We start from the raw sequence: 144,179 nt of genomic DNA, 5'->3' as shown, positions 1-144,179 counted from the left end.
TCAGTCCATATCATCAATCCAAAGCACACACTCACACCAAACCCAATCCCCAACCCAGTAGACATGCAAATTGTTTCGTGCTCTGGCCCTCTTTGGGTGACTTTACAGCCTGGGTCACATGACCAGACATTTTATAGTAATCATGGTCTGTGTCCCAAACAGCACCCGTTTCCCTATATAGGCTAGTGCACTACTTTTGACCAGAGCCCAGTCAAAAGTAGTGCCCTATATAGTGAACATAGTGCCATTTGGGACACAGACAGGATGTTTTATAGTAATCAAAGTAATCAATCAGATTGGGAGCTAAGTCAACACTGTGTGCCCCATTACCACTGCTCTTACCGGTATTGGAGAATATCCCAAAATAGCAATGGCAGAGGATTGTTGATGCATAGGTGACAATGCTCTGTTGGCACAGTTACATAGAAGAGCCAGCCAGGGGCGCATGATGTACCAACCAACCCTCTCAGTGGGGAGTGTCAAGGTCGACCACATAACACAGACCTAGTAAAAGAACAACAGAAACTAGTAGCACTGGCACGGCAATGGAAAATATAACCAGACCCATCAATGGGTAATGGCGTAGTTCTCAGAGCTTATTATATATTACATTGATTGTCAGTTCTGTAGTTAGTTAGTTGTGTACTGTGATATCTGCTGATTTTGTTGTAGTAATACAAGTAGTAGTAGTAGTAGCAGCATTAGTAACAGTAGCAGTGGTGTTTTTCAGTAGCGGTGAGTGGGTAAGAAAAAAAAGCCATATTACAACCTGTGTTGTGATAATTGTGTTGTTTGCTCTATAACCTCAGTTCATATGCCTTGTCACCGTCATATATAGGCCCAAGTTCAAGACAATAAGAAGACACTGGCAGAATAAATTCAACCACACCTTAGTTTCATCACAAAACCTCTGTCCGGTGGAGTCCACAAAGCATATAGCATGTAACAAACAGTTACATAACCTACGGCATGGTCAAGCAATTTTCGGACCACTAAACAACTATTGATTTAGAACCATCAAGTCACAAAGAAAACAGGAACTGCCTCCACTATTCCAGCACCATTTCAACTTCAACATCTCAACATCATCGAATCACCTCTGCTTAGTCTAATACAGTGACAACTAAAATAAACCAAAAACTATTTAGTCCAATCAACATAAGCTAAATATGATGTGGCTGTGCATGGTTCTGATTTCTGTGTGCGTGTGTGTGTGTTGTGTGCGTGCTCGTTCGTGCAAGTAGAAAAACACAGTTGCAAGTGATGTAATTCTTTGTAGAATCCTTTAAAGAGTTTGTGTCCAAAAGACACTTATGGCAGCATTTATCTGATGTGTGTAAATTCTTCAGTAGATTACACAACATTACAAAATAACAATTGATTTGTGTTGTTAGAAGTGTTGCAATTGTTACGGTTTTCTTCCGTCAAAAGAGAGGAGGACCAAAATGCAGCGTGTTTATCTTTATACATCTTTAATGAAGATGATAAATGAACAATATACAAAAAAAACAAGAACCGTGAAAAACCAAAACAGCCCTATCTGGTGCAACAAACACAGAGACAGGAACAATCACCCACGAAATACCTAAAGAATATGGCAGCCTAAATCTGGTTCCCAATCAGAGACAACGATAAACACCTGCCTCTGATTGAGAACCACTCTAGGCAACCATAGACTCACCTAGACTACTTCACTAACCACAATCCTATAACCTACTAAAAAAACATAGACAAAACACACCACATAAATACCCATGTCACACCCTGGCCTGACCAAAATAATAAAGAAAACACAAAATACTAAGGCCAGGGCGTGACAGCAATTGATGCCACTCTTTTTCACACACAGCGCCTTGAGAAAGTATTCATACCCCTTGATTTATTCCACATTTTGTTGTGTTACAGCCTAAATTCAAAATGGATTAAATAGATTTTTCTCTCACCCATCTACACACAATACCTCATAATGACAAATTGACAACATGTTTTTAGAAATGTGTCAGGTATGAGGGTAAGACCCAGATGCAGATAATGTCAAATGAACAATGGTTTAATAATCCAACAGGGGCCAGGCAATAGACAGGTCAAGGCAGGCAGAGGTCAGTGAACCAGAGGTGGGGCAACAGTACCGGACGGCAGGCAGGCTCAGGGTCAGGGTAGGCAGAGGTCAAGAATCCAGAGGTGGGGCAAAGGTACAGGTCGGCAGTCAGGCACAGGGTCAGGCAGAGTGGTCAGGCAGGCGGTCTCAGGACAGGCAAGGGTCAAAACCAGGGGGGCGAGAAAGAGAGAGACTGGGAAAAGCAGGAGCTGATACACAAAAACACTGGTTGTCTGGACAAACAAGACAAACTGGCAACAGACCAACAGAGAACACAGGTATAAATATTTATTGAAAATGAAATACAGAAATATCTCCTTTACATTAGTATTCACACCCTTGAGTCAATACATGTTAGAATAACCTTGCAGTGATTACATCTGTGAGTCTTTCTGGGTAAGTCTCTAAGAGCTTTGCACACCTGGATTGTACAATATTTGCACATTATTATTTGTTCTTCATGATCTGACAGGTTAGTTGTCGACAGTGATGTAAAGTACTTATGTAAAAATACTTTAAAGTACTACTTAAGTAGTTTTTCTGGGTATCTGTACTTTACTTTACTATTTTACATTTTTTATAACTATTACTTTTACTCACTATATTCCTAAGAACAATTATGTACTTTTTGCACCATAAATTTTCTCTGACACCCAAAAGTACTCATTACATTTTGAATGCTTAGCAGGGCAAAAAATGTGCCAATTCACACGCTTATCAAGAGAACCTCCCTGGTCATCCCGACTGCCTCTGATCTGGCGGACTCACTAAACACAAACACTTTGTTTTTAAATGTGTTGGACTGTGACCCTGGCTATCTGTAAATAAATAAAAATATTGACGGTTTGCTTAATATAAGGAATTGAAATTATTCATACATTTACTTTTGATAATTAAGTATATTTTAGCAACTACATTTACATTTGATACTTAAGTATATTTAAAACCAAATACTTTTAGACTTTTACTGGGTGACTTTCACTTGAATCATTTTCAAAGGTATCTTTACTTTCACTCAAGTATTAGAATTTTGTACTTTTACCAAAACTGGTTCTTGATCATTGCTAGACAACGTTTTTCAAGATTTAAGTCAAAACTGTAACTAAGCCACTCAGAAACATTCAATATATTCATGGTAAGCAATTCTTGTGTATATTTGGCCTTATGTTTCAAGTTATTGTCCTGCTGAAAGGAGAATTTGTCTCCCAATGTCTGTTGGAAAGCAGACTGAACCAGGCTTTCCTCTAGGATTTTGCCTGTGCTTGTCTCTATTCCGTTAATTTGTATTTTTAAAAACTCTCTAGTCCTTGCTGATGTCAAGCATACCTATAACATGATGCAGCCAGCACCATGTTTGAAAAAGAGTGGTACTCAGTGATGTCTTGTGTAGGATTTGCCACAAACATAATGCTTTGTAATCAGGACATAAAGTTATACATTTCTTTGCCACATTTTTTTTCCATTTTTACTTTAGTGCCTTATTTAGTGCCTTACTTTAGTGCCTTTACTTTAGTGCCAAACAGAATGCATGTTTTGGGATATTTGTATTCTGTATAGCAGGGGTGTCAAACTCATTCCTAGTGTCTGCAGGTTTTTGGTTTTCCTTTCAATGAAGCCTTAGACAACCAGGTGTGGGCAATTCCTTACTAATTAGTAACCTTAATTCAATAATCAAGTACAAGGGAGGAGCAAAAACCACCAGACACTCGACCCTCAATGGAATGAGTTTGACACGTGATGTACAGGCTTCCTTATTTTCACTCTGTCATTTAGGTTAGTATTGTGGAGCAACTACAACGTTGTTGATATATTCTCAGTTTTCTCCAATCACAGCCATTAAACTCTGTAACTGTTTTAAAGTCACCATTGTTGAAATCCCTGAGTGGTTTCCTTCCTCTCCGAAGGACGCCTGTATCTTTGTAGTGACTGGGTTTATTGATACACTATCCAAAGTTTAATGAATAACTTCACCACGATCAAATGGATATTCCTTGTCTCCTTTTAAATGTTTTACCTTTACCTATCTTCCAATAGGTCCCCTTCTATGCGAGGCATTGGAAAACATCATTCTAAATCTCAATTTAATAAATATTAAAATCAGGCTGTGCTTACATCAAAAAGTGGAAAAGGTCAAGGGGTGTGAATACTTTCTGAATGCACTGTATGGCAGCATTCATCTGATGTTTGTAGATGCTAATAGTTAAGTGTTTGTTCACAGTTGGTGTGATGTAAGTGTTCAAAGGACCATTAGCTAGAGGAAGCGTACTTCTGATGTGACGGAGAACAGTCTCAAGTAGAGCATCAAAATAAAGACCATTGACGGAAAAGTGACACCCGACCTGGAACACGTCGTCATTCAGAGGCTATGTCCCAAATGGCACCCTAGTCCCAATAAAGTTCCCTGGTCAAAAGTAGTGCACTATAAATGGAATAGGGTGCCAGTTGGGATGCAACCAGAGAGGTCAGGACAGCCAGTCTGAGAATGTCATACATGACTGCTGCTCTGCTGCACCGGAGCACAACATCCTGTGGTTACTGTCTCTTGGGCAGTCTCCCAAAGCCGGTCAAGTATGTCCATGCTCCCGGCTGCCAGGGTTGTCAGCCCAAGTACAACTTAACACCAAATGTCCACTTTAAAAAAAGAAGATGTGCCCTTCTCAAACCCAAACACAAACAGGAATGTGCATACACACACCCGACACCGGTACGCACACAGTCACACACGCAGGCATGCACACACACACACCACGACTATGTTGTCTAATTCCCAGATCGGAGTCACTTCCACAGGGAGTTGTGATGCTTGCAGCAGGGTTGAGGTGAGAACTGGAGACAGGAACATCAACATGTCTTACTACTGGAACAGGGACATCACAAGCTCTCTCCAAATACTGGAAAATACACTTACTACTACTACTACTAAACTGGTTCAGTGCCCACCACTAGTTTACTCTATAGTCCTATAGTTTTGTACATAACTCAAATCTCATAGGCATAATGACCTATATTCCGCGAGTTCTTGTCCTGCAAGAATGTGGATTCATGACTTCACTCAAAATGTACATTGTTAACAAATAAGAACATTACTCAAACTCACTGTAGCTCTTGCTAGGTGATTTTTTCCTAAATTCCTGTTTTGATTGAATCAGGCCATTCCTTTTATATAAACTAAAACTCTTTTGACCTATGGTTGTCCCATCAACAGACATATTAAGCTGTGTGATTGAGATGTGCCATCTCTTCCTTCTAGGTCAGGTACCACAACAGAGAGAGGAAGAGTGTTTTTTGTTTTGATTAAAGAACGATTACATCACTAGGAGGATGAGTTTAATAACGTCTGTCTGCCATAATGGCTGTTTGACTCCTGCTGGCTAGTATGGGGAGAGAGAGAGAGGGGGGGGGGGGGAAACCCTGGCATGGATCAGAGATGGTGAAGCCTGACTTGGGCGTAGGGACCGAGAGCAGAACAGACGATGTTATGAAACAGGGAACATCTGTTCCTCTGGCAACCGGGGCTCTGCCCTGTTCTGGCCCTATCCCAGGCCCAGGCTGATGCCATCTCACACCGTCATTCATCTAACCCATCCCACCTTGCCTACCATGCCAGCCAGATGCCACCTCAGAAAACCACAGCACTACTCCCCTGATCCCTGACCTGCTGAAACCTGCTGTGTAGGTAGCTGCTTTCTCCTTACCAAAGAAATAATACAAGTCATGTTATTTTCTAAGTGTCCATTTTGGTTGGTCACAGTTGAAACATATAAAGTATAATATGTATAAAAAACAAGACATAATAACATATCCATTCAATCAAGCTATAACTTGATTAAATTAAATTAGTAATAAATAATTTCCTATTGCATAATTTTATTCTCAAAAAGGGTTGAAAGAGATCCTTGCATGTTGGGATGGGAGGCAGTTTGTTTACACTAATTAAGTCAAAGAGCACTCAAATTTTATCCTGTCTGCTCCTGCTCCACCTCTTCAGCATACGACGTTGCCAGAGTACTAACCAACGGTCCTGGGATTCATCATTATTTACACCTGGCAAGGGGCGTTTCACCTCCATCCCCTTGCTAAAACACCCAGATCCCACACAACCTTTTGTAGTGTGGGAGGTCGAGGTAGACGCATCGGAGGTGGGTGTGAGGGCAGTTTTGTCACAAAGACAGGGGGACCCTCTAAAATTGTATCCTTGTGCTTTATTCTCCAAGAAACTGCCCCCCGCAGAGAGGAATTACGATGTCGGCGATCGGGAGCTCTTGGCGGTGAAGTTAGCATTAGAGGAGTGGAAACACTAGCTGGAGTGTTCCAAGGAACCATTCGCCTTCCTCACCGACCATCGTAACCTTGAGAACATACAAACAGCGAGGAGACTGCATACGCGCCAAGCCAAGTGGGCCCTCTTCTTCACCAGGTTCGACTTCACGCTGACCTATCTCCCAGGTTCCAATAACATCAAGGCTGATGCCTTGTCCCGTATCTACGATTTGGGAGAGTCTCCTGTCCAGAGGGCAACCATAATCCCATCTACTCTCCCAAAGGGATAAGGGATTGGCTGCTGACCTGGGTACACACAGCTATTGTCGCTGGACATCCAGGTATTTTTTGCTCCATCCATTCCATCACTGAGAAATACTGGTGGCCCACCTTGGTGCAGGATATTATGTGGTATGTCAACTCCTGTTCCGTGTGTGCTCAAACCAAGTCCCCCCGGAATGCTCCAGCAAGGAAGCTCCTGCAGCTTCCCGTGCCTCAGCGACCTTGGTTTCACATATCCATTGACTTTGTTACTGATCTCTCCCCTTCTGATGTCTTCACCACCATTCTGGTATTAGTGGATAGATTATCCAAGTCATGTCGATTAATCCCTCTTCCTGGTCTTCCCACTGCTCCCCAGGTCGCTGAGGAACTCCTCCAGCAGGTCTTCCAATATTATGGTGTTCTGGAGGACATCGTCTCGGACCGTGGCCTCCAATTCACATCCCGAGTATGGAGGGTCTTCTTGGAGAAGCTCGAAGTCACGGTTAGCCTCACATCCGGGTATCGGCCTCAGTCTAACGGGCAGGTGGAGAGGATGAATCAGGAGCTTGGGAGGTTACTGAGGAGTCACTGTCAGGACTGGTGGGGGAGTGGGCACTTTTCCTTCCTTGGGCAGAGTATGGCCAGAACTCTTTACATCACTCTTCCACTGGTTTGATCCCCTTCACAGTGTGTGTTGGGTTTCCAGCCGGCCCTGGCCCCATGAACCCCGGGCCAGACCGTGGCTCCTGTGGTAGATGAGTGGTTCAGGCATGCGGAGGAGGTGTGGAACAATGTGCACGTGAGACTCCAGTGCACCGTCCACCGTCAGAGGGAGCAGGCAGACCGTCATCGCAGTGAGACCCCTGTGTTCCATCCTGGGGATCGCGTCTTGCTCTCTACCAGCAACCTCCCACTCCGCCTGCCCTGCAATAAACTGAGCCCCCAGTTTGTGGGGCCGTTCAAGGTTCTCCGGAGAACCAATGAGGTGACATACAGGTTACAAATACCCAGTACCGTATCTCACCCTCTTCATGTCTCCTCAAAGGCCGGTGGTTCCTGGTCCCCTAGCTGATGCTATCCCCCACGACACATCTCCACCCCCCTGGACATCAAGAGGAGACCAGCGTATGCTGTCAGATCCCTACTGGACTCCCGACGTTGTGGGGGTCGGCTCCAGTATCTGGTGGACTGGGATGGGTATGGCCCAGAGGCGATGTGTTGGGTTTTGGTGGAGGAAATTCTGGACCCCAACATCATCAGGGATTTCCACCTTTGCCATCCGAACCGGCCCGCTCCTCAGGGTCGTCCCCCTGGTTGACGTCGCCCTGCGGCTGGAGCCACACGTCAGAGGGAGGTGGGGGGCTTCTGCTCCTCTCCTCCGGCATACAACGTCGCCAGAGTACTAAGCACCGGTCCTGGGATTCATCATTACTTACACCTGACACTCATCATTACGCGCACCTGTGAATCATTATGATTATCATTATGATTCACACCTGGACTTCATTACCTTCATCATTTCCTCCCCTTTATATATCACTTTCCCATGTTCACTCAGCTGTTGATATTGTTCTTGTGCGTCGGTGTACTGCCTTATGTTAGTGTCGTGCTCTTTTGTTGTGTTCTTAAAACGTTTCACCTGTTTCAGACTCTTCGCCCCATCATTACAAATTTATCCATATAAACCCACGCTTCAGGCCATGTGTACAACTGTGTGTGAGGTCTAGTAATCTCAACCTAATGTTTTTTGCCATGTTCCTTCACGTGTTGGCATGGTAAGGATGGAAGGTGCCGGAGTTACTAGAAATGAAATGCACTTCAAATGAAGGGGCACACGTGTACAAAGTGAGTGTTTGGGTGCCCTTCACTCTAGTTTCACATTCTCCAGTCCACTGACTGGGTCTAATGAGATAGCAGGGACTCAAGTCAGGGCTTGGCATATCAGCTGAATCAGAATCACTTAACAACACGCTGAGTGAGTCTCTTCCTGTATTACTACTCTTCTCTCTCTCCTTTTTCTTTCTTTCTCTCTCCCTCCATCCCTTTCTCTCTCTCACTCCATCTTTCTTTCTCTCTCCCTCCATCCCTTTCTCTCTCTCACTCCATCTTTCTTTTGCGCTCTCTCTTTCTCTCTCTTGACTCTCTCTCTCTCACAATTTATCTCCAGCTCTCCTCAACCCCCTCTCTCTCGCTCTCTGGAATGCCAATGTTTTTGTGCTGAGCGCTGCTCCATTCCCAACCAACTCCCAGTTTCCCTATCATCCAGCCCAGGGATTCCACAGATAAGGGGGTTATTCTTCAGAACAATGCCCAGTTTGTCCAGCGTTAGGCTGTGTCCTAAATGCCACCCTATTCCCAAATAGTGCAGTACTTTTGACCCGGGTCCCACAGGGCTCTGGTCAAAAGTAGAGCACTATGTAGAGAATAGGGTGTCATTTGGGACGCAGTCTTAGTCTTCAGCGGACCGGACCACGCTGTTTGTTTGGCCACGTACCTAAGGAGGAATTTTCCACTTCGTGTTCTCCCTGGGGAGAACAGCCAGTGGGCCTCAGGCTTGTTGTTTTACAGGTGAACCTGGGTCAATTCAGTGCATGGGACTTTGTTTTGATAAAAGTATTGATACAACGGGATGGGATATTAATATTGCATCTTTTTATTATTATATGAAGTAAGACATAACACTTGCAAGTATTGATACAATTAGATCCAGGGATGATTTAGAGATTAAATAAAAATGATTGCATAGCGCCTGGAATATTATTTGTGTATTGTGTCTTAATAACATACAATGATGAAATAAAACATTTCCATCAACTAACTAGTATGAATTGAAGGGAGGAGATGGAGAGATGATGCATTGAGTTGGTCTAAATATAGTATCTTATGAGTGTCTACTCGTTATTGACATTGACACAGTATGCGTGACAATGCTGTTCTATATACTCACTTGTCCTTGTCTTTTTACATAACACTGCTGTCAGACACATGATGGACCGGTTCATACACACACACACACACACACACACACACACACACACACATAGGATAAAAATACCATGGTAGCAAACTTCTTCAGAATCGGTGGGTCCCCCATGGGATGGTTGTGCTAACGTAGGCTAATGGGATTAGCATGAGGTTGTAAGTAACAAGAACATTTCCCAGGACATAGACATATCTGATATTGGCAGAAAGCTTAAATTCTTGTTAATCTAACGGCACTGTCCAATTTACAGTAGCTACTACAGTGAAAGGATACCATGCTATTGTTTGAGGAGAGTGCACATTTATGAACTTGAAAAGTTATTAATAAACCAATTAGGCACATTTGGGCAGTCTTGATACAACATTTTGAACAGAATGCAATGGTTCATTGGATCAGTCTAAAACTTTGCACATACACTGCTGCCATCTAGTGGCCAAAATATAAATTGTGCCTGGGCTGGAAAAATACATTATGGCCTTTCTCTTGCATTTCAAAGATGATGGTACAAAAAAAGAAATTCTTTGTATTTTCTTTTACCATATCTAATGTGTTATATTCTCCTACATTCATTTCACATTTCCACAAACGTCAAAGTATTTCCTTTCAAATGGTATCAAGAATATGCATATCCTTTCTCATTGCCAGAGCTACAGCCAGTTAGATTTGGGTATGTCATTTTTGGCGAAATTGAAAAAAAGGGGAGGATACTTAATTAACATACCATGCTAATGATGACAACTCATTCCACTCCACTCCAAATATCAATGATAATAGTTCAGCCTGTGTTTGTATAAATAGCATAGTGCTGTTAGTTTGACACATCTCCTGCCTCACACATCTGTCTGATGTTCGGAGTGAGACGTGTTATTGTAGCGGAGAAAGGGAAAGTCTCGAGGGGATCTTTTGTGATGTCTGACGTTTCACCAGCTACTGGAAAAAAGACCCTGGAACAGAAATCTAGCCTACATTTTAGATAAGAGGATAGAACCTGATTTGATCAGCAATGTATTGTCACAGATGGGTGCAGTTTTGTTCCTTAATTAGGTGATTTTTTTTGCGTTACTGATTAAGTTGCTGCTATCTGTTACGGGTTTCTTCTAACTCCTCCTCTGACGAAGAGGTGTAGCAAGGATCGGACCAAAATGCGGCGTGGTAATTTTCATACATGTTTAATGAACGAATAAACACGAACAATACAAAACAACAAACGTAACCTGAAAACCTAAACAGCCTATCTGGTGACAACAAACACAGAGACAGGAACAATCACCCACGAAACACTCAAAGAATATGGCTGCCTAAATATGGTTCCCAATCAGAGACAATGATAAACACCTGCCTCTGATTGAGAACCACTCCAGACAGCCATAGACTATGCTAGATACCCCCACTAAGCCACAAACCCAATACCTAACAAAACCCCAAGACAAAACACACCACAATCAACCTATGTCACACCCTGGCCTGACCAAATAAATGAAGACGAACACAATATACTTCGACCAGGGCGTGACACAATCAGTCTCATACAGTAGGTGTTCTGTAATATTATCTTGACAACACAACAATCCAATACATGTAAACTAATCAGAACAGAGTGGACTACAGCTTACTGTCAACCATGAGGATATTATGATATTCCTCATCATCATCTGTCACTGCAACACTAAATCAAATCAAATCAAATCAAATTTTATTTGTCACATACACATGGTTAGCAGATGTTAATGCGAGTGTAGCGAAATGCTTGTGCTTCCAGTTCCGACAATGCAGTAATAACCAACAGGTAATCTAACTAACAATTCCAAAACTAATTTCTTATACACAGTGTAAGGGGATAAAGAATATGTACATAAAGATATGAATGAGTGGTGGTGCAGAGCAGCATAGGCAAGATACAGTAGATGGTATCGAGTACAGTATATACATATGAGATGAGTATGTAAACAAAGTGGCATAGTTAAAGTGGCTAGTGATACATGTATTACATAAGGATGCAGTAGATGATAGAGTACAGTATATACGTATACATATGAGATGAATAATGTAGGGTATGTAAACATTATATTAGGTAGCATTGTTTAAAGTGGCTAGTGATATATTTTACATCCTTTCCCATCAATTCCCATTACTGAAGTGGCTGGAGTTGAGTCAGTGTGTTGGCAGCAGCCACTTAATGTTAGTGGTTGCTGTTTAACAGTCTGATGGCCTTGAGATAGAAGCTGTTTTTCAGTCTCTCGGTCCCAGCTTCGATGCACCTGTACTGACCTTGCCTTCTGAATGATAACGGGGTGAACAGGCAGTGGCTCGGGTGGGTGTTGTCCTTGATGATCTTTATGGCCTTCCTGCAATATCGGGTGGTGTAGGTGTCCTGGAGGGCAGGTAGTTTGCCCCCGGTGATACGTTGTGCAGACCTCACTACCCTCTGGAGAGCCTTATGGTTGTGGGCGGAGCAGTTGCCGTACCAGGCGGTGATACAGCCCGCCAGGATGCTCTCGATTGTGCATCTGTAGAAGTTTGTGAGTGCTTTTGGTGACATGCCAAATTTCTTCAGCCTCCTGAGGTTGAAGAGGCGCTGCTGTGCCTTCTTCACGATGCTGTCTGTGTGAGTGGACCAATTCAGTTTGTCTGTGATGTGTATGCCGAGGAACTTAAAACTTACTACCCTCTCCACTACTGTTCCATCGATGTGGATAGGGGGGTGTTCCCTCTGCTGTTTCCTGAAGTCCACAATCATCTCCTTAGTTTTGTTGACGTTGAGTGTGAGGTTACTGTCCTGACACCACACTCCGAGGGCCCTCACCTCCTCCCTGTAGGCCGTCTCGTCGTTGTTGGTAATCAAGACTACCACTGTTGTGTCGTCCGCAAACTTGATGATTGAGTTGGAGGCGTGCGCTGCCGCGCAGTCGTGGGTGAACAGGGAGTACAGGAGAGGGCTCAGAACGCACCCTTGTGGGGCCCCAGTGTTGAGGATCAGCGGGGTGGAGATGATGTTGCCTACCCTCACCACCTGGGGGCGGCCCGTCAGGAAGTCCAGTACCCAGTTACACAGGGCGAGGTCGAGACCCAGGGTCTCGAGCTTGATGACGAGCTTGGAGGGTACTATGGTGTTAAATGCAGAGCTGTAGTCGATGAACAGCATTCTCACATAGGTATTCCTCTTGTCCAGATGGGTTAGGGCAGTGTGCAGTGTGGTTGAGATTGCATCGTCTGTGGACCTATTTGGGCGGTAAGCAAATTGGAGTGGGTCTAGGGTGTCAGGTAGGGTGGAGGTGATATGGTCCTTGACTAGTCTCTCAAAGCACTTCATGATGACGGAAGTGAGTGCTACGGGGCGGTAGTCATTTAGCTCAGTACCTTAGCTTTCTTGGGAACAGGAACAATGGTGGCCCTCTTGAAGCATGTGGGAACAGCAGACTGGTATAGGGATTGATTGAATATGTCCGTAAACACACCAGCCAGCTGGTCGGCGCATGCTCTGAGGGTGAGGCTGGGGATGCCGTCTGGGCCTGCAGCCTTGCGAGGGTTAACACATTTAAATGTTTTACTCACCTCGGCTGCAGTGAAGGAGAGACCGCATGTTTCCGTTGCAGGCCGTGTCAGTGGCGCTGTATTGTCCTCAAAGTGGGCAAAAAAGTTATTTAGTCTGCCTGGGAGCAAGACATCCTGGTCCGTGACTGAGCTGGATTTCTTCTTGTGGTCTGTGATTGACTGTAGACCCTGCCACATACCTCTTGTGTCTGAGCCGTTGAATTGAGATTCTACTTTGTCTCTATACTGACGCTTAGCTTGTTTGATAGCCTTACGGAGGGAATAGCTGCACTGTTTGTATTCGGTCATATTACCAGTCACCTTGCCCTGATTAAAAGCAGTGGTTCGCGCTTTCAGTTTCACGCGAATGCTGCCATCAATCCACGGTTTCTGGTTAGGGAATGTTTTAAGCATTGCTATGGGAACGACATCTTCAACGCACGTTCTAATGAACTCGCACACCGAATCAGCGTATTCGTCAATGTTGTTGCCTGACGCAATACGAAACATGTCCCAGTCCACGTGATGGAAGCAGTCTTGGAGTGTGGAATCAGCTTGGTCAGACCAGCGTTGGACAGACCTCAGCGTGGGAGCTTCTTGTTTTAGTTTCTGTCTGTAGGCAGGGATCAGCAAAATGGAGTCGTGGTCAGCTTTTCCGAAAGGGGGGCGGGGCAGGGCCTTATATGCGTCGCAGAAGTTAGAATAACAGTGATCCAAGGTTTTGCCAGCCCTGGTGGCGCAATCAATATGCTGATACATTTTAGGGAGTCTTGTTTTCAGATTAGCCTTGTTAAAAGCCCCAGCTACAATGAATGCAGCCTCAGGATGTATGGATTCCAGTTTGCAAAGAGTCAAATAAAGTTCGTTCAGAGCCATCGATGTGTCTGCTTGGGGGGGAATATATACGGCTGTGATTATAATCGAAGAGAATTCTCTTGGTAGATAATGCGGTCTACATTTGATTGTGAGGAATTCTAAATCAGGTGAACAGAAGGATTTGAGTTCCTGTATGTTTCTGTGATCACACCACGTCTCGTTAGCCATAAGGCATACGCCCCCGCCCCTCTTCTTACCAGAAAGGTGTTTGCTTCTGTCGGCGCGATGCATGGAGAAACCCGCTGGCTGCACCGCCTCCGAAAGCGTCTCTCCAGTGAGCCATGTTTCCGTGAAGCAAAGAACGTTACAGTCTCTGATGTCCCTCTGGAATGCTACCCTTGCTCGGATTTCATCAACCTTGTTGTCAAGAGACTGGACATTGGCGAGAAGAATGCTAGGAAGTGGGGCACGATGTGCCTGTCTCTGTTGTCTGACCAGAAGACCGCCTCGTTTCCCTCTTTACGAAGTCGTTTTTTTGGGTCGCCGGCTGGGATCCACTCCGTTGTCCTGGTTGAAAGGCAGAACACAGGATTCGCTTCGCGAAAGTCATATTCTTGGTCGTACTGATGGTGAGTTGACGCTGACGCTGATCTTATATTCAGTAGTTCTTCTCGACTGTATGTAATGAAACCTAAGATGACCTGGGGTACTAATGTAAGAAATAACACGTAAAAAAACAAAAAACTGCATAGTTTCCTAGGAACGCAAAGCGAGGGGGCCATCTCTGTCGGGGCTACTTTACTATACTATTTTAGCCTGGTCCCAGATCTGTTTCTGCTTTTGCCAACTCCATTGTCATTGTCATGCCAAACATGGCATGACAATTCCACAAGGTTTGAGAAGAGAGCAGAAACAGATCTGGGACCAAGCTAAAACTAACCCCTGAAAGCCGACTGTCTGTAGAGTACCCTTGGATGTAGGGCAGTTACATCAGACCATCAACACCTCCTCTGCTTTCACACGCTAGGCCCAAAGGCCCAATTCTCCCAAGGTGTCAGGTTGATGCCAGGGAGTCCTGCCAGGCCTGGGTGGAGACTAGGCAGTGGAACTACTTTTGGCAGCTATAGGAGGCATAGAGAAAGTAAATATTTTAGTAATAGCAACGACCACAACAGACAGATGCTCCTTTATCCAAAGCGTCTGTATCTCTATCTACCAATTACAATACTCAGTGTAGAAACAGATCCCTGTTGGGGTCTGGGACATTGACCAGTGTAGAAACAGAACACTGTTGGGGTCTGGGACATTACCCAGTATAGAAACAGAACCCTGTTTGGGTCTGGGACATTGACAAGTGTAGAAACAGAACCCTGTTGAGGTCTGGGACATTACCCAGTATAGAAACAGAACCCTGTTGGGGTCTGGGACATTGACAAGTGTAGAAACAGAACCCTGTTGGGGTCTGGGACATTACCCAGTATAGAAACAGAACACTGTAGCAGTTCTTTGATCTCTGATCAACGTGCAGAGCCAGAGGGAACATACACTTCAAATCAAATGTTATTTGTCATATGCGCCGAATACAACGAGTGTCGACCTTACCGTGAAATGCTTACTTTCAAGCCCTTATCCAACAATGCAGTTCAAGCAATAGAGTTAAGAAAATATTTACTAAATAAACTAAAGTAAAAAACAAAATAGAAAGTAACAAATAAAATACCAATAACGATGCTATGTACAGGGGGTACCGGCACTGAGTCAATGTGCGGGGTACAGGTTCGTCGAGGTCATTTGTACATGTAGGTAGGGGTAAAATGACTATCCATAGATAATAAACAGCGAACAGCAGCTGTAAATAGTTCAGGTGGCCATTTTATTAATTGTTCAGCGGTCTTATGGCTTGGGGGTAGATGTTAATAAGGAGCTTTTTGGACCTAGATTTGGCGCTCCGGTACCGCTTGCCGGAAGTTTGGCCCCAGTGATGTACACACTACCCTCTGTCGCACCTTACGGTCGGATGCCGAGCAGTTTCCATACCAGGCGGTGACGTAACCGGTCAGGATGCTCTCAATGGTGCAGCTGTAGAACTTTGAGGATCTGGAACCCATGCCAAATCTTTTCAGTTTCCTGAGGAGGACACTTCACTTAGACTGGCAATCACTTCCTTCCTGGTTAAATTAAACATACTGCTATGATCAAACGTGTGTGTGTGTGTGTGGGGGGGGGGTGACATTAACTGGAGACAGAGAGAGAATAGATGGAGAGAGAGATGGAGGGAGAGAGGTGTAGGGAGGGGTTGTCCAGACCGTTTTCACACTTGCTTTGATCAACAGACAATAGTGGAAGGGAGGACAGTAGGACAGTAGCAGGTGACCCAACTGTGGTTTGTGACTACTATGATTTCCCATTGTAGACAATTAAATTGCAGTAATTATGTTACTGATTTACTATCTGGTAGTGTGGTTACCAGTTCTCAGAATATCCCATATCAATGTTCTAGACACGTTTCCCATTAATAAAACGTGTTCAAAATGTTAATATCTTATATTTTGAGAACATGGCAACCATGTACTGTGCATGTTTGGTGTGACGTTGATGGAATACTCTCCTAACAGTCAGGAAACTGAGCATTATTGCACATTCCAATGAAACATGTCTAGTACATTCATATACAGTGGCAAGAAAAAGTATGTGAACCCTTTGTAAATACCTGGATTTCTGCATAAATTGGTCATAAAATGTGATTTGATCTTCATCTAGGTCACAGCAATAGACAAATACAGTTTGCTTATACTAATAACACACAATGAATTACACATTTTCATGTTTTATTGAACACACCGTGTAAACATTCACAGTGCAGGGTGGTTAAGTAGGTGAACCCTTGGATTTAATAACTGGTTGACCCTCCTTTGGCAGCAATAACCTCAACCAAGAGTTTTATGAAGGATCAGACCTGTACAACGGTCAGGAGGAATTTTGGACCATTCCTCGTTACAAACCTGTTTCAGTTCAGCAATATTCTTGGGATGTCTGGTGTGAAGGGCTCTCTGGAGGTCATGCCACAGCATCTCAATCGGGTTGAGGTCAGGACTCTGACTGGGTTACTCCAGAAGGCGTATTTTCTTCTGTTGAAGCCATTCTGCGTTTGAATTACTTCTGTGTTTTGGGTCGTTGACCTTTTGCATCACCCACCTGCTGTTGAGCTTCAATTGGCAGTCAGATAGCCCAACATTCTCCAGCAAAATGTTTTGATAAACTTGAGAATTCATTTTTCCATTGATGATAGCAAGCTGTCCAGGCCCTGAGGCAGCAAAGCAGCCCCAAACCATGACGCTCCCTCCACCATACTTTACAGTTGGGATGAGGTTTTGATGTTGATGTGCTGTGCATTTTTTCTCCACACATGGTGTTGTGTGTTCCTTGCAAACAACTCAACTGTAGTTTCATCTGTCCACAGAATATTTTGCCAGTAGCGCTGTGGAACATCCAGCTGCACTTTTGCAAACTTCAGACATGCAGCAATGCTTTTTTTGGACAGCAGTGGCTTCTTCTGTGGTGTCCTCCCACGAACACCATTCTTGTTTAGTGTTTCACGTATCGTAAACTCATCAACAGAGATGTTAGCATGTCCCAGAGATTTCTGTAAGTCTTTGGCTGAAACCTCATTGAGCATTCTGTGCTGTGCTCGTGCAGTCATCTTTGCAGGACGGCGACTCCTCGGGAGAGTAGCAACAGTGCTAAACTTTCTACATTTATAGACAACAAGGCAGCCCTAACCAATATCTCTAATCTTGTCTCATGGATTGGACTCTGACTCCAATTGCCAGGACCGGCCTGGAGAGTGGGCGAGGTTCGTCCCATGGGCCAAGATGGCCCAGAATTCACTTCGCCACTCCTCTACGGACCTGTCGCCGTTTCAGTGCGTGTTGGGCAATCAGCCGGTCCTGGTACCATGGCATCAGAGTCAGACCGAGGCTCCTGCGGTGGAGGATTGGGTACAGCGCTCAAATGAGACCTGGAGAGCCGTCCAAGAATCCCTAAAACGGGCCGGTGGGCGATAGAAAGTGAGCTCTGACCGCCACCGTAGTGAGGCCCCCGTAGTGAGGCCCCCGTGTTCGCAACGGGACACAGGGTGTGGCTCTCGACCCAAAACCTGCCCCTCTGCCTGCTCTCCCGGAAGCTGGGCCCACGGTTGGTGGGGCCATTTAAAGTCCTGAGGAGAATAAACGAGGTGTGTTATAAGAGATGGTGAAACGAAATCTGGTGAAAAACATCGCCCACCTTGCCTGACCAGGATTCATTGTATTACAGTGCTAGAGGTGGCACTAGAGACCCGGGTTCGATCCCGGGCTGTATCACTACCGGCCGTGATTGGGAGTCCCATAGGGCGGCACACAATTGGCCCAGTGTTGTCTAGGTTAGGGGAGGGTTTGGTCTGGGTAGGCCATCATTGTAAATAAGAATTTGTTCTTAACTGACTTAGTTAAATAAAGGTTAAGTAAAAAATGAGTGGGTTAGGTTGTGGTTTGTTAGAACGTTTGGGAGAAGGTAAAACCTTTGAGATGAGATGTCTCATTTTCACATTGTTCACATTATCTGTCTGAAAGTCTGAAAATACATATATAATATCACATTATTATAGCCAATCCTAGCTCAAATAGATTCTAAATGTACCAATATGATGATGGTGCATGTGGTAGTACAGTAAGTGTAACTATTAAAATAATTAAGGAACTAGCTTTAAGCTTCACATGGTGTTATGGAATCTCATTACAAGGTGGTGATCATAAAAGCACTGGTATCCCGTGAGCTGAACCATGGGAACGAGAGGTTGATCAGATCAGTAGTGCACACCAGACACACTGCTGCCTAATCTCTGACCACAGCCCAAATGGCACCCTATCCCATACATAGTGTACTACTTTTGACCAGAGCCATATGGGGCCCTGGTCAAAAGTAGTTCAATATGTAGGGAATGAGGTGCCATTTGGGGCTCAGACTCAGGAATGCAGACTTGTCATGTGAGGAGCTCTGTCATGTAAAGTTATGTCCTTTTTCCACACAGCAGCATTCCTTAATTTCTCCTTCATCCTCCCTCTCTCTGGTGCACACACACTCCCCCAAACACACCCACAACATGCATGCGCTCAAAAGGGTACAGATACACACAACCCCCACTTCCCCACAAGCACAAGCAGACACACCCCTTATCATGTGACTGACTCAACGAGCACATTCCACATTCCTTTATGTTCTAACAGTTTAACTGTTTTTGAACCACATGAGTGGAATTATGCTCATATCCCGTGAGAGAGACTGAGTATGTTATGTAACAAGACATGGCCCTTGTAGACACAGAGCCACTTCCTTAACCTTTGTTTCCATTCCGTTAGGAACATACAGTACGTACAGTCCTCCTAAATTACAAATCACTACATCACTCATGGAAGCAAATGGTTACTGGATGCCATGTACTTTCTATCCCATTCCCTTATTTTATCACTTGACCATGTACACATATATACTGAACAAAAATATAAACACAACTTGTAAAGTGTTGGTCCCATGTTTCATGAGCTGAAATCACAAAAGCCTATTTCTCTCAAATTTTGTGCACCAATTTGTTTACATCCCTGTTAATGAGCATTTCTCCTTTGCCAAGATAATATACAGTAACCACCTGACAGGTGTGACATATTAGGTGTGATTAAACAGATTCTTGCATACACAGGTGCACCTTGTGCTGGGGGCAATAAAAGTCCACTCGGAGGGGGCTGATTGGCTGGGCCTGGCTCCCAAGTGGGTGGACCAGGCTCCCAAGTGGGTGGGCCCATGCCCTCCCAGGTCCACCCATGGCGCAACTCGCAACAATTTCAAAGGAAATCAGTCAATTGAAATAAATTCATTAGGCCCTAATCTTAGGCCTATGTAATTTGTCTGCTCATGGATTTCAGTATGTGGGTGTAATAAAACAGTAACATCACCATTGTTATGAACAGGCCCACAAGGGGAAACAACCCATGATTTAATGCAAAAACACAGTGGATATGTGTTACAGGGTGTACCACTACTAGTAAATTCCTGTGAAGCCTAACATCATGATATTTACCACTGGCCCTATGGAGCTCAGTGTTGACCTGAACCATGTGTGGTCTGCAACACATCATTGTTGGTTAGTATGCAAGTATTTGTCCCAAATGACACCCTATTCCCCTAGTAGTGCAGTACTTTTAACCAGGGCTCTGGTCAAAAGTAGTTTGCTATATAGGGAATAGGGTGCCATTTGGGAAACACACCTGCTAATCACAAGGGGTCGCAGGTAGGGGCCTTTCTTTTCCTCCTAAGGGACAGGGCAGTACTTCTCTCTCAACACCTGGGACTGAGTGGACTTTGGTTGGTTGGGATTAGGCCCTCTGAGAAAAATGAGATTACCCAGTTTTATACACCATTACATCATTAAAAAAGAAAAACTCTCAATCTCCTACACAGACAGGATAAGATTGCAAATGGAGGGCGGATACGGGAAGGGAATTGGACAGGATGGAGGTTGACTTGGGGAGAGAAGGAGAGAGGAAGATAGTGGACATAGATTAAGCTCAGTTAATGAATGAATGGATGAATGAAGTAGATGGATGGAGTGATTGGATGGATGGATAAATGGAGAGATCATGGAGGATTTGAGGCGTGAGGTGGAAGGTTTATTTCCTGTGTGAGAGTGTGTCATATAAGGGCATAGCCCAGTGCTCCAGACAGGAAGGAGGCAGGCAGAGGGAGAAGAGGGACACCGCCCCCTCCCATGCTGCAACAACAGCTGGAAGCAGGAGGTTGGAGCTGCAGGAACAGTTATAACAGTATGGTGGCATCCCAAATGGCACACTATTCCCTATTTAGTGCACTACGTTTGACCAAGGCCCATAGCTATGGTCAAAAGTATTGCACTATGTAGGGAAATGGGTGCCATTTGGGATGTAACAATGACAGTTATCTTTCTCAGAACACAACACAAACAACAGGCCAAATGTTCTGTTTTTATGGATTATAAACTCTGTTCTGAATCCAGAGTACAGAAGAGCTTAAAATGGTTCCAGTACGGCAGAGCAGAAAGGCTCAGGGAAATAAAAAGAGTGAATAACAGGGTCATTCCACAAAATGAGTGCCTTTTGCGTCCCTTTTGACATTTGAAGTAGAAATTGTGCACCAATACTGCATTTTAAAAGCCTGCTATATTAAATGAAGTTCCCTTTAATACAGATCAAATAGAGAATTCAATAAATCAGATTTTGAATATGAATAAAAACTTAGTGCTAAAATTCTGCATTTTCCCTCTGTGTACCCTATGTGACTTCTAGGAACATTTGAACCCACCATCATTGTAAAGCCCTAATCATTTGGTTGCTTAAAACAAAGTCATTTCTGTAGATTGTTTTAATTTCCTGTGATTAGTGATTCATTTACGCCTGGCCCTCATTTTAGGGTCAACATTTTCTGGTGATTTGTGGTGGAATACTGAGCAGGTCAACATAACACATCAACCCTGTCACCCATAGATAGTCAGACTAGAAATGTTAGATATAATAAACATTTAAAAAGCTTGCATTCAAATGCCCCTGTCACAAGGAGAGAAGTGGCTGATTTAAAATCTCTTCGGTGTTAAGTCCCTTGTTTAGGAGACCTGCGTGGTTCTGGTACCAGTTAGGGTTGGGGTTAGGGTGGACACCGTAGATCGCAATGGCTTGCATTGAGCGAAAGCTCTGATTCCATTTTGCCTGTGTGAAGCAGGATGTGAAATCTGACTCCACTTGAAGATGGGATGTCCTACCATTTCATTTGTTTTTCCGACTGTCCATCCACTCCTGACTGAACCATATGTCACAGTCACTAACAACGCATATGCAGTACATCGTAACGCAGCGGGAGAGTGGTTTTGTCTCTTTAGCACATTCAGCGATCGATTTATAGCCAGTAATCTAAACTAATTCATAGATAACAACAACAAAAAACACTTTCTGTTTGTCATAGATGGAAAGAAAAATATTAATATATGATGAAAGGCGAATTCCTAACAAGTTCAGGAAGCCTAGCTAGAGCTCTGTGAGACATTCAAAGTGATGGGGGCAGACTTTATGATCAAGAGAGACCTTTAGAAAACATGCACATTTTCTCTAACAGTAAATATACAGGCATGTTTTTAACAGTTATAAGGTGAAATCTTATAGTTAGTCATTTTATAAATTGATTATACTATATTTAATGAAAATCTAAGTAATTTTAAGCCTAGGAAATACATCTTAATATCGTCAACACTGTTCCAGTCAACCCTGTTATGGGTAACCCTGTTACGGTCAACCCTGTCACTTTATTTGGCACTTATTATAGTATTTGTTATTTATTTAACCTCTTGAGATGGGAAAACAAGTTTTTAATGAAGTTGAACATGCTCTTTATGCCAGAATGTAAAAATGAGGTAAAATCATTTTTTACTAAGTTACACTTCTACAAGGTTTTACTAAGTTACACTTCTACACTTCTACCCAACAACAAGAGGTCTCTTTAGGCCATTTGGAATATGACACCTGCCAAAGACACCTGCCTTGGTCTATGATCCTTGGAAATTGTTTGAATTGAAAATGGGCGCTGACATTTTTCTCCTCAATGATTGACAGATGGACCTGATTGATGGCCTCTGTTTTTTAGATTACCTCGGGTCCAATGTGTGTGTTGATAATGGAAGAGAATCTTTGGGAAGTCAGGACTTGTATATTTGTATATATGTATATACACGAATTGAGGTCAGGTGCATCAAACTTGCAGACTTGTTTACGTGTTGCTGTGCATTTTGTTGCCAACCTTACTTTGCTACCTGACAACAAAATTTTTTACTTTTTAATTACCGTTTATATTTTTGGTTTTCCATCAACTTTTTTTTCATTCAACTTTTTCACTCCCGACGATTTATCTGTACATGGTTCGTCAGGACCTCCAACAGCCGAAGCTAAGTAGTAGCATTAACATGATGCCTTCTAATTGCAGTCGCTGTACTCATAATATACAGGAGAACGATCACCTTATGGCAAGGATAGCTGTGCTACAAGCCCAGCTTCAGACGCAATCGTTAGGCAAGGGTCATTTCAGTGTAGGAAAGGATGAAACAGCGTCTGTGCCACCAGTAAGTACAGATAGTAACGTTAGTATAAATCCCCTCGCACAGTCCCCGCAGCCGGAAACTTTCTCACGGTTTCTGGAGGGAAATGCTGTAGGAACGCTCAACCGGTGTCACTCATTTAGCCGACAGAAACTTTCAACCGGTTTTCCCCATTAAGCAACGAGTTGGAGTCAGAGGCCGAGCCTTCTCTGGTCTCTACTCCTCCCGTTACGGGGTCTGAGACGCCGAAGCTTCCCACCATTAGCTCTGACAAATTGAAAACTCTATTCATTGGCGACTCCATTACCCGCAGTATTAGACTTAAAACAAATCATCCAGCGATCATACACTGTTTACCAGGGGGCAGGGCTACCGACGTTAAGGCTAATCTGAAGATGGTGCTGGCTAAAGCTAAAACTGGCGAGTGTAGAGAGTATAGAGATATTGTTATCCACGTCAGCACCAACGATGTTAGGATGAAACAGTCAGAGATCACCAAGCGCAACATAGCTTCAGCGTGTAAATCAGCTAGAAAGATGTGTCGGCATCGAGTAATTGTCTCTGGCCCCCTCCCAGTTAGGGGGAGTGATGAGCTCCACAGCAGAGTCTCACAACTCAATCGCTGGTTGAAAACTGTTTTCTGCTCCTCCCAAAAGATAGAATTTGTAGATAATTGGCCCTCTTTCTGGGACTCACCCACAAACAGGACCAAGCCTGACCTGCTGAGGAGTGGCGGACTGCATCCTAGCTGGAGGGGTGCGCTTATCTTATCTACCAACATAGACAGGGCTCTAACTCCTCCAGCTCCACAATGAAATAGGGTGCAGGCCAGGCAGCAGGCTGTTAGCCAGCCTGCCAGCATAGTGGAGAATGCCACTAGCACAGTCAGTGTAGTCAGCTCAGCTATCCCCATTGAGACCATGTCTGTGCCTCGACCTAGGTTGGACAAAACTAAACACGGCGGTGTTCGCCTTAGCAATCTCACTAGGATAAAGACCTCCTCCATTCCTATCATTATTGAAAGAGATCATGATACCTCACATCTCAAAATAGGGCTACTTAATGTTAGATCCCTTACTTTCAAAGGCAATTATAGTCAATGAACTAATCACTGATCATAATCTTGATGTGATTGGCCTGACTGAAACATGGCTTAAGCCTGATGAATTTACTGTGTTAAATGAGGCCTCACCTCCTGGCTACACTAGTGACCATATCCCCCGTGCATCCCGCAAAGGCGGAGGTTTTGTTAACATTTACGATAGCAAATTTCAATTTACAAAAAAAAATAAAAAGACGTTTTCGTCTTATGAGCTTCAAGTAATGAAATCTATGCAGCTTACTCAATCACTTTTTATAGCTACTGTTTACAGGCCTCCTGGGCCATATACAGCGTTCCTCATTGAGTTCCCTGAATTCCTATCGGACCTTGTAGTCATAGCAGATAATATTCTAATCTTTGGTGACTTTAAAATTCACATGGAAAAGTCCACAGACCCACTCCAAAAGGCTTTCGGAGCCATCATCGACTAAGTGAGTTTTGTCCAACATGTCTCTGGACCTACTCACTGTCACAGTCATACTCTGGACCTAGTTTTGTCCCATGGAATAAATGTTGTGGATCTTAATGTTTTTCCTCATAATCCTGGACTTTATTGCATTTGCAATTGCAACAAACAATCTGCTCAGACCCCAACCAAGGAACATCAAAAGTAGTGCTATAAATTCACAGACAACACAAAGATTCCTTGATGACCTTCCAGACTCCCTCTGTCTACCCAAGGACGTCAGAGGACAAAAATCAGTTAACCACCTAACTGAGGAACTCAATTTAACCTTGCGCAATACCCTAGATGCAGTTGCACCCCTAAAAACTAAAAACATTTCTCATAAGAAACTAGCTCCCTGGTATACAGAAAATACCCAAGCTCTGAAGCAAGCTTCCAGAAAAAAGGAACGGAAATGGCGCCACACCAAACTGGAAGTCTTCCGACGAGCTTGGAAAGACAGTACCGTGCAGTATCGAAGAGCCCTCACTGCTGCTCGATCATCCTATTTTTCCAATTTAATTGAGGAAAATAAGAAAAATCCGAAATTCCTTTTTGATACTGTCACAAAGCTAACTAAAAAGCAGCAGTCCCCAAGAGAGGATGGCTTTCACTTCAGCAGTAATAAATTCATTAACTTCTTTGAGGAAAAGATCATGATTATTAGAAAGCAAATTACGGACTCCTCTTTAAATCTGCATATTCCTTCAAAGCTCAGTTGTCCTGAGTCTGCACAACTCTGCCAGGACCTAGGATCAAGAGAGACACTCAAGTGTTTTAGTACTATATCTCTTGACACAATGATGAAAATAATCATGGCCTCTAAACCTTCAAGTTGCATACTGGACCCTATTCCAACTAAACTACTGAAAGAGCTGCTTCCTGTGCTTGGCCCTCCTATGTTGAACATAATAAATGGCTCTCTATCCACCAGATGTGTACCAAACTCACTGAAAGTGGCAGTAATAAAGCCTCTCTTGAAAAAGCCAAACCTTGACCCAGAAAATATAAAAAACTATCCGCCTAAATCGAATCTTCCATTCTTCTCAAAATTTTTAGAAAAGGCTGCTGCGCAGCAACTCACTGCCTTCCTGAAGACAAACAATGTATACGAAATGCTTCAGTCTGGTTTTAGACCCCATCATAGCACTGAGACTGCACTTGTGAAGGTGGTAAATTACATTTTAATGGCATCAGACCGAGGCTCTGCATCTGTCCTTGTGCTCCTAGACCTTAGTGCTGCTTTTGATACCATCGATCACCACATTATTTTGGAGAGAATGGAAATCCAAATTGGTCTACACGGACAAGTTCTGGCCTGGTTTAGATCTTATCTGTCAGAAAGATATCAGTTTGTCTCTGTGAATGGTTTGTCAGACTACTGCAATGCTCAACTTTCCGGCTACCTGGATAAAGCACTAAATTAACTTCAGTTAGTGCTAAATACGGCTGCTAGAATCCTGACTACAACCAAAAGATGTGATCATATTACTCCAGTGCTAGCCTCCCTACACTTGCTTCCGGTCAAGGCAAGGGCTGATTTTAAGGATTTACTGCTAACCTACAAAGCATTACATGGGCTTGCTCCGACCTATCTCTCTGATTTGGTCCTGCCGTACATACCTACACGTAACCTACGGTCACAAGACGCAGGCCTCCTAATTGTCCCTACAATTTCTAAGCAAACAGCTGGAGGCAGGGCTTTCTCCTATAGAGCTCCATTTTTATGGAATGGTCTGCCTACCCATGTGAGAGACGCAAACTCGGTCTCAATCTTTAAGTCTTTATTGAAGACTCATCTCTTCAGTGGGTCATATGATTGAGTGTAGGCTGGCCCAGGAGTGTGAAGGCTCTGGAGCGACGAACCGCCCTTGCTGTCTCTGCCTGGCCGGTTCCCCTCTTTCCACTGGAATTCTCTGCCTCTAACCCTATTACAGGGGCTGAGTCACTGGCTTTCTGGTGCTCTTTCATGCCGTCTCTAGGAGGGGTGCGTCACTTGAGTGGGTTGAGTCACTGATGTGATCTTCCTGTCTGGGTTGGCGCCCCCCCTTGGGTTGTGCCGTGGCGGAGATCTTTGTGGGCTATACTCGGCCTTGTCTCAGGATGGTAAGTTGGTGGTTGAAGATATCCCTCTAGTGGTATATGGGGGCTGTGCTTTGGCAAAGTGGGTGGGGTTATATCCTTCCTGTTTGGCCCTGTCCAGGGGTATCATCGGATGGGGCCACAGTGTCTCCTGACCCCTCCTGTCTCAGCCTCCAGTATTTATTCTGCAGTAGTTTATGTGTCTGGGGGCTAGGGTCAGTTTGTTATATCTGGAGTCCTTCTCCTGTCCTATCGGTGTCCTGTGTGAATTTAAGTATGCTCTCTCTAATTCTCTCTTTCTTTCTCTCTCTCGGAGGACCTGAGCCCTTGGACCATGCCTCAGGACTACCTGGCATGATGACTCCTTCCGGTCTCCAGTCCACCTGGCCGTGCTGCTGCTCCAGTTTCAACTGTTCTGCCTGTGATTATTATTATTTGACCATGCTGGTCGTTTATGAACATTTGAACATCTGGGCCATGTTCTGTTATAATCTCCACCCGGCACAGCCAGAAGAGGACTGGCCACCCCACATAGCCTGGTTCCTCTCTAGGTTTCTTCCTAGGTTTTGGCCTTTCTATGGAGTTATTCCTAGCCACCGTGCTTCTACACCTGCATTGCTTGCTGTTTGGGGTTTTAGGTTGGGTTTCTGTACAGCACTTTGAGATATCAGCTGATGTACGTAGGGTTATATAAATACATTTTATTTCATTTGATATATTTATGATAAGCCTGTTCCGTCAGGCTCGGAACAGTACAGTGTGAGAGAGAGGGTGACCTGGGCATTAGCGTTTGCAGATATGCTGTTACCTTGGCCCTGACTGAAGTGTGCCTGGCTAATAATAGCTAGTTTCCCTCCCAATGGAGAGAACTTTAGACACCTGGTGTTGTGTGCATTTGTCATCCATCCTTTTCTGACAGCTTTAAAGCGCTGATTGAGAGTTCACAATGAGACAATTGTTTTTTTTCTCTATTAAATCTTCTCTGAAGTTTTTCCATTGAGGCCAGTCAGGCCATTGAGGCATGGTTTGGAGCCCTCTCTTTGACTTTGAATTCAGCATGGTCCTTGATTATTTGATCATTGTCATGTCAATGGCACAAACAGGGAGTAGGTTGTAGTTTCCCCTAGATGCTGATCTTGGGGTCAGTTTTACATTTCCCCTACAAATGGTTAATATTGGGGGAGTTGAAGCTGATCCTAGATCCATGCCTAGGGGAAACTTCACCCCGAAGAGGTTATTTTTACACAAACTGGGGCCAGGCTTAGCCATTCTTCCTTGTGAAACCTGGTGGTAGTGCCAGGGAAGAGGGGGAGGTGTCTACAGTGGATCGATCCCATGGGATCTGGAACAGAGATAATGGTGTTAAAACCAACACAGCTGGTCCCAGAGACCAGATCAGACCAGTGCCCCTCTTGACTTATTGAGAGAGTTTAGCCTAGGCCTAATCACTGAAGGGCATCTTGGATGGGATTGCGTGCCAATAGGTCACACGGTAAGATGCCGTATGGTTGGAGCCTGGGAGGAGGATTGATTTATATGTTAGATAGAAAATTGTCTGCATCATTTCAGATCCCCCATATTTATTTTATGTATCTGTTATTTTACCAGGTAAGTTGACTGAGAACACGTTCTCATTTGCAGCAACGACCTGGGGAATAGTTACAGGGGAGAGGAGGGAGATGAATGAGCCAATTGTAAACTGGGGATTATTAGGTGACCATGATGGCTTGAAGGCCAGATTGGGAATTTAGCCAGGACACCAGGGTTAACACCCCTACTCTTACGATAAGTGCCATGGGATCTTTAATGACCTCAGAGAGTCAGGACACCCGTTTAACGTCCCATCCGAAAGACAGCACACTACACAGGGCAGTGTCCCCAATCACTGCCCTGGGATCATTTTAATTTATTTTTTTAGACCAAAGGAAAGAGTGCCTCCTACTGACTATTTTACAATAGTTATCTTTTGTTTGTTTTTAATCCCATCCTTCAGCTACCCTCAATCCCCACCCCATCTATCTCTGAAGACCCTCCAGGTTTGATTTACAAAATATTTTTAACTGTGTTGTTTCACAAAAGTTCTGAACCTATATACATTTTACGGACACAATATATTTTACATTAGTTATCGTGTTGTTTTCAGTCTCACCCTTCAGCTCCACTCAACCCCTCCCTTCTACAGTGAATTCGGAAAGTATTCAGACCCCTTGACTATTTCCACATTTTGTTACATTACAGCCTTATTCAAGCTTTTATTAAAAAATGTTTAACCTAATCAATCTACACTCAATAACCCATAATGAAAAAGCAAAAACAGGTTTAAAAAAACCTAACTGAAATATCACATTTACATAAGTATTCAGACTTTCTGAATGCCATGGACCTCTTAACACCATCCAGTTTTGATTATCATTTGACATATAGTTTTCCAACTTGCTGTGATAAAGGTTTTCATCAAGTATCTCTCTTTGCATTGCTGCGATCATCTTTCCCTCGATCCTGACTAGTTTCCCAGTCCCTGCCGCTGAAAAACATCCACACAGCATGATGCTGCCACCACCACGCTTCACAGTAGGGATGTGAAAATGAGTGACAATCGGGTTCTAGGTCACCTCCCTGACCAAGGACCTTCTCCCCCGATTGCTCAGTTTGGCCTTTTGGCCAGCTGAGGCCACTGTGTCCTTGGGGAACTTTTCCTGTAGTCCACAATCATCTCCTTAGTCTTGGTTACATTGAGGGATAGGTTGTTATTCTGGCACCACCCAGCCAGGTCTCTGACCTCCTCCCTATATGCTGTCTCGTTGTTGTCGGTGATCAGGCCTACCATGTTGTGTCATCTGCAAACTTAATGATGGTGTTGGAGTCATACCTGGCCATGCAGTCGTGGGTGAACATGGAGTACAGAAGGGGACTGAGCACGCAACCCTGTGGATCTCCAGTGTTGAGGATCAGCGTGGCAGATGTGTTGCTACCTAGACTCACCACCTGGGGGCGGCCCGTCAGGAAGTCCAGGATCCAGTTGCAGAGGGAGGTGTTAAGTCCCAGGATCCTTAGCTTATTGATGAGCTTTGAGGGTACTATGGCTTTGAACGCTGAGCTGTAGTCAATGAATAGCATTCTCACAGAAGTGTTCCTTTTGTCCAGGTGGGAAAGGGCAGTGTGGAGTGCAATAGAGATGGCATCATCTGTGGATCTGTTTGGGCAGTATGCAAATTGAGAGGGTCTAGGGTTTCTGGGATAATGGTGTTGATGTGAGCCATTGCCAACCTTACATAGCACTTCATGGCTATGGACTAGAGTGCTACGGGCCTGTAGTCATTTAGGCAGGTTGCCTTTGTGTTCTTGGGCACAGGGACTATGGTGGTCTGCTTGAAACATGTTGGTATTACAGACTCTATCAGGGACATGTTGATAATGTCAGTGAAGACACCTGCCAGTTGGTCAGCACATGCCCGGAGCACACGTCCTGGTATTCCATCTGGCCCCGCAGCATTGTGTATGTTGACCTGTTTAAAGGTCTTACTCACGTCGACTACGAAGAGCGTAATCACACAGTCATCCGGAACAGCTGGTGCTCTCATGCATGCCTCAGTGTTGCTTGCCTTGAAGCGAGCATAGAAGTGATTTAGCTCGTCTGGTAGGCTAGTGTCACTAGGCAGCTCGCGGCTGTGCTTCCCTTTGTAGTCTGTAATAGTTTGCAAGCCCTGCCACATAAAATGAGCGTCAGAGCCGGTGTAGTATGATTCAATCTTAGCCCTGTATTGACGCTTTGCCTGTTTGATGGTTCGTCGCAGGGCATAGCAGGATTTATTGTAAGCTTCCAGGTTAGAGTCCTTGAAAGCGGCAGCTCTACCCTTTAGCTCAGTGTGAATGTTGCCTGTAATCCATGGCTTCTGGTTGGGGTATGTACGTACAGGGGGTATGTACGTACAGTCACTGTGGGGACGACGTCCTCGATGCACTTATTGATAAAGCCAGTGACTGATGTGGTGTACTCCTCAATGCCATCGGAAGAGTCCCAGAACATGTTCCATCTTTAAGTTGTCTAACTAATCTTTGCAGGTTAGCATTTTTTGCCATGAATCTTGTTATGGAGGCAGCACTGCAGTGGTCACTAGCTGCCACAGCCACAAAGTAATTTCTGTTTCCATAAATGTTTACAATATACAACCAATTTTTACCTTGCAGCTGGCCCATTTAGCAAAAATCGATCAATTCTGCCTCCATGGCAAAATTCATGACAGTAAACATCAACCTGCCTGACCGGCACCCTCTGTCTGCTATTGCAAAAGGACAAGTAATCTAGACAGATACTTCTGTAACTCTGAATAAGCGTGGGAGTTGATGATGGCCGAGACCTTGCCTTGCCACTGAGCCACTGAATGGAAATTCACCACAGGAGGTTCCCATGGTTACCGCACTCCCGCCCGCTTGCTCAACTGGCCTCAGCTGAAGCTGATTGGTTGAGCCAGGGCACTTAGCAACCAGATCCCCACTTAGCCTGAATCCAGCCTGTACTTTGGCGTTCAACAGCAGGTCAAAGGTCATATGTATCCTGATTCGTGACCGGCCTCCAACCAACCAGTAACCTACCAGGCGATTGGCTAACAGGTTAAAAGGAGTATTAGGCCCAACTCATCGACAAAGACAATAGTCTTAATAGGAGTTGATATCTAACTCAGCAATAGGTGTCCCTTCCCACGTCATTCAAAATCATAAGAAGTCTATGACTTGGGTGGCTGGAGTCTTTGACAATTTTTAAGGTCTTCCTCCTACACCGCCTGATATATAGGTCCTGGATGGCAGGGATCTCGACCCCAGTAATGTACTGGGCCATATGCACTTCCTTCTGAACCGCCTTACGGTCAGATAACAATATTGAGGTCAGTTTGAGCAACATAACAACTACACAAGTCTCAAAGACTCAAAACAGAGAAACAAAGTCTGATTGAGCATGGTAAACTCATAATAACCAAAAGAAGAGACTGACCGATGTTGTTCTCTGCACTGTTGCTACCGTGCTTATAATCATAGTGTATGGAAAAAACAAATCAACATTCTTTAAGCCCCACAAGGCCTGCAGTGTCAGCTGAAACATGTTGTACTGTATTTAGAACTAAACTGTCTTTAACTGCCTAGGTAACTGACTAAAACATTAAAACTAAAGTGCGGGGAGACAAAACATCAAAGGTAATCTGATAACATTAGTGGAAGGTACACTCAGGCACAAGGAACGTGTTTTTTAAACATTACCCAAAACCCCTTACTTCAGCACTAAAAAGAAATGCAATGACAGGATATTTCATATCCATTTATTACAGTCCAGGGAAGGAACAAAAGAAAATAGCATTTTCCTATTAGTCACCCCTCATTTAATTTCCTGGTTGGCCCCCGAGATAGATCAAAACATGTCCAATGTTCATTCACTTGTGAGGGTCTGACCAATCTGTGAGCCTCTTTTATCTCTGGCCAGTCCTTTCCCAGGAGGTTGAATGACTTCCTCATGTGGCCAGGACTGCGTCACAAATGGCCCCTTATTCCTCTGGGCCCTGGTTAAAAGTAGTGCACTACATAGGCGATAGAGTGCCATGTGGGTCACACACCTGGAGTGTGGTTTCAGTCTGATCACCCACAGGGAGCCCAAGAAGCACAGGTATCCCACATTCCCCTGACTGTGCCATGGGATGTAGAGAGAGAGGGAGAGAGGCAGTTTCCCTGAGAGTGGTTGTCAGGGCACCGAGGAGGTGAGAAGGGGAAATATGCAGACTGGAAAAACTTATGGAAGGAAGGATTAACGGAGTCACACAGAGATGGGGAATGAGAGAGAGAGAACATTTGAGAGAAAGAGAGGGAAATTGAGAAAGAGAGAGGAGGGGTAAGAGGGGGGTAGACTGAGAGAGACAGATAGATTGAGAGTGAGAACCAAACAGACAGAGAGAAAGGGAGAGTGAGAGAGACAGAGAAATAGGGAGGAAGCCAACAGGTAGCCCAAGAAACAAACTCCCCATTCAACCTCCTTCAGTGCTCTCCAGATCAGTATGTTCTGCACAGCAGGACTGTGCCTCACCTTGCCTGTCCGATTGTGTTTAGTACAGTACCTCTGTACTCTACCACTGACCTCACCTCAGCCTGTCTCTTCATATCTGTGTCATCATTAGTGCAGTCTGATAGAGCACTAATTGCTGCAACAATCAAATCAAGCTGCCATAGGGGCACATGAGTCTGCTGTGACCAAGACCGGACCTAGACATAAAAGTAGTGCACTACATAGAGAATAGGGTGCTATTTGGGACACAGACAGTGAGGGAGCAACTCCCCTCTCTCTGAGGGGCTAACTCTGTCTGGGGCCACAGAGGCTAGCTCTGGCCCCCTCTACACTCCAGCTCACTCTGATACCCTGTTCAGAATACAATCCATGGGCCACTGGAGAATCAATTCAAGCTGCCAGAAAAAAAAACTGACTGGCTTACAGAGGGTCCAAGTGGGGCCATCAAAGTGTCGGGTTGGCAAGCAATCATGCATGCCCACATGTAAACAACTGGGTTCATCAAAACAGTTATGCACAGTTACGCATAACCCACTCTCCATTAGCTAGCAGTACTAAAGCATGATGCAGCTTCTAAACAAACAACTGCATAACAGCAGAATAACTTTCATATGCCAGAGTACTTACAGCCTCAAACAAAAACAACAGGCAGTTTAGCGAGGGCTGTTTTGGCAGCAGTGTTGTTCATGATTGTATCCCAGTGTGAGTCCCAAATGACACCTTATTCCCTACATAGTGCACTACTTTTGACCTGTGCCCTGGTTAAAAGTAGTGCACTATGTAGTGAATAGGGTGCCATTTAGGACACAGTCCCCGTGTTGATCCAGCAGGCCTATACGTGAAACTGTTAGATAGAGCTGATTAATGAGGCTCTGTATGAATGAAATGTCCCATCCATCAAACACAGCTGTACTGGGTTACTGCACAGCACAGTGGGCTGGACTGGCAGACAGGTAGTTCTGATCTAATGCACCATGTGCTGGACCAAAAACACTTTCATCTTGTTTACACTGTTCTACTTGTTGTGTAACGTAAAAACTATTTATTCATCATACTCACAGATCTTAGCTTGGCTGTAGTGCAATACAAATGCCACAGTAGGTAATGGATGATATGCTCTTCAAAGAAAATGTTTGTTATCTGGGGTAAGATATGCATCTTGAGGTTTCTAGATTGTAATTTATTTCATGCAACTTTTCCCTTTGGGTTCCTATAATATTCCATGGGCCATGACGACAGTATAGAGTACAAACAGTAGGCTACCACTTTCTGAAAAAGTGAAGTGTACAAAACAAACACTGAGTTCTAAATGTTGGTGAATTGCACACACCCAGACATGTGACTGCTTCACTGTTAACACTTCTCAAAAAGGGAAGTTGTCTATGTTCATTGCGTAAGAGACCGTGGACATTACGTACAAGGAGGGAAGTATTACAGACAATAAAACTCCCTTATCACGACAACAACGAGTTTGTTACTGAGTTTAATGATAACACAGTGACTCAAAGAAATGGGATGTTGCTGTATTACTGTCGCTACAGAACATAACATTGTGTCCTCTTGGGACATTTTGAAATTACTGTGGATTCCGGAATTCCAGTCATGCCAACCAACAATGATGTGCCGGAGGAGAGAGGACAGAACATCCTGGTTACGCTGAAATCAAACCAGAAACTTTCCCGCTGAGCCATGCTGACTTTGGATTGTGTCTGAATAATCTCTTCTCCTCCAGAAATATGTACTTGTTCACTTCCCATCACTGACTTTACAGGAAATTACTAGTATAAGACATATGGTGGAAACACCCTCTAGTCCATCCCTCCACTAATCCAATGCTTTTAGATTTGTGGGAAGTAGTGAATGAGTTGACACTTCAGGAAGAAGGAGATATTATTGGGAAGCATTGGTTCACCTGTAGCAGACACACAACTCTTACTGTGCACTGTACATATCCTTATTCTGATATCCTGAAGTCATAGGTCAATTATGGTGTATTGTTGGTGATTCATACGGGTTGCCCATTCATTCACCTCACCTGTAGAGGACACAAGCCACTCTTACTGTGGTAGATATGTTTATTCTGGAATCTTGATTTACCTCATAGGTCGTACTGGTCATTAATCACACATGTTTTCTCTCTGTTAGTTTCATCTTGATGCCAATTCATTCACCTGTCTTCACCTGTGGTTAGGGACTGTAGTTGTGAGGCGTATCACCTTGGCTACAGTCACTACCATCTGCACAGTAATGGTACATTCAGTGGTGTGATAAGACTCTTAGAAAAGGATCTGGCCTCCAGAAATAACCTGGACTTAGTCTCTCCCTTGTTCCCCTGACCGTGCCATGAGAGAGAGAGAGAGAGAGTGAGAGAGAGAGAGAGAGAGAGAGAGAGAGAGAGAGAGAGAGAGGGGGAGAGAGAGCATTCCATTCAGATGCAGGAGCATCAGGGCTAGCAGCTAAAAGCCTGACTCATGCTATGCTGTGGGGATAATCGTGTTCTGGAAATCTGCTCAGGAGATCATAACTAAATACATAGGCTACTCTACTCCTATTCGGAATGATGCACCTAAACAAGAACTACATTATGTTCTTTTGAATAGATCCTTCTGTACAACAGTAACATCCTTCATAGGAGCACAGGACCCACAGGCTTTTTGATGACATCCCTTAATGCGTCATTGAACCTCTTAAGTACTGCACTCATGCACTACTGATGATTAAACTTCGGGCTGTAGTACGTACATCCAAATGTTACATTTAAAGCTTTAAGGCCTCACATTTGCTTTGACGCAATATTGAGACCCTCAAAATGTCCAACAGTTGGCCTGGATCCCATGCAAAACAAGCTGCCCAGAGAGCTAGGACACTGGGTGAATGAAAATGGGAAGATCATGACCACACTTTGCATGGCCCATTGCATGCAATGAGGGTGAAGTTGATCATTTGCTTTGAGGTTCATGTGTTAGGCATCTTTTGAGGGTCAGGTCGGGGCCTAAAGCTGCGTTTACACAAACAGCCCAATTCTGATATGTTGCCCAATTATTGGCAAAAGAGCTAATCTGGTTGGTTGAAATACCAATACCCTGGATTCCATGCAAAACAAGCTGCATGAATGAAAATGTCCAGATCCTGATTCCTGACCACACTTTGCATGGACCATTACACCCTTCGTGACCTGGGAGAATATCTTTAATCTCAGTGTGCTGAACAGGGGGTCAGGTGTAAAGGATTAGCTATGCTCTAGTCAAGCAGCAGCCCAAGGCCTGGCTGGAGTGAGTCTTCATTATTCACAGATGACAACCTTCTAAGAGCCCAAACCCCAACAGATCTACCGGTAGCCTCAGCTGTACCTCTCATGTTCTATTTTTGTTTCTGCGTTCATTTTGGTGGCTGGCGATCCCCTGGAACAATAGGTGTCCTATTCTATATATATATATATAATATAATATAATATAATATATTAATATAATATAATGTTTACATAACCTACATTACTTATCTCATATGTATATGTATATACTGTACTCTATATCATCTACTGCATCTTTATGTAATACATGTATCACTAGCCACTTTAAACTATGCCACTTTGTTTACATACCCTACATTACTCATCTCATATGTATGTACTGTACTCGATACCATCTACTGCATCTTGCCTATGCCGTTCTGTACCATCACTCATTCATATATCTTTATGTACATATTCTTCATCCCTTTACACTTGTGTGTATAAGGTAGTAGTTGTGGAATTGTTAGGTTAGATTACTCGTTGGTTATTACTGCATTGTTGGAACTAGAAGCACAAGCATTTCGCTACACTCGCATTAACATGTGCTAACCATGTGTATGTGACAAATACAATTTGATTTGATATAGTGCACTACTTTTGACCAAAGCCCTATAGGCCCTGGTCAAACGTAGTGCACTTTAAAAGGACGCACCCGTATGTGTGGATGGGACATGTATTCATGTGGAGACACATACATGAATGTACACTCATGCACATTATGTGCAGTTTTTTATTTTTTTTAATCAGGTGCAGTTTTTACTCAGAAGCATTAAAACAAATAGCTGGTTCAGTAGCTTACAAACAAACTACTTGAGTTGATCCACTGGGCAAAGAAGCCAGTTTAACATTGAGTTTTAATGTACCTTTGATTGAGTTGTCAACTAACATTAATTCAATGTGAAATCAACAAAAACACTTGTTCAAGTAATTGGATGTATGTTTAAAGTCAGTGGAAAAAAATTGTGGAAAAAGTTCTTTACGTTAATTACTTTTTGCAATCTAATCAATTTTCCACCTTGATTCCACATTTAATTATTTTGTTGAAAAGACATGGAAATAATGTTGATTCAACCAGTTTGTGCCCAGTGGGGAGAGTCAGTTGGTCTCTTATCCAGCCTATCCCCGTCCCCATGACAGGGAGTGTGAAGCATGCGGACTCAACACAAAGACATCATTCACACGGGCCCTTACATAACCTTCAGATATAAAGCCTTTAATTTTGGGCTAGACACCATATCCTCTGTGTATTGTACCCTACAGCTAGGTAATGGGCAGAAAGGTTGAACAGAACTATAACATAGTATTGCCAAACATGATTTCCTAGAAGTCCATTCCACATGGAAAAGTACCTCCAAATCCCTCTAACCTCTAACTCGGGTATTCCCCCAGGGGTACACACAATGCCGTCGGGGGTACGCCAAATAAACTTGTGATTCACATTTACAACACAAATAAATAAATAAATCTTCACATTTTCCAACAGTTCATTTATATTTTTCAACGGGGCTATACATTTGGGTGAGGTTTTTTTCTCACCTGAGTAGCCTCGTTTTACTGACAAAAATCAAATTAAACCATCTAGTGTTCAGCGAAATAACACCACAATGTCAAATACAGGTAGCCTAGTCAAATAACGAACATCCAATCACATTAACCGTTACTCTCTCGCGGGAATACCACTAACGGTTCGGAGCTTCTGCTCATGTTGGTATCTGTACTGATGGTGCAAAAACCATGACAAGGAGAGGTAACGCGCGTGCAAGCAGTTGCTCCTGACCCCACTTGGGCACCTTGCAGCATCCACCCAAGAGGCTCTTGCTGCCAAGGGAATGCCTGACAGCTTGAAAGACGTTTTGGACAATACAGTGAAAATGGTGAACTTTGTTAAAGCAAGGCCCCTGAACTCTTGTGTATTTTCTGCACTATTATTTTTATTTTATTTTACTAGGCAAATCAGTTAAGAACAAATTCTTATTTTCAATAATGGCTTAGGAACAGTGGGTTAACTGCCTGTTCATGGGCAGAGCAACAGATTTGTACCTTGTCAGCTCGGGGATTCAAACTTGCAACCTTTCGGTCACTAGTCCAACGCTCTAACCACTAGGCTACGCTGCCGCCCCACTATGCAATGATATGGGCAGCGACCATGTAACGCTTTTACAACATTCAGAAGTGCGCTGGTTATCAAGGGGCAAAGTATTGACACGTTTTTTTTTTAAATTGAGAGACGAGTTTAAAGTTTTCTTTACTGACCATAATTTTCACTTGTCTGACCGCTTGCATGATTACGAATTTCTCACACGACTGGCCTATCTGAGTGATGTTTTTTCTCGCCTGAATGATCTGAATCTAGGATTACAGGGACTCTCCACAAATATATTCAATGTGCAGGACAAAATTTAGGCTATGATTAAGAAGATAGAGCTCTTCTCTGTCTGCATTAACAAGTACAACACCCAGGTCTTTCCATCATTGTATTATTTTTTTTGTGTGCAAATGAACTCAAGCTTACGGACAATGTCAAATGTGATATAGTGAAGCACCTGAGTGAGTTGGGTGCGCAATTACTCAGGTACTTTCCCGAAACGGATGACACAAACAACTGGATTCATTATCCCTCATTCACTTGTGAGGGTTTGAATCTGCCTCCAGTCCACTTACCAATATCTGAACAAGAGAACCTCATCGGAATTGCAACAAGCGGTTCTGTGAAAATTGAATTTAAGTCGCTGATGCCCTTTGCAACCACGTACCTATGTGAGAGTGGATTCTCAGCCCTCACTAGCATGAAAACTAAATGCAGGCACAGATTGTGTGTGGAAAATTATTTAAGGCAGAGACTCTACAATACAACCCAATATTGCAGAGTTATATGCATCCTTTCAATCACACCCTTCTCATTAACCTATTGTGCGTTGACCCTGGTGCTAGAGAGGGTACGCAGCTAGAGGTTGAATGTTTGAAGGGGTACGGGACTATAAAGTTTGGATACCACTGCTCTAACTGATTCTAAGAACCCCACCACCTCCAACCTCCTCTGCTGACACAGACTAAGCTGTGTCACAGTGCCGTGAGAGAGACTACAGGAGTTAAATATTGTACTAGTACCCAGAACTCAGTTAGGTAGCTAGGTTACGCAGTCAGTGCTCTTAATCGGTTGTCCCAGTGGTTGCTGTGCCGTCATTAGGGCCAAGGCCAATCCTCTGTCTTAAACAAGCTTAATACCAGAATCCGACCTCTTCCTCACGCATCAGGATGATTAAGAGTCAATGGGAAGAACTTCCGGCCTTTAAGCAGAATATAAAAGGCACTTGCACACCTGCGTTTCCTTGTTGCAAGTGTGTGGGCATCATCATCATTAATGTCTTCGAAGTCAAAAAAGACCTGCACATTGCTATTGCCAGTATCATTACCATAAAGCAGAACCATTACTCCTCCAATACACACAGCTATCAGACGGTTTGACTAGGCAATGACAAAGTCCTTTATATGGGCGACTATTTAAACCTGGACAGACTTGAATTGTCATTGCTGCTGATGTAATGCAAACAACAGACATACACATGAGGTCAAGAACACTATTAATATGAATCTGAGCAGATTTTCTTCAAATTTCTTAAATTATACACAGACAGACTGGATTTAATTATAGCCACGTGTAGGACACTGCCACAGATGGGTACAATGCTTCTGAGAAGAGAAAAAAAGGGGTTTAATCGGATTGTTCTGTCCAGAGCTGTGCCGTTTCTATTGCTCTTCCAGTAGGGTTTGATAAATGCTGTGTGTCACATTGAACTCCCTCCCTAGGCCTAGACACAGAGTTCCTGAGCTCTGCAATGACACAGACGAGCCTGAAATGAATGACCAGTGTTTTCCTGCCAACACAGATGCAAGCGTTCAAGCTTGGTGGTCAACCTATCTGCATGCAGACCACGTCAACTTGAGAGACAGTCAGCATTTCAATAGACAAACAAAGCTGAAATTCATAGCCTGTCCTGTGATCATAGACGCTATGCCAATGACAGAGCTCTGTCTATGGGCTGTATTGTTGTTGTCTAATGATGTATTCTGAGTCATCCACCATGATAGTCCTTTGTGTAAGGGGCTCTGTGAGACCACAGTCACCACCACCCACCATCAAAGCCGTTACTGCATCAGTATCTAACTATCTATACTGTAGTGTAACAGACCAAGGGTTGGGGTCAGAATGCATGGTAAACTCCGTTTGAATTTGAATTGAAAAAAGGTCAAGAGGAAGTATAAATGTAAATGGCCGGAAGGTAACCTAGCAGTTAAGAGCGTTGGTTCTAAACTCAAAGGTCACTGGTTTGAATCCTTCAGCAGACAAAGTGAAAAATCTGCTAATGTGCCCTTGAGCAAGACACTTAACCCTAATTGCTCCTGTAAGTCGCTCTGGATAAGAGCTTCTATTAAATGACTAAAATGGAAAAGACAAGATATTCTATATAATTTTAATCCTACTACATATGAATGACTTATTTTACACGTAGGAAGATGAGATATGTAGACACTGTATGCTACACAGACAGAGAGATTGTTCTAGATGGACTGTGTTGCTGAAACGGTAACTGTGTAGATTGTGACCTAACAGACACTTGAGCAGTCCTCTGCTGTCCCCTAGTGGGGAAAGTGTCACATTCCACTATGAATCAACAAAAAAAAGCCTATTGAGTTTGCCTGCTCCAGAGCGCACAGGACCTCAGACTGTAGCGATCGAACATCTCTGGAGAGACCTGAAAATAGATGTGCAGCAACGCTCCCCCTCCAACCTGACAGAGCTTAAGAGGATCTTCAGAGAAGAATGGGAGAAACTCCACAAATACAGGTGTGCCAAACTTGAAGCGTCATACCCAAGAAGACTCGAGGCTGTAATCACTGCCAAAGGTGCTTCAACAAAGTACTGTATAAAGGGTCTGAATAATTATGTAAATGTGATATTTCAGTAGTTTTTTTGTTTACTTTTTTGCAAAAATGTCTAAATCCTGTTTTTGCTTTGTCATTATGGGGTATTGTGTGTAGATTGATGAGAAAAAAAGAACAATTTAATCCATTTTAGAATAAGGCTTTAAAGTAACTCCATTTGGAAAAGGTCAAGGCGTCTGAATACTTTCCCAATGCACTGTAGTTGGTTGGTTTGAGGCCAATCAAATGAATAACACTTACAGTTGAAGTTTAATCCTAGTGAAATATCCCTTTCTTAGGTCAGTTAGGATCATCACTTTATTTTAAGAACGTAAAATGTCAGAATAATAGTAGAGAGAATGATTTATTTCAGCGTTTATTTCTTTCATCACATTCCCATTGGGTCAGAAGTTTACATACACTCAATTAGTATTTGCTAGCATTGCCTTTAAATTGTTTGACTTGGGTCAAATGTTTTGGGTAGCCTTCCACAAGCTTCCCATAATAATTTGGGTGAATTTTGGCCCATTCCTCCTGACAGAGCTGTTGTAACTGAGTAAGGTTTGTAGGCCTCCTTGCTTGCACACGCTTTTTCAGTTTTGCCTAAACATTTTCTACGATTGAGGTCAGGGCTTTGTGATGGCCACTCCAATGCCTTGACTTTGTTGTCCTTAAGCCATTTTGCCACAACTTTGGAACTATGCTTGGGGTCATTGTCCATTTGGAAGACCCATTTGCGACCAAGCTTTGACTTCCTGACTGATAATTTCCAACCTCATGATGCCATCTATTTTGTGAATTGCATCAGTCCCTCATGCAGCAAAGCACCCCCACAACATGATGCTGCCACCCCCATGCTTCACGGTTGGGATGGTGTTCTTTGGCTTGCAAGCCTTCCCCTTTTTCCTCCAAACATAACCATGGTCATTATGGCCGAACAGTTCTATTTTTGTTTAATCCGAACAGAGGACATTTCTCCAAAAAGTACGATCTTTGTCCCCATGTGCAGTTGTAAACCTTAGTCTGGCTTTTTTATGGCGGTTTTGGAGCAGTGGCTTCTTCCTTGCTCAGCGGTCTTTCAGGTTATGTCGCTATAGGACTCATTTTTACTGTGGATATAGATACTTTTGTACCTGTTTCCTCCAGCATCTTTACAAGGTCCTTTGCTGTTGTTCTGAGATTGATTTGCACTTTTCGCACCAAATTACGTTCATCTCTAGGAGACAGAATGCGTCTCCTTCCTGAGCGGTATGATGGCTACGTGGTCCCATGGTGTTTAGACTTGTGTACTATTGTTTGTACAGACGAACGTGGTACCTTCAGGTGTTTGAAAATTGTTCCCAAGGACGAACCAGACATGTGGAGGTCTACCATTTTTTTCTGAGGTCTTGGCTGATTTCTTTTGAGTTTTCCATGATGTCAAGCAAAGAGGCACTGACTTTGAAGGTAGTCCTTGAAATACATCAACAGGTACACCTCGAATTGACACAAATTATGTAAATTAGCCTATCAGAAGCGTCTAAAGCCATTACATAATTTTCTGGAATTTTCCAAGCTGTTTAAAGGCACAGTCAACTTATTTTATGTAAACTCCTGACCCACTGAAATTGTAATACAGTGAATTATAAGTGAAATAATCTGTCTGTAAACAATTGTTGGAAAAATGACTTGTGTCATGCACAAAGTAGATGTCCTAACCTACTTGCCAAAACTATAGTTTGTTAACAAGAAATTTGTGGAGTTGTTGAAAAACTAGTTTTAATGACTCCATCCTAAGTGTATGTAAACTTCCTACTTCAACTGTAGATTTTCTAGTGATATTGTATCATTAAAGACTCTAATAGGATTCTATCTTTCTAAATACACTGCTCAAAAAAATAAAGGGAACACTTAAACAACACAATGTAACTCCAAGTCAATCACACTCTGTGAAATCAAACTGTCCACTTAGGAAGCAACACTGATTGACAATAAATTTCACATGCTGTTGTGCAAATGGAATAGACAAATAAAGACACCCCAATAAAGGAGTGGTTCTGCAGGTGGTGACCACAGACCACTTCTCAGTTCCTATGCTTCCTGGCTGATGTTTTGGTCACTTTTGAATGCTGGCGGTGCTTTCACTCTAGTGGTAGCATGAGACGGAGTCTACAACCCACACAAGTGGCTCAGGCAATTTGATTTGATTTGATTTAGGTAGTGCAGCTCATCCAGGATTTCACATCAATGCGAGCTGTGGCAAGAAAGTTTACTGTGTTTGTCAGCGTAGTGTTGGCCCTGGGTTCCTCCTAATGCAAGACAATGCTAGACCTCATGTGGCTGGAGTGTGTCAGCAGTTCCTGCAAGAGGAAGGCATTGATGCTATGGACTGGCCCGCCCGTTCCCCAGACCTGAATCCAAGCACATCTGGGACGCTCCATCCACCAACGCCATGTTGCACCACAGACTTTCCAGGAGTTGGCGGATGCTTTAGTCCAGGTCTGGGAGGAGATCCCTCAGGAGACCATCCTCCACCTCATCAGGAGCATTCCCAGGCATTGTAGGGAGGTCATACAGGCACGTGGAGGCCACACACACTACTGAGCCTCATTTTGACTTGTTTTAAGGACATTACATCAAAGTTGGATCAGCCTGTAGTATGGCTTTCCACTTTAATTTTGAGTGTGACTCCAAATCCAGACCTCCATGGGTTGATAAATTTGATTTCCATTGATAGTTTTTGTGTGATTTTGTTGTCAGCACATTTAACTATGTAAAGAAAAAAGTATTTAATAAGAAAATTTCATTCATTCAGATCTAGGATGTGTTATTTTAGTGTTCCCTTTATTTTTTTGAGCAGTGTATATAAACTTTCTCGCTTTTGACCTAAGAATTAGTTAAGTCAATCCTAGGACCTCAAACTTGTTAATGGTCAAATGAAACCAAATAGTAATCAGTAAAAAAACATCTAATTGTGGGGCTACATTGTTGACTTGATAGCATAACTGAAAAGGACATTTTTTTTAAAGCCTCAGAATGTTTAAATAATTATATTACCGTAGGCTTCTCTTGCTTTTCATTATCTGGTAAAACAATATAATATCAGTAACACGCAAGCTGTTCCGCAAGGCTTGGTCTGTCGTGGCTCTGAACTGGGATGGTTTGAGGCCCTGCAGTGTTTCAAGGCAAAGTTAGCTAAACCTCAGACATGCTTACACTTAACATGTATCATTGAAGACTATAATAGGATTGTATCAAATCACTATTTGTTTAAAACCCCTAAAACAGGACTGTCTTTGACTTGGTATAATTTGGGCTTCTTAATTTAGTCTTGGACAGATATCCTTCCCAGGAGTTTGGGAGGTAGCCTAGAGGTTAGAGAAATGGACCTACCACCAGAGGGTTGCTGGTTTGAATCTCGATTTGCTGGTTTGAACTGTTGTGCTTGTGAGCAAGGCACTTATACCCTAAAACCACATGACAACATTTGATGTAAAAAGGGCTTTGTAAATACAATTTAATTCAAATGGTGCATATGAACTAGCCAACTAATGCACTAGTATGCCTCATTTAATCAGGGGTCACCAGCCTTTGACAATTTTGATTTGATTTGGAATCGACAGGATCTTTTCAAGCAAGATGGAATCCAGCCGAACAAACATGGATCTTGGATACTCTCATCCAATCTTGTCCCATTCAATTGAACTTCCTTGTTGGCTGATATGGGAAGTTCAGCTTCTTGGATAACCCCATAATTTACATTTGGGTCCAAGACACCAACCCCTACATTCTTGTACTGAAATAAAAAAAATAAAAAAAACGAAATGTGAATACAAATACAGTTGTTATAAACCATTTATTGTCTTGTCACCGCTCAATGTGCTGAAGGTATGTTAGAAGATGAACCTTGAGTAGACCAATGTACACCTTGCCCTCAGATGGTTGATATAGGCATACCTGCAGTCTCTTCAACAAAGCTGGATATACTGTATCATTATGCCATTTGAAACAGATATTACGATAGTTATTGGTCTCGGTTTATATTTTAAACAGCCTTGAGTGCATTACATTGCATTGACATGATTCCAACAATGAGAGAATTTGTTTGACAATGTATTATTACAAAGGGTTCAGTACACCACAGAACCCCTGTGAGTAGAAGACATATCTTATGTAGTCAAGCAGCGCCCCATAGTGGCTATCGTGAGAAATATGCACACCTTTCACTTTCGGTTTTCTCGAAATGCATAGTGACGACCTTTGTTTTGAACGAACGACTACACTAGATACTAGGTAAGTTTAGGTTCGAATTGCACCATTTTTAGGAAAAGGAAAACACAAGACGTTCTGTAAAATGCTCAACTTGCGTCAGTATCTTTGCTATGTGTTTTCTTAGAGGAAAAACTGGTGGAAAACGAGTGTGAAACTTTGACAGCAATTAAAACAACATTGCCAAGCAAATAACATTGATTGGGAGAACTTATTCGTTAACTGACATATCCTGAAACAGTTCATCTAATGTAAGAATATATTGCGTTGAATGGAATATTTCGTACTGTTAAAATGCTTACTTTCAGTAAGCTTCAGTTTTTCACCTTACATGGCCTTTATAGTCTCCACTACTTGCATGATGTGGTTTCAACTTCGGTCACGTTGCTCATCTCTTTCTCCAGTGTTGACAGAACTTCACAATGGATGGTATAGTCGTGGAGGTTCTTGGCGTCCCCAATATCTTTGCCTCTGATAGAATGGTTGACAAGCTCACTATACACTTCCTGCGACCACGGAACGGGGGAGGAGAGGTGCAGAGAGTGCTGTTTCCATCTGATAGCCCGGGACAGGCCTTTGTCATATTTGAGGAACCAGAAGGTAGGCGGTCTACTGTAACTGATGGCGGGGTAACTTACATATATTCAGTGGCTGAACTAGACATGAAGGGGATCAGGGACAAAAATGGATGCAGTGAATATATGTCACAATATTAGTAGGTGTTAAAGTAGGCTACTCTTTCCCCCTGAATTTATTGATACATAAAACCACCACAAATACTTGATAATTTCTTTAACCTACCCTCTCTCTTTTGCAGTGGCTGCCCATGTTTCCCGGTTGACCCATGTGTTGGAGGTGGACCAACAACAATTTTGTCTCAAAGTCAGAATAGTTGACAGGCCTGAGGTAGGGAAAAGCCCCGTCCCTTGTATTACATATCATATTGTCATATTGTTCAAGTGTAATTAAATCCTAATGTTTATCTTGTGTTGTTTTATTTTTATGTGTATCACAGGTGGACATGCCAGTCAAGGCAACTCTGGATGTGAGAATGTTCCCCAATGACAGAGAGGTGCGGCGACTCCTAGACATCCATGGCTTTAAGGTGAACAAGCTTCAACATGGTCAGCTGCGTGTCCAGGGCTCCTTTCTGAAGCTCAGAGCAGTGAAGGCCCAACTGCAGCAGCTCCTACACCAAGACAACCAGCCCCAATACAACCCTTCCCCACCTAGCTTCAGTGGCCATGCCTCTGGGACCTACAAAGACTCCACCAGGTTGCACCAGACCAATGGCACTGCAATGCATGCTGGGAACATGAGTCCTATGTATGCTGGGAGCAGGAGTCCTATTTCAGTCAATGGAGAGCAGTTTGCACATGTCCTGCAGTCTTCTTCCCCTACCAACTATTCACGGGACTCAGGGTCACCTTGTAGCCTCTCCAGCCCCCGGAGTGACAACATATCTCCCAGTCTTCTGGCACCAGGGTATGGGGCCAATGTGACCCACAGGAGAAACCCATCTCCCAGCAGGTCTCGCAGTGTGGTCTCCTTCCTAACGGACGCAGATGTGCTCCGATATGCCCAGTGCGTCAGGAAAAAAGACATTGATACAATTCTTGGAAGCAACAACATTCAAATGAATGTGCAGCCTAGTGAATGTTCCGATATCAGTTCTGTTAGCCTCGAGGGGAAGAACCCAAAGACTGCTATGGAAAAGCTGCAAGACTATCTCACTACACTCAACTCAACACTACGCACCCAAGAAATCCCACTGGGAACAATCGATCACAACGGGAAGGTTAGAATTAGTAAACGGATTCAGAAGTTTAATAGTGTTTATCCTACTGTCCTCGTCAATCAGGTCGGAGATATTCTCCGCCTTGTTGGGCCTTCCAGGGACAGTTATGACATGATGCAGATTCTCTTGGGAAAACCCCTAGAACTTCCACCAGCCGGGCGAACAGGGAGGGCACTGGACAGGGGCTCAAGGGACAGGAGAAGCAGTTCTCTAACGAGTCTGCCCAAAAGGAAGGATGCCGCCATCCCATGGGACCCTGCCCCTGTGTCTGCTGCTGTACCAGATTACTCCCCCCCAAAGTACCAGGGTGACTCTAGGCATGGAAGGACTGTACAGAGGGCTGGAAGCCCAGTACCCTATACATCCACCCCCAGTCACAGGGGAAGAAGTCACTCTGATTCACAGGAGAAAGTAAAGGAGCAGAGAGTAACACAGAGGGACTTCTCGAGGCAAGAAAGGGTGGATGATGTGGTAGGGCCCTCTGCTGGAGCTCAGATGCCAGTGATGAAAAAGAAGTCATTACTTCCCAAAATTCCTACAAACAAAGCAGGTTGGAAGGATGTGCTATCAGGGAAAAAAAAGAAAAAGCAATAACAAGTCACTAGTTTACATTCTGACTCCTATAATAAAATTGGCTTCAGCTGTTTTTTTCTTGAATATCTTATATGTCATGATGTGGGGCATAAAATTGATTATGACATATTCTAATATGTTCTTTCTTATGGTCTGATTTGAAACTACTATTGTTAATAAAAGTGGTTGATTTTATTTATATTTATTGAGGGTTAAAGAGTATGACAAATTATATTTGTAAATCTTTTTTGTTGCTGTGATATTTGTTATTATTTTCATTGTGTTTGAGACTAAATCACTATCGAAAGGTTTTGTATAAAATATGCAAATGAAAACGCAATTCGTTTCTGGAGTAGACTTTCAATGTAGCCTAATGATTAATCATAATCTATCTGTGTTGATTATTTGGAACAATTTGCCTATTCTGGGATGATCTCATTCAATCACTTGTGGAAACTGTCATGGAACGTGTTAATTGAAATTCTTCACATAGATTAAAATCAACATAGTCTCTCTTTAGAATTGGCATTGACTCCACATTCCACTTCATTCTGTTACTATATCAGTCTGCCTCTATGCTTTTGCATTAGTATCTGGTTGTGTGCTTCTTGTCAGACTGATTCTGTGTGTGTAACTTCTGGACTCAAGAGTGTCATGTTGTGTGATGATGGAGCCAGAAGCAGATGAGAGAGGAAGTGCTCACTGACGCAGCCACCCCCCCCCCCCCCTCTCTACACAGGATGTGAGGCGGCCCCACGCAGTCAACATGACAGAACACAAGGCACACTGACAGAGGAAGTGCTGATCAGAGATAAGCAGGTTAGGGGGGGGGGGGGGGTGAGTGGTAGTGCAGTCTATGGAATGATACTTATGAGGTAACGGGGCATGTTCTTAATATTATGAAAAAACATTAAGAACACCTTCCTTATATTGACTTGCAACTCCCCCTTTTGCCCTCAGAACAGCTTCAATTCGTCATGGACTGCAAGGTGTCGAAAGCGTTCCACAGGGATACTGGCCCATGTTGACTCCTGGAGTGTTGCAGTTCTTGACACACGTACACAATCCATGTCTCAATTGTCTCAAGGCTTAAAAATCTTTAACCTGTCCCCCCCTTCATCTACACTGATTGAAGTGGTTTTAATACGTGACGTCAATAAGGGATCATCATACTGTAGGGTTCACCTGGATTCACCTGGTCAGTCTTAAGTCATAATGTTTTGTACACTCAAGACACTTCAGTTCCCCCCCCCCCCCCCCAATTACTGGCAAAAGAGCTAATCTGATTGTTAAAAAATACTGTTAGTGGAAAAATAGAATGAGGCTGCCTGTGTAAACACAGCTTTAGAGAAGCAAAAACCACTCCAAGCCAATGAGTGCTATGAGGTTTTATGTTGAGGTCCATTGCCTCATCATACACTGTTTCCCAAACAACGTTGGTTCACACGTAGAAAAACAAATAGCTGAGTTCAAATGTAAGATGTTAGATGACCACCAACGACTAAGGCTGCGACTCAGAGGCTGACAGAAGTACACTGACTGAAATGTCTGAAAACAGATTTGGTTTGTTAACTACATTTTATTATTTGGCAATATTGACAAAGACTGAACCGCTCTTTGTCCTCTCATACACTGATGCCACCCCCAAGACTGCTCTTCATACGTTCTGACTCATGTCTGGAGCCAGATTACCTGTCCTGCATTGGGAAATACCATACTGTTGAAACAGAGTGGAAATCTTGGTTTTCTACACAGGAATCGGTCAATCCCGCAAATTTTACAGAAATATTTTGCCTTCAATTATGATGTGGTTTAATGTCTGATAACGATGAGCCTGATGTCTAGCTCATGACAAACCCCAGGGGGATGATGAATGCTGCTGTGGAGTCAGAAGCAGGAAATGCCCTGATCCTTCCCAGGAGATAAGGGAACGTTGTTCTCAAATTTACAGCAGATTTACAGGATTAACTGTACATGGTTGGCAGTGGAGAGAGCCTATGTGTCTCTGTTCTGTTTGTATTTTCTGTCAAATATGTGAAGTCTTAACAGAAAAAAGAGGCATGCAAAGGGAGGCTAAAAGACAGAGAAGGAAAGAGAGTGAGAGAGCTCGAAAGATGGAGATACATGCAAAGTATGGCAGAAAGAGAGAAAGAGACAGTGAGAGGGAGAGCCTGAGAGAGCTTCTGCAATGGTTCACTCGCTGTGGTCTATCTCCCACGGAAACAAGGAGGTCTGGAGGCCTGTGGCAGGAAAAGGAGGATGCAGAAGTGCTGTATGTATTTAATGATAGCTCTTCTCTGTCCTGTTATGTACACTATATATACACTACAAACACAACACACACACACACTCACTCTCCCACTAGCCACAGACATCAATTAAACATCTATTCCATGTTGGTTCAATGTAATAATGTTGATTCAACCAGTGTGTGCCTTCAGCTCTCTCACACACACACGCATGTACACACACACACAAACTCACATACACACACCACTGAGAGGATGACGTGCTGCAGCATGCCGACCACAGCCCTCAGTGACTTGACTAAGCAGCACACCATCCCAGAATCCACCACACCACAAAAGAACAGACTTACGCCACACCCACAGCAAGCTACCGGGCCCCAGCAGCACTTGTCTGCCTGCCTTCACTTCTCTCTCTTGTCTCTTCAGTCCTCGTTCGTTCCTTCCTCTCTGTTTATCTGTCTGTCCGTCAGGATGGCGGAGCTGGAGGGTCTGGAGTTTGGGAAGTCGGATTTTGTCCTTCTGGATGAGGTGAACATGGAGCAGTTTATGGAGAATCTGAAGTTAAGGTAAGTCTTGATTGTAGAGTCTCCTCTGGTAGAGATGAGGTAGAGGGGAGGAGGAAGCAGCTGTCTGTAACACAGGGATGGAGATGAATCTGTCATGGGGACACCTACTGATGACTTTGTGGGCCCTCAAATCTTGTATATGTATCTGTTATCTCAAACTGTCTGTTTGTGTGCTTGTAGGGTTGTGATGTCACAGCTTGATATCTGAGAGCTCTGTTGTCAGAGAGTGTGTACTCGTCAGCCTCACAACAATGGCAACTTTTCAGGGCCTCTCTTATAGGAGTGTTATAAACTCTTTGTTTGTACAAGAGCCACGGTGAAGAAGTTGACTTGTAGAGAACGAGAGAGAGAGACAGGAAAAGGAGAAGGATGAGTCATTTCTGGTTTGACTTTCCCGCCCACCTTCAGTGGTTGCGATATGAACTTGTAATGTTCAGTTAGTTGCTATCACCATAGAAACGGTCACATAAATAGATGCATTGTAAATCAAGAATACATCATCAACCCATTGATCAAGACCTGAGTCTAAACTCGTTTTGTTTGACTTCACACTAACGGGAACTACTTTCCTGTAAAAGCCCACCCTTTCTGATTGGTTTTCTCAGTGACGTATTCTGTTGCGTTTGAGTGAATCAGGTGACCTTTTTTTCCTCTATTTTGGGTGTGGTGTGACTGACTGCATCTGCTGCTAAATTCACCCTTCTCAGCATCTCTCCATTCCAACACTTGTCAGACAGCACATCTCGCTTTTATCTCTCAAGTTTGGTAACGTCGTGACATGCCCTTCTCTTGAGACAGTATTGAGAAACCACAGAGCACCACATCTTTAGAATCCAGTGGACGCCTAGGAGTTAGAGTAGAATATCACTCAAGAATTTACAGTGGCCAAACATGTCAATTACTTATTTAATACAGCTCACAGATTCTTAGCAAATGGACACTAGTTTCAAATCACTTTTCTCATCATAGTCCACAGGTGCGTTTGAGATGGCATCCTATTCCCTTTCCTATATAGTGGGTCAAAATGAGTGCACTACAGGGAATAAGTTGGGAATAGGATCCTGTTTCACATGTAGCCCATGTGTTTTAGTCAGGCCTTTGCCCTAGAAGGTAAGCTAGGCAATGCATGCAACAACTTCTTATTCCCTGAAGCTCCCATTCATTTGATCATGCCCTGCCTGACCAGACTTGCCCCATGGCAATGTCTGGAGAAACATTCAGGGCCACTTGATGTTAGATAGGAATTTATAAAATAAAGCTTTCCTGTAATATAGCCCAACAAGATACTATTAGGATCAGTGATTGTCACTTCCTGGTCTTAGTATACATCTAATATAAACTGTAAATGACTCTTTGTGCCCATATTTGTATCACAGGTTGTGACATTTACAGTATTTTTGGTTTAGAAGCAAATAGAGTTGATTAATGACTTCATGCATATTGTATTTTTACACATAGAAACAGACAATTCTGTGTAATTTCAGCAGAATAGGTGCCACAACAAGTCAAACCAATACCCAGGAAGATTAAACAAGGTGACAGAAGTGACACCTCTTGTGGGTTGTCACTAATTATCACAGCCACAAAGTCGTAATTATGGCTACTCCACCCATTAAACCTAACTCTAACTCTAACCTTAACCATAGTGCTGTTGAAACTGACTTTATGGCTGAGGTTTCTAGTGGAAACCCTTCTTGAGCCATAATTTGTACATACTTCCTGTTCTCACTTCCCACCTGTGTCACTTCCTGTCCTTTGGGGCGTGTTCCCTTGAGGGTGAGAGGTCTGACTTTAGGTGCAAAAATATGTTGTCGTTTTTATGTCAGGGTGTTTCTCTGTAAAATAGGTTATCCAATGTCTATGTAAACATCTCTCTCTCTCTGGTGTTGATGGGGTGGAGACTTAGATACTGACTGTTGAATGTGGTGTGGGTATTTGTAGGCTATATATAGCCTATATAAATAAGCATTGCTGTGACACAAATTATTCTGGTCCCCCTTGTTACAGTGTTATTATCACAATTTTGCTTTTTCATATCAAAATTATGTTTCTGTTGTGGACATTGATACTTGGACAGTTTTCAAGTCAAGTATACTCAAATGCTACATGAAGACATGAAGACAACCATACTTCAAAAAGGCACAATAAATTCAACTCTGTCTCTGTGTTTGTTTGTGTGCCTGGCAGGTTTGAGAAAGCCCGTATCTACACCTTCATAGGTGAAGTGGTGGTGTCAGTCAATCCCTACAAACAGATGGACATCTACGGGAAAGAGGCCATCGACGCGTACCGCGGCCGGGAGCTGTATGAGAACCCACCCCACCTGTATGCTGTGGCCGACGCTGCATACAAGGCTATGAAGAGACGGGCCAAAGACACCTGCATCGTCATATCAGGTCTGTCTCAGACTCCAGTCTCCTACTCTTTCATTCATTCATTCATTCATTAATTCCATCTCATGCTCCAACCATCGTCTTTTACCTAGTTTACCACAGTCCTTTGACTCACACCTTGCTGGTTTCAGGTCAGAAGGCATGGTCAGGTCAGAAGGCATGGTGCATGAATACTTTTTTAACTGGCTATGTCCTGTTGCATTCATATAACATTGAGGACAGTTTTGTTGATTTATGTATGTAATATTTCTTAGGGCACCATCATGTGATGGTTCATGCCACAGTATTGCTTCCTGGCGTATACAGTAGCACCCTTTTATCAATAGTTTTCTGAGGGAAGTAGAACTGAGCAGGGTCCCTAATCTATTCACAGTCTGTCCTGTTGCAAACCCCATCATGCCACTCTGTCTGTCTATGAGGTTTTCTCCTTTGAGCAAAAGTCTGTCCTCCGTCCTCTCTCCTCCATGACCCGGAAACCGATATGCGGTAGTGTGGTCGAGGAGTGTGTCAATTCGGCAAATGGAAGACAGTCCTCCTCTCCTCGATAGCCTCCTTTTGGTGAGGAAGCACAAGTGTACTGTATCCTACGAGTCCTACACTTGTGAGTCCTTCGCAGAAGAGTTTTGAAATCTGCCACAACCCCTTTGAATCAGCTGTTGTTTTCTCGAAGGAGAAAATAATGCACACATGCTTAAAAAACGATATGCTACTTCTCCCTTTATTTATAAAATGTCTTGCACAACTAGCTACATTTGTTTTTATCACTTTATATTAAAAAAATGGGGATTCCACCCTGTAAACGTAATTTGCCTGATGACGTGCGATTGAAGAAGGGGAGTCTCATTTCATACCAGCGCATTTTCATCTTATTTCCCTCGCCTTGCCACCACTCCTCGATTACTTTTGATATTTTTTAAAAGAAGGCCAGAGAGGACGGAGGAGAGAGGACATAGCTAATCCAATTGAGAAAAGGCCAATGTCTACAGTTTCTGAGTGTTCTCAGTTCCTCACTTCCTCCAGGATGCTTATTGGTCTTCACTGTTGCTGCAATGGTCTTTTCTTAGTTGCACTAGCTCATAATGTCCTGTTTCCTGTAGCAGGCTACTTTTACGGTCATAGAAAGAGGAATATAAACATGGTGATTGGTGACTGACAGTCAATAACTACTTTAAGAAAATTCATGCCATAAATACACTTCAGTTTATCATGTATGATCTTACATCATAGAAGTACAAATATACTGTATGTCTTCTAATATATCCAGTATCTGAGGTAAAATACACAAGTAATGTACATGTACTGCTATACGTGAGTTTCTTCTTTGTTATTAATGGTCTGTGTGTCCCAGGTGAGAGTGGAGCAGGAAAGACAGAGGCTAGCAAGTACATCATGCAGTACATCGCAGCTATTACCAACCCCAGCCAGAGAGCAGAGGTCGAGAGGTGAGTCAGTGTCAAATGTCAGGGGTCAGCAAGGTATTGGGGGACAGGAGGCTCTCCTCTCCCAGATAAATAACGACATCTTAGACTGGGTTACAGGTGTTGTTTCTGAAAGGAGCTTCAGTTGCATTTAGTCTTATGCATCAGGCTTCCTCCCTAACCTCAGAAGTACAATAGCCCAGAGTCAAGGTTATATTGTGTCAGTCTCAATGTCATAGACACAAATTCACAATTGAAGGGTGGAAAGGACTTCCAATTCACCTCTCTCTTTTTCTCTTCCCATCCTCTCACTCTTTGGGCCACATTGTCACCTGATACTATCAATGATGACCACCCTCTCCTCTCTTACACAGTGTGAAGAACGTTCTGCTGAAGTCAAACTGTGTGCTGGAAGCCTTCGGTAACGCCAAGACCAACCGCAACGACAACTCCAGCCGCTTCGGCAAGTACATGGACATCAACTTCAACTTCAACGGGGACCCCACCGGCGGCCATATTAACAACTACCTGCTGGAGAAGGTCAGAGCAATATGATTAGATAGGATAGAGAGAGACATACAGTGATTGGCACTTGAAGTGAGGGGAAGGCCTTAACAGATAGGCGGGGAGATTTGATTGGATGGTTTGAACAGAAGTCGTATTTATAGGCCAAGTTTCCCAGACACAGATTAAGCCTTGTCCTGGACTACAAACGGAGATTGAACATGCTTTTTAGTGAAGGAACATATAATAGTGAGGGAATATACTTAATATGTGTCTGTGTCCATAGTCTTCTTTTGAAAAGTTATCCACTTTCTGGTTTTCATTTCGTGGTGGAACATATACAGTGGGGCAAAAAAGTATTTAGTCAGCCACTAATTGTGCAAGTTCTCCCAATTAAAAAGATGAGAGAGGCCTGTAATTTTCATCATAGGTACACTTCAACTATGACAGACAAAATGAGAAAAAAAATCCAGAAAATCACATTGTTGGATTTTTAATGAATTTATTTGCAAATGATGGTGTAAAATAAGTATTTGATCAATAACAAAAGTTGATCTCAATACTTTGTTATATACCCTTTGTTGGCAATGACAGAGGTCAAACATTTTCTGTAAGTCTTCACAAGGTTTTCACACACTGTTGCTGGCATTTTGGCCCATTCCTCCATGCAGATCTCCTCTAGAGCAGTGATGTTTTGGGGCTGTTGCTGGGCAACACAGACTTTCAACTTCCTCCAAAGATTTTCTATGGGGTTGAGATCTGGAGACTGGCTAGGCCACTCCAGTACCTTGAAATGCTTCTTACGAAGCCACTCCTTCGTTGCCCGGGCGGTGTGTTTGGGATCATTGTCATGCTGAAAGACCCAGCCACGTTTCATCTTAAATGCCCTTGCTGATGGAAGGAGGTTTTCACTCAAAATCTCATGATACATGGCCCCATTCATTCTTTCCTTGACACGGATCAGTCGTCCTGGTCCCTTTGCAGAAAAACAGCCCCAAAGCATGATGTTTCCACCCCCATGCTTCACAGTAGGTATGGTGTTCTTTGGATGCAACTCAGCATTCTTTGTCCTCCAAACACGACGAGTTGAGTTTTTACCAAAAAGTTCGATTTTGGTTTCATCTGACCATATGACATTCTCCCAATCTTCTTCTGGATCATCCAAATGCTCTCTAGCAAACTTCAGACGGGCCTGGACATGTACTGGCTTAAGCAGGGGGACACGTCTGGCACTGTAGGATTTGAGTCCCTGGCGGCATAGTGTGTTACTGATGGTAGGCTTTGTTACTTTGGTCCCAGCTCTCTGCAGGTCATTCACTAGGTCCCCCCGAGTGGTTCTAGGATTTTTGCTCACCGTTCTTGTGATAATTTTGACCCCACGTTGTGAGATCTTGCATGGAGCCCCAGATCGAGGGAGATTATCAGTGGTCTTGTATGTCTTCTATTTCCTAATAATTGCTCCCACAGTTGATTTCTTCAAACCAAGCTGCTTACCTATTGCAGAGTCTTCCCAGCCTGGTGCAGATCTACAATTTTGATTCTGGTGTCCTTTGACAGCTCTTTGGTCTTGGCCATAGTGGAGTTTGGAGTGTGACTGTTTGAGGTTGTGGACAGGTGTCTTTTATACTGATAACACGTTCAAACAGGTGCCATTAATACAGGTAACGAGTGGAGGACAGAGGAGCTTCTTAAAGAAGAAGTTACAGGTCTGTGAGAGCCAAAAAATCTTGCTTGTTTGTAGGTGACCAAATACTTATTTTCCACCATAATTTGCAACTAAATTCATTAAAAATCCTACAATGTGATTTTCTGGATTTTCTTTCTCATTTTGTCTGTCATAGTTGAAGTGTACCTATGATGAAAATTACAGGCCTCTCTCATCTTTTTAAGTAGGAGAACTTGCACAATTGGTGGCTGACTAAATACTTTTTTGTTTGATAAAGGTGGTGAAGCAGAGAGAGGTGAGAGAGTGGGTCCGTGAATAGAAATGCCTGTGAATTACACCCTGTTCTGTTCTGGTTCTGTTGAATGATAATGAAGGGCTCGCCTGGGGGCATGATGAGATAGGTTGCTGTTTTTAATCTTTTATATGAGCCAGCCTATCACACCATCTGACTCAGTGGTGCTGTGTGAACGACAGTGTCATCCATACTCACTGCATAGACGCAACCTTACTAACTGTGGATCAGTGAACTGTCTGAACCCTATTCTCCCGTCTTGTATTGGGAGTTCTGTGGTTGGTTAAACTTGCTGCCTGTGTGTATGTGTTTGTGTGTGTTTGTGTGTGTTTCATGGACTTTTCTCTGTTCTCACATGCAAAGTCAAGGGTTGTTCAGCAGCAGGGAGGAGAGAGGAACTTCCACTCATTCTATCAGGTAAATAATGATCTTTACTGGTCAAACGTATGCACGCATGACTGTAAGACACTTTGGATAAAAGAGTCTCCTAAATGGCATATATTGTTAAAATAAAGTCATAAGTATGATTAATAATGGCTTAATGCTGTTTGGATCAGGACATGTTTTGCTGGATCAGGAAAGGAACACATTGAAAATGCTATTTTCATTCGTTCAATTACAGATTCATCATTTGTAATGAATGTTTCCACATTTTCCCAATTCAACTTCTGTACTGTACTGTGTGTGTGTGTGTATTTCCACAGTTACTGCGTGGAGGTTCAGAGGAAATGCTTGGGTCACTTCACCTCCAGAAAGATCCTGTCAACTATGTGTACACCAGAGAAGGAGCTGCCTCCACTGTGAGTTCTCCTTCACTCTTCTACAGTAGTTCCACTACCTTACCATGACATTAGTTGCTGGACAAAACGCATAGACACTCAACACTAATTTGTGAATACAGTGTTTCCACCTGTCTCTAAGAAAGGAAAGCAACGGAAAGCAAGTAAAGCAGCATAACGTTACGTAACCTAGGGTAAGGTAGCGTAAAGTAGAATAACATTAAATAACCCAGGGTAAAGTAAAGTAACGTAAAGTAAAGTAGCATAACGTTACGTAACCTAGGGTAAGGTAGCGTAAAATAGAATAACATTAAATAGCCCAGGGGAAAGTAAAGTAATGTAAAGTAGAATAACATTAAATAACCCAGGGTAAAGTAAAGTAACGTAAAGTAAAGTAGCATAACGTTACGTAACCTAGGTTAAGGTAGCGTAAAGTAGAATAACATTAAATAGCCCAGGGGAAAGTAAAGTAATGTAAAGTAAAGTAGAATAATGTTAAATAACCTAGGGTAAAGTAACGTCAAGTAGAATAATGTTAAAAAACCCAGGGGAAAGTAAAGTAGCATAACGTTACGTAACCTAGGGTAAGGTAGCGTAAAGTAGAATAATATTAAATAGCCCAGGGGAAAGTAAAGTAACGTAAAGTAAAGTAGAATAACGTTAAATAACCTAGGGTAAAGTAATGTCAAGTAGAATAACATTAAATAGCCTAGGGTTAAGTAAAGTAACGTAAAGTAAAGTAGAATAATGTTAAATGACCTAGGGTAAAGTAAAGTAACATAAAGTAGAATAACAGTAAATAGCCTAGAGTAAAGTAACGTCAAGTAGAATAACATTTAATAGCCTAGGGTAAAGTAAAGTAACGTGAAGTAGAATAACATTAAATAGCCTAAGGTAAAGTAAAGTAACGTAAAGTAAAGTAGAGTAACATTAAATAGCCTAGGGTAAAGTAAAGTAATGTAGAGAAAGTAGAATAACATTAAATAGCCTAGGGTAAAGTAAAGTAATGTAAAGAAAATAGAATAACATTAAATAGCCTAGGGTAAAGTAAAGTAACGTAAAGAAAGTAGAATAACATTAAATAGCCTAGGGTAAAGTAAAGTAATGTAAAGAAAATAGAATAACATTAAATAGCCTAGGGTAAAGTAAAGTAATGTAAAGAAAGTAGAATAACATGAAATAACCTAGGGTAAAGTAACGTAAAGTAAAGTAGAGTAACATTAAATAACCTAGGGTAAAGTAAAGTAACGTAAAGTAAAGTAGATTATCGCTAAATAGCTTAGGGTAAAGTAAAGTAGAATAACATTAAATAGCCTAGGGTAAAGTTAAGTAAAGTAGTAAAACATTAAATAGCATAGGGTAAAGTAATGTAAAGTAAAGTAGAATAACATTAAATAGCCTAGGGTAAAGTAAAGTAATAAAAAGTAAAGTAGAATAACATTAAATAACCTAGGGTAAAGTAACGTAACGCATAAAGTAAAGTAAATTAACGTTAAATAGCTTAGGGTAAAGTAAAGTAGAATAACATTAAATAGCCTAGGGTAAAGTTAAGTAAAGTAGTAAAACATTAAATAGCTTAGGGTAAAGTAGTAAAACATTAAATAGCCTAGGGTAAAGTAATGTAAAGTCAAGTAGAATAACATTAAATAGCCTGGGGTAAAGTAAAGTAATATAAAGTAAAGTAGAATAACATTAAATAGCCTTGGGTAAAGTTAAGTAAAGTAGTAAAACATTAAATAGCTTAGGGTAAAGTAAAGTAGATTAACGTTAAATAACTTAGGGTAAAGTTAAGTAAAGTAGTAAAACATTAAATAGCCTAGGGTAAAGTAAAGTAACATAAAGTAAAGTAGATTAATGTTAAATAACCTAGGGTAAAGTAAAGTGGAATAACATTAAATAGCCTACGGTAAAGTTAAGTAAAGTAGTAAAACATTAAATAGCCTAGGGTAAAGTAAAGTAACATAAAGTAAAGTAGAATAATGTTAAATAACCTAGGGTAAAGTAAAGTAGAATAACATTAAATAGCCTAGGGTAAAGTAAAGTAAAGTAGTAAAACATTAAATAGCCTAGGGTAAAGTAAAGTAACATAAAGTAAAGTAGAATAACGTTAAATAACTTAGGGTAAAGTAAAGTAAAGTAGAATAACAATAAATAGCCTAGGGTAAAGTAAAGTAAAGTAGTAAAACATTAAATAGTCTAGGGTAAAGTAAAGTAATGTAAAGTAAAGTAGAATAACGTTAAATAACCTAGGGTAAAGTAAAGTAACGTAAAGTAAAGTAGAATTAACGTTAAATAGCCTAGGGTAAAGTAAAATAGCGTAAAGTAAAGTAAAATAACATGAAATAACCTAGGGTAAAGTAACATAAAGTAAAGTAGAATAATGTTAAATAACCTAGGGTAAAGTAAAGTAACGTAAAGTAAAGCAGAATAACTTTAAATAACCTAGGGTAAAGTAACGTAAAGTAAAGTGGATAATGTTAAATAAGCCAGGGTAAAGTAACGTAAAGTAAGGTAGAATAACGTTAAATAGCCTAGGGTAAAGTAAAATAACGTAAAGTAAAGTAGAATAACATTAAATAACCTAGGGTAAAGTAACATAAAGTAAAGTAGAATAATGTTAAATAACCTAGGGTAAAGTAAAGTAACGTAAAGTAAAGCAGAATAACTTTAAATAACCTAGGGTAAAGTAACGTAAAGTAAAGTGGATAACGTTAAATAAGCCAGGGTAAAGTAACGTAAAGTAAGGTAGAATAACGTTAAATAACCTAGGAAGAAGTAAAGTAAAGTAGAATAACGTTAAATAACCTAGGGTAGAGTAACGTAAAGTAAAGTAGTATAACGTTAAATAACCTAGGGTAAAGTAATGTAAAGTAAAGTAGAATAACGTTAAATAACCTAGGGTAGAGTAATGCAAAGTAAAGTAGTATAATGTTAAATAACCTAGGGTAAAGTAATGTAAAGAAAAGTAGAATAACGTTAAATAACCTAGGGTAGAGTAACGTAAAGTAAAGTAGTATAATGTTAAATAACCTAGGGTAAAGTAATGTAAAGTAAAGTCGAATAACGTTAAATACCTTAAGGTAAAGTAAAGTAGAATAACTTTAAATAACCTAGGGTAAAGTAAAGTAATGTAAAGTTAAGTAGAGTGACGTTAAATAGCCTAGGGCAAAGTAAAGTAACTTAAAGTAAAGTAGAATAACATTAAATAACCTAGTGTCAAGTAACGCAAAGTAAAGTAGAATAACATGAAATAAGCTAGGGTAAAGTAAAGTAACGTAAAGCAAAGTAGAATAACGTTAAATAACCTAGGGCAAAGTAACGTAAAGTAAAGTAGATTTATGTTAAACAAACTTGGGAGACGTAAAGTAACGTAAAGTAAAGTAGAATAACGTTAAATAAGCTAGGTTAAAATAAAGTAAAGTAGAATAACATAAAATTGCCTCAAGTAAAGTAAAGTAGAAAAACATTAAATAACCTAGGGTAGAGTAACGTAAAGTAGTATAACGTTAAATAACCTAGGGTAAAGTAATGTAAAGTAAAGTAGAATAACGTTAAATAACCTAGGGTAGAGTAACGTAAAGTAAAGTAGTATAACGTTAAATAACCTAGGGTAAAGTAATGTAAAGTAAAGTTGAATAAGGTTAAATACCTTAAGGTAAAGTAAAGTAAAGTAGAATAACATTAAATAGCCTAGGGTAAAGTTAAGTAACGTAAAGTAAAGTAGATTAACATTAAATAACCTAGGGTAAAGTAAAGTACCGTAAAGTAAAGTAGAATAAAGTTAAATAGCCTACGGAGAATTCAAGTAATGTAAAGTAAATTAGAATAACGTTAAATAACCTAGGGTAAAGTAACGTGAAGTAAAGTAGTATAACGTTAAAAAACTTAGGGTAAAGTAATGTAAAGTAGAATAGCATTAAATAGCCTAGGGTAAAGTAAAGTAACATAAAGTAAAGTAGAATAACATTAAATAACCTAGGGTAAAGTAGAGTAATGTAAAGTAGATTGACGTTAAATAGCCTAGGGTAAAGTAAAGTAACTTAAAGTAAAGTAGAATAACATTAAATAGCCTAGGGTAAAGTAAAGCAGACTAACATTAAATAACCTAGGGTCAAGTAACGCAAGGTAAAGTAGAATACCATGAAATAAGCTAGGGTAAAGTAACGTAACGTAAAGCAAAGTAGAATAACGTTAAATAACCTAGGGCAAAGTAACGTAAAGTAACGTAGAATAACATGAAATAACCCTGGGTAAAGTAAAGTAAAGTAAAGTAGATTAACGTTAAATAACCTAGGGCAAAGTAAAGTAAAGTTAAGTAGATTTATGTTAAACAAACTTGGGAGACGTAAAGTAACGTAAAGTAAAGTAGATTAACGTTAAATAAGCTAGGATAAAATAAAGTAAAGTAGAATAACATAAAATTGCCTCAAGTAAAGTAAAGTAGAAAAACATTAAATAGCCTAGGGTAAAGTAAAGTAACGTAAAGTAAAGTAGTATAACATTAAATAACCTAGGGTAAAGTAAAGTAATGTCAAGTAAAGTAGAATAACGTTAAATAGCCTAGGGTAAAGTAGAGTAACGTAAAGTAAAGCAGAATAACATTAAATAACCAATGGTCAAGTATCGCAAAGTAAACTATAATAACATGAAATAACCCAGGGTAAAGTAAAGTAACGTAAAGTAAAGTAGATTATCGTTAAATAACCTAGGATTGAGTAACGTAAAGTAAAGTAGAATAACGTTAAATAAGATAGGTTAAAATAGTAAAGTAGAATAACCAAAAATTGCCTCAAGTAAAGTAAAGTAGTAAAACATTAAATAGCCTAGGGTAAAGTAAAGTAACATAAAGTAAAGTAGTATAACATTAAATAGCCTTGGGTAAAGTAAAGTAATGTAAAGTAAAGTAGATTAACGTTAAATAGCCTAGGGTAAAGTAAAGTAACGTAAAGTAAAGTAGAATAACATTAAATAGCCTAGGGTAAAATAAAGTAACGTAAGGTAAAGTAGAATAACGTTAAATAACCTAGGGTAAAGTAAAGTAAAGTAGAATAATGTTAAATAACTTAGGGTAAAGTAAAGTAAAGTAGAATAACGTTAAATAACCTAGGATAAAGTAAAGTAAAAGTAGAATAATGTTAAATAACCTAGGGTAAAGTAAAGTAACATAAAGCAAAGTAGAATAACATTAAATAGCCTAGGGTAAAATAAAGTAACGTAAAGTAAAGTAGAATAACGTTAAATAACCTAGGATAAAATAAAGTAACGTAAGGTAAAGTAGAATAACGTTAAATAACCTAGGGTAAAGTAAAGTAAAGTAGAATAATGTTAAATAACTTAGGGTAAAGTAAAGTAAAGTAGAATAACGTTAAATAACCTAGGATAAAGTAAAGTAAAAGTAGAATAATGTTAAATAACCTAGGGTAAAGTAAAGTAACGTAAAGCAAAGTAGAATAACATTAAATAGCCTAGGGTAAAATAAAGTAACGTAAAGTAAAGTAGAATAACGTTAAATAACCTAGGATAAAGTAAAGTAAAGTAGAATAAAGTTAAATAACCTAGGGTAAAGTAAAGTAAAGTAGAATAATGTTAAATAACCTAGGGTAAAGAAAAGTAAAGTAGAATAACATTAAATAACCTAGGGTAAAGTAAAGTAAGATAATGTAAAGGAGTATAACATTAAATAACCTAGGGTAAAGTAAAGTAATGTAAAGTAAAGTAGAATAACGTTAAATAGCCTAGGGTAAAGTAAAGTAACGTAAAGTAAAGTAGAATAACATTAAATAACCTAGGGTAAAGTAAAGTAATGTAAAGTAAAGTAGAATAACATTAAATAACCTAGGGTAAAGTAAAGTAACATAAAGTAAAGTAGATTAACATGAAATAACCTATGGTAAAGTAGCGTAAAGTAAAGTAGAGTAACATTAAATAACCTAGGGTAAAGTAAAGTAACGTAAAGTAAAGTAGATTATCGCTAAATAGCTTAGGGTAAAGTAAAGTAGAATAACATTAAATAGCCTAGGGTAAAGTTAAGTAAAGTAGTAAAACATTAAATAGCATAGGGTAAAGTAATGTAAAGTAAAGTAGAATAACATTAAATAGCCTAGGGTAAAGTAAAGTAATAAAAAGTAAAGTAGAATAACATTAAATAACCTAGGGTAAAGTAACGTAACGCAAAGTAAAGTAAATTAACGTTAAATAGCTTAGGGTAAAGTAAAGTAGAATAACATTAAATAGCCTAGGGTAAAGTTAAGTAAAGTAGTAAAACATTAAATAGCTTAGGGTAAAGTAGTAAAACATTAAATAGCCTAGGGTAAAGTAATGTAAAGTCAAGTAGAATAACATTAAATAGCCTGGGGTAAAGTAAAGTAATATAAAGTAAAGTAGAATAACATTAAATAGCCTTGGGTAAAGTTAAGTAAAGTAGTAAAACATTAAATAGCTTAGGGTAAAGTAAAGTAGATTAACGTTAAATAACTTAGGGTAAAGTTAAGTAAAGTAGTAAAACATTAAATAGCCTAGGGTAAAGTAAAGTAACATAAAGTAAAGTAGATTAATGTTAAATAACCTAGGGTAAAGTAAAGTGGAATAACATTAAATAGCCTACGGTAAAGTTAAGTAAAGTAGTAAAACATTAAATAGCCTAGGGTAAAGTAAAGTAACATAAAGTAAAGTAGAATAATGTTAAATAACCTAGGGTAAAGTAAAGTAAAGTAGAATAACATTAAATAGCCTAGGGTAAAGTAAAGTAAAGTAGTAAAACATTAAATAGCCTAGGGTAAAGTAAAGTAACATAAAGTAAAGTAGAATAACGTTAAATAACTTAGGGTAAAGTAAAGTAAAGTAGAATAACAATAAATAGCCTAGGGTAAAGTAAAGTAAAGTAGTAAAACATTAAATAGTCTAGGGTAAAGTAAAGTAATGTAAAGTAAAGTAGAATAACGTTAAATAACCTAGGGTAAAGTAAAGTAGCGTAAAGTAAAGTAGAATTAACGTTAAATAGCCTAGGGTAAAGTAAAATAGCGTAAAGTAAAGTAAAATAACATGAAATAACCTAGGGTAAAGTAACATAAAGTAAAGTAGAATAATGTTAAATAACCTAGGGTAAAGTAAAGTAACGTAAAGTAAAGCAGAATAACTTTAAATAACCTAGGGTAAAGTAACGTAAAGTAAAGTGGATAATGTTAAATAAGCCAGGGTAAAGTAACGTAAAGTAAGGTAGAATAACGTTAAATAGCCTAGGGTAAAGTAAAATAACGTAAAGTAAAGTAGAATAACATTAAATAACCTAGGGTAAAGTAACATAAAGTAAAGTAGAATAATGTTAAATAACCTAGGGTAAAGTAAAGTAACGTAAAGTAAAGCAGAATAACTTTAAATAACCTAGGGTAAAGTAACGTAAAGTAAAGTGGATAACGTTAAATAAGCCAGGGTAAAGTAACGTAAAGTAAGGTAGAATAACGTTAAATAACCTAGGAAGAAGTAAAGTAAAGTAGAATAACGTTAAATAACCTAGGGTAGAGTAACGTAAAGTAAAGTAGTATAACGTTAAATAACCTAGGGTAAAGTAATGTAAAGTAAAGTAGAATAACGTTAAATAACCTAGGGTAGAGTAATGCAAAGTAAAGTAGTATAATGTTAAATAACCTAGGGTAAAGTAATGTAAAGAAAAGTAGAATAACGTTAAATAACCTAGGGTAGAGTAACGTAAAGTAAAGTAGTATAATGTTAAATAACCTAGGGTAAAGTAATGTAAAGTAAAGTCGAATAACGTTAAATACCTTAAGGTAAAGTAAAGTAGAATAACTTTAAATAACCTAGGTAAAGTAAAGTAATGTAAAGTTAAGTAGAGTGACGTTAAATAGCCTAGGGCAAAGTAAAGTAACTTAAAGTAAAGTAGAATAACATTAAATAACCTAGTGTCAAGTAACGCAAAGTAAAGTAGAATAACATGAAATAAGCTAGGGTAAAGTAAAGTAACGTAAAGCAAAGTAGAATAACGTTAAATAACCTAGGGCAAAGTAACGTAAAGTAAAGTAGATTTATGTTAAACAAACTTGGGAGACGTAAAGTAACGTAAAGTAAAGTAGAATAACGTTAAATAAGCTAGGTTAAAATAAAGTAAAGTAGAATAACATAAAATTGCCTCAAGTAAAGTAAAGTAGAAAAACATTAAATAACCTAGGGTAGAGTAACGTAAAGTAGTATAACGTTAAATAACCTAGGGTAAAGTAATGTAAAGTAAAGTAGAATAACGTTAAATAACCTAGGGTAGAGTAACGTAAAGTAAAGTAGTATAACGTTAAATAACCTAGGGTAAAGTAATGTAAAGTAAAGTTGAATAAGGTTAAATACCTTAAGGTAAAGTAAAGTAAAGTAGAATAACATTAAATAGCCTAGGGTAAAGTTAAGTAACGTAAAGTAAAGTAGATTAACATTAAATAACCTAGGGTAAAGTAAAGTACCGTAAAGTAAAGTAGAATAAAGTTAAATAGCCTACGGAGAATTCAAGTAATGTAAAGTAAATTAGAATAACGTTAAATAACCTAGGGTAAAGTAACGTGAAGTAAAGTAGTATAACGTTAAAAAACTTAGGGTAAAGTAATGTAAAGTAGAATAGCATTAAATAGCCTAGGGTAAAGTAAAGTAACATAAAGTAAAGTAGAATAACATTAAATAACCTAGGGTAAAGTAGAGTAATGTAAAGTAGATTGACGTTAAATAGCCTAGGGTAAAATAAAGTAACTTAAAGTAAAGTAGAATAACATTAAATAGCCTAGGGTAAGGTAAAGCAGACTAACATTAAATAACCTAGGGTCAAGTAACGCAAGGTAAAGTAGAATACCATGAAATAAGCTAGGGTAAAGTAACGTAACGTAAAGCAAAGTAGAATAACGTTAAATAACCTAGGGCAAAGTAACGTAAAGTAACGTAGAATAACATGAAATAACCCTGGGTAAAGTAAAGTAAAGTAAAGTAGATTAACGTTAAATAACCTAGGGCAAAGTAACGTAAAGTTAAGTAGATTTATGTTAAACAAACTTGGGAGACGTAAAGTAACGTAAAGTAAAGTAGATTAACGTTAAATAAGCTAGGATAAAATAAAGTAAAGTAGAATAACATAAAATTGCCTCAAGTAAAGTAAAGTAGAAAAACATTAAATAGCCTAGGGTAAAGTAAAGTAACGTAAAGTAAAGTAGTATAACATTAAATAACCTAGGGTAAAGTAAAGTAATGTCAAGTAAAGTAGAATAACGTTAAATAGCCTAGGGTAAAGTAGAGTAACGTAAAGTAAAGCAGAATAACATTAAATAACCAATGGTCAAGTATCGCAAAGTAAACTATAATAACATGAAATAACCCAGGGTAAAGTAAAGTAACGTAAAGTAAAGTAGATTATCGTTAAATAACCTAGGATTGAGTAACGTAAAGTAAAGTAGAATAACGTTAAATAAGATAGGTTAAAATAGTAAAGTAGAATAACCAAAAATTGCCTCAAGTAAAGTAAAGTAGTAAAACATTAAATAGCCTAGGGTAAAGTAAAGTAACATAAAGTAAAGTAGTATAACATTAAATAGCCTTGGGTAAAGTAAAGTAATGTAAAGTAAAGTAGATTAACGTTAAATAGCCTAGGGTAAAGTAAAGTAACGTAAAGTAAAGTAGAATAACATTAAATAGCCTAGGGTAAAATAAAGTAACGTAAGGTAAAGTAGAATAACGTTAAATAACCTAGGGTAAAGTAAAGTAAAGTAGAATAATGTTAAATAACTTAGGGTAAAGTAAAGTAAAGTAGAATAACGTTAAATAACCTAGGATAAAGTAAAGTAAAAGTAGAATAATGTTAAATAACCTAGGGTAAAGTAAAGTAACATAAAGCAAAGTAGAATAACATTAAATAGCCTAGGGTAAAATAAAGTAACGTAAAGTAAAGTAGAATAACGTTAAATAACCTAGGATAAAATAAAGTAACGTAAGGTAAAGTAGAATAACGTTAAATAACCTAGGGTAAAGTAAAGTAAAGTAGAATAATGTTAAATAACTTAGGGTAAAGTAAAGTAAAGTAGAATAACGTTAAATAACCTAGGATAAAGTAAAGTAAAAGTAGAATAATGTTAAATAACCTAGGATAAAATAAAGTAACGTAAGGTAAAGTAGAATAACGTTAAATAACCTAGGGTAAAGTAAAGTAAAGTAGAATAATGTTAAATAACTTAGGGTAAAGTAAAGTAAAGTAGAATAACGTTAAATAACCTAGGATAAAGTAAAGTAAAAGTAGAATAATGTTAAATAACCTAGGGTAAAGTAAAGTAACGTAAAGCAAAGTAGAATAACATTAAATAGCCTAGGGTAAAATAAAGTAACGTAAAGTAAAGTAGAATAACGTTAAATAACCTAGGATAAAGTAAAGTAAAGTAGAATAACGTTAAATAACCTAGGGTAAAGTAAAGTAAAGTAGAATAATGTTAAATAACCTAGGGTAAAGAAAAGTAAAGTAGAATAACATTAAATAACCTAGGGTAAAGTAAAGTAAGATAATGTAAAGGAGTATAACATTAAATAACCTAGGGTAAAGTAAAGTAATGTAAAGTAAAGTAGAATAACGTTAAATAGCCTAGGGTAAAGTAAAGTAACGTAAAGTAAAGCAGAATAACTTTAAATAACCTAGGGTAAAGTAAAGTAATGTAAAGTAAAGTAGAATAACATTAAATAACCTAGGGTAAAGTAAAGTAACATAAAGTAAAGTAGATTAACATGAAATAACCTATGGTAAAGTAGCGTAAAGTAAAGTAGAATAACTTTAAATAACCTAGGGTAAAGTAAAGTAAAGTAGAATAATTATAAATAACCTAGGGTAGAGTAACGTAAAGTAAAGTAGAATAACGTTAAATAACCTAGGGTAAAGTAACGTAAAGTAAAGTAGAATAACATTAAATAACCTAGGGTAAAGTAACATAAAGTAAAGTAGATTAACATGAAATAACCTATGGTAAAGTAAAGTAATGTAAAGTAAAGTAGAATAACATTAAATAGCCTAGGGTAAAGTAAAGTAATGTAAAGTAAAGTAGAATAACATTAAATAACCTAGGGTAAAGTAAAGTAATGTAAAGTAAAGTAGAATAACATTAAATAACCTAGGGTAAAGTAAAGTAAAGTAACGTAAAGTAAAGTAGAATAATGTTAAATAACCTAGGGTAAAGTAACATAAAGTAAAGTAGAATAAAGTTAAATAGCCTAGGGTAAAGTAATGTAACGTAAAGTAAAGTAGAATAACTTTAAATAACTTAGGGTAAAGTAAAGTAAAGTAGAATAACATTGAATAACCTAGCGTAAAGTAAAGTAACGTAAAGTAGAATAACGTTAAATAACCTAGGGTAAAGTAAAGTAAAGTAGAATAACGTTAAATAACCTAGGGTAAAGTAAAGTAACGTAAAGCAAAGTAGAATAACATTAAATAGCCTAGGGTAAAATAAAGTAACGTAAAGTAAAGTAGAATAACGTTAAATAACCTAGGATAAAGTAAAGTAAAGTAGAATAACGTTAAATAACCTAGGGTAAAGTAAAGTAAAGTAGAATAATGTTAAATAACCTAGGGTAAAGAAAAGTAAAGTAGAATAACATTAAATAACCTAGGGTAAAGTAAAGTAAGATAATGTAAAGGAGTATAACATTAAATAACCTAGGGTAAAGTAAAGTAATGTAAAGTAAAGTAGAATAACGTTAAATAGCCTAGGGTAAAGTAAAGTAACGTAAAGTAAAGCAGAATAACTTTAAATAACCTAGGGTAAAGTAAAGTAATGTAAAGTAAAGTAGAATAACATTAAATAACCTAGGGTAAAGTAAAGTAACATAAAGTAAAGTAGATTAACATGAAATAACCTATGGTAAAGTAGCGTAAAGTAAAGTAGAATAACTTTAAATAACCTAGGGTAAAGTAAAGTAAAGTAGAATAATTATAAATAACCTAGGGTAGAGTAACGTAAAGTAAAGTAGAATAACGTTAAATAACCTAGGGTAAAGTAACGTAAAGTAAAGTAGAATAACATTAAATAACCTAGGGTAAAGTAACATAAAGTAAAGTAGATTAACATGAAATAACCTATGGTAAAGTAAAGTAATGTAAAGTAAAGTAGAATAACATTAAATAGCCTAGGGTAAAGTAAAGTAATGTAAAGTAAAGTAGAATAACATTAAATAACCTAGGGTAAAGTAAAGTAATGTAAAGTAAAGTAGAATAACATTAAATAACCTAGGGTAAAGTAAAGTAAAGTAACGTAAAGTAAAGTAGAATAATGTTAAATAACCTAGGGTAAAGTAACATAAAGTAAAGTAGAATAAAGTTAAATAGCCTAGGGTAAAGTAATGTAACGTAAAGTAAAGTAGAATAACTTTAAATAACTTAGGGTAAAGTAAAGTAAAGTAGAATAACATTGAATAACCTAGCGTAAAGTAAAGTAACGTAAAGTAGAATAACGTTAAATAACCTAGGGTAAAGTAAAGTAAAGTAGAATAACGTTAAATAACCTAGGGTAAAGTAAAGTAACGTAAAGCAAAGTAGAATAACATTAAATAGCCTAGGGTAAAATAAAGTAACGTAAAGTAAAGTAGAATAACGTTAAATAACCTAGGATAAAGTAAAGTAAAGTAGAATAACGTTAAATAACCTAGGGTAAAGTAAAGTAAAGTAGAATAATGTTAAATAACCTAGGGTAAAGAAAAGTAAAGTAGAATAACATTAAATAACCTAGGGTAAAGTAAAGTAAGATAATGTAAAGGAGTATAACATTAAATAACCTAGGGTAAAGTAAAGTAATGTAAAGTAAAGTAGAATAACGTTAAATAGCCTAGGGTAAAGTAAAGTAAAGTAAAGTAAAGTAGAATAACATTAAATAACCTAGGGTAAAGTAAAGTAATGTAAAGTAAAGTAGAATAACATTAAATAACCTAGGGTAAAGTAAAGTAACATAAAGTAAAGTAGATTAACATGAAATAACCTATGGTAAAGTAGCGTAAAGTAAAGTAGAATAACTTTAAATAACCTAGGGTAAAGTAAAGTAAAGTAGAATAATTATAAATAACCTAGGGTAGAGTAACGTAAAGTAAAGTAGAATAACGTTAAATAACCTAGGGTAAAGTAACGTAAAGTAAAGTAGAATAACGTTAAATAACCTAGGGTAAAGTAACATAAAGTAAAGTAGATTAACATGAAATAACCTATGGTAAAGTAAAGTAATGTAAAGTAAAGTAGAATAACATTAAATAGCCTAGGGTAAAGTAAAGTAATGTAAAGTAAAGTAGAATAACATTAAATAACCTAGGGTAAAGTAAAGTAATGTAAAGTAAAGTAGAATAACATTAAATAACCTAGGGTAAAGTAAAGTAACGTAAAGTAAAGTAGAATAATGTTAAATAACCTAGGGTAAAGTAACATAAAGTAAAGTAGAATAAAGTTAAATAGCCTAGGGTAAAGTAATGTAACGTAAAGTAAAGTAGAATAACTTTAAATAACTTAGGTAAAGTAAAGTAAAGTAGAATAACATTGAATAACCTAGCGTAAAGTAAAGTAACGTAAAGTAGAATAATGTTAAATAACCTAGGGCAAAGTAAAGTAAAGTAGAATAACATTGAATAACCTAGGGTAAAGTAAAGTAACGTAAAGTAGAATAATGTTAAATAACCTAGGGTAAAGTAAAGTAGAATGGCATTAAATAACCTAGGATAAAGTAAAGTAAAGTAGAATAACGTTAAATAAGCTAGGGTAAAGTAGATTGACGTTAAATAACCTAGGGTAAAGTAAAGTAAAGTAGAATAACGTTAAATAACCTAGGGTAAAGTAAAGTAAAGTAGAATAACGTTAAATAACCTAGGGTAAAGTAAAGTAACGTAAAGCAAAGTAGAATAACATTAAATAGCCTAGGGTAAAATAAAGTAAAGTAACGTAAAGTAGAATAACGTTAAATAACCTAGGGTAAAGTAAAGTAAAGTAGAATAACGTTAAATAACCTAGGGTAAAGTAAAGTAACGTAAAGCAAAGTAGAATAACATTAAATAGCCTAGGGTAAAATAAAGTAACGTAAAGTAAAGTAGAATAACGTTAAATAACCTAGGATAAAGTAAAGTAAAGTAGAATAACGTTAAATAACCTAGGGTAAAGTAAAGTAAAGTAGAATAATGTTAAATAACCTAGGGTAAAGAAAAGTAAAGTAGAATAACATTAAATAACCTAGGGTAAAGTAAAGTAAGATAATGTAAAGGAGTATAACATTAAATAACCTAGGGTAAAGTAAAGTAATGTAAAGTAAAGTAGAATAACGTTAAATAGCCTAGGGTAAAGTAAAGTAAAGTAAAGTAAAGTAGAATAACATTAAATAACCTAGGGTAAAGTAAAGTAATGTAAAGTAAAGTAGAATAACATTAAATAACCTAGGGTAAAGTAAAGTAACATAAAGTAAAGTAGATTAACATGAAATAACCTATGGTAAAGTAGCGTAAAGTAAAGTAGAATAACTTTAAATAACCTAGGGTAAAGTAAAGTAAAGTAGAATAATTATAAATAACCTAGGGTAGAGTAACGTAAAGTAAAGTAGAATAACGTTAAATAACCTAGGGTAAAGTAACGTAAAGTAAAGTAGAATAACGTTAAATAACCTAGGGTAAAGTAACATAAAGTAAAGTAGATTAACATGAAATAACCTATGGTAAAGTAAAGTAATGTAAAGTAAAGTAGAATAACATTAAATAGCCTAGGGTAAAGTAAAGTAATGTAAAGTAAAGTAGAATAACATTAAATAACCTAGGGTAAAGTAAAGTAATGTAAAGTAAAGTAGAATAACATTAAATAACCTAGGGTAAAGTAAAGTAACGTAAAGTAAAGTAGAATAATGTTAAATAACCTAGGGTAAAGTAACATAAAGTAAAGTAGAATAAAGTTAAATAGCCTAGGGTAAAGTAATGTAACGTAAAGTAAAGTAGAATAACTTTAAATAACTTAGGGTAAAGTAAAGTAAAGTAGAATAACATTGAATAACCTAGCGTAAAGTAAAGTAACGTAAAGTAGAATAATGTTAAATAACCTAGGGCAAAGTAAAGTAAAGTAGAATAACATTGAATAACCTAGGGTAAAGTAAAGTAACGTAAAGTAGAATAATGTTAAATAACCTAGGGTAAAGTAAAGTAGAATGGCATTAAATAACCTAGGATAAAGTAAAGTAAAGTAGAATAACGTTAAATAAGCTAGGGTAAAGTAGATTGACGTTAAATAACCTAGGGTAAAGTAAAGTAAAGTAGAATAACGTTAAATAACCTAGGGTAAAGTAAAGTAAAGTAGAATAACGTTAAATAACCTAGGGTAAAGTAAAGTAACGTAAAGCAAAGTAGAATAACATTAAATAGCCTAGGGTAAAATAAAGTAACGTAAAGTAAAGTAGAACAACGTTAAATAACCTAGGATAAAGTAAAGTAAAGTAGAATAACGTCAAATAACCTAGGGTAAAGTAAAGTAAAGTAGAATAATGTTAAATAACCTAGGGTAAAGAAAAGTAAAGTAGAATAACATTAAATAACCTAGGGTAAAGTAAAGTAAGATAATGTAAAGGAGTATAACATTAAATAACCTAGGGTAAAGTAAAGTAATGTAAAGTAAAGTAGAATAACGTTAAATAGCCTAGGGTAAAGTAAAGTAAAGTAAAGTAAAGTAGAATAACATTAAATAACCTAGGGTAAAGTAAAGTAATGTAAAGTAAAGTAGAATAACATTAAATAACCTAGGGTAAAGTAAAGTAATATAAAGTAAAGTAGATTAACATGAAATAACCTATGGTAAAGTAGCGTAAAGTAAAGTAGAATAACTTTAAATAACCTAGGGTAAAGTAAAGTAAAGTAGAATAATTATAAATAACCTAGGGTAGAGTAACGTAAAGTAAAGTAGAATAACGTTAAATAACCTAGGGTAAAGTAACGTAAAGTAAAGTAGAATAACATTAAATAACCTAGGGTAAAGTAACATAAAGTAAAGTAGATTAACATGAAATAACCTATGGTAAAGTAAAGTAATGTAAAGTAAAGTAGAATAACATTAAATAGCCTAGGGTAAAGTAAAGTAATGTAAAGTAAAGTAGAATAACATTAAATAACCTAGGGTAAAGTAAAGTAATGTAAAGTAAAGTAGAATAACATTAAATAACCTAGGGTAAAGTAAAGTAACGTAAAGTAAAGTAGAATAATGTTAAATAACCTAGGGTAAAGTAACATAAAGTAAAGTAGAATAAAGTTAAATAGCCTAGGGTAAAGTAATGTAACGTAAAGTAAAGTAGAATAACTTTAAATAACTTAAGGTAAAGTAAAGTAAAGTAGAATAACATTGAATAACCTAGCGTAAAGTAAAGTAACGTAAAGTAGAATAATGTTAAATAACCTAGGGTAAAGTAAAGTAGAATAACATTGAATAACCTAGGGTAAAGTAAAGTAACGTAAAGTAGAATAATGTTAAATAACCTAGGGTAAAGTAAAGTAGAATGGCATTAAATAACCTAGGATAAAGTAAAGTAAAGTAGAATAACGTTAAATAAGCTAGGGTAAAGTAGATTGACGTTAAATAACCTAGGGTAAAGTAAAGTAACGTAAAGTAAAGTAGTATAACATTAAATAACCTACGGTAAAGTAAAGTAATGTAAAGTAAAGTAGAATAACGTTAAATAGCCTAGGGTAAAGTAGAGTAACGTAAAGTAAAGCAGAATAACATTAAATAACCTATGGTCAAGTATCGCAAAGTAAACTATAATAACATGAAATAACCCAGGGTAAAGTAAAGTAACGTAAAGTAAAGTAGATTATCGTTAAATAACCTAGGATTGAGTAACGTAAAGTAAAGTAGAATAACGTTAAATAAGATAGGTTAAAATAGTAAAGTAGAATAACCAAAAATTGCCTCAAGTAAAGTAAAGTAGTAAAACATTAAATAGCCTAGGGTAAAGTAAAGTAACATAAAGTAAAGTAGTATAACATTAAATAGCCTTGGGTAAAGTAAAGTAATGTAAAGTAAAGTAGATTAACGTTAAATAGCCTAGGGTAAAGTAAAGTAACGTAAAGTAAAGTAGAATAACATTAAATAGCCTAGGGTAAAATAAAGTAACGTAAGGTAAAGTAGAATAACGTTAAATAACCTAGGGTAAAGTAAAGTAAAAGTAGAATAATGTTAAATAACCTAGGGTAAAGTAAAGTAACGTAAAGCAAAGTAGAATAACATTAAATAACCTAGGGTAAAGTAACATAAAGTAAAGTAGATTAACATGAAATAACCTATGGTAAAGTAAAGTAATGTAAAGTAAAGTAGAATAACATTAAATAGCCTAGGGTAAAGTAAAGTAATGTAAAGTAAAGTAGAATAACATTAAATAACCTAGGGTAAAGTAAAGTAATGTAAAGTAAAGTAGAATAACATTAAATAACCTAGGGTAAAGTAAAGTAACGTAAAGTAAAGTAGAATAATGTTAAATAACCTAGGGTAAAGTAACATAAAGTAAAGTAGAATAAAGTTAAATAGCCTAGGGTAAAGTAATGTAACGTAAAGTAAAGTAGAATAACTTTAAAGAACTTAGGGTAAAGTAAAGTAAAGTAGAATAACATTGAATAACCTAGCGTAAAGTAAAGTAACGTAAAGTAGAATAATGTTAAATAACCTAGGGCAAAGTAAAGTAAAGTAGAATAACATTGAATAACCTAGGGTAAAGTAAAGTAACGTAAAGTAGAATAATGTTAAATAACCTAGGGTAAAGTAAAGTAGAATGGCATTAAATAACCTAGGATAAAGTAAAGTAAAGTAGAATAACGTTAAATAAGCTAGGGTAAAGTAGATTGACGTTAAATAACCTAGGGTAAAGTAAAGTAAAGTAGAATAATGTTAAATAACCTAGGGTAAAGTAAAGTAAAGTAGAATAACGTTAAATAAGCTAGGGTAAAGTAAAGTAAAGTGGAATAACGTTAAATAACCTCGGGTAAAGTAAAGTAACGTAAAGTAGAATAACGTTAAATAACCTAGGGTAGAGTAACGTAAAGTAGAATAACATTAAATAACCTAGGGTAAAGTAGATTGACGTTAAATAACCTAGGGTACAGTAACATAAAGTAAGGTAACCTAATGTAAAGTTAAGTAAAGAGAAGCAAATACTGTTCTGTAGTCTGTAATTTACCTCTCTCTTTCTCTGTAGACATCCAACAATGACCGGTCCAATCACAGGGCTGTGCTGAGTGCCTTGCAGGTGATTGGCTTCTCAGAGGAGGAGATCGACTCCATCTACAGGATCCTGGGGACCATCCTCATCCTGGTTGGTTGTATTCAGTATATTCTTGGTCACATTTCTATTGGCCATACATACCAAATGATGTGTGTGTGTGTGTGTTTGTGTGTGTGTGTGTGTGTGTGTGTGTGTGTGTGTGTGTGTGTGTGTGTGTGTGTGTGTGTGTGTGTGTGTGTGTGTGTGTGTGTGTGTGTGTGTGTGTGTGTGTGTGTGTGTGTGTGTGTGTGCATCTATCAGTTACACATACATGTCAGTTGATACACAGATAAAGGAACATTTAATATCCTGGTTGGAAACCATATTACTTCTTAGTACATATCTTGCAATTTACTTGCGAAATAAAGTTCAACCCTGTGATCTATGATTTATACCAAATCCAGTTGTATAATACTAGGATCATGAACTGTGTTTCTGCCACTCCCCAGGGCAACCTGCAGTTTGAGACAGACAGTGAGAGTGTCCAGGTGGTGGGTTCAGAGGCTGTGAGTCACATCGCTGGGCTGACCACCACAGAGCCAGACAACGTGACTAAGAGCCTGCTGTACCGCACTGTGGCCACCGGGGGCGGAGAGGTCATAGAGAAGGGACACACTGAAAAGGAGGCCTGCTTTGGCCGGGACGCTTTTGCCAAGGTACTGGGCTGGTCACTATTAGCTCAGCAAGACTTGTCTTCATAAATGACAAATCCCATCAATGTTGACTCATTATTGTGTACTGCATAATCTCTGTCTTTTGTTCTCTCTCTCTCTCTCTCTCTCTCTCGCTCTCTCTCTCTCTCTCTCTCTCTCTCTTTTGTTCTCTCTCTTTCTGTCTCTCTCTCACTCTTTCTCTCTCTCACTCTTTCTCTGTCTTTTTTTCTCTCACTCTCTCTCTCTCTCTCTCTCTCTCTCTCTCTCTCTCACTCTTTCTCTGTCTTTTTTTCTCTCACTCTCCCTATCTCTCTCTCTTTCTAACTCTTTCTCTCTCTCTCTCTCTCTCTCTCTCTCTCTCTCTCTCTCTCTCTCTCTCTCTCTCTCACTCTCTCTCTCACTCTTTCTCTGTCTTTTTTTTCTCTCTCTCACTCTCTCTCTCTCTCTCCGTCTTTTTTTCTCTCACTCTCCCTCTCTCTCTCTCTCTCTCTCTCACTCTTTCTCTCTCTCTCTCTCTCTCTCTCTCTCTCTCTCACTCTCTCTCTCACTCTTTCTCTGTCTTTTTTTTCTCTCTCACTCTCTCTCTCTCTCTCTCTCTCTCTCTCTCGCACTCTCTCTCTCACTCTTCTCTCTCTCTCTCTCTCTCTCTCTCTCTCTCTCTTTTGCTCTCTCTCTCTTTTTTCCCCCTCTCCTGCTCTATGTTGGTTCTTTAGGCTCTCTATGAGAGATTGTTTTGTTGGATTGTGGCTCGTATCAATGCTGTTATTGAGGTGAAAGACTACAACCCAGTGCTCCATGGGAAAAACACAGTCATCGGAGTGCTGGATATTTACGGCTTTGAAATCTTCGACAACAACAGGTTAGACTCTCCAATAGTATCTATATACATTCTCCTCCCTGTCCTGGTATTTACAATCTTGTGAGTTATCAGGATGGTGGATAAACCTTGTATTTGACCAGATGGATATATCTTGATATAAATATTTCTCACAATATCTATAATTTCAAACTTTTTGAAACCTCTCTGAAGATTGTATTTATTCAAAATGTATGGTAATCATGGTGACTACATGATCTGTTGTTCCATGTTGAAACCTGTGTTTCTGTGTTGTCGTCGGGCAGCTTTGAACAGTTCTGTATTAACTACTGTAATGAGAAGCTGCAGCAGCTCTTCATCGAGCTGATTCTTCGCCAGGAACAAGACGAGTACCAGAGAGAGGGTATCACCTGGCAGCATGTGAGACACACACGTGCACGCGGACTAACACAAACACATGCCCACACAGATGCGCATGCACGCAGAAACACACTTTCTTTCTTTTTTTCCTTCTTTCTTTCTTTCTTTCTTTCTTTCTATCTCTCTCTCTCTCTCTTGTTTCTCTCTCTCTCCACAAACACACTCCCATAAGCAACACATGCAGTATTCAGAAGCCTACTTCTAACAGTTCCTCTCCCCCTGTGTGTTTCCAGATTGACTACTTTAACAACCAGATCATCGTGGACCTGGTGGAACAGCCCCATAAGGGCATCATCTCTGTGTTGGACGAGGCCTGTCTCACTGTGGGCAAGGTGACAGACACCATCTGCCTGGAGAGCATGGATGCTAAGCTGGGACAACACCCTCACTACACCTCCCGCAAGGTGGGTCAGACGAGCAACGCTGCCTTCAATAGAATAAACTATATTCTATTCTATGTTATTCTCTTCTATTCTAATCTATTCTATGTTATTCTCTTCTAATCTAGTCTTTTTTATTCTCCCAGGCCATACTTCTAACACAAATACCTCAACATTCCCTCTCTACAGCTCCTATAACCATGTCCCTATAACCATAAAATAGTAATTCCTTCTGCAACTTACACTAAAAACCCACAACGTAAATTATGCTGAGGTACCCCAATCCTTCCTCTACCTCACTGAATATGTCTTCTCTCCATTACTGTCTTCATTATACTGCAACACTCCCATCAGGACCCCATTGACGGTTTAAGAATTGCTTTAACACCCCACTGGTGTGATATTGTTAGTGCAGTTACACTGGATGGTCAATAGAGAGCAGGGGTATCCATCCCACTATTTGCACTCTGTTGTGGTTTCGTTATACTTCAGAAGGCAGCTATATTCCATTGAGACCATCGAGACAGACAGTAGCATCCAATGGTAGTGGGTCTAAATGCTCCACTTCCAACTACTGTAAGATGTCTTGATCTCTTGAAGAGATCTATGTGAGAGACATACGAGAGCTGTAAGAGATGATTGTATCTCCCTCGGCCAGCCTATATTACAGAGGGTAACTGTGATGATGATGATGATGATGATGATGATGATGATGATGATGGTGATGATGATAAGGATGATGTTGACGATGGTGATGAGGAGGTTGATGATGATGATAATGGTGATGATGATGGTCACAATGGTGATGACGGTGATGATGATGGTCACAATGACAATGATGGTGATGATAGTGATGATGAAGGTGATGATGATGATGATGGGGATAATATCTCCATTGTAGCTCACCCCATCAGACAAGACCATGGAGTTCCACAGAGACTTCCGTATCCGCCACTATGCTGGGGACGTCACGTGAGTCACATACTTGTATTTGCTGTAAAGTCACACTCTATTCTCCTTTATCCCTTTTGGCCATCCTGCTGTGTTCTCTCTGAAAAATGAAGTTTATTTAATCGGCTTGCCTTAAGGTTCCATGACTTTGTCCACACAGGGCATCTGAACACACAAAATACATTTTGATGATTTTCATTACATTTGGGGTGTTTTATTTAACTTTTGTACACATGTAGTGTTCCCAGTGAAACATGACCGGTCATTAGAAATGAATGGGTTGAGACTACTAGTTGTGTATAAAATTGAGTTCCGGCACATGCCCATTCATCAGATGAACACACTTCCTCTCCACATGCATGTGTGTTTGAACACACACACACACACACACACACACACACACACACACACACACACACACACACACACACACACACACACACACACACACACACACACACACACACACACACACACCCCTCTCTCCCCTTCTTGGCTTCCATGGCAACCCCCACGGGAACCTTTCCCCAATGGAATCTTTCCCCCATGGGGACCACACCTGTTTGCATTCTCACAAACAATCGCAACATTGTTTCAATAATATATAGAACTTTTCTCGCAGTTCTAGTATATACAGCTTTTTTAAGGCCTTGCTCAAATCAAATCAAATCAAAAACCAAATCAAATTTATTTGTCACATACACATGGTTAGCAGATGTTAATGCGAGTGTAGCGAAATGCTTGTGCTTCTAGTTCCGACAATGCAGTTATAACCAACAAGTAATCTAACTAACAATTCCAAAACTACTGTCTTATACACAGTGTAAGGGGATAAAGAATATGTACATAAAGATATATGAATGAGTGATGGTACAGAGCAGCATAGGCAAGATACAGTAGATGGTATCGAGTACAGTATATACATATGAGATGAGTATGTAAACAAAGTGGCATAGTGAAAGTGGCTAGTGATACATGTATTACATAAGGATGCAGTAGATGATATAGAGTACAGTATATACGTATACATATGAGATTAATAATGTAGGGTATGTAAACATTATATTAGGTAGCATTGTTTAAAGTGGCTAGTGATATATTTTACATCATTTCCCATCAATTCCAATTATTAAAGTGGCTGGAGTTGAGTCAGTGTGTTGGCAGCAGCCATTCAATGTTAGTGGTTGCTGTTTAACAGTCTGATGACCTTGAGATAGAAGCTGTTTTTCAGTCTCTCGGTCCCAGCTTTGATGCACCTGTACTGACCTCGCCTTCTGGATGATAGCGGGGTGAACAGGCAGTGGCTCGGGTGGTTGTTGTCCTTGATGATCTTTATGGCCTTCCTGTAACATCGGGTGGTGTAGGTGTCCTGGAGGGCAGGTAGTTTGCCCCCGGTGATGCGTTGTGCAGACCTCACTACCCTCTGGAGAGCCTTACGGTTGTGGGCGGAGCAGTTGCCGTACCAGGCGGTGATACAGCCCGCCAGGATGCTCTTGATTGTGCATCTGTAGAAGTTTGTGAGTGCTTTTGGTGACAAGCCGAATTTCTTCAGCCACCTGAGGTTGAAGAGGCGCTGCTGCGCCTTTTTCACGATGCTATCTGTGTGAGTGGACCAATTCAGTTTGTCTGTGATGTGTATGCCGAGGAACTTAAAACTTACTACCCTCTCCACTACTGTTCCATCGATGTGGATAGGGGGGTGTTCCCTCTGCTGTTTCCTGAAGTCCACAATCATCTCCTTAGTTTTGTTGACGTTGAGTGTGAGGTTATTTTCCTGACACCACACTCCGAGGGCCCTCACCTCCTCCCTGTAGGCCGTCTCGTTGTTGTTGGTAATCAAGCCTACCACTGTTGTGTCGTCTGCAAACTTGATGATTGAGTTGGAGGCGTGCGTGGCCACGCAGTCGTGGGTGAACAGGTAGTACAGGAGAGGGCTCAGAACGCACCCTTGTGGGGCCCCAGTGTTGAGGATCAGCGGGGTGCAAATGTTGTTGCCTACCCTAACCACCTGGGGGCGGCCCATCAGGAAGTCCAGTACCCAGTTGCACAGGGCGGGGTCGAGACCCAGGGTCTCGAGCTTGATGACGAGTTTGGAGGGTACTATGGTGTTAAATGCCGAGCTGTAGTCGATGAACAGCATTCTCACATAGGTATTCCTCTTGTCCAGATGGGTTAGGGCAGTGTGCAGTGTGGTTGAGATTGCATCGTCTGTGGACCTATTTGGGCGGTAAGCAAATTGGAGTGGGTCTAGGGTGTCGGGTAGGGTGGAGGTGAAATGGTCCTTGACTAGTCTCGCAAAGCACTTCATGATGACGGAAGTGAGTGCTACGGGGCGGTAGTCGTTTAGCTCAGTTACCTTAGCTTTCTTGGGAACAGGAACAATGGTGGCCCTCTTGAAGCATGTGGGAACAGCAGACTGGTATAGGGATTGATTGAATATGTCCGTAAACACACCAGCCAGCTGGTCTGCGCATGCTCTGAGGGCGCGGCTGGGGATGCCGTCTGGGCCAGCAGCCTTGCGAGGGATAACACGTTTAAATGTTTTACTCATCTCGGCTGCAGTGAAGGAGAGTCCGCATGTTTTCGTTGCAGGCCGTGTCAGTGGCACTGTATTGTCCTCAAAGCGGGCAAAAAAGTTATTTAGTCTGCATGGGAGCAAGACATCCTGGTCCGTGACTGGGCTGTTTTTTTTCTTGTAGTCCGTTATTGACTGTAGACCCTGCCACATACCTCTTGTGTCTGAGCCGTTGAATTGAGATTCTACTTTGTCTCTATACTGACGCTTAGCTTGTTTGATAGCCTTGCGGAGGGAGTAGCTGCACTGTTTTGTATTCGGTCATGTTACCAGTCACCTTGCCCTGATTAAAAGGTGTGCCCGTCTCCGGAGTCTGACCAGAAGACCGCTCACAATTCGTTCTGTGGGAGCACAATGATCAAACGATATACTGTATGTGAGGCTCTTGATCATTTCTTTGATCATGACATTGTTGAGGAGGAGAGAGGCCAGGACACTGACAGGGAAGATTCATTAGAGGAGAAAGTAGTGTTTGATAAATAGCACAATATGTTCATCTGAGTATTTGTTATAGACAAAATAATACATACATTATGCTCAGATCAATAAATAGCAAGAACTTAAGTTGATGAAAAGATCTAACACAACATTAGGTGATAATATATGTATTATTATGGATTCATAATTAGCTATAATGGGGCGATCATTTTGAACCGGGAACACAGAATTAATTAACATGAAACGAACACAACAGGTGGGTTACGGCTGACTCAGCCTGCACTTAAACCACAACCATGACAGGAAACTATGGTGGTTCAACAGGTGAAATGTCATGATGATGTAACACAGGAAAGGTCATAGGTTATAGGACCTATAAGATTAATGTTGATTGGATGAAAAGTCAATGGCAGTGTAGCTAAATGGAGTCAAGCCAATACCAGTGCCAAGCCATTAGCGACTTGGCTAGCGCTGTTGGCACTAGTATTGTGGGACCTACAGTAAAACATTTGAAATAGAAGGACATCGTCTTGTTGAGGGAGGGAGAGAGGAAGGGAGGGACGAGGGAGGGAGAGAGACAGAGAGAAAGGAGGGAGGGAGTGATGAGGGAGGGAGGGAGGTAGGTAGGAGAGAACAGTGAGGGAGTAGACCAGACTGTTATCCAGTACCAGGGTCTTTCATAGGTTAACACTGTGGGTTTATCTAGTACCAGCGTATTTCATTGGCTAACACTGGGTTTTTTTCAAGTACAAGGGTCTGTCATTGGTTAAAACTGGGGGTTTATCCACTACTAGGGTCTTCCATTGGCTAACACTGAGGGTTTATCCATTACCAAGGTCTTCCATTGGCTAACACTGGGGTTTATCCAGTAAAACGGTCTTCCATTGGCTTACAGTGGGTTTGAAGGGTCTACATTGCCCTCAATTTTAGAAATAGTAGGGCATCAAAGGAGCCAGGGAGGGAAAGAGGAAAGGATAGAGAGGGAGGGAGGCTTAGAGAGAGGAAGGATGGGAGAGAGAGAGAGAGAGAGAGAGAGAGAGAGAAACCAGACTATTTCCCCTTAGAAAGTCTCGAACAGTATTAATAAAGGAGAAGTCGAGTGGAGTGCCAAGTACATGTGACGAGAAATGACAGTCAGGGAATCCAGGTTAACATGATGTATAACATGACTTCAACACTGAGCAATTAGGCCATGTTTGGTTTACATTCATCCATCCCTGAATCCCCAGCTGGCTCACACATCACAGTCATGCCTTTTAGTGCACAACATGCTAGTGTACTAGTCTTCGCCTGCATCTGAAATGACACCTTATTCCCTATATAGGGCATTATTTTTGAGCAGGGCTCTGGTCCAAGGTAGTGCGATATATAGTTAAAAGGATTAGACGTTGTTCCAGTACAACAGGGCTCCTGGGCGGCCAAGATGGAAGGCTCTCCTTGTCACTGTGTTGTCCTCGTCTGTCTGTCACTCTGTCACAGCCAGGACCCAGGGGAGAGCCTGCCTCAGCCTAGCTGTCATCCCCCGTAAGGTCCCTACACATCTCCCCTGTGACTGCAACAGACCCCTCCCCCAACCTATCCCATCCCCTGCTCCTGCTAAATATACCCTGCCTCGTCCCTGCCACCCCCCATGTCACAACGCCACCCCTCCCATCCCACGCCCCTCCAGCACTGACCTACTTTGCTCCCCCCTCCCTCCTGACTTTTCTCACTCTGTCTCTCTTTCTCTTCCTCCCTGTCTTCTTCTCTCTGTCTTATCGCTATCATTTGTATCCTACAGCCATACCTTTCCATCTCATTGCCCTATAGTGTTGCCGACTCCTCAAACCCGTCCTAACTCTAGATACGATTGAACTTCATGCCATAGCTTAGCCTTTAAATTTTAACCATGGCCTTCAGCACTTCACTCTCAGTCTCTCACCACTATAAATCTTTGCTTTGTATAACCATATATTTCCATACTGTTTACTGCACACAATGTACTTCCACCCCATATGCTACCCTCCACCTTCAAACCTACACTGAACAAATATATAAACGCAACATGTACATTTTTCATGAGCTGAAATAAAAGATCACAGAAATGTTCCATATGCACAAAAAGCTTATTTCTCTCAATAAATAAAAGGCCACTTTAAAATGTGCAGTTCTGTCACACAACGCAATGCCACAGATCATGTCTCAAGTTTTGAGGGAGCGTGCAACTGGCATGCTGACTGCAGGAATTTCCAACAGAGTTGTTACCAGAGAATTTAATGTTAATTTCTCGACCATAAGCCGCCTCCAATGTCGTTTTAGAGAATTTGGCAGTACATCCAACCTGTCTGTAATAAAGCCCTTTTGTGAGGAAAAACTCATTCTGATTGCCTGGGCCTGGCTCCCCAGTAGGTGGACTTGGCTCCCCAGTAGGTGGACCTGGCTCCCCAGTAGGTGGACCTGGCTCCCCAGTAGGTGGACCTGGCTCCCCAGTAGGTGGACCTGGCTCCCCAGTAGGTGGACCTGGATCCCCAGTAGGTGGACCTGGCTCCCCAGTAGGTGGACCTGGCTCCCCAGTAGGTGGACCTGGTTCCCCAGTAGGTGGACCTGGCTCCCCAGTAGGTGGACCTGGTTCCCCAGTAGGTGGACCTGGCTCCCCAGTAGGTGGACCTGGCTCCCCAGTAGGTGGGCCTGGCTCCCCAGTAGGTGGACCTGGCTCCCCAGTAGGTGGACCTGGCTCCCCAGTAGGTGGACCTGGCTCCCCAGTAGGTGGACCTGGCTCCCCAGTAGGTGGACCTGGCTCCCCAGTAGGTGGACCTGGCTCCCCAGTGGGTGGACCTGGCTCCCCAGTAGGTGGACCTGGATCCCCAGTAGGTGGACCTGGCTCCCCAGTGGGTGGACCTGGCTCCCCAGTAGGTGGACCTGGCTCCCCAGTAGGTGGACCTGGCTCCCCAGTGGGTGGACCTGGCTCCCCAGTAGGTGGGCCTGGCTCCCCAGTAGGTGGACCTGGTTCCCCAGTAGGTGGACCTGGCTCCCCAGTAGGTGGACCTGGCTCCCCAGTAGGTGGACCTGGCTCCCCAGTAGGTGGACCTGGCTCCCCAGTAGGTGGGCCTGGCTCCCCAGTAGGTGGACCTGGCTCCCCAGTAGGTGGACCTGGCTCCCCAGTAGGTGGACCTGGCTCCCAAGTGGGTGGGCCCATGCCCTCCCAGGCCCAGTCATGTGAAATCCATAGATTAGGCCCTAATGAATGTGTTTAAATTGACTGATTTCCACCTATGAACAGAACTCAGTAAAATCTTTGAAATTGTTGCATGTTGCATTTATATTTTTGGAAACACTTGAGTAAATGATGGATACAAAGTATATTGTTGTTGTTGCCCAATGCCCTATTAAAACACTTTATGTTGGTGTTTCCTTCATTTTGGCAGTTACCTGTAAAATACAGTATATACCAGGGTTTCATAAACTCAGTCCTCGGGACCTCAAGGGGTGCACGTTTTGGTTTTTGCCCTAACACTACACAGTTAACTCATATCAACTAATTATCAAGCTTCGATCATCAGAATCAGCTCTGTAGTGTTAGGGAAAAACAGAGAGTTTCAGAAATGCTCATATATTCCCTGAATCATCCTTCATCTTCTGGATAGTTGCTTTTCCTCCCTGTGTCATCCTGTCTGTCCTGTCCTTGTAGCATCTGCCCTGGCCCTGTATGTGTCTGCCTTCCAAATGGCATCCTATTCCCTACGTAGGGCTTTACTTTTGACCAGCGCCTGGTCAAAAGTAGTGCACTATATAGGGAATAGGGTTTCATTTGGAACACAGGGTGTGTTCTTCTCTCTAGAGAGGTTCCTGGAATCCGGTCAGGTGGTGTTGACACAACAACAACACACACACACACACACACACACACACACACACACACACACACACACACACACACACACACACACACACACACACACACACACACACACACACACACACACACACACACACACACACACACACACACACAGAGCCTCCATCAGCCTCAGGAGCACATCTGTCATACTAACACAAGCTCTTCATCTGCCCCTCTGTCCAGATGTGACAGTCATGGAGAGACAGAACATTCTTTCACAGTGCTATATCTGTGTGTGGCAGGGGTGTGTGTGTGTGTGTTTGAAAAAGAGAGTGAGAGAGCAAGTTCTTGTGTATGCATGAGTATGTACCTGCACGCTTGTGTGTGCGTGCGTGTGTGTGTTTGAGAGAGAGAGAGCGAGTTCTTGTGTATGCATGAGTATATACCTGCACGCTTGTGTGTGCGTGCGCGTGTGTGTTTGAGAGAGAGAGCGAGTTCTTGTGTATGCATGAGTATGTACCTGCACGCGAGTGTGCGTGTGTGTGTTTGAGAGAGGGAGAGAGTTCTTGTGTATGCATGAGTTTGTGTGTGTGTGTGTGTGTGTGTGTGTGTGTGTGTGTGTGTGTGTGTGTGTGTGTGTGTGTGTGTGTGTGTGTGTGTGTGTGTGTGTGTGTGTGTGTGTGTGTGTGTGTGTGTGTGTGTGTGTGTGTGTAGTTAAGGGTTTAGCCTTTCACATCTGGGTCTCTAATCCAGTGAAGCAGCATGCCACGAGATATCACTTCGGCAAAGTTTCAACTCAATTTACCTCATTTAATTCTAAACAATTAATAAAGTTAATTCATTGTTCTATTTTCTATTTAATGTAATCAGGTTGCCCCATGCACACATATTGTGTATTTTTTTTATAGTAACTAGTACCACAAAGTGGTGCATAATATCATAAAACATGTTGTTGATGTGGTTCAACTCAGTTTTTTTCCCCTCCTGTTTCTTAAATGTAAGCTCTCGGGGAGTTTACTCAATCCACTAAGCTCCGTAACTATTATTATAAGCTTCTGCCTGAGGACTCCTTGACTCACTTGAGAGAGTACTGTTCTATTTGTGTAGAAGGGATTGCGCTAGTAATATAGCATACATTCTCAATGGCACCCTATATCCCATGTAGTGCACCACTTTTGACTAGAACCCTACGTGCCCTGATCAAAAGTAGTATAGTACTAAGGTAATAGGGTGCCATTAGTGATCCATCATCGTCTCCCATTAGGAAATAGTTTAGGACTGACTCTAATGTACTGTCTGTGTTACTTCACTTATGGTTGCAGTGTCAGAACTCATGTACTGTCATTTTATAGCACCTTTCAGGCTTTTTTCGACTTGTCTCTTCAATTAGTGTCCTTGCGGGGGGGGTCTCTTGTACATTTTAGGCTGTGTTAGTTTCTATAACCTCTGCCTGTCTCTCTCTCTATTTCAGATATTCCGTCGAGGGCTTTTTGGACAAGAACAAGGACCCTCTCTTCCAAGATTTCAAGCGGCTCATGTATAACAGGTGTCTCCTCTGCACACACACGTTTTACAGAATGATAAAGTTCTTCAAAAATGTGTTCCCGTTACCCTGCTTCTCTTGCTCTTCTTCTCTCCTAGACTACTTAATCCTGTCCTTACAGTACCCTCTGTTCTCCTCTTCTCTCCTAGACTACTTAATCCTGTCCTTACAGTACCCTCTACTCTCCTCTTCTCTCCTAGACTACTTAATCCTATCCTTACAGTACCCTCTGCTCTCGTCTTCTCTCCTAGACTACTTAAATCTGTCCTTACAGTACCCTCTGCTCTCGTCTTCTCTCCTAGACTACTTAATCCTGTCCTTACAGTACCCTCTGTTCTCCTCTTCTCTCCTAGACTACTTAATCCTGTCCTTACAGTACCCTCTACTCGCCTCTTCTCTCCTAGACTACTTAATCCTATCCTTACAGTACCCTCTGCTCTCGTCTTCTCTCCTAGACTACTTAAATCTGTCCTTACAGTACCCTCTGCTCTCTTCTTCTCTCCTAGACTACTTAAATCTGTCCTTACAGTACCCTCTGCTCTCCTCTTCTCTCCTAGACTACTTAATCCTGACCTTACAGTACCCTCTGCTCTCCTCTTCTCTCCTAGACTACTTAATCCTGTCCTTACAGTACCCTCTGCTCTCGTCTTCTCTCCTAGACTACTTAATCCTGTCCTTACAGTACCCTCTGCTCTCCTCTTCTCTCCTAGACTACTTAATCCTGTCCTTACAGTACCCTCTGCTCTCCTCTTCTCTCCTAGACTACTTAATCCTGTCCTTACAGTACCCTCTACTCTCCTCTTCTCTCCTAGACTACTTAATCCTGTCCTTACAGTACCCTCTGCTCTCGTCTTCTCTCCTAGACTACTTAATCCTGTCCTTACAGTACCCTCTGCTCTCCTCTTCTCTCCTAGACTACTTCATCCTGTCCTTACAGTACCCTCTGCTCTCCTCTTCTCTCCTAGACTACTTAATCCTGTCCTTACAGTACCCTCTGCTCTCCCCTTCTCTCCTAGACTACTTAATCCTGTCCTTACAGTACCCTCTGCTCTCCCCTTCTCTCCTAGACTACTTCATGCTGTCCTTACAGTACCCTCTGCTCTCCCCTTCTCTCCTAGACTACTTAATCCTATCCTTACAGTACCCTCTGCTCTCCCCTTCTCTCCTAGACTGCTTAATCCTGTCCTTACAGTACCCTCTACTCTCCTCTTCTCTCCTAGACTACTTAATCCTGTCCTTACAGTACCCTCTACTCTCCTCTTCTCTCCTAGACTACTTAATCCTGTCCTTACAGTACCCTCTGCTCTCCCCTTCTCTCCTAGACTACTTAATCCTGTCCTTACAGTACCCTCTGTTCTCCTCTTCTCTCCTAGACTACTTAATCCTGTCCTTACAGTACCCTCTACTCTCCTCTTCTCTCCTAGACTACTTAATCCTGTCCTTACAGTACCCTCTGCTCTCCCCTTCTCTCCTAGACTACTTAATCCTGTCTTTACAGTACCCTCTGCTCTCGTCTTCTCTCCTAGACTACTTAATCCTATCCTTACAGTACCCTCTGCTCTCCTCTTCTCTCCTAGACTACTTAATCCTATCCTTACAGTACCCTCTGCTCTCCTCTTCTCTCCTAGACTAGCTGTTCAAACTCTCTTCAAACTCTTACATTTGAGCCTGTGTTCACTTTTATAACCTCCTTCCATCTCTCTCTCCGTCTCTCTCTCGCTTCTCTCTCTCGTTCTGTAGTTCCAACCCTGTGCTGAAGGAGATGTGGCCAGATGGTCAGCTGAGCATCACAGAGGTCACTAAACGACCCCTGACTGCAGCCACCCTCTTCAAGAACTCCATTGTGGCCCTTGTGGATAAACTGGGCTGCAAGGTCAGTGGTGGTTGTTTGCAGACTGGTTGTATTGTATACTGGTTGCTTATGTGACCAAAACAGACACATGGGCAACTTCTCATAGCGATAAAAGTTCACACCTTCATTCTGTTCATGGTGACTCTGGTGTGCTTGGTAGGTTTGATGTTAGTTCCACTCCTACTTCTCTCCCAACTTTTTGGCAAAATAATATGCATCCGTGTTGCTTGGCAACGGCTGTCAAATCAAGGCCACTCGTCCGTCACTCTCTATGCTTTTAATCTAACATGAGCTTAACCTCTCTGTCATCATTTTCCTCTGGACATTGTGCACTAGCCACACCTGTGTTTCTAACAGCTGGACAAATCAACCAGCTTCTAGAAATATGGATAACGTTGTCAGAGAGATAACAATGTCTGTTTTTGAAAGGTCAGTCAGATACTGACAAACTGCAGGGATTATTACTGAGACACACACACACACACTCACACACAAATACCCCAAAACACAGCCTGGTACAGTTGCCACCCGGCTGCCTGTGGTCCTATAAGCCTCTTCCTAGGGGGTCTAGTCTATCTATCTGTCCTGTGAGAAATGCCTGGACACAAGACATACCACCACTACATTAATGAGATGGCAGTCTGCTGCACAGACAAGACTGGTCTTGTATCCCACACAGACCTGTGCCATATCTACAGTATATGTGATGTAATATACTCTATCCCGCACAGACCTGTGCCACATCTACACTATATGTGATGTAATATCCTGTATCCCACACAGACCTGTGCCATATCTACAGTATATGTGATGTAATATCCTGTATCCCACACAGACCTGTGCCATATCTACAGTATATGTGATGTAATATCCTGTATCCCACACAGACCTGTGCCATATCTACAGTATATGTGATGTAATATCCTGTACCTCACACAGACCTGTGCCATATCTACACTATATGTGATGTAATATCCTGTATCCCACACAGACCTGTGCCATATCTACACTATATGTGATGTAATATCCTGTACCTCACACAGACCTGTGCCATATCTACACTATATGTGACGCAATATCCTGTACCTCACACAGACCTATGCCATATCTACAGCATATGTGATGTAATATCCTGTACCTCACACAGACCTGTGCCATATCTACAGCATATGTGATGTAATATCCTGTATCCCACACAGACCTGTGCCATATCTACACTAAATGTGATGTAATATCCTGTATCCCACACAGACCTGTGCCATATCTACACTATATGTGATGTAATATCCTGTATCTCACACAGACCTGTGCCATATCTACAGTATATGTGATGTAATATCCTGTACCTCACACAGACCTGTGCCATATCTACACTATATGTGATGTAATATCCTGTATCCCACACAGACCTGTGCCATATCTACAGTATATGTGATCTAATATCCTGTATCCCACACAGACCTGTGCCATATCTACAGTATATGTGATGTAATATCCTGTATCCCACACAGACCTGTGCCATATCTACACTATATGTGATGTAATATCCTGTATCCCACACAGACCTGTGCCATAACTACACTATATGTGATGTAATATCCTGTACCTCACACAGACCTGTGCCATATCTACACTATATGTGATGTAATATCCTGTATCTCACACAGACCTGTGCCATATCTACAGCATATGTGATGTAATATCCTGTATACCCCACAGACCTGTGCCATATCTACACTATATGTGATGTAATATCCTGTATCTCACACAGACCTGTGCCATATCTACAGCATATGTGACGTAATATCCTGTATCTCACACAGACCTGTGCCATATCTACAGCATATGTGATGTAATATCCTGTATACCCCACAGACCTGTGCCATATCTACAGCATATGTGATGTAATATCCTGTATACCCCACAGACCTGTGCCATATCTACAGCATATGTGATGTAATATCCTGTATTCCACACAGACCTGTGCCATATCTACAGCATATGTGATGTAATATCCTGTATACCCCACAGACCTGTGCCATATCTACAGCATATGTTATGTAATATCCTGTACCTCACACAGACCTTTGCCATATCTACACTATATGTGATGTAATATCCTGTACCTCACACAGACCTGTGCCATGTCTACAGTATATGTGATGTTATATCCTGTACCTCACACAGACCTGTGCCATATCTACAGCATATGTGATGTAATATCCTGTACCTCACACAGACCTTTGCCATATCTACACTATATGTGATGTAATATCCTGTATACCCCACAGACCTGTGCCATATCTACACTATATGTGATGTAATATCCTGTATCCCACACAGACCTGTGCCATATCTACAGCATATGTGATGTAATATCCTGTACCTCACACAGACCTGTGCCATATCTACAGCATATGTGATGTAATATCCTGTATCCCACACAGACCTGTGCCATATCTACAGTATATGTGACGCAATATCCTGTACCTCACACAGACCTGTGCCATATCTACACTATATGTGATGTAATATCCTGTATCCCACACAGACCTGTGCCATATCTACAGTATATGTGACGCAATATCCTGTACCACACACAGACCTGTGCCATATCTACACTATATGTGATGTAATATCCTGTATCTCACACAGACCTGTGCCATATCTACAGCATATGTGATGTAATATCCTGTATACCCCACAGACCTGTGCCATATCTGCAGCATATGTGATGTAATATCCTGTATACCCCACAGACCTGTGCCATATCTACACTATATGTGATGTAATATCCTGTATACCACACAGACCTGTGCCATATCTACAGTATATGTGATGTAATATCCTGTATCCCACACAGACCTGTGCCATATCTACACTATATGTGATGTAATATCCTGTATCCCACACAGACCTGTGCCATATCTACACTATATGTGATGTAATATCCTGTATCTCACACAGACCTTTGCCATATCTACACTATATGTGATGTAATATCCTGTACCTCACACAGACCTGTGCCATATCTACACTATATGTGATGTAATATCCTGTATCCCACACAGACCTGTGCCATATCTACACTATATGTGATGTAATATCCTGTACCTCACACAGACCTGTGCCATATCTACACTATATGTGACGCAATATCCTGTACCTCACACAGACCTGTGCCATATCTACAGTATATGTGATGTAATATCCTGTACCTCACACAGACCTGTGCCATATCTACAGTATATGTGATGTAATATCCTGTACCTCACACAGACCTGTGCCATATCTACAGTATATGTGATGTAATATCCTGTACCTCACACAGACCTGTGCCATATCTACTGTATATGTGATGTAATATCCTGTATCCCACACAGACCTGTGCCATATCTACTGTATATGTGATGTAATATCCTGTACCTCACACAGACCTGTGCCATATCTACACTATATGTGATGTAATATCCTGTACCTCACACAGACCTGTGCCGTTTTAGACATATGAGTGATAAAGCATGTCTTACAGCACATGAGGAATCTGTTTCTACATGAGGTGATATGTCTCCCTTTAACCCTGACTGAGATGTGACGTTTCCTGCTGTTATTTTGAGATGACCGACTTGTGCTTCAGTGCTTCTCTGTGAGGATGGGCTAGGCCTGTGTGTATGGTGGGGAGATGGGGATGAGGGGGGGATGGGACGGACACATTGGGGACAGTTTTTAGGTCATGTTGAAGGACTGGATGCCCTGATTGTTAGTCCCAGGGGGACACCTGTACCCAATCTGACCTACCGCCTCTCCTCTCCGCGTTGTACCCCTCCCAGTCTAACTGCCTCCTTTCTCAAGTCTGAGCTAAAATTGTTGTGCTGGTGTGTGTGTGTGTGTGTGTGTGTGTGTGTGTGTGTGTGTGTGTGTGTGTGTGTGTGTGTGTGTGTGTGTGTGTGTGTGTGTGTGTGTGTGTGTGTGTGTGTGCTCTGTTCAACTGTATTCATCCTGCAGGGGGCAGTGAATGAGAGACAGACCACAGAACACTAAGAACAGCGAGGACAAAGCATGCCTGCATCCCAAATGGCACCCTATTCCCTATATAGCGAACTATGAGCCCTGGTCAAAAGTTGTGTTCTTCAATGGAAATAGAGCACCATTTGGAACACACAACATGCCCATTCCCTTGACAAGAAGATGTGTCCCTTAATGTGTCCCAGCAAGCTCCTGTCTGGCACACAGAGGTAGCACAAGGACACACTCTCTGTGTCCCAAATGGCACCCTATTCCCTACATAGTGCACTACTTTGACCAGAGCCTCACATGGCTCTGTTCAAAGTAGTGCACTTTATAGGGAATAGGTTACTAATTGGCATGCTGCCACTATCTGTGCACTTTAAAAACTTTAGTATTATGCCGTTTTAGGAGTTTAATAGTCTCTTTCTGTAGGACAGACACTGTGAGTTTGGCCAAGCTAGACTTTAACAATGCATTGATATTCTAATAGGCTTGGATGTATTTCTGCATGATTGCACAACACATATTCAGTCCTCTTTGGGATGGCTATGTTCCACTGAGTTCTGTCCAGTCTGGTCCATACCAAGTTGTCTACAGAACCAACTTGGGCAAAATAAGTATTTCTAATGTTTGTCACTATATTGCTTTTGGACTCTTACCACTATTATGACCAGTATAGGTTATTCTGTCTATTACAGGAGCTGTATTATGTGATACTATAGTAATACACAGTATGTGACTGTTCCACTACTCTCTGTATTGTGAGAGTGGTACTATGTGGTTACAGTATCTCCTATACAGTACATAGATGCGGTAAAGAGGTCAATGGAACTCGACCAAAACAATGGAAATACCATGGAAATGCGTAGGGGGAAGGGCCTTGAAGATCCTGAATCTCCTCATTGCCCTCAAGCAAAATTTGCCTTCTGAATATTTAAGCTATTGTTTATATGTGTATTTCACACTATGTTGAGGTAAGAATCTGAGTATAATGATTGTATGTATGTCAACCACAATACATGTTCATGTCATCGTCACCAAGCAACCGCGTTACAGTTTAAAACAACTTTGACTACCACCACCAGTTTCTGTATGCTAGCTATTTTATCAGCTTTATACAAAAGGGAGTTATCATTTAGCAGTCACTTCTTCAGAACATGAAAAGGGACAACTTCTAAATGTTATGCAGCGAAAACAGCCCAAAATATCGAAATCGGACTTCAGTAACCACATTGTGGGTCTGTTACAGTACATCAATCATGAGGGATTCGACCAATATCCACTTTGTTAGATCAGATTTGTTGAATGTGCGCCAATCCCGCGTCCTTCTTCTATCCCCTGCGGTCTGCGTTCCTTTGACCTCTTTACTACAGTGTATTGTATCCTGTTGGACTGTGACTGTGTTCGCTGTATTGTAAGAGCCGTACTATGTGTTACTGCACAGTATACGACTGTGTTGTGTATTGTAGTATTACAGTATTATATTAGAGGATTCTGTGTGTTGTATTCTAGGAGGCATACTTATTGACAGTGTATTATTCTGTGTATTTACAGGAGAGGTACTATGTGAGACTGTACTACACAGTATATAACTGTGCTGTTAATGAGTTTGTGTAATGTATTGTAGGAGCCATACTATGTGCGCTGCATCAAGCCCAATGAGATGAAGTCTCCCGTGCTGTTTGACGACGCCCGATGCCAACACCAGGTGGCATACCTGGGCCTGCTGGAGAACGTCAGGGTGCGGAGGGCAGGGTTCGCCTACCGCCAGCCCTACGCACGCTTCCTACAGAGGTCAGAGGTCATGCACACACCCTGAGGTCTAACGTCATTGGGGTGAAAGCTCTACATTAAGAATGAGTCATTTCTCAGAAATTAGAGTCATTGTCCATGATTTTAATAACATTCTGCCACAGTATACATATGAATAACAAGCTTTATATGACTGTGTTCAACCATGTGTATAACAGAGGAACAGAGGAATTTAAATCTATCATACCAACACCTTGTCACTCATTGTCATGTTTAGCACAACTGCCTGTATCTTGAACTCTTTGTCTTCCCTCCTGTGTGTACTGTAGGTATAAGATGACGTGTGAGTACACCTGGCCCAATCACCTGATGGAGACAGACAGGGAGGCAGTGGAGGCTATCGTTACGCAGCACGGTTTCCAGGACGACGTGGCGTATGGACACACCAAGCTGTTTGTGCGAACACCTCGGTCCCTTTTCACGCTGGAGCAGGAGAGAGCTGCGCTCATCCCCATCCTGGTGCTGTTCCTACAGAAGGTAGGGACCCCGTGTGGCCGGAGGCTGTACTGATAGTAAAAGTTCACAAACTGGGTTGTGTTCAATCAATGGGGAGAAAATGGTATATATCTGTCTTGCCAAATGTACATTTTCTCCTGTTTGGTTTTAATGAACAAACCCCTGCATTCAGATACTCCACACATAATTCCTGAATTTATATTTCCTGTTACTTTCATAGACCAAATTATCCATGTATGTATGAAAACAGACAGAGATGCATTTAATTGTCCAAGGACCCATGGCATTGGCAGCTAGTCCTAATTAAAACCCCATCGACAGCTTGCGTGTCAGAATGTGAATCACACAGCAGCATCCACATCTTATTAAGACCTATGCATTTAAAGGGGCAATCCGCAGTTGAAACAATAACAAAGCCTCTGCTTCAGTAAAAAGCTGAGGGATGGGGCTGGAGAAATGTAACCACTCTCAAATTCATAGAAAGACCTATGGATGCAAGGACTGACCATCAACGATATTTTTACTTACATGTAAAACAAACTTATATTTTAAGTTCTGATGGGTACGGCAGTTGAACTAAGCTAATTCGGTATTTATAAGTTATATTCTTAAAGAATCAATGGGTACAATATCATTAACTTACAAGTCCAAAAATGGATGTTGCAACTGCAGATTGCCCCTTTAAAAGAAAAGCTTTTAATTTGTCTCCAGCTTGATGATGATCTGGCTCCCAGTCACAGCTTGAGTCCCAAATGGCATCCTCTACCTTTGTAGTGCACTACTTTTTTTTTTACCAGCGCCCTTAGCACAAAATAGGGAATTGGGTGCCATTTGGGATGTGTTATATTCAACTCAGTGTGATTCATCTGCTGAGTCAAATGGAGATCACTCTGATACAATAATTGGGATAATGAATGCGATCAGAGCCATCGTTACATTACATTTCATTAATTATTCTCTTCTTCTTGCTCTGTGATTGTGAATTAAATGCCCTGCTTTTCTCTCTGACCCAATTCAGGGATTGCGTCCCAAATAATACCCTATTGCTATATAGTGTACTACACCGTATAGGCTCTGGTCAAAAGTAATGCACTATATAGGGAATATGTTGCAATTTGGGACGTAACCCGGATGAATCTATCTGCAGCTAAGCCTCTCTAACTGGAACAGAACTTTGTCTGGAACTCAGCAGGAGTCTAACCCAGACAGTCTCTGGACAGACATTGATTTGTCCCACACAGAAAAATCAATGGTGTACATTTAACTCAGAAAGAGTTAAATGCACACTATTTTCAGTGAACATGTGAGCCCTTCTGAACTGGTGTTAAAATAACACCTTTGAAATAGTTAAAGATTTAACTCTGTTGCAGTGTTCTCCATTTAACTTTTAAAGTGTTCAAATGAACTTGATTGTGATGTTTGTATAGCTCTACTGTAGAGTGATACGCAACACTTACAGTGTAAAACATAACACGTGATTTAGAGTAAACTGGACTCACTAACTGCTAACGCTGTTACACTTTCTCAGTAAAAGAAATTAACACCTGTCGTGTTACAGTGAATCATTTTGGGGTGTTGTTTTAACGCTGTATGGTCTAAAGCCTGATTTGCACATTTCCCAGGGTGCCTTTTCTTTTCGAGTGAATTGTAGAGTTACCACCCATGACTGTATTTGTTATTGACAGAGATATGGTTATTGAATTCTTTCATTTTAAAGACCTGTGGCTTTCATTAAGTGAGTACCTGGGCAAATGTTACCATTAAAATAGAACTCTATGACAATACAATACTTATATCATTAGGCTTTCCATTGATGGCCAAGTTAAATCCTCACACTTTGCTGTTAGGAAACTCCTTGTCACATTATGCTGGCTTGTAAAGTGATGTGTAATTCATATTGGATTTCAGACAGAGTTATGATATCCAACAGTTGGGATTTTGATTCACCTGCAACCTGCATTCAGAATGAATGCCAAGGTTAGGAAAGTTGATAAGAAGACTCCTTAAACCAATTAAACTGGAACAACCATTTCAGTAATGGGTGCAATAAATCTAACCAGGTGATTGGATTAGTTTAGAAAAATGTATGTTATTTATCCTTGTGTAGCATAAGATTAATCAATCCATGTACATGCAAAAACAATGCTAAATAATATATTTAACAATTTTATGGGACTGTTTTACTCTCCAAAGTGTAAAACAATAACTCTAACACCAACACTGGGGTTTCATTTACACCACTGGGTGTCAATTTCACTCTTACAGAGTGAATTTTACAACTAAATCAACACTAGAAATGTTACACTGAAAAATTAACACGGGCAAATTTGCTTTGCAGACTTTGATTTGACAACTGGTCTACCTGTCTTTCTTCCTCTTCCTTTGTTTCACCTTTTTATTAGTATTTTCCTAACTTGCTACTTCATTTGAGTGCCCACTGAAAAGTGTGGACCCGTATAGACACTGGAACAACACTGACAGTATTGATTTAACACTGGAGAATTTGCTGTGCTCCATTACTCTCTCCCACTCTCACTCTCTCACTTTCTCTCCATCCCTCACTCTCTCTTTCGCTCTCTCTCTCCCTCCCACAGGTATGGCGCGGGGCACTGGCGAGGATGAGGTGCCAGCGTATGCGTGCCATCTATGCCATCATGGGTTGCTACAAGCGCTACAAGGTCAAGGCCCACTTCTGGGAGGTAGAACGACGTTTCACCAACGTACGCAACATGGCTGACTATGGGAAGAGTGTGGAGTGGCCCACGCCGCCGGCAGCCCTCGCACAGTTCGACAGCATCACTCAACAGCTACATCGCAGGTCAGTCAGCCCCCATAGTTACCACAACGAGAAATAGAATGTGCATGCATTTATATCAGGGGAAAACGACTGCCCCGTCTCATTGAAGCCACGAAGTTCAAGGCCGACCGTCGTACTGCAGGCATTGTTAGTAGAAAACAGCATCCTCCATTATAGTGAATGGAAAACTGGCAATCTTCGTGTAAATAAAAATATGTTTAGAAGACAATCATGGTACCAATAATTGCTTCTAATACATCAGATGTATGTCCTTGAACCGATTATTTTTCAATCATACACAGAAGATATTTTAAGGATCTTTTAGTTGCTAATGGCAGGCTGCAGTACCTCGGTCTGCCTTTAATTTGGAGTTACTCAATGGGAGGGGGCAGCACAGAGCTAGCCTGCAACGTCACTTCAAGGGTTTGTCTCCATGAGCCTCCATCTTAACCAACTTCATTTGGCTTAAATGCGCTATTGAGTCTTAAAATAAGAATGAATGGTGTCACGTGAGCAATGGCTTTGTTCGTTCATTGGTTTATATATGTTTGGGGTCACTTAGAAATGTCTACACTGTATTTCGTATCAATTTGATGTTATTTTAATTGACTTTTTTTTGTTGCTTTTCTTTCAAAAACAAGGACATTTCTAAGTGATCCCAAACTTTTGAACGGTCGTGTATATTTTGGTAACTACAGTAAGGAAGTCTGTAATTATCTTAGTGGGCCGAAGGGCACGGCACATGCTCTTTCTTCACTATAACATGTCGTTACTGTTTATTTCAGGCCTATACACGGGTTATTTTTTATCTTATCTGACAGAGTGTGGCTAAGAATGAATGACAGCACTTTTTCTGCAGCGTCTTGGATGTATTCTCTGTTATACATGTTTGTTCCCAGGTGGCGTGCCAGGCAGATAGTGAAGAACATCCCTCCGTCTGACATGGGGGAGGTGAGGGCCAAGGTGGCTGCTCTGGGGGCTCTGAGTGGGGAGAGGAAGGACTGGGGCTGTGGCCGACCCTGGGAGAGGGACTACCTGTCTAACGTGAGTCACAACACGTTAGCTGTATGTCAAATATCCTCCTCGCTCCTCCTTCCAGCATATTGCTTCCATCTATCCAATCCTCTCATATCTACAGGAGTGGCCAGAAAATAGGGGCAAGGGTTTGAATTGTAATTGAACAGTTGGCTAACATCCTCACATCTTCCTATCATCATACCTTGTTCATAGTATTTCAACAAACAGTAAAATGTGAAAATTAAATTAGTATCTGTGTCACGGAAGATGGAGAAGGCAACTTTCACAACAACTTTTTGCAACGTTCATATTCTGTCCCCATAGGTTGGCCCCAAGTACAGTTCTGTAAAATAAATCTAGATGGCACTGTACATTGAAACACCAATACAACATCATACACACACTCACCCGGGAGAGGATATATGGATGCCTGGTGCCCAAAATGTATGACAAATGTCTCGCAACGAGAGTTGAGTGGGGACAAATGGAGCTACTTCGCTACTTCCCTCTCCTTATTGCAGGACAGCTGTGGTCGGCAGTCCACGAGTGAGAGCGAAGGACACACTGTGCCCCGTGTTGTTGGGTTGCCGGCTTGCAGTGCAAACTCTCCCTATTGAGCAGTAGACTGTATCATGGTGACATCCAGGTGGTTACTATACTACCAAATACCAATATTACAAGTTATTTCTCTTGTGGTCTGCTATCCTACTCTAAATATAATTATGTGGGATGGAACAAATTGGCCACGTAGCTACCGCCAGCAACATGTGATACAGCTGCCCAGTGGGAAGCAACAGTGGGAATTAGGAAGCACCTCGATACAACACCGTTGTACTGGTCATTTGCTTGTCATTACATTAGCTAATTGGCATGTCATGGTGACATCTAGATGGTGACCAATACTGCAAGTTCTTTCTCCCTGGCCCATTGAAAGAAACATCACTTCCCTTTACAAGTTTTAACTAGCGCCATTCTGCTGTTGTTGCCAGATAGCCAGCATAAACTAAATAGCTGTGTGCTCATCATCAGGACGACTGACTGAATCCAATCCGTTGCTCTCCACTCGACACTCAGCTGCACGACTTACTGTACGTCATCAATGTGGGCACCAGACGTGTCCCTATTCACCTCAATTTCAACGGAAGTCCTCCACAAAACAGAACGTTTCTGTTATGTACTTGAGTGAAGACCCAAAAGCGGTTTTAACAGAAAACAGAGTTCTTTAATGAAAAACAGGAATGGCATAAATCCTCTTCCAACGTTGACAATGGAACAAAAAGAACGTAGTATAGTGCAGGATGCACCTGCCAGGCAGACTCCGACAGGATAGGACAAGGTGGAAGCAAACGAGACGACAGCTTGCTTCTGGCATCAAAAACACAAACAAGAATCAGACACTGAAAGTAGCAGGAACAGAGAGAGAAATAGAGACCTAATCAGAGGGGAAGAGAGAACAGGTGTGAAAGAGTGAATGAGCTAGTTAGGGGAGATGTAGAACAGCTGAAGAATGAGAGACAGAGAAGGTAACCTAAAAAGACCAGCAGAGAGAGACAGAGTGAAGAGAAAGGACAGGAACAGACATAACAAGACATGACAGTACCCCCCACTCACCGAGCGCCTCCTGGCGCACTCGAGGAGGAAACCTGGCGGCAACGGAGGAAATCATCGATCAGCGAACGGTCCAGCACGTCCCGAGAGGGAACCCAACTCCTCTCCTCAGGACCGTACCCCTCCCAATCCACTAGGTACTGATGACCACGGCCCCGAGGGCGCATGTCCAAAATCTTACGAACCCTGTAGATGGGTGCGCCCTCGACAAGGATGGGGGGAGGGACGAGCGGGGCGCGAAGAACGGGCTTAACACAGGAGACATGGAAGACCGGGTGAACGCGACGAAGATAGCGCGGGAGAAGAAGTCGCACTGCGACAGGATTAATGACCTGGGAAATACGGAACGGACCAATGAACCGCGGGGCCAACTTGCGAGAAGCTGTCTTAAGGGGAAGGTTCTGAGTGGAGAGCCATACTCTCTGACCGCAACAATATCTAGGACTCTTGGTCCTACGCTTATTAGCGGCCCTCACAGTCTGCGCCCTATTACGGCAAAGTGCCGACCTGACCCCCTTCCAGGTGCGCTCGCAACGCTGGACAAAAGCCTGAGCGGAGGGGACGCAGGACTCGGCGAGCTGAGATGAGAACAGCGGAGGCTGGTACCCGAGGCTACTCTGAAAAGGAGATAGACCGGTAGCAGACGAGGGAAGCGAGTTGTGGGCGTACTCTGCCCAGGGAGCTGTTCTGACCAAGACGCAGGGTTACGAAAAGAAAGACTGCGTAAAATGCGACCAACAGTCTGATTGGCCCGTTCGGCTTGACCGTTAGACTGGGGATGAAAGCCGGACGAGAGACTGACGGAAGCCCCAATCAAACGGCAAAACTCCCTCCAAAATTGAGACGTGAACTGCGGGCCTCTGTCGGAAACGACGTCAGACGGAAGGCCATGAATTCGGAAAACATTCTCGATAATGATCTGAGCCGTCTCCTTAGCAGAAGGGAGCTTAGCGAGAGGAATGAAATGAGCCGCCTTAGAGAATCTATCGACAACCGTAAGAATAACTGTCTTCCCCGCTGATGAAGGCAGTCCGGTGATGAAATCTAAAGCGATGTGAGACCACGGTCGAGAGGGAATGGGAAGCGGTCTGAGACGGCCGGCAGGAGGAGAGTTCCCAGATTTAGTCTGCGCGCAGACCGAACAAGCGGCGACAAATCGACGCGCGTCACGTTCCCGAGTGGGCCACCAGAAACGCTGGCGAATGGAAGCGAGCGTACCCCGAACGCCGGGGTGGCCGGCTAACTTGGCAGAGTGGGCCCACTGAAGAACGGCCGGACGAGTAGGAACGGGAACGAACAGAAGGTTCCTAGGACAAGCTCGCGGCGACGGAGTGTGAGCGAGTGCTTGCTTTACCTGCCTCTCAATTCCCCAGACAGTCAACCCGACAACACGCCCTTCAGGGAGAATCCCCTCGGGGTCGGTGGAGACCTCAGAAGAACTGAAGAGACGAGATAAAGCATCAGGCTTGGTGTTCTTTGAGCCCGGACGATAAGAAATAACAAACTCGAAACGAGCGAAAAACAGAGCCCAACGAGCCTGACGCGCATTAAGTCGTTTGGCTGAACGGATGTACTCAAGGTTCCTATGGTCAGTCCAAACGACAAAAGGAACGGTCGCCCCCTCCAACCACTGTCGCCATTCGCCTAGGGCTAAGCGGATGGCGAGCAGTTCGCGATTACCAACATCATAGTTACGTTCTGACGGCGATAAGCGATGAGAGAAAAACGCGCAAGGATGGACCTTGCCGTCAGAGAGAGCGCTGAGAAAGAATGGCTCCCACGCCCACCTCTGACGCGTCAACCTCAACAACAAACTGACTAGAGATGTCAGGTGTAACAAGAATAGGTGCGGATGTAAAACGATTCTTAAGAAGATCAAAAGCTCCCTGGGCGGAAACGGACCACTTAAAGCACGTCTTAACAGAAGTAAGGGCTGTGAGGGGAGCTGCCACCTGACCGAAATTACGGATGAAACGACGATAGAAATTAGCGAAGCCCAGAAAGCGCTGCAGCTCGACGCGTGACTTAGGAACGGGCCAATCAATGACAGCCTGGACCTTAGCGGGATCCATCTTAATGCCCTCAGCGGAAATAACGGAACCGAGAAAAGGGACAGAGGCGGCATGAAAAGTGCACTTCTCAGCCTTCACATAAAGACAGTTCTCCAAAAGGCGCTGGAGGACGCGTCGCACGTGCTGAACATGAATCGAGAGAGACGGTGAAAAAATCAGGATATCGTCCATGTAAACGAAAACAAAAATGTTCAGCATGTCTCTCAGGACGTCGTTAACTAGTGCCTGAAAGACAGCTGGAGCGTTAACGAGGCCGAAAGGAAGAACCCGGTATTCAAAGTGCCCTAACGGAGTGTTAAACGCCGTCTTCCACTCGTCCCCCTCCCTGATGCGCACGAGATGGTAGGCGTTACGAAGGTCCAATTTGGTGAAAAACCTGGCTCCCTGCAGGATCTCGAAGGCTGAAGACATAAGAGGAAGCGGATAACGATTCTTAACTGTTATGTCATTCAGCCCTCGATAATCCACGCATGGGCGCAGGGACCCGTCCTTCTTCTGAACAAAAAAAAACCCCGCTCCGGCGGGAGAGGAGGAGGAGACTATGGTACCGGCGTCGAGCGAAACCGACAAATAATCCTCGAGAGCCTTACGTTCGGGAGCCGACAGAGAGTATAATCTACCCCGGGGGAGTAGTTCCCGGAAGGAGATCAATACTACAGTCATACGACCGGTGTGGAGGGAGAGAAGTGGCCTTGGAACGACTGAACACCGTGCGCAGATCGTGATACTCCTCCGGCACCCCTGTCAAATCGCCAGGCTCCTCCTGTGAAGAAGAGACAGAGGAAACAGGAGGGATAGCAGACATTAAACAGGTCACATGACAAGAAACATTCCAGGATAGGATAGTATTACTAGACCAATTAATAGAAGGGTTATGGCGCACTAGCCAGGGATGACCCAAAACAACAGGTGTAAAAGGTGAACGAAAAATTAAAAAAGAAATGGTTTCGCTATGATTACCAGAGACAGTGAGGGTTAAAGGCAGCGTCTCACGCTGAATCTTGGGGAGAGAACTACCATCTAAAGCGAACAAGGCCGTTGGCTCCCCTAACTGTCTGAGAGGAATGTCATGTTCCCGAGCCCAGGTCTCGTCCATAAAACAGCCCTCCGCCCCAGAGTCTATCAAGGCACTGCAGGAAGCAGATGAACCGGGCCAGCGGAGATGGACCGGAAAGGTAGTGCGTGATCCAGAAGGAGAGGCCTGAGTAGTTGCGCTCACCAGTAGCCCTCCTCTTACTGATGAGCTCTGGCTTTTACTGGACATGAGGTGACAAAATGACCAGCGGAGCCGCAGTAGAGACAGAGGCGATTGGTGATTCTCCGTTCCTTCTCCTTGGCCGAGATGCGGATACCCCCAGCTGCATAGGCTCAGCATCCGAGCCGGCGGGGAGGGTGGCAGTGATGCGGCAGGTGGCAGTGATGTGGAGAGGGGAGCAACGGAGAACGCGAACTCCTTTCCACGTGCTCGGCGACGAAGATCAAACCGTCGCTCTAAGCGAATAGCGAGAGCTATTAAGGAGTCCAGACTGGAAGGAACCTCCCGGGAGAGGATCTCATCCTTAACCTCGACGAGGAGACCCTCCAGAAAACGAGCGAGCAAAGCCGGCTCGTTCCAGTCACTAGAGGCAGCAAGAGTGCGAAACTCAATAGAATAATCCGTTATGGATCGATTCCCCTGACATAGGGAAGACAGGGCCCTGGAAGCCTCCTCCCCAAAAACAGAACGGTCAAAAACCCGTATCATCTCCTCCTTAAAGTCCTGAAACTGGTTAATACACTCAGCCCTCGCCTCCCAGATTGCCGTGCCCCACTCACGCGCCCGTCCGGTGAGGAGAGAAATGACGTAGGCGATGCGGGCTGCGCTCCTGGAGTAAGTGTTGGGCTGGAGAGAGAACACCACATCACACTGAGTGAGGAATGAGCGGCACTCAGTGGGCTCCCCTGTGTAACAGGGCGGGTTGTTGATCCTGGGCTCCGGAGACTCGGAAACCCTGGAAGTGGGCGGTGGATCGAGGTGGAGTTGGTGAACCTGTCTTGTGAGGTCGGAGACTTGGACGGCCAGGGTCTCAACGGCATGTCGAGCAGCAGACAATTCCTCCTCGTGTCTGCCTAGCATCGCTCCCTGGATCTCGACGGCGGAGTGAAAAGGGTCCGGAGCCGCTGGGTCCATTCTTGGTCTGATTCTTCTGTTATGTACTTGAGTGAAGACCCAAAAGCGGTTTTAACAGAAAACAGAGTTCTTTAATGAAAAACAGGAATGGCATAAATCCTCTTCCAACGTTGACAATGGAACAAAAAGAACGTAGTATAGTGCAGGATGCACCTGCCAGGCAGACTCCGACAGGATAGGACAAGGTGGAAGCAAACGAGACGACAGCTTGCTTCTGGCATCAAAAACACAAACAAGAATCAGACACTGAAAGTAGCAGGAACAGAGAGAGAAATAGAGACCTAATCAGAGGGGGAAGAGAGAACAGGTGTGAAAGAGTGAATGAGCTAGTTAGGGGAGATGTAGAACAGCTGAAGAATGAGAGACAGAGAAGGTAACCTAAAAAGACCAGCAGAGAGAGACAGAGTGAAGAGAAAGGACAGGAACAGACATAACAAGACATGACAGTTTCGGACATTGTTTTGTTTCCATGTTCGTAAATAAGGTGAATAGACTCTCCCCACTCACCTTGACTAGTACATGGGGAGATGGGGAGTTCCTGATTTTTTTAAAATGTAACGTTTAACTAGGCAAGTCAGTTAAGAATTAGAACAAATTCTTATTTACAATGACTGCCTACACCAGCCAAATCCTGACGACGCTGGGCCAATTGTGCGCTGCCCTATGGGACTTCCAATCACGGCCGGATGTGATACAGCCCGGAATCGAACCAGGGACTGTAGTGACGCCTCTTCCGAGTGGGGCTCCCGAGTGGTCATCCATCCCATGAAGGAATTATTGTGATAAACCACATGGCCCGCAGTTGCCATGAGACTAAATTTGACTGCTTAAGTCAAAGGCAGCCACAATCAGTCTCATTCTAATGGGTCTCACTCACGCCTCGCTAACGGCTTAATCCAATGGCGTTTGGTCTGTAGAGCCATGAAAGGCCCCTCAAGTTATCATATTAATCACTCAATAAATCAGTCAGTTAGTTAGTCCTCGAGTGGTCTGTGGATTGCGTCCCAAATGACACTATCTTCCCTACATAGTGCACTATTTTTGACCAGAGCCCAATGAGCCCGGATAAAAAGTGTAGATTGTCATGCCGTTTTTACATATTGCTGTTCTTCAAATTCCTAAATAAATTCCCTTTAGGCAGGGCAGTAGATGTGGAAAAGCTATGTTAAGTTACAATACAACTACACTGCCATAAAAGCCATGACCCATCTCTAAATGATACTCAAAGTCAGTGTCTTAAATCATTTCCCTTAGGCTGTGGTTTTTGATCTGCTGGTGATACAAGCTTGAAAGAGGAGGTTATAAACAGTGTTATGACTAATGAGGAGATGCTGTCCTAGCTGGTAACAGTGTAGATGGTGGCAGAAGGCTAACAGGGTTGTGTAATATTAGCCTTGTTCCACCATCCTGATCTCAACATATGAAACAAGAGCGCAGCAATCAGGATGGTGGATCAGGCTGGCGTAGTATTGTTTGCATCCCAAATGGCACCCTGTTCCCTAGATGAGCTCTATGGTCAAAAGTAGTGCACTATATAGCTAATACGGTGCCATTGGATCCTAGTCAAAAGTAGTCCACTTTAAAGAGAATAGGGTATGGGCCCCGGTCAAAAGCACTATATACAGTGCCTTGCGAAAGTATTCGGCCCCCTTGAACTTTGCGACCTTTTGCCACATTTCAGGCTTCAAACATAAAGATATAAAACACAAATGCTCTCCATCCAACCTCACTGAGCTCGAGCTGTTTTGCAAGGAATGGGAATCAATTTCAGTCTCTCGATGTGCAAAACTGATAGAGACATACCCCAAGCGACTTACAGCTGTAATCGCAGGAAAAGGTGGCGCTACAAAGTATTAACTTAAGGGGGCTGAATAATTTTGCACGCCCAATTTTTCCGTTTTTGATTTGTTAAAAAAGTTTGAAATATCCAATAAATGTCGTTCCACTTCATGATTGTGTCCCACTTGTTGTTGATTCTTCACAAAAAAATACAGTTTTATATATTTATGTTTGAAGCTTGAAATGTGGCAAAAGGTCGCAAAGTTCAAGGGGGCTGAATACTTTCGCAAGGCACTGTACTTATAGTACTATATAGGGAATAAAGTGTAATTTGAGATGCATCCCTAATGTGTGCCTTTGTAATGTGCCTCTTTGATTGCAGGTGAGGGACTGCCCTCAGACCAGCTCTAACTTCATACGGATCTCCAAAGAGCTGAGAAACAAAGACCAATACAACCAGGTCCTCTTCTCAGGGTTCTGTAGGAAGGTGTGTTACAGTACCATAGCCTACTGTACTGTACTGCCACAAAGAGTTTCTCTCTCTCGTTGTTGTTCGTGTCTGTCTGTCTGTCTGTCTGTCTGTCTGTCTGTCTGTCTGTCTGTCTGTCTGTCTGTCTGTCTGTCTGTCTGTTTTTAGTACTAACTTTAGATATAGGCTCAGTTCCAGACACAGTACAATATAGAAAACCTGCCAGTACATATCCACTGGACATACCACAGCAGTAGTGGGTACTGACCACTTGACCTCCTTACCAGGCTATGAGATAAACTGTTTTTCAGAAGACAGGACCCCACATCCACCTAGTTATTATGACTATTTTAATTACCAACCTTGTTGGATAGGTGTGTAGGGAATGCATGAAATTATATAAACTATAAACTCATCATCTTCAATAGACCTTTTTGTCCTGACATATCTGTCCTGGATTTTGTCTGGTTTAATCTCCTGATATATTCTGAAGATGTAGAACAGAATAGAACATAGAAACAGAAATGTAGATAAATGTGTTTGATATCTCCTCTTGTTCCCTTTTTCTACCTCACCCTCTCTATCTTGCTCCCCCCTCTCGCTCTTTTTTGTCTCTTTCTCTCTCTCTCTGTCTATATCTGTATGTCTCTCTCTCTTTGTATCTCTTCCTCTCTCGCAGGTGAATCGGTTCAATAAAAGCACAGACCGAGCCTTGTTTATTACGGAAAAACATATCTACAAACTGGACCCCAAAAAACAGTTCAAGGTGTTGAAAAGGCTGCCTCTAGAGAGCGTGAGTACTGGCTCAGAAGAACTCTACACACACACGCACACACACACACACACACACACACACACACACACACACACACACACACACACACACACACACACACACACACACACACACACACACACACACACACACACACACACACACTTAATTTGATCACTCTTTTGTTGATGATAATTGTTCTGCACAGCAGGAAATGCAAACTTAGTATTCAAGGTTGAAAAATGCCAGACTTTATTTGCCCCAACAAAAAATGTATCAACCCCTACAAGAAATGCCAATGAATTATATTCCACATAATAATTCACATTTCCTGTTGCTGCAGGATTATTTTCCTGCTGTAGCAAACTGGCTCAAATTAATTTCCTACATCTGTAAACTTTCCCATTGTGTCAATAAACATACGCTCTCTAGTCCTTCCCTTGAGTTCCCACTTTACACCCTCTCATAGTCATTGCCTTGGTATTACTTTATAACATGAGGGACGTCCCAAATGGCACCCTATTCCATACACGGTGTGCCATTTAGGATGCAGAGATGAACAATGGCTGTGCCCTCTGTCTGTATATGTGAGTTAAAGTGACCCGGGTCAGATGAGAGAGGGAGGGAGGGAGCGAAGTAGGAAGGGAGAGAGGGAAGGAGGGAGAGGGGGACAGATGGGAGAAAGGCTGAGGAGCGGTACAGTGCTGCACAAAGGAGGGACGTGTGTGTTGTGTGTGTGTTTTCTGTGTGTATGTGTGTGTGTGTGTCTTCGGTCACAAAATGCGGCACTGCAGTGTGGGGCGGGCCCGTCTCATTTCAGGAGCTGATCTGAGAAATTGGATCAGGGATCTCTCTGGGGCGCGTGCTCACAAGGACAAGGAGGAGCCTGGAATAGAGAGGGAGGGAGAGGGGGAGAGAGAGGGAGAGAGGGAGAGGGGGAGAGAGAGGGAGAGAGAAAGAGAGATCGTGAGAGAGAGAGAGAGAGAGAGAGAGAGAGAGAGAGAGAGAGAGGGAGAGACTGAGACCGAGACCAAGGGAGAGAAAAAAGTGACCGTGAAAGACAAAGAGAAAGAGAAAGGGAGAGGGAGAGAATGAGAAATGGGGTGGCAGGAAGAGAGAAACAAATAAAGAGAGAGAGAGCTCCATGTGGGACATGACGTGTGTGACTGGGACAGTCTCTGCCTCAGTGACAGTCAGTTAGGTACTGTACAATAGAACACCACACTACTCACAATACGCACAATGTGTCTGTACGTGTACATAGTGTGTTTTGGCCTGGAGGCTGTGCGTGTTAAAGAACAGACTGTAGGTTTAGTACTATAAATCACTTTCAACTAAGTTTTATTTAGAATGTATGAATGACAGGACACAAAGTGGTGTTCATGGTGCGAGTAGCTCACAACTAACTGTCTGACTCACGCTATTACAGTGTAGTTCCCCATGGTAACGTACTAGAGCTCACGCATTGTAAAAGGGTTAGTGCTATCTGGTATCCTTGGGACGTCCATACCCTAACCCTAACCTTAACCATAACCCTTACCTAAGCCTAACCCTATCTTTAACCCTTACTTAACCATTTTAAATGTCAACTTCAATCGGGTGACATCAGAGTTGGGCCGTCCCAAGGATCCCATTTAGACTTTTCCTTTGGAAGAGGAAGTGGAAGACACGATTCAACAGAGAATCTCTTTCTACTGCTCTGTGTGATGCATGTATGTTGTGACAGGTAGTATGTCTGTCCCATTTAGCATGATGCCCAACAAAATAGTAATACCTCAACACTGTTCTCTACTATGACTATGTTTGCATCCAAAATGGCACCCTATTCCCTATAAAGTGCACTACACGCGCACGCACACACACACACACACACACACACACACACACACACACACACACACAAGCACACACGCACGCACACACACACACACATGGATAGAGAGAGTAACCTGTGTTTTGTTTTAGGAGGAACTATGAATGTGTCAGCCTGTGTGTGTGTGCATGTGAGTCTGTGTGTGAGCCTGCGTGCATGTATATGTGTGTGTTTGTGTCTGGGTGTATCTACCCCCTCTGTGCCCGTCTATCCCCCAGATGACAGGCCTGAGCATCACTGCAGGCGTTGACCAGATGGTGGCGCTACACACCTCCTCCCAGGATGATGTCCTTCTCTACATCCAGAGAGGAGAGCTGTGCCCCAACCAGGACCGTATCGGGGAGCTGCTGGGAACGCTCATTGACCACTTCACACGGTCAGTAGCAACTGTCAGGGGGTGTTGGGTTGAGACTGGGATTGGATTTAGACTACAGAGGGGAGCCGAGTTGCAACAAGCCAAATCTAATTTTACTGAGCTGGCCTGGTTGAGTATTAACTGTAGTCAGTGACGACCTGTTAGCGTGGTCAAACCAGCCTGAACAATGGTGAGTGCAGCATTCAGGCTGGTTTAACTATGCTACACAGGTATTGCGTTGGGTAAAGACTGGGATTGGAATGAGACTACTTTTCAAGGGCTTTTCACACTACTGAGCCGAGCTGAGCTGTACAGGTCACTTCTCCCAGACTTTTCCCAAGATTCGAACTGGCAAGGTTACTGGCTCGCCTCTCTAACCGCTAGGCAACCTGTAACACTTATGGTATTTATCTCTGTTATAGTTACAGTACCAGTCAAAAGTTTGGACACACCGGCTCATTCCAGGGTTTTCCGGCTCATTCCAGACATCAAACTATGAAATAACACATATGGATTCATGTAGTAATAAAAAAATTGTGAAGCAAATCAAAATATATTTTAGATTTTAGATTCTTTCAAGTAGTCACCCTTTACCTTGACGACAACTTTGCACACTCTTGATATTCTCTCAACCGGCTTGAAGGAGTTCCCACATATGCTGAGCACTTGTTGGCTGCTTTTCCTTCACTCTGCGGTCCAACTCATCCCAAACCATCTCAATTGGGTTGAGGTCAGGTGATTGTGGAGGCCATGTCATCTGATGCTGTACTCCATCACTCTCCTTCTTGGTCAAATAGCCCTTACACAGCCTGGAGATGTGTTGGGTCATTGTCCTGTTGAAAAACAAATGATAGTCCCACTAAGTGCATACCAGATGGGATGACGTATCACTGCAGAATGCTGTGGTAGCCATGCTGATTAAGTGTGCCTTGAATTCTAAATAAATCACCAACAGTTTCATCAACAAAGCACCCCCACACTATAACACCTCCTCATCCATTCTTCACGGTGGGAACCACACATGCAGAGATCATCCATTCATCTACTCTGCTCCTCACAAAGACACGGCGGTTGGAACCAAAAATTTCGAATTTGGACTCTTTAGACCAAAGGACAGATTTCCACTGGTCTAATGTACATTGCTCGTGTTTCTTGGCCCAAGCAAGTCTCTTCTTCCTATTGGTGTACTATAGTATTTGCAGCAATTCGACCATGAAGGCCTGATTCACGCAGTCTCCTCTGAACAGTTGATGTTGAGATGTGTCTGTTACTTGAACTCTGTGAAGCATTTATTTTGGATGCAATTTCTGAAGCTGGTAACTGTAATTAACTTATCCTCTGCAGAAGAGGTAACTCTGGGTCTTCTCTTCCTGTGGTGGTCCTGATGAGAGCCAGTTTCATCATAGCGCTTGATGGTTTTTGCGAATGCGCAATTTTTCTGGATTGACTGACCATATCTTAAAGTAATGATGGAGTATAATTCCTCTTTCTGATTTGAGCTGTTTTTGCCATAACATGGTATTGGTATTTTACTAAATAGGGCTGTCTTCTGTATACCACCCCTACCTTGTTACAACACAACTGATTGGCTCAAATACATCAAGAAGGAAAGAAATTCCATGAACTTTTAACGGGCCTCTCGAGTGGCGCAGTGGTCTAAGGCACTGCATCGCAGTGCTACCTGTGCCACTAGAGATCCTGGTTCGGGTCCAGGCTCTGTTGCAGCCAGCCCGGGGAGGGTCTGGCCGGCAGGGATGTTCTTGTCCTATCGTGCTCTAGCAACTCCTGTTCCTCCGACACATTGGTGCGACTGGCTTCCGGGTTCAGCGGGCATTGTGTCAAGAAGCATTGTGTCTTAGCTGGGTTTTGTTTCAGAGGACGCATGGGTCTCAACCTTCGCCTCTCCCGAGTTCGTACGGGAGTTGCAGCGATGAGACAAGACTGTAACTACCAATTGGATACCATGAAACAAGGGTGCATTTTTATTTTTTATTTTATAATTTAAAAAAAGACTTTGCACTGCAGAAATATTCAACAAGTAATTTTACAATTCCACAACAACTACCTAATACACACAAATCTAAGTTAAGGGATGGAATTAGAATATGTACATATAAATATATGGATGGGCCATGACCGACCGGCATAGACGAGATGCAATAGATGGTATAAAATACAGTATATACATCTAGGATGAGTAGTGCAAGATATGTAAACATCATTATTAAAGTGGCATTAATAAAGTGACGAGTGACCCTTTTGGCCAATGACTTCAAGTCTGTATGTAGGCAGCAGCCTCTCTGTGTTAGTGATGGCTGTTTAACAGTCTGATGGCCATGAGATAGAAGCTATTTTTCAGTCTCTCGGTCCCAGCTTTGCTGCACCTGTACTGACCTCGCCTTCTGGATGGTAGTGGGGTGGACAGGCAGTGGTGCGGGTGGTTGTTGTCCTTGGTGATCTTTTTGGCCTTCCTGTGGCATCGGGTGGTGTAGGTGTCCTGGAGGGCAGGTAGTTTGCCCCCAGTGATGCGATGAGCAGACCGCGCCACCCTCTGGAGAGCCCTGCGGTTGTGGGTGATGCAGTTGCCGTACCAGGTGGTGATACAGCCCGACAGGATGCTCTCAATTGTACATCTGTAAAAATACGTCAGGGTTTTAGATGACAAGCCACATTTCTTCAGCCTCCTGATGTTGAAGAAGCGCTGTTGCGCCTTCTTCACCACACTGTCTGTGTGGGTGGACCATTTCAGTTTGTTCGTGATGTGTATGCAGAGGAACTTGAAACTTTCCACCCTCTCCACTGCTGTCCCGTCGATGTAAATAGAGGGGTGCTTCCTCTGCTGTTTCCTGAAGGCCACAATCATCTTCTTTGTTTTGTTGAGTGAGAGGTTGTTTTCCTGACAGCACACTCCAAGTTCCATCACCTTCTCCCTATAAGCTGTCTCGTCGTTGTTGGTGATCAAGCCTACTACTGTTGTGCCGTCTGCAAACTTGATGATCAAGTTGGAGGCGTGCATGGCCATGCTGTCATGGGTGAACAGGGAGCACAGGAGGGGGCTGAGCACGAACCCTTCTGTGGCCCCAGTGTTGAGGATCAGCGAAGTGGAGATGTTGTTTCCAACCTTCACCACCTGGGGGCTGCCCGTCATGAAGTCTAGGACCCAATCGCACAGGGTGGGGTTGAGACCCAGGGCCTCAAGCTTGATGATGAGTTTGGAGGGTACAATGGTGTTGAATGGTGAGCTGTAGTCAATTAACAGCATTCTTACATAGGTTTTCCTCTTGTCCATATGGGATAGGGCAGTGTGAAGTGTGCTGGAGATTGCATTGTCTGTGGACCTATTGGGGCGGTATGCAAATTGCAGTGGGTCTACGATGACAGGTAAGGTGGAGGTGATATGATAATATATAATAATAATATATCCCATTTAGCAGACGCTTTTGTCCAAAGCGACTTACAAGTCGGCTGGGGCCACTACTTTTACATATGGGTGGCCCCAGCGGGAATCGAACCCACGACACTTGGCGTTGCAAGCGCCATGCTCTACCGACTGAGCCACAATTGTATGATCCTTGACTAGTCTCTCAATGCACTTCATGATGACAGAAGTGAGTGTTACTTGGTGATGTCCTTCAGTTCTGTTACTTTTGCTTTCTTGGGTACAGGCACAATGGTGGACATCTTGAAGCATGTGGGAACAGCAGACTGGGATAGGGAGAGATTGAATATGTCCGTAACCACACCAGCCAGCTGGTCTGCGCATGCTCTGAGGACGCGGCTGGAGATGCCGTCTGGGCCAGCAGCCTTGCGAGGGTTAACACGTTTAAATGTCTTACTCATGTTGGCCACGGAGAAGGAGAGAGGAGGGCCGCAGTTAGTGGCACTGTATTATCCTCTAAGCGAACAAAGAACGTGTTTAGTTTGTCTGGAAGCAACACGTCAGTGTCAGTGTCAGTGATGTGGCTGGTTTTCTTTTTGTAGTCTGTGATTGCCTGTAGACCCTGCCACATACGTGTCGTGTCTGAGCCATTGAATTGCGGAGGGAATAACTCCACTGTCTGTAATCGTCCATATTTGCAGTTATCTTTCCATGGTTAAATTCGGTGGTTTGCGCTTTCAGTTTTGCGCGAATGCCGCCATCTATCCACTGTTTCTGGTTCGGGAAGGTTTTAATTTTCACAGTGGGAACAACATCTCCTATACACTTCCTTATAAACTCACTCACTGAATCAATCAGTGTATAAATCTATTTTATTCTCTGAGGCTACCCGGAACATGTCCCAGTACGCGTGATCAAAACAATCTTGAAGCGTGAATTCCGATTGGTCAGACCAGCATTGAATGGTCCTAGTACATCCTGTTTGAGTTTCTGCCTACAGGAGGGGAGAAGCAAAATGGAGTCGTGGTTGGATTTGTCGAATGGAGGGCAGGGGAGGGCTTTGTATCCTTCGCGGAAGTCAGAGTAGCAGTGGTCGAGGATATTGTGCACAATCAATATGCTGGTAGAATTTAGGTTGACTTGTTCTCAAATTTGCTTTGTTAAAATCCCCAGCTACAATAAATGCAGTCTCAGGATGCATGGTTTCCAATTTGCATATTGTCACGTTCTGACCTTAGTTTTTTTGTTTTGTCTTTGTGTTAGGTTGGTCAGGGCGTGAGTTGGGGTGGGTCGTCTATGTTCTTTTTTCTATGTTATATTTTCTACGTGTTTGGCCTAGTATGATTCTCAATCAGAGGCAGGTGTTGTTTGTTGTCTCTGATTGAGAATCATACTTAGGTAGTATTTCCCACCTGTGTTTTGTGGGTGATTATTTTCTGTTTAGTGTTTTCTGCTCCTTACAGGACTGTTTCGGTTTCATTTTTCGTTCTCTTGTTGTTTTTGTATTTAAGTCTTCTGTTCTATTAAATATCATGAACACTTACCACGCTGCGTATTGGTCCGATCTTTCATACTCCTCGTCAGAGGAGGAAGAATCCCGTTACACATATAGTCCAGCGAAGTTCCTTGATGGCCATCTTGGTGTCTGCTTGAGGGATAATGTACACAGCTGTGACTATAACTGATGAGAATTCTCTTGGTAGGTAAAATGGCCGGCACTTGATTGTAAGGAATTCTAGATCGGGTGAGAAGAAGGACTTGAGTTAATTTATGTTGTTATGATTACACCATGAGTCATTAATCATAAAGCATACACCCCTGCCCTTTCTTTTCCCAGAGAGATGTTTATCTCTGTCAGCGTGATGCATGGAGAAGCCCGGTGGCTGAACCGATTCCGACAACATATCGCGTGAGAGCCATGTTTCTGTGAAACAGAGAATGTTACAATCTCTGATGTCTCTCTGGAAGACAACCCTTGCTCGAATTTTGTCTACCTTGTTGTCAAGAAACTGGACATTGGCTAGTAGTATACTCGGCAGTGGTGTGTGATGGGCACATCAACGGGGCCAGGTGGCCTCTTCGTCTGCCCCTTCTGCGTTGTTTTGGGTCGACTACTGGAATTAGATCCATTGTCCTGGGTGGTGGTCCGAACAGAGGATCCACTTCGGGAAAGTCGTGTTCCTGATTGTAATGTTGGTAAGTTGACTTTGCTCTTATATCCAATAGTTCTTTCCAGCTGTATGTAATTAGATTTAAGATTTCCTGGGGTAACAATGTAAGAAATAATACATAAAAAACAAAGTACTGCATAGTTTCCTAAGAACTCGAAGCAAGGCGACCATCTCTGTCAGTGCCATGCTCAAAAGTCTGACCAGAAGGCCGCTCCGTCTACCTCTCCTGCGGCGACATTGTTTTGGTTCAGCCTCTGGAAACAGTTTGAATGCCTTGGGTGGTTCGAACAAAGGATCCACTTCGGGAAAGTTGTGTTCCTGGTCGTGGTGCTGGTAAGTTGACATCGCTCTTATATCCAATAGTTCTTTCCGGCTGTATGTAATTAGATTTAAGATTTTCTGGGCTTACAATTTAAGAAATAATACATAAAGCTGTCATCAAGGCAAAGGTTGGCTACTTTGAAGAATCTCAAATATTTGTTTAACACTTTTTTGCTTACTACATGATTCCATATATCATTGTTTTGATGCCTTCAATATTATTCTACAATGTAGAAAAAAAATAAAATAAATAAGAAAGTCGCTTGAATGAGTAATTTGACTGGTACTCTATATGATTCAGATTCATGACATTCATCACTGCCATATTTAGATGTGATTCAGTCATCGTCAGACTGATTTGAAAATCCCAGGCAGCCAACCAGGCAGTGTTCACACGTAATAAGATGTCTTACCAAGCTAAATTATCTTTCTGGACTTGCAGACCATTTTGCTTATTTTAACCTAAAAAAAGGCTTAATTCAAGGCCATATCTTGATGCATTTTCTGGGTAACTCAAAACAAGTAAATGCAATTTTTGGGGTAGGGAAATCAACTCAAACCAAGTTATTTTTACTTTATTATCTCAATAAAAGAAAACAAATCTTTATTTTTTGCAGTGCAGGCCAGAGTCAGCCTGTCTGTTATGTGTCTCACCACTAAGCCTCCTGCAGGCTGTAGCTAACATCACCCATCCTAAATTGATTGGTTTCCTAAATCTTAATCCCCAAATCCAATCATACTGACTTACTTAAAAACACCAAAGACCATACTCCCACTTATTTTAATTGTACTACAAACTTTTCAGTTCAAACCTCTGAATTGACATTCACACTGTCCAAATATGAGGAATAACAAATTCCTCATGTGCTGTAGGACATGCTTTCTCCCTCACATATACTGTAGATATGGCACAGGTCTGTGGGGTATACAGGATATTACATCACATATACTGTAGATATGGCACAGGTCTGTGGGGTATACAGGATATTACATCACATATACTGTAGATATGGCACAGGTCTGTGTGAGGTACAGGATATTACATCACATATACTGTAGATATGGCACAGGTCTGTGTGGGATACAGGATATTACATCACATATACTGTAGATATGGCACAGGTCTGTGGGGTATACAGGATATTACATCACATATACTGTAGATATGGCACAGGTCTGTGTGGGATACAGGATATTACATCACATATACTGTAGATATGGCACAGGTCTGTGGGGTATACAGGATATTGCGTCACATATAGTGTAGATGTGGCACAGGTCTGTGGGGTATACAGGATATTACATCACATATAGTGTAGATGTGGCACAGGTCTGTGCGGGATAGAGTATATTACATCATATATACTCTAGATGTGGCACAGGTCTGTGTGGAATACAGGACCAGTCTTGTCTGTGCAGCAGACTGCCATCTCATTAATGTAGTGGTGGTATGTCTTGTGTCCAGGCATTTCTCACAGGACAGATAGATAGACTAGACCCCCTAGGAAGAGGCTTATAGGACCACAGGCAGCCGGGTGGCAACCATACCAGGCTGTGTTTTGGGGTATTTTTTGGAGCGTGTGTGCGTGTCTGCATGTGGGACAGCGTGTGTGTTTTAATGACAGAGCATTATCCTAGACTCCTGGACTTTAGGTCTGGGTCTGGTGTGTGTGTGTGTTTTGATCTGTGTTTGTGTTGGGGGAGTCAGTCAGTCAGTCTGTGTCAGAGGGGTTCCTACAGCAGCTGTGTGTCTTTGGCTGCTGCTCGGAGCGGCTGGCGTCAGATAGTTAGTGGCGGCCATTGAGAAAGGCTAATCACTGTGCCGGCCTGTCTGCCTGCGTGGCCCCCATGTGCCTTTGTGCCGCCATCTGGGGGTCGTGACCCCCACAGGCTCTCATCAAAAGAGAGACTTGGAGACTTAGATTCGGGGGTTGGGGGACAGTGGGATTAGGGGGTTGCCGACCACAGAAGTGTGTGTGAGGGGGTGAGTGTGTGTGAGCATGAACGAGGGGGAGGAGGAGAATGGCAGATGACAATACACACACCTTCTTTTTCCTCTCTCTTTTTCATCACTCTTTTTTCCCAGGAAGTCAGTCCCAAGACCACAGTAGTCATGCCCCAGTCAGGCTTGTTCTCACATGTAGTCTGGTTTGGTCTGGGAGGGAGAGTGAGAGAGTGAGTCAATGGAGCGATTGTGGTACCAGTCTGTTTCCCTCTGCTCCGAGCCAAACACTGATGCCTATTACGTACTGATGAGTATTTGGAGCCTCATGGAGTAGGTGTGTGTGTGTATTGGGGGGTTAGACCCCTTTTGGGCCATCTGCTGAGACAGCTGGGTGTGTGTGACAGGGCAGGGGCTGAGGACTGGAGATTTAGGGTTTGGTCAGCCCCTTATCTGAAAGATTGGGGAGGGGATATTCCTTTACATCCCCCTTTCCTCTTCCTACCCTGCACCCCTCTTCCCCCCTCCACTCTCCCCTTCTAACCACCCCCCCACTCTCTTCCTCCCCTTCTTCCCTCACCCCCTCTTCTCCCTCCCTCATTTTTACCTTATGTGACCCTGGTCAAGGTCAGTGTGATGTCAGTAGCAGACATCACAGACCTAAATGGTCTCCGCTCTTTTCTAAGCTTGACTCGCTTTTTAGGTTGTGAAAGGCGTCATCCTATTCTGAAATAGCCTGCTCTTCCTCCTCCTCTTCCTCTTGCTCTACCCTTCTCCCTCAGTGCCTGTCCTCGATACGCTCATTTCAGCATTAAAAGAGGCGAGCCACGGCCCTACCTCTCTCTCTCCCTTTCTCTCATTCTGTTCCTCTTCCCCTTTTTTATCTCTTCCCCTCTCTCTCTTTCACTCTCTCTTCTCCCCCTCTCTCTCTCTCTCCCTCCCTCTCTACCTCCATCTCTTTCGCTTCCCCCCTCTTTCTCTCTACCTATCTCTCTCCCACTCTCTCTCTGTCTCCCTCTTCCTCTACCTCTCTCTGTCTCCCTTTCTCTTTCTCTCTCTTTCTCACCTTTCTCTCTCGCTCTCACCCTCCCCCTCTCTTTTGCTCTCTCCCACTCTCTCACCTCTCTCTCTCTCTTACGCTCCCACTCTTTCTCTCTCTGTCCCGGCCATGGCTGACTGTTTGTCCTATTTAGGAAAAGTCCTATTTTGGAGGAGTCATTTCTAAAATCTAAAAGGGAGTCAAGAACTATTTGCTTTGTGCCTATTCTGAATGAAGAAGACTCGAAGGCTTATATACATTTGAGATTCCAAAGTTGTAGTCATTAGAGGGAGGTTGGTCAATGGAACTGATATAACCTTGGTGTAATAGTTTGAAGAACTAAAAATAATAGTTTAAACTGAGAAATGCAGTCATGCGTATGCAGAGAGAAGGGAAACAGGGAGAGAGAGAGAGAGAGAGCTCTGCCATCTTTTGCATGACAATGTTTTCACATGTTCACATCAAACCCATCAAATAGCTACATTTCACAAAGACAGTTTGACTGCACTGCAGCAGCAGCTACCAGAAAGCTACCATGGCCGTGTTCATTCCTGGTAAGCTTTCTGTTTGACAACAGAGGCCTCTATCTCACAGTCTGCTTTACAAATGGCACCCTATTTCCTATATAGTGCACTACTTTTGACCTGGACCCATAGGCACTTTGTAGGGAATAGGGTGCCATTTGGGACAGCGGCACAATCTACTACATTTACAGAGTCAGCTATTAACCCATGAAACTGAGAGCAGTGCAGCATCAAAATACCTCTTTGTGGATGCTTTGTTTGGGAATCATCAACTGAAATACCATGATGAAACACAATTGTGACAGATTGATAGTCAGTTTTCTAAATATTATTATAGATTAATTTGAATTATGGACTTAGTTATATCTTAATGTGGAAGGGGTTGTAAGATGGTGCCAGAGAAGCTGGTAGACGTTTTACGTGCCCCCAGCCGGTTGTGTTTTTTGTTTGTTTATTTACGTTGTTACTTATTTTGTACATATTGCTGCCGCTACTGTCTTTTATAACCGAAAATAACATCTAGACATCAGGACTGCGATTACTCACCATGGACTAGATGTTCAGGAGTCTTTTGGCTTGGGGGTAGAAGCTGTTTAGAAACCTCTTGGACCTAGGCTTGGCGCTCCGGTACCACTTGCCATGCAGTAGCAGAGAGAACAGTCTATGACTAGGGTCCTTTCACGACTCTGACGAGCCCAATGCGAAGGATACACTGCTTCCACGGGAACAGGCCCTGATCCCCGTGATCTGCGTGAAGGGAAAGAGGGGCCGAAGATCAGGCTGCCTTCTGAGAATTCGGAGGCGGTCGAATAAACCCCCACTTCCCTCCATTCTGCTAGCAAACATACCATCTTTGGATGATAAAATCGCTGAGTTACGCAGAAGATTAAACTACCAACGGGACATTAAAAACTGTAACATCTTATGCTTCACGGAGTCATGGCTGAACGATGACAACATCAACACACAGCTGGCTGGTTACACAATGTACCGTCAGGATAGAACAGCGGCTTCTGGTAAGACAAGGGGTGGCAGTCTATGTATTTTTGTAAACAACAGCTGGTGCACAATATCTAAGGAAGTCTCGCGCTATTGCTCGCCTGAGGTAGAGTATCTCATGATAAGCTGTAGACTACCTACCGAGAGAGTTTTCATCTGTATTCTTTGTAGCTATTTACATACCACCACAGTCAGAGGATGGCACTAAGACATCATTGAATGAGCTGTATTCCGCCATTAGCAAACAAGAAAACGCATACAAAGCTCTCCCTTGCCCTCCATTTGGCAAAGCTGACCCTAATTCTATCATCCTGATTCCTGTTTACAAGAAAAATTAAAGCATGAATCACCAGTGACTAGATCAATAAAAAAGTGGTAAGAGGAAGCAGATGCTAAGCTCCTGAACTGTTTTGCATGCACAGATAGGAATATATTCTGGGATTCCTCCGATGGCATTGAGGAGTACACCACATCAGTCATTGGCTTCATCAATAAGTGCATCGATGACGTCATATCCACAGTGACTAGAAGTACATACCCAAACCGAATCTAATTGTACTACACCAGCTTTGACGCTCTTTTGGGTGTGGCAGGGCTTGCAAACCACTATAGACTACAAAGGGGAGCACAGCAGAGAGCTGCCCAGTGACACGAGCCTACCAGATGAAGTAAACTACTTCTATTCTCGCTTCGAGGCAAATAACACTGAAACATGCATGAGAGCACCAGCTGTTCCGGAAGACTGTGTGATCACGCTCTCCGCAGCCGATGTGAGTAAGACCTTTAAACAGGTCAACATTCACAAGGCCGCAGGGCCAGATGAATTACCAGAACGTGTACTGCGAGCATGCGCTGAACAACTGGCCAGTGTCTTCACTGACATTTTCAACCTCTCGCTGTCCGAGTCTGTAATACTGACATGTTTTAAGCAGACCACCATTGTCCCTGTGCCCAAGAACACTAAGGTAACCGGCCTAAACGATTTCCGACCCGTAGCACTTACGTGTGGAGCCATGAAGTGCTTTGAAAGGCTGGCCATGGCTCACATCAACACCATTATCCCAGAAACCCTAGACCCACTCCAGTTTGCATACCACCCCAACAGATCCACAGATGATGCAATCTCCATTGCACTCTACACTGCCCTTTCCCACCTGGACAAAAGGAACACCTATGTGAGAATACTATTCAGTGACTACAGCTCAGCTTTCAACACCATAGTGCCCTCAAAGCTCATAAATAAGCTAAGGACCCTGGGACTAACACCTCCCTCTGCAACTGGATCCTGGACTTCCTGATGGGCCGCCCCCAGGTGGTAAGGGTAGGTAACAACACATCCGCCACGCTGATCCTCAACACAGGGGCCTCTCAGGGGTACGTGCTCAGCCCCCTCCTGTGACCCCTGTTCAATCATGACTGCACGGCCAGGCACTACTCCAACACCATCATTAAATTTGTCGATAACATATCAGTGGTAGGAGGTCAGAGATCCGACCGTGTGGTGCCAGGACAACAACCTCTCCCTCAATGTGATCAAGACAAAGGAGATGATTGTGGACTACAGGAAAAAGAGTAACAAGCATGCCCCCCATTCTCATCGACGGGGCTGCAGGGGAGCAGGTTGAGAGCTTCAAGTTCCTTGGTGTCCATATCACAAACAAACTCACATTGTCCAAGCACACCAGAACAGTCGCGAAGAGGGCATGACAAAACCTATTCCCCCTCAGGAGACTGAAAAGATTTGGCATGGGTCCTCAGATCCTCAAAAGGTTCTACAGCTGCACCATCGAGAGCATCCTGACTGGTTGCATCACTGCCTGGTATGGCAACCGCTCGGCCTCCGACCGTAAAGCACTACAGAGGGTAGTGCGAACGTCCCAGTACGTCACTGGGGCCAAGCTTCCTGCCATCCAGGACCTCTCTACCAGGCGGTGTCAGAGGAAGGCCCTAAAAATTGTCAAAGACTCCAGCCACCCTAGTCATAGACTGTTCTCTCTGCTAGTGCATGGCAAGTGGTACCGGAGCGCCAAGCCTAGGTCCAAGAGGTTTCTAAACAGCTTCTACCCCCAAGCCAAAAGACTCCTGAACATCTAGTCAAATGCAGTGCCCCCCCCCCCCTCTTTACACCACTGCTACTCTCTGTTGTCATCTATGCATAGTCACTTTAATAACTCTACCTATGTGTACATACTACCTCAAATAACCGATGCCCCGCACATTGACTCTATATCGGTACCCCACTGTATATAGTCTCGCTATTGTTATTTCACTGCTGCTCTTTAATTACTTGTTACTTTTACCTCTTATTCTTATCCATATTTCTTTGTCTGCATTGTTGGTTAGGGGCTCGTAAGTGAGCATTTCACTGTAAGGTCTGCACCTGTTGTATTCAGCGCATGTGACCAATACAATTTGATTTGTGTGTACTGCATGACCCTTCCGATAAAGAGGCAGGGCAGCGGAGGCTGTCATCAAAAGAAAAATGTTACTTTTATGCATCTGTGTGTGTGCATGTGTGCACAAGATCATACATTAATGTATGTGTTCTGACAGTGTTAATTGTTTGTTTCCTGTTGTGTCTCTGACCCAGCAGCAGACAGAGACACTGATAACTATAATCAGAGCAGCTACAGTATAGCTTCCCACCTCTAAACAATATTAGTACAATAGTGCACCATAGGCTACAATCAGCAGGTACCAATGTCCCAATATGAAAAGTCTGTTGCATATATTCCCTCCTGGGGTGTTACGTTGTTTAACTGCCCCCCTATTATAGATAATCATTCAATCCCCGCCTCCTGTAGATAATCAATCTGGGTGGTGGTGACACACTCTCTATGTTCCTTCTCTCTTTGATTGACTTAGGTAGTGAGGTAGGATGTTTTTGCTCCTAACACCGAGATGTGTGTGTGTGTGTGTCCTATGGAGTCCAGGAGTCCATTAATCGTTTCCAAGAAAATTATTTTAGCTAATGCTATTACTCACTGTGGTATGACGCACGTTTCTAGTTCAACAGACCATGTAGCAGAAAACCTAAGTGGTGCCAATATGCGTTAAACAGTGTGGTTCATTTGGTCGAGAATGGCGCTTGCCATGCTAATGATCGTTGGTTCAATTCCACCGGGGCCACCCAATTGGAAAATGAATGCACACATGACTGTGTGTTGCTTTGGATAAAAGATTCTGCTATGTGGCATGTGTTATATTATTATGAACATAGGTTAAAGGTCATATTCCTTCAATTCATTTCAATCCATGATTGCACAACATGGTGTTTCTGCTCTTCATGAGTGAGTTGTTTTTTTCCTTAGAGTACATCCTCCAATGTACCTGGTAGCAGCAAACCTAATAGGTATAAACGTATACATATTACACTAGATGAACGTAGGCTAAGGGTTCTATTCCTTCAATTCATTTGAGTCCTTGATCACTAAACATGTGGTGTTTCTGCCATACATACAGTATACTGAATAAAAATATAAACGCAACATGTGTTTACTAACAGGGTTGTAGACAAATGTGTGCACGCAATTTGAGAGAAATAATATTTTTGTGCGTATGGACCATTTCTGGGATTTGTTTTTGTCAGCTCATGAAAAATGGGACCAATGTTGCGTTTCTATTTTTGTTCGGTGTATATTAGTACATATTAGATTATATAAACTTAGGTTAAGAATCATATTTGCTCAAATCCTTTGAATCATGCTCACACGACATGTTGTGTTTTTGCTGTTTTTGCCTACGTCATTCATTGGTTTTCTCCTCAGAATACATCCTCCAATATACCTGGTAGCAGCACTTAGGTATAAACATACACTTAGAAAAAAGGCTTCCAAAAGGGTTCTTCTGCTGTCCACATAGGATAACACTTTTTGGTTCCATGTAGAACCCTCTGGGGAAAGGGTTCTTCTGCTGTCCCCATAGGATAACACTTTTTGGTTCCATGTAGAACCCTCTGGGGAAAGGGTTCTTCTGCTGTCCCCATAGGATAACACTTTTTGGTTCCATGTAGAACCCTCTGGGGAAAGGGTTCTTCTGCTGTCCCCATAGGATAACACTTTTTGGTTCCATGTAGAACCCTCTGGGGAAAGGGTTCTTCTGCTCTCCCCATAGGATAACACTTTTTGGTTCCATGTAGAACCCTCTGGGGAAAGGGTTCTTCTGCTGTCCCCATAGGATAACACTTTTTGGTTCCATGTAGAACCCTCTGGGGAAAGGGTTCTTCTGCTGTCCACATAGGATAACACTTTTTGGTTCCATGTAGAACCCTCTGGGGAAAGGGTTCTTCTGCTGGCCCCATAGGATAACACTTTTTGGTTCCATGTAGAACCCTCTGGGGAAAGGGTTCTTCTGCTGTCCACATAGGATAACACTTTTTGGTTCCATGGAGATGTATTTTAGGTTCCATGTAGAACCCTCTGGGGAAAGGGTTCTTCACAATGGGGTTCTACCTGGAACCAAAAGGGTTCTTTAATGGGTTCTCCAACGGGGACAGCCGAAAAACCATTTTAGGTTGTAGATAGCACCTTTCTTTCTAAGAGTGTATACATAATGAGTGTAGATTAAGGGTCATATTCGCTCTATTCATTTGAGTCCATGTTTGTGCTGTATCCTATGTGGTTGTATACCAAATGGCATCCTATTCCCTAAACAGTGCACAACTTTTGGGTGCCATTTGGGATGCATTCCGTGAGTCCTTGTTTTTCTCACAGAATACCCCCTGGTGAGCCTTAAGATGCAGGGGGCAGCTGGCTGAGATGGTCCTGTGTTGGTGGTGATGGTGATGTTGATCACAATGACGACAATGCTAAATCAGGGCAGTCTGGTCCTTAATGTCAAAACAAGCTCCCCTGCCCATGCCCTACCCAGACCACTTGATTTGAGTCCATGTTTGCACCACATGTGTTGTTTTTGCTGTACATCCCTACATATTAGTATATGTTAGAACATATTAGTACATATTAGAGTATATGGGAATAGGTTAAGGTGGCAGCTGGTTGAGATGGGCCTATGGTGATGATGGTGATGATGATGGTGATGATGACAGTGCTCAATCAGTGTGCAGTTGGTTGTTAAGTAGTCTGGCGAATGGCCATCCATATTTCAACAAGCCCCCCGGCCCATCCTCTGCCCAGCCTAGCACCCATAGACCCAAATAGCCTCCTCTTCCTCCTGTCCCCACCCCCTCTGTACAGGACGCAGATGCTGCTGTTGCCCAGGGATTGTTGCCAGGCAGCTGAGGAGGAAGTGCTCATTTAGGGCTTTGGGGCTGTGGGGATTGAATGGGGATTTACTCAACAGGAGTTGATATTGTGTCAGAGCTCTCTGCTGAGACGGTGACTGCATCCCAAATGGTCCCCTAATACCTTCCTAGTGTAGTGCACTACCTATTGGGCACTAAAAAGGGAATAAATTGGGCACTATATATAGGGAAGTTAGGCACTATATAGGAAATACGGTACCAATTAGGACGCAGACTGTGACTGAGGTACCACAGTGTGAATAAGTTGTTTTACCACTGTGGTAGAGTAGTGTCAATAAGTTGTTTTACCACTGTGGTAGATTAGTGTCAATAAGTTGTTTTACCACTGTGGTAGATTAGTGTCAATAAGTTGTTTTACCACTGTGGTAGAGTAGTGTGAATAAGTTGTTTTACCACTGTGGTAGAGTAGTGTCAATAAGTTGTTTTACCACTGTGGTAGAGTAGTGTCAATAAGTTGTTTTACCACTGTGGTAGATTAGTGTCAATAAGTTGTTTTACCACTGTGGTAGATTAGTGTCAATAAGTTGTTTTACCACTGTGGTAGATTAGTGTCAATAAGTTGTTTTACCACTGTGGTAGATTAGTGTCAATAAGTTGTTTTACCACTGTGGTAGAGTAGTGTCAATAAGTTGTTTTACCACTGTGGTAGAGTAGTGTCAATAAGTTGTTTTACCACTGTGGTAGATTAGTGTCAATAAGTTGTTTTACCACTGTGGTAGATTAGTGTCAATAAGTTGTTTTACCACTGTGGTAGATTAGTGTCAATAAGTTGTTTTACCACTGTGGTAGATTAGTGTCAATAAGTTGTTTTACCACTGTGGTAGAGTAGTGTGAATAAGTTGTTTTACCACTGTGGTTGAGTAGTGTGAATAAGTTGTTTTACCACTGTGGTTGAGTAGTGTGAATAAGTTGTTTTACCACTGTGGTAGAGTAGTGTGAATAAGTTGTTTTACCACTGTGGTTGAGTAGTGTGAATAAGTTGTTTTACCACTGTGGTTGAGTAGTGTGAATAAGTTGTTTTACCATTGTGGTAGAGTAGTGTGAATAAGTTGTTTTACCACTGTGGTAGAGTAGTGTGAATAAGTTGTTTTACCACTGTGGTTGAGTAGTGTCAATAAGTTGTTTTACCACTGTGGTAGATTAGTGTCAATACGTTGTTTTACCACTGTGGTAGATTAGTGTCAATAAGTTGTTTTACCACTGTGGTAGATTAGTGTCAATAAGTTGTTTTACCACTGTGGTAGAGTAGTGTCAATAAGTTGTTTTACCACTGTGGTAGAGTAGTGTCAATAAGTTGTTTTACCACTGTGGTAGATTAGTGTCAATAAGTTGTTTTACCACTGTGGTAGATTAGTGTCAATAAGTTGTTTTACCACTGTGGTAGATTAGTGTCAATAAGTTGTTTTACCACTGTGGTAGATTAGTGTCAATAAGTTGTTTTACCACTGTGGTAGAGTAGTGTCAATAAGTTGTTTTACCACTGTGGTTGAGTAGTGTCAATAAGTTGTTTTACCACTGTGGTAGATTAGTGTCAATAAGTTGTTTTACCACTGTGGTAGATTAGTGTCAATAAGTTGTTTTACCACTGTGGTTGAGTAGTGTGAATAAGTTGTTTTACCACTGTGGTAGAGTAGTGTGAATAAGTTGTTTTACCACTGTGGTAGAGTAGTGTGAATAAGTTGTTTTACCACTGTGGTAGAGTAGTGTGAATAAGTTGTTTTACCACTGTGGTTGAGTAGTGTGAATAAGTTGTTTTACCACTGTGGTTGAGTAGTGTGAATAAGTTGTTTTACCACTGTGGTTGAGTAGTGTGAATAAGTTGTTTTACCACTGTGGTAGAGTAGTGTGAATAAGTTGTTTTACCACTGTGGTTGAGTAGTGTGAATAAGTTGTTTTACCACTGTGGTTGAGTAGTGTCAATAAGTTGTTTTACCACTGTGGTAGATTAGTGTCAATAAGTTGTTTTACCACTGTGGTAGATTAGTGTCAATAAGTTGTTTTACCACTGTGGTTGAGTAGTGTGAATAAGTTGTTTTACCACTGTGGTAGAGTAGTGTGAATAAGTTGTTTTACCACTGTGGTTGAGTAGTGTGAATAAGTTGTTTTACCACTGTGGTTGAGTAGTGTGAATAAGTTGTTTTACCACTGTGGTAGAGTAGTGTGAATAAGTTGTTTTACCACTGTGGTTGAGTAGTGTCAATAAGTTGTTTTACCACTGTGGTTGAGTAGTGTGAATAAGTTGTTTTACCACTGTGGTTGAGTAGTGTGAATAAGTTGTTTTACCACTGTGGTAGAGTAGTGTGAATAAGTTGTTTTACCACTGTGGTAGAGTAGTGTGAATAAGTTGTTTTACCACTGTGGTAGAGTAGTGTCAATAAGTTGTTTTACCACTGTGGTTGAGTAGTGTGAATAAGTTGTTTTACCACTGTGGTAGAGTAGTGTCAATAAGTTGTTTTACCACTGTGGTTGAGTAGTGTGAATAAGTTGTTTTACCACTGTGGTAGAGTAGTGTGAATAAGTTGTTTTACCACTGTGGTTGAGTAGTGTGAATAAGTTGTTTTACCACTGTGGTAGAGTAGTGTGAATAAGTTGTTTTACCACTGTGTTTGAGTAGTGTGAATAAGTTGTTTTACCACTGTGGTAGAGTAGTGTGAATAAGTTGTTTTACCACTGTGGTTGAGTAGTGTGAATAAGTTGTTTTACCACTGTGGTAGAGTAGTGTGAATAAGTTGTTTTACCACTGTGGTTGAGTAGTGTCAATAAGTTGTTTTACCACTGTGGTTGAGTAGTGTGAATAAGTTGTTTTACCACTGTGGTTGAGTAGTGTGAATAAGTTGTTTTACCACTGTGGTAGAGTAGTGTGAATAAGTTGTTTTACCACTGTGGTAGAGTAGTGTGAATAAGTTGTTTTACCACTGTGGTTGAGTAGTGTCAATAAGTTGTTTTACCACTGTGGTTGAGTAGTGTGAATAAGTTGTTTTACCACTGTGGTAGAGTAGTGTCAATAAGTTGTTTTACCACTGTGGTTGAGTAGTGTGAATAAGTTGTTTTACCACTGTGGTAGAGTAGTGTCAATTAGATGCTGTACCTCTGAGTGCTAAATATGTTCTAGTCTACACAGTGAGCATGTTTCTCACCAGTGGAAGTGAATCTCTGAAGAGCAAGTATATTGTACAGCAGTGGAGGCTGCAGAGGGGAGGACGGCTCATAATAATGTCTTGAATGGAGCAAATGGAAACCATGTTTTTCATGTATTTGATACCATTCCACTATTCCACTCCAAACATTACCACAAGCCCATACTCCAAATGAAGGTGCCACAAACCTCCTGTATAGTATAGGTAACTGCTAAATAAATAAAAAACACTCGGCCCGTGCAAGTCTCTTCTTATTATTTGTGTCCTTTAGTAGTGGTTTCTTTGCAGCAATTCAACCATGAAGGCCTGATTCACACAGTCTCATCTGAACAGTTGATGTTGAGATGTGTCTGTTACTTGAACTCTGTGAAGCATTTATTTTGGCTGCAATTTCTGAGGCTGGTAACTGTAATGAACTTATCCTCTGCAGCAGACGTAACTCTGAGTCTTCATTTCCTGTGGCGGTCCTCATGAGAGCCTGTTTCATCATAGCACTTGATGATTTTTGCGACTGCACTTGAAGAAACTTTCAAAGTTCTTGAAATTTTCCACATTGACTGACCTTCATTTGCTGAGGTAATGATGGACTCTCATTTCACTTTGCTTATTTGAGCTGTTCTTGCCAGAATATGGACTTGGTTTTTACCAAATAGGGCTATCTTCTGTATACCACCCCTACCTTGTCACAACAGAACTGATTGGATCAAACACATTAAGGAAAACAATTCCACAGATTAACTTTTTACAAGGCACACCTGTTAATGGAAATGCATTCCAGTTGACTACCTCACGAAGATGGTTGAGAAAATGCCAAGAGTGTGCAAAGCTGTTATCAAGGCAAAGGGTGGCTACTTTGAAGAATCTACAATATATTTTGATATGTTTAAGTTTTTTTGTTACTACAGGATTCCATATGTGTTATTTCATAGTTTTGATGTCTTCACTATTATTCTACAATGTAGAAAATAGTACAAATGAAGAAAAACCCTGGAATGAGTAGTTGTGTCCCAGCATTTGACTGGTACCGTACATCATAAGTACATGATGAACTGAGGAGCAGTCTGAGTCTTTAGTAGTCCGGTAAACTACCATCATTCGTCTTTAAAATGCTCGACGTCTATTCCTCTCCAGAAACTGGTCCATCCATGTCCTCTTTATCCTTCTTAAAATGACTCCTTTATTTCCTCTTCTATCACTCTCTCCATCAATGTCTCTCCTGGTGGGATACTGTAGCTGGCTAGGTAGAGGGCCTGACCCCTCCACAGTTTCCTCTCTTTCTTTCACTCTTTCTCTCTTTCACTCTGTTGACCAACAGATGTCCTCTCTGATCCCCTCCTCAGGGCCAATTATACCTGCCTGGATGGATGGAGGGAGGGAGGGATGAGGGGAGAGTGAGTGAATGGAGAGAGGGAGGCAGGGATAAGAGAAGAGAGAGTCAAGGGAGGGAGAGATGGAGGGGGGGAGAATGTTAGTTTAGTGAGTTAAAATAAGGTTAAGGAGAAGCATACCTTTCTTTGGGATAAGTAAAAAAAAGGTCTTATTCCAACCATTCAAACACAATGCAACATACTTCTTCATCTAGGGCATACTTTTAACACCCCATGCACACACTGCTATAAACAGCCTACATGCCATGGTTATCTTCACAAACAGATGCAGTGGGAAACCAAGTGCTATTGAGGTGCTATGAGTGAGATGATGCTGTGTGCTAAGTAGGCTTTATGCTGTTACAGATAAAGCACTGGCTAGCAGTGATTACAGAGACAGTTGTGTGTGCAGCATGGATGCATGTAGTGTTCTGTGTCCCTAATGGCCCACTATTCCCTATGCAGTGCACTACTTTTGACCTGAGCCCTATGGGTCCTGGTCAAAAGCAATGCACTATATAGGGAATAGGGTGCCAGAGCAGCCATAGTGACTCAGTGAGCCCCAGACAGCCATTGGCAGTAAGATGTGTCTTCAGGCTCCGGTAGTGTGATCATCAGCGGGCTGTTCTGTGGTCAGTGGTATTATTCGGAGAAGCAGTCATCACAGCTGCAGCCCAGACACTGTATATATACAGTGTCTCAGAGTTGGAGTGCTGATCTAGGATCAGCTTTGCCTTTTATGTCATAATGAATAAGATTACATTGACAGGGGGGACGCAATCCTAGATCAGCACTCCTACTCTCAGATGCTTTATGAATGTGCACTGTGCCTCCACAGAACAGGCAACTAACTGCTTGGGACCCATTGATTACTAGATTGTGAGTCAGAGAGTCAGTGTGGATGGCAGTGTTGCTTTCATTGGAAATCAGGAAAAGGTGTATGAGAATATGTAAACCAAAGGAATGGTAACTTTATTCTCAAAGCATAGCGTTGTTTGCTTGGTCCTGGATCTCGTTGTGCTGTCTTGTCTTTGGCAAGACTGCACAAACAGATCTGGGACCAATCTACAGTGTTGACACTGCAGATAGCTTTTTATGATGCGTCATACTCGTGTGCTACTTTGTTAAATGATATTTAAATTACCTACTCAGCCCAGTTGCACTGGTTAGTTATATAAATACTTTGGCATGAAATACTTTATGATTTCTGTAGATGTCTCTTGGCTGTCAGTGAGATTATGTAATATGGTTTTGGGGTTCCACTGATAATAATGTCCTAGGTTGGACAGCTTGTGTACACACACACACACAAACACACACACACACACACACACACACTCACACACACACACACACACACACACACACACACACACACACACACACACACACACACACACACACACACACACACACACACACACACACACACCCATCATAAACATGTTTTATTTGGAGTGACATGTATTTCCTTGCAGGGACGTTGTACAGGCCTCAGTGTTGATGATTTGATTTCTACACAATGGGATCTAGTGCTGGTACCTCTGGTGCCACGCACACACACACACACACACACACATGCACACATACTCACACACAGTCCAGCAGCAGCATCACTAACACAGTAACTGAGTGTGGCAGGAGGCACAGCAGAGGCAATGTCTTACAGCACATACACACAGCCACAGCCCAGCACAAAATGGTCTCATAATTCTCCATAATGGAGACACAGGAGGCATATATTCACATCGGATTATTACACTCCAACACTATAGAGGAGATGACAGGGGAAAGAGGGAGGATGAGGAGAGGGAGGTGGGGAAGGAGGAATAGGAGGAAGGAAAAGGCAGAGAAGGAAGGAGGTGTGGAGGCGGTCCTCAGGCACCTGCAGGGTTACTTCCCAAATGGCACCCTATTCCCTACATAGTGATCAGAGCCATATGGGTTCTTGTCAAAAGTAATGCAGTAAATAGGGAATAGAGTGCCATTTGGGACACAGCCCAGGAGTTGCTGCTGTGCCCCAGTTCTGTCAGCGGTCATTTCCAGGAGAATGAATAATTCGGCTGCAGCATCAGGAGGCCTCATTGGCACATCTCCCTGTTTATGAACCAGAGCAGTGAGACAAACCAGGTTGTAAACACCAGGCCTGTGCCTGAAATGGCACCATTTTCCCTATGTAGTGCAAAGGGTATATGTATTTTTTGTTTCATTTCATGATATCCAATTTGTAGTTACAGTCTTATCCCATCACTGCAACCCCTGTACAGACTCAGGAGAGGTGAACGTTGAGAGCCATGGGTCCTCTGAAGCAAGACACAGCCTGGGATAGAACCCAGGTCTGTAGTGACACCTCAAGCATTGTGATGGAGTGCCTTAGACCAATGCACCACTCGGGAGGCCGTAGTGCATTACGCTCTATGCGGATAGTGCACTACATAGGAAATAGGGTCCCTGGTCAAAAGTAGTACACTATAAAGAGAATAGTATGCTATTTCAGATGCAATCCAGGTCTGTCTCATTAAGAAATCTGGGCCATCTCAATCAATCACACCACAGCCCTATAGGCTTCACACATACACTATATAAACAAAAGAGAGAGCTCTGACCTCAACCCCATCGAACACCTATGTGATGAATTGGGACTCCGACTGCGAGCCAGGCCTATTTGCCCAACATCAGTGGCTGACCTTACTAATTACCTTGTGGCTGAATGGAAGCAAGTCCCCACAGCAATGTTCCAACATCTAGTGGAATGCCCTCCCAGAAGAGTGGAGACTGTTATAGCAGCAAAGGGGGGACCAACTCCAAATTAATTCCCATGATTTTGGAATGAGATGTTCAACAAGCCGGTGTCCACATACTTTTGGTCATGTCGTGTAGCTTCCCCCCTCTACTACACTGCAGTACCACAGCCCAGCCATAGAAATAGATAGGTAGACCTGTCTTGGGCTGTGTCTGAAATGGCAACCTATTCCCTCATCTCATTCTAGCCCATCCATAGTGGTCATATCTCTCTGTCATAGCCCATGGCTTAGTGTGAAGTTCAAAGAGCCTTACCCTGGTGTCGGTTTACACTGGGCCATTCCTCTGGACAGTTGGTCAATCAATCTGTGCTGAAATCAGTATTGCACGCAAATCATCAAAACCCAGGGAAGCTAGGAAGTCAGTGGGGTGATGGGTCACAGGGCCGGGCGGGTGTGTCTCTGGGAGGGGGACAGCTGGTGGAAATGGGTGGAAGGAGGAGGAAGGGAAGAGGAAGAGGGAGGAAGAAGGGGTTTGAGGTTTACGTGACTTTGGGCACTGGGGACTATGGTACTGGGGTCACACCTGTTAGAGTGGCTTATTGATGGACGCCATGCAGCTTTGTGAAACAAGGGTGCTGGAACTGGAAGGAAACCTTGAATTAAGCTTTAGCACAGTACCCAAGCACTGTATACAGGTTCAGATACAATAACAATACACACACACACAGGCACATGCAGACACACAGGCACACTTTTCTGCTATACTGGAGAGAGTGGCATCATCAATTCATACTGTGATAAATGCAGGTACTGCCCTTTCAAACCATTTCCCCCCCACAAAAAAGCCTGTGCTCCCAGAAGAATAACACACAAGAAGCTCCTTAACCAGCCGAGATATAGAGCAGTTTAACAATGCACTGTGCACCCATCCAATCCCATAGCATAGACAGATAGATAAGGCTCTCTGTGTATTTGGCCATGTGCTGGTCCTGTGTGTTAACTAGAGAGTCAGTGTGGTGCAGAAGTGCAGCCAGGCTGGAGGATCCCCCTGGTCAGTCAGAGGCTGTGTCCCAAATGGCACCCTATTCCCTATATAGTGCAATACATTTGCAATACATTTGACCAGGGCCATAAGGTGCACTATGTAGGAAATGGTGTTCCATTTGGCATGGAAACAGAGACTGTAGTATGGCCTTCGGAACAGATCATCTTTAGCTGACTGTGCAGTGGCCAAAGCCCTTCTTCCCCCTCTTGTCCCTCTCTCTACCCCTCTCATCCCCCTCTCTCCCCTCCCCTTTGCAGCTGTCAGCTCAAGGATAGGGTGTGTGACACCACAGCACCTGCACACAGGATACTAGATAGATGAGAGGAGAGGATGGCAGTCAGTCAGTCAAACCCCTCTGAGAGGCAGTGTAGAGTTTTCAATTAGATAAGGACTATTACCTTTTATAAATTGGGTAGTTCGAGCCCTGAATGCTGATTGGCTGACAGCCGTGGTATATCAAACTGTATACCACAGGTATGAGAACATTTATTTTTACTGCTCTAATTACGTTGGTCACACGTTTATAATAGCAATAAGGCACCTCAAGGGTTTGTGGTATATAGCCAATATACCACGGCTAAAGTCTGTATCTAGGCACTCTGCGTTGCGTCATGCATTAGAACAGCCCTTAGCCGTGGTATATTGGCCATATACCACACCCCCTCATGCTTTATTGCTTAAGTATAACTAATGGACACACTATTGGTGCTGTGTTTACTGTCCTTTACTGACATGTTGGAATACCAATTAAAACATGTCATATGGAGCTGATGAGAGGTGTAATATACCTTTGGTCTGGAAGGTGACCAAGAACTCGATGGTCACTCTGTCAGAGCACCAGAGTTCCTCTGTGGAGATGGGAGAACTTTCCAGAAGGACAACCTTCTCTGCAGCACTCCACCAATCAGGCCTTTATGGTAGGGTGGCCAGACGGAAGCCACTCAGTGAAAGGCACATAACGGCCCGCTTGGAGTTTGCCAAAAGGTACCTAAAGGACTCTCAGACCATGAGAAACAAGATTATCTGGTCTGATGAAACCAAGATTGAACTCTTTGACCTGAATGCCAAGCGTCACGTTTGGAGGAAACCTGGCACCATCCCTACGGTGAAGCATGTTGTTGAGGTCCGTGATGAAGAGAGATCCGTGATCCATGAAAACCTGCTCCAGAGATCTCAGGACCATACACTGGGGTGAAGGTTCACCTTCCAACAGGACAACGACCCAAAGCACACAGCCAAGACAACACAGGTGTGGCTTCGGGACAAGTCTCTGAATGTCCTTGAGTGGCCCAGCCAGAGCTCAGACTTGAACCCGATCGAACATCTCTGGAGATACCTGACAATAGCTGTGCAGCGACGCTCCACATCCAACCTGACAGAGCTTGAGAGAATCTGCAGAGAAGAATGGGAGAAACTCACCAAATACAGGTGTGCCAAGCTTGTAGCGTCATACCCAAGAAGATTTGAGGTTGTAATCGCTGCCAAAGGTGCTTCAACAAAGTACTGAGTAAAGGGTCTGAATACTTATGTAGATGTGATATTTCAAATTTGCTAACATTTCTAAAAAATAAACACTACGGGGTATTGTGTGTAGATTGATGAGGGAAAAAAACTATTTAATCAATTTTAGAATGAGACTGTAAAGTAACAAAATGTGGAAAATGTAATATGGTCTGAATACTTTCCGATGATACTATATATATATATATATATATATATATATATATATATATATATATATATATATATATATATATATATATATATATTTTTTTTTTTTTTAAATTTAATTTTACCCCTTTTTCTCCCCAACTTCGTGGTATCCAATTGTTGAGTAGCTACTATCTTGTCTCATCGCTACAACTCCCGTACGGGCTCGGGAGAGACAAAGGTTGAAAGTCATCCGTCCTTTGATACAAAACCCAACCAAGCCGCACTGCTTCTTAACACAGCGCCATCCAACCCGGAAGCCAGCCGCACCAATGTGTCGGTGGAAACACTGTGCACCTGGCAACCTTGGTTAGCGCGCACTACGCCCGGCCCGCCACAGGAGTTGCTGGTGCGGGATGAGACAAGGATCTCCCTGCCAGCCAAACCCTCCCTAACCCGGACGACGCTAGGCCAATTGTGCGTCGCCCCACGGACCTCCCGGTCGCGGCCGGTTACGACAGAGCTTGGGCGCAAACCCAGAGTCTCTGATGGCACAGCTGGCGATACAATATATTTGATCTTGTTTTGTAGATCATGATCAGTGAGTTAACAGTCAGTGTGTGTTTGTGCGTGTGTGTGTGTTTCAGAGTGAGGAACGCCCCGCTACCAGTGAAGGTTTGCTGCTCGGCCGTCCAGCTGTACATGCGGGGAAAGCCCAAGAGTGTAACCCTGGAGGCCAAGGCCGGCCAGGCCCACGCAGACTTCCGTAAGAACCGCAACGGTTTCACCCTCCTGATCCCCTCCAACTGAGACAGTCACCACCAGCTACCCCAGGCACATTCTAATCTGGACCTCAAAGCCTGCTGATTTTCATGTTCTTGGAAAAGGAGCTTCAATCTTATTGGTTGAAAATGTAAAACCAATGCACTGATGGTTGGAGTTGGAACTACTCATTATGGCAGGGACTCACACTGGCCATGGGATGTTTTTGTCATGTTCTGTATGGTTTAGATGCTCACAGGTATAACATTTAACTTTAAAAACATATATTTTATATGATTTCATGTTTTTGCACTTTTCAGGGAATTAACAGAGATATATAGCCAAGAGATTGAAATGCAAACAAGAATAGCAATATTTCACATACATTTTTTCAGACTAACTTAGTTTAGACACAGTGTTTTTATACTGTATATTCAGCAGATAAGACAGCTATTTTACTGCCTTTGAGAAATGGGAATACTCCTTTAAAGTGCATCATCTCAACACACTGCCTTGAAAGGGCAGACCATGAGATTAATAGCAACAATGAAAAAGCAAATAAATATTTATTAAAATGTATTTTATCGCAGTATGTGTAGATGTTTTTACTCTACCACAAAAGTATATATAATATGTTTATATTATATTATTCATACTATTTATTTCATTTGCTATATTATTAATATTATATTATGGGCCAATTTTCTGGACCCAGATTAAGTCCATTGAACAGTCTTATTCTGGGTTAGAGATACCAACCCTATACACTGTAATGTAACTGAGAGCATATCAGTCTTCCTCTCTCCTTTTCTACCTCCATCTCTCTTCCTCTCTCTGCCTCCCCCATCTCTCTCTCTCTCACACTCTCTTTCTGTGTCTCTCTCCACTTTGTCCTGATGGTACTGCTTAGTGATGGCCTGGCCTCAGTGTGACTCTGCTTTCTTCTCCATGCCCTGACATCCTCTATCTCCATCCTCCCCTCCCCTGACATCTACCCTCTCCATCCTCCTCTCCTGACATCCTCTATCTCCATCCTCCCCTCTCCTGACATCCTCTATCTCCATCCTCCTCTCCTCCCCTCTCCTGACATCCTCCCTCTCCATCATCCCCTCCGCTGACATCCCTCATGTTGTGAGTCCCCCAGTCTCCCTCTAATCCATTCTGACAAGTTTGTGTGTGTGTGTGTGTGTGTGTGTGTGTGTGTGTGTGTGTGTGTGTGTGTGTGTGTGTGTGTGTGTGTGTGTGTGTGTGTGTGTGTGTGCACGCAAGTGTATGTGTGCACATTGGTAGAAAAGTACTCAAATGTCATACTGTAGTTAAAGTAAAGATACCGAAAACAGAAAATGACTCATGTAAAGTGAAAGTTATCCAGTAAAATACTAATTGAGTAAAAGTCTAAAAGTATCTGGTTTTAAATGTACTTAAGTACAATGGTCGAAAGAGTACTCAATCGTCATACTTGAGTAAAAGTACAAAGTAAAAGTAATTGCTATACATCATATTCCTTATAGTGAGCAAACTAGATGGTATGATTTTCTTATTATTTTTATTTACAGACAGACAGGGACACACTCCAACATATCATTTACAAACATAGTATTTGTGTTTTGTGATTCTGCCAGATCAGAGGCAGTAGGGATGACAAAGTGCTATATTGATAGGTGCCATAATTCTGTCCTGCTTGAGCATTCTAAATGTAACAAGTACATTATTTTCTTTAGGAATGTAGTGGAGTAAAAGTAGTCCAAAATATAGATCGTAAAGTACAGATACCCCAAAAATGACTTAAGTAGTACTTTAAAGTATTTTTCTTAAGTTCTTCACACCACTATGTGTGCATGTATCTCCCTTTTCAGTGTGTCAATTTGTGTGTGTCTATAGCTAGGTTTCCATCCAATTTGCGATAAATAATATGAGCATTTTCCCAGCAGAGATGTGTTTCCATCAAGCATACTTTTTGCCGTGATGACATAGTGCCCATAAAAATCACTTTTGCCTATAATGTTAAATGAGTTTCCATCGCATTTCCAACTCTACTGATGGTTTTGTCACAAGACCTGTTTCAAAAAATGTCACACGTCACTACTTTACAGGACAGGCATTTGATTATATATATATTTTTTCTAAATGCGTTATTGGCATGATTGCCTTTTGAAACGTGAACTTTCATGTGCCTTAATAAACTTGTATGCCATCTGTAAATACAAATACAATTGTTAAATTATGATCCTAGTTGGTTTAGTCACGGAAAAATACAGAAACCTTCCTGCTAGCCATGACTGGATGGACTGGACATGCTGAGAGATGAGTTCAAATTGGTCTGCCATGTAGCATGCTTCTGTCTATAACATGAGCTTCTCAGTATGTGTAGATAATCCTTTCTACTGCAGCTTTTTTTTTTAAAGACATCATGAAGAACTGAAAAAGTGTTGCTACTTCTCTCAACATTTCTGCCCTGAAGTTAACAGGCACTATTGACAAAGATCAGTGGAACAAAGTTGTGATGGACTACTTTATGGTGGACGATAAAGAGCTCTCCAAACAGGTCAGGGACAATGTTGTGGAGAAGTACAGATCAGAGTTTGGTAATAAAAAAATATCTGAAACTTTGAACATCCCACAGAGTACCATTAAAACCATTATTAAAAAATAGAACGAATATGGCACCACAACAAACCTGCCAAGATTCACAAAATTCACAGACCAGGCAATGAGAGCATTAATCAGAGAGGCAACAAAGAGTCTAAAGATAACCCTGAAGGAGCTGCAAAGCTCTACAGAGGAGATTGGAGATTGGAGTATCTGTCCATAGGACCACTTTAAGCAGTACACTCCACAGAGCTGGGCTTTACGGAAGAGTGGCCAAAAAAAAGCAATTTCTTAAAGAAAGAAATATGCAAACACGTTTGGTGTTCACCAAAATGCATGTGGGAGACTTCCCAAACATATAAAAGAAGGTACTCTGGTCAGATGAGACTAAAATTGAGTTTCTTGGCCATCAAGGGAAATGCTATGTCTGACACAAACCCAACACCTCTCATCACCCTGAAAACGCCATGTTTTTCATCAGGGAAACTGGTCAGAATTGAAGGAATGATGGATTGTGCTAAATATAGGAAAATTCTTGAGAGATTTGAGACTGGGACAGAGGTTCACCTTCCAGCAGGACAATGACCCTAAGCATACTGCTAAAGAAACACTTAAGTGGTTTAAGGGGAAACATTTTAAATGTTTTGGAATGGCCTAGTCAATGCCCAGACCTCAATTCAATTGAGAATCGGTGGCATGACTTAAAGGTTTCTGTACCCCAGCAGGAACCCATCCAACTTGAAAGAGCTGGAGCAGTTTTGCCTTGAAGAATGGGCAAGCTGTAATTGCTGAAAAAGGTGGCTCTACAAAGTATTGACTTTGGAGGGGGTGAATAGTTATACACACTCAAGTTCTGTTTTTCTGTCTTATTTCTTGTTTGCTTCACACAAAAAAACATATTTTGTATCTTCAAAGTGGTAGGCATGTTGTGTAATTCAGAAGATACAATCCACCCCAAAATCTATTTTAATTCCAGGTTGTAAGGCAACAAAATAGAAAAATGCCAAGGGGTTGAATACTTTCGCAAGGCACTGTATTTCCACTGCCATTTCTCGCATAATTAATTTTACAGAAACAAAAAGATCCCACCAGGTTGAACAAACAAATTGTCTTGTCTGTCAGCATTTCTAAAATTGTACCGGCTTTCATGTTTCCATAATAACTTGGTTGTGACTTTTTTCATGCTTCAGGTAATTCATCCTCATGGAATGGTTGGATAGAAACGTGGTTAGTGTCAACTTCCTCTTGTGTGGTTGCATGTATTTCTTTGTGATTGCATGTGTCTGAGCATGTCTCTCATCTTACCGGACAACCGGAAAAGCCTTAATCTTCACTTTCTTCTGTTCTTTCAAGCTGAGCCTCTTGAGATGTCAAGTACTCTCTCCACTTTCCGTGACATTAGGAGATGATAGGCCTGCATAAAGGCTGCAACACAGACACAGTGCCTCCCATGACACCTCTCTCTTCAGAGTGTTATTTAACCTGCTAACTTAAATCAGCTAGTCTGGATAACACTTAATACCTCGGAGTCTGAAATGGCTCTTTTATGTTGTTGGCACAATGTGTGTATAATGAAGGGGGCTGTGCTTTTACTGTTTTGGCTCTTCTCTGTGTAGTGGGTTTGGTATGTACCACAGAGGAACCAAGAAATGAAGAGTGACACCAAGGCTGTCTTTTTGGCTTTTATGTTGATCTGCAATAGTATTGTGAAAAGACAGGACAGGAACACATCAGTCTCCAATGCACCATCTGACAAGTTGTTCTACACAGGAGCATGAAGAAAGGTAAACCACATAGCCTGTCTCACATCCCCAATACATTGCTAGGTGCTTTCAGTGTTGACAGTACCAGAATACAACAACTCATGTACAAAAACACGGCAACACAAACAAGTTACAATGTGAAATTGCCTCTATCCCATTCAGACCTGAAGGGCCAAAACTACATCTCCCATAATACAACGCCAGCACCAGTCGGCAGCTCAGCTAACCGTCTGCATCACAGACAGGCATGCTAGCTAGCAACCGCAGCACTTTTAGCACTCTGTAAACTATATTAATAACAACAATAAAACTCTGAAAGTTACATGTTGTAATAGTCTCACACTCCCTTATAACAATATCTACAGCATTAACCTTGGGATGTTTTATTTATTTCACGTTATGGACTTCTACAGAGGAGTAATCTGCAACATATACCTTTTCTCTCTCAGTGTTTTCTCGGACAGAGGAGAACGGGAGCTACAGGTAGTACCAGGGTGTTAGTAGGTGATGCAAGCACCCAGATGAAAAAAAAAAAATTAATGAAACCAAACCCGAAGATGTTAACATCATTCAGCTACTGTAGCTGCCTACCTAACATCAACTGGCAGCACCACTAGAGCAACAATTAAAAATAGACAACAAAAGTAAAGTTCCTGGCGATCATAGCGATCTGACTCCCCGTTCTGTCTGAACTTAGAATATTCCTGTTCGCGGGCTTTGGCCACTGACCCTCAACCTGGTTGTTCTGTTCTGCATTGTGTACTATTCTAATCATTTGAAGTTTGATGGAATAACCATTTTAACTCTTTCTTTCTCTCTCAAACAGCCACACCACACATAGCCCCCGAGCGCCGCCCCCTTCCAATAAAATGGTTGAATTTTCAACCCCAGAAGAGCAAAATATATATTGTAACGACCCTGGGTTTATAAGCGCGGACATTGACACTGCTGCACGAGCATGCTTTTGCGTCACAGTCGATAGCGCGCCGCACCTCGGGCTAGAAGGTCGAGGGTTTGAGACCTGCTCCCTGCTGTTTCATTACATTGGTGTCAGAAGTGATCGGACCTTGGGCTAGAAGGTCGAGGGTTCGAGACCTGCTCCCTGCTGTTTCATTACATTGGTGTCAGAAATGATCGGACCTTGGGCTAGAAGGTCGAGGGTTCGAGACCTGCTCCCTGCTGTTTCATTACATTGGTGTCAGAAGTGATCGGACCTTGGGCTAGAAGGTCGAGGGTTCGAGACCTGCTCCCTGCTGTTTCATTACATTGGTGTCAGAAATGATCGGACCTTGGGCTAGCAGGTCGAGGGTCGAGACCTGCTCCCTGCTGTTTCATTACATTGGTGTCAGAAGTGATCGGACCTTGGGCTAGAAGGTCGAGGATTCGAGACCTGCTCCCTGCTGTTTCATTACATTGGTGTCAGAAATGATCGTACCTTGGGCTAGAAGGTCGAGGGTTCGAGACCTGCTCCCTGCTGTTTCATTACATTGGTGTCAGAAGTGATCGGACCTTGGGCTAGAAGGTTGAGGGTTCAAGACCTGCTCCCTGCTGTTTCATTACATTGGTGTCAGAAGTGATCGGACCTTGGGCTAGAAGGTCGAGGGTTCGAGACCTGCTCCCTGCTGTGTCATTACATTGGTGTCAGAAGTGATTTGTAAGTCGCTCTGGATAAGAGCGTCTGCTAAATGACTTAAATGTAAATGTAAATGTGATCGGACCTTTCATCCATGACAGTGCGTGTGCTTGGCCGGACGCGCTCTTTGAAAGGACAGAGTAGTGTAACGACCCTGGGTTTATAAGCGAGGAAATCGACTCTGCCGTTTGAGCATGCTTTTGTGGGACAGTCGATAGCGCGCCGGACCTCGGGCTAGAAGGTCGAGGGTTCGAAACCTGCCCCTGCTGTTTCATTACAATATTTAAGAGAACCGATAAAACCCTTGCACAATTTCTGAGCGAATAGTGCAATAACAAACGTTCTCCTTTCCAGACCAGAGTGGTACAGCGCTCCCTGCGTTGTAAGTCACGTCAACCAGGCTACAAGTTAGAAGCCTCGGCAGCCAAGCGTCTTTTTTTTTAGATCGCATTAATGATGATATAGTGCAAATTAATACCGAGCAGAAATAGCTGTCTTCTCCCGCTACCCTCTCCCTCGCCCAATTCGTAAAAATCAGAATAACTTCACAGACCTTCATTGTAAAGGGTTTAAACACTGTTTCCCATGCCTGTTCAATGAACCATAAACAATTAATGAACATGCACCTGTGGAACGGTCATTAAAACATTAACAGCTTACAGATGGTAGGCAATTAAGGTTACAGTTATGAAAACAGCTATAGGCTGAGAGAGGCTGGCCTGAGAGCTTGTAGGCCTGTTGTTAGGCAGGTCCTCACCAGACGTCACCGGCAACAACGGCGCCTATGGGCACAAACCCACCATCGCTGGGCCAGACAGGACTGGAAAAAAGTGTTCTTCACTGACGAGATGCGGTTTTGTCTCACCAGGGGTGATGGTCAGATTCACGTTTATTGTCGAATGAATGAGCGTTACACCGAGGCCTGTACTCTGGAGTGGGATCGATTTGGAGCCAGAGGGTCTGTCATCGTCTGGGGCAGTGTGTCACAGCATCATCAGACTGAGCTTGTTGTCATTGCAGGCAATCTCAATGCTGTGCTTTACAGGGAAGACTTCCTCCTCCCTCATGTGGTACCCTTCCTGCAGGCTCATCCTGACATGACCGTCCAGCATGACAATGCCACCAACCATACTGCTTGTTCTGTGTGTGACTTCCTGCAACACAGGAATGTCAGTGTTCTGACATGGCTAGCGAGTAGCCCAGATCTCAATCCTATTGAGCATGCCTGGGACCTGTTGGATCGAAGCGTGAGGGCTAGGGCCATTACCTCCAGAAATGTCCGGGAACTTGCAGGTGCCTTGGTGGAAGAATGGGGTAACATCTCACAGCAAGAACTGGCAAATCTGGTGCAATCCACGAGGAGGAGATGCACTGCAGTACTTAATGCAGCTGGTGGCTAGATACTAGATACTGACTGTTATTTTTTATTTTGACCTCCCCTTTGTTCAGGGACACATTATTCCATTTCTGTTAGT

At 42.0% G+C, this 144,179-nt stretch overlaps 2 protein-coding genes across 2 annotated transcripts; both read left to right on the top strand.

The window, feature by feature from the left end:
* The first annotated feature begins 45,657 nt into the window (after window positions 1-45,657).
* LOC135549736 (uncharacterized) lies at window positions 45,658-48,120 on the top strand. Its single transcript, XM_064979990.1, has 3 exons — window positions 45,658-45,835; window positions 46,053-46,141; window positions 46,251-48,120. Exons 1-3 carry the CDS (start codon window positions 45,658-45,660, stop codon window positions 47,625-47,627), a joined length of 1,644 nt encoding a protein of 547 aa, XP_064836062.1. The 3' UTR covers window positions 47,628-48,120.
* A 2,080-nt stretch (window positions 48,121-50,200) lies between these two features.
* Window positions 50,201-137,298, top strand: LOC135549735 (unconventional myosin-Ig-like). The gene is made up of 22 exons (XM_064979989.1): window positions 50,201-50,421; window positions 52,609-52,817; window positions 54,163-54,256; window positions 54,607-54,772; window positions 57,058-57,111; window positions 57,399-57,494; window positions 75,674-75,790; window positions 76,189-76,395; window positions 77,106-77,251; window positions 77,515-77,629; window positions 77,863-78,033; window positions 78,911-78,981; window positions 87,262-87,336; window positions 89,074-89,206; window positions 94,821-94,987; window positions 95,275-95,482; window positions 98,056-98,279; window positions 99,158-99,302; window positions 107,287-107,391; window positions 108,053-108,166; window positions 110,240-110,397; window positions 136,605-137,298. Exons 1-22 carry the CDS (start codon window positions 50,327-50,329, stop codon window positions 136,765-136,767), a joined length of 3,033 nt encoding a protein of 1,010 aa, XP_064836061.1. The 5' UTR covers window positions 50,201-50,326; the 3' UTR covers window positions 136,768-137,298.
* The last annotated feature ends 6,881 nt before the right edge of the window (window positions 137,299-144,179 follow it).

Source organism: Oncorhynchus masou, chromosome 12 (assembly GCF_036934945.1).
Source record: "Oncorhynchus masou masou isolate Uvic2021 chromosome 12, UVic_Omas_1.1, whole genome shotgun sequence".
Taxonomy (NCBI): Eukaryota; Metazoa; Chordata; class Actinopteri; order Salmoniformes; family Salmonidae; genus Oncorhynchus; species Oncorhynchus masou.
The sequence above is the reverse complement of the archived record's forward strand: the minus strand, read 5'-3'. Positions and strand labels throughout refer to the sequence as shown.

Excerpts from the sequence above, each read along its gene's own strand:
- LOC135549736 (XM_064979990.1), top strand. The coding sequence starts at position 45,658 with ATGGATGGTATAGTCGTGGAGGTTCTTGGCGTCCCCAATATCTTTGCC. Across the intron at positions 45,836-46,052 it reads CATATTTGAGGAACCAGAAG|TGGCTGCCCATGTTTCCCGG; the intron begins GTAGGCGGTCTA and ends TCTCTTTTGCAG. Across the intron at positions 46,142-46,250 it reads GAATAGTTGACAGGCCTGAG|GTGGACATGCCAGTCAAGGC; the intron begins GTAGGGAAAAGC and ends TGTGTATCACAG.
- LOC135549735 (XM_064979989.1), top strand. The coding sequence starts at position 50,327 with ATGGCGGAGCTGGAGGGTCTGGAGTTTGGGAAGTCGGATTTTGTCCTT. Across the intron at positions 57,112-57,398 it reads ACTTCCACTCATTCTATCAG|TTACTGCGTGGAGGTTCAGA; the intron begins GTAAATAATGAT and ends GTATTTCCACAG. Across the intron at positions 89,207-94,820 it reads TGGATAAACTGGGCTGCAAG|GAGCCATACTATGTGCGCTG; the intron begins GTCAGTGGTGGT and ends AATGTATTGTAG.